This window comes from Triplophysa dalaica, chromosome 20 (genome assembly GCF_015846415.1).
Source record: "Triplophysa dalaica isolate WHDGS20190420 chromosome 20, ASM1584641v1, whole genome shotgun sequence".
In the NCBI taxonomy this organism is placed as follows: Eukaryota; Metazoa; Chordata; class Actinopteri; order Cypriniformes; family Nemacheilidae; genus Triplophysa; species Triplophysa dalaica.
Window position 1 is genome coordinate 15,082,335 of NC_079561.1, and position 144,179 is coordinate 15,226,513.

Consider the following 144,179-nt stretch of genomic DNA (forward strand, 5'->3'; position numbering starts at 1 on the left):
ACAAATTGGAGGTTCAACACGATATGACAATTGTCATGAAAAATAAAACAACATAAGTGAAACATTTATGAATAAAAAAAATGAAATTGGGACTTAATTAACAGGATTGTTAATAGTTAAAAAATCCTGTTAACAGAATTATTTTCCCAAAATAACTGTACCTTCGACAATCAAAAAAATGAATGGCATAGAGTCCAGTTAATAGGCCTATCATTCACAATAGCATGGAAAAATCCCTCTTGGAATACCTTTCTTTTTCTGATGAAATACTGGTCTGATATCTTTATTTGTCTCATTTATAAGGAAATTACAATCTTGTTCCACTATCAAGTACTGTTACATACGTCATAGGAATTCCACACGCATGCGCAGACCACATTTCACCCCAGCAGGAACAGGGCTGGTGAGAATAAATTTATTATCTGTTCACCTTCACTTTATACACATTTCATGACAGAACGTTATAGATCGCTATAAACAAATATTTATTTGTGTTTTTGATTCGTTGTAGATTGACCGCATTTATCGTGTTTTTTCACATAGGCTGTGGATGTCTTGTAATTAAAAATTGGCTTCAACATCACCCGTTTCTACATCCATTCGTTTTACCCGCCAAATTGTATCGAAATTATAGGTCCCTTGTAAAAAGTCAGTCATTTAAATAGTCTTTAGAAGCGGAATTAAATAATTACATAGATGGTTCGCCTGTTTTGCAGTGTATATAGCACAAGAAATTGGGATCCGCCATTTTATTTTGCTTTATTTAGGTAGATGGGGGAAAGGGATGAGCTCCGGCACTATCACCATGTGTTTATGGATTGTGCATCATCACCAGCGTCTTCATAAATGTATGGATACGCATCATTATCACCATCGGTTTATGTGTTTACCCTCATTTTCATTTCCTATTCGTCTAAAGCCAGTTTATGGGTAAGTATAATTAACATCCATCATCAACAACACAATCTTTTTTTAATCTATACATCGGTATATCGGTAACGATTTTCCCCAGTGGGCTTTTACAAAATCGCAAAAAACAAGATCTGTGATTAACAAAGGACCTGTCTATCACGATAATATTTACAAATTAACACAACATTTGCTATTTTTAACCCCTGAATACAATCACCAGAAGTAAAAAGCTAACATAATATGCCTTTTCCATGGACGCTAGGGGGCATATCAGGTTCAGTGTTAGTTCTGTAAAGACATTTACAGCAATGTACTCAAGTGCAAACTATATGGGGAGTCTGCAGACCTGGAGCATGCAGTTTTGCGCCCCCAGGCAGTTTTACGCCCGGCAGTTTTACGCCCGGCAGCTTCACGCCCCTGCTGTATAATTAGTACAAGCTCAGAGAGATTTATTTTTCTAAAACTTTTTGAAATAAGAAAACAGTACAACTGCATGATCATTTCATATATTTTTTTAATTATTTCCAAGTATTATTACAAACGAGATCAATGATCAACAATATAATAGGCCTAAATAGCCAGCCAACAACTAATATTAAGAAAACAAGATACACAATTAATTGAGCAGTAACAATCACAAACGTGATAAAACCCACATAAGGTGCTCATACATCAGATCATAAAGTTAAAATATTTAATGGGAAATATCAAAGAGGTATATTGTATGTACAATAGATAATTGGATCATCTCTTTAACAACTCAAATCATGATCCATATGGGACTTATGTTTCAATTTGAGTTTGAACATGTTTGTGGTTGTTGGTGCTCAATTATTGATTTTTTTATGAAAAACTTGAGTATGTGTGCAGCTAAACTGAAATAGTTTATATATAATATAGAATGCAATGCAAGTTAACAGGGCCAGAAGAATATTTTACCAGGACAGGCCATCTCGCATTGACTACGGAGACAAAATGAGAATAAATTATAAAGAAAATGAATATGAAAATGAAAATGAGTAAGAGATATCGAGTTGGCATACACGTGGTTAGCTAAGGTTGATCCAGACACAACATTGACCTGGTCGCCAATAAGTATTAATTGTATTGTCTTTGAGTTTAAATTACACTCACCAATATATATATGTTAAGATGTTTAGATTAATTCATAAAAATATCAATTAATCGTCAAAAAACGATGCATGTTGGACCATTTCTTAGTAAGAAAAACGATTATTTACCATACCTCTAACTCGCGATTGACGACAAAGTTATCTGTTAGGTCTGTTCTGGTGGTTCATAATGAACAGCGAACCCCTAGTGGAGAAATAAGGAACCACAGGGTCCTAAAACGGCATGGGGCGTAAAACTGCCAGGGGCGCAAAACTGCATGCTCCAGGTCTGCGGACTCCCCCTTCTCAGTGCAAATGCAAAGAGAGACTAGACATTTGTTATCCAATCAACGAAAATGCAGGAGCATTCTAAAGCACAATTTTAAACCGAGGATTTCTGAATTTAATTGTCTTTGTACTTTTTGGGTCTTTTCAAAGCAGTGCTTATTAATATTATAATTAAAACTTTAAACACTGCTTGGAGAGAAACATCCTGGATAAAAAAAGGGATTTAAACTTGTGCTTTAGTGCTTGTGTGTAAATGTTCTGCCTTCGACCTTAATGCCTATCACACAATGTTTTTAAGGTTTTCTCGCTAATCTCACTCATTTTGGGCGTGACATAAAATGTCACGTCTCTCTGTCAGGTCAGGGTTGATGGATCTGACACGAGTTCAGAGGTCCCGTGTCAGACTTCGAATGGCTTTTCAGACATTTATTTCCGGGTTTGAGGTGGGAATATCTGAAATCCCATGGAACGCAGCAAAAGTGCCCCATTCCTTTAGGGAGATACTATTTGTCCCCCATACAATGACACTTTGACTTGGGGTGGCAAAGTACCAGCAACATGTAAGAAGTGTCGGTACGCAAGAAAAAGTGAAGGTACGCCAACGATTAAAATAGAGATACTGTAGCATAGGCTACCGGTGCATACCGGGCCGGCCCACTTCAAGCACTGGGAAAACAATTTGTCAAGTGACTACTACATAGAGTACTTCAGAGATTAGGAATTATTCTATGCAAACCCCAGAAGCGAGTTACTATTTTTGCCCTTTCGGTTCCATCTCCCAAAAGTCTTAAGGTTAATTGAATGGGTTTTGGTAAATCGCCTGAAATAAGATCTGTGGTTAACAAAACCTGAAAATATTTTCAAGTTTTAATCTATGACATGAAACACTCTGGTTATAACCTGCTCCAACTTTTTAAAGCCTTATTGTGTCTTAAAAAAGCGGTTGCTAAATGCGACTTCTTCCTTTAATGGGGATGTTACACGTCATTGCTTATAAATCCCACAAATAATGCAACATTGGCATAAATCTCTAAAAACGTGGATAGGAATTCATTCACTGAGTAATTACTCAAAGAGTACATAACATGATATCAGGAATATTATATTTAACGCATAATGCATAATGTTGCCATGTTTGAAGGTAAGCAGTCTTTTGAGATGTAAATCCAAAGGTGAAAGTTATTGGCTTGGAAAAAAGGGAGTCGACTCTGAATCACACCAACGAGTCGTCTCAAGTCCGATTCGCGAACCGCCACGGATTTACGTCAGTACATATAGTCCCCAACAAAATAGCATAAGTGCAATAAAAACATGTCTCAAAAAGCCAACTACGTGTACACAGCTAAGTTTAGTTTATCTAAGTGTAAATAGGAAGGCTTTTTTATTTCATATATACGTGACCCTGGACAACAAAACCAGTCTTAAGTAGCATGGGAACATTTTTTGTAATCGCAAGAAATACTTTGTAGGGGTAAAATTGACTGTTTTTCTTTTATGCCCAAAATCATTAGGATATTAAGTAAAGATCATGTTCCATGAAAAAGTTGTATACATTTCTGACTGAAAATGTATAAAAAGTTAATTTTTGTGACTGGATGGCGACTTTCTCAATATTTTGCTTTTTTTGCACCCTCAGATTCCAGCTTTTTAAAAAGTTGTTGTTCCGCCAGATACTGCCCTATCCTAACAAACCAAATATCAATAGGAAGTTTATTTCTTCATCTTTCAGATTATGTAAAAATCTCTAATCCTTAATACCATTTGATAGTCAGTCAAGAAATAAGGTAAGAATAACTTTGCGTTCAGATAGCCGCTGTTGAAAGCGTCAAAAATCGCTCTGGCCGCCCTGCCAACAACGCTGTAGAAACAGTCTTGGGCGCGCTGACGCTCTGACGTAGATAGAAATCTTATCTTGTATTTAAAGGGGCCGCAAAGCAAACAAGATTGTTGATCTTGTGCAGACTAACCACAAGAATTGGTGGAAAGAGCTTATTGTAGCCGCCGGCTCACATTGAAAATGAATGCCTTCCGGCTACTTTGACACTGTTGAGGGCGGTGGTCTGAATGCACAGTAACTACCAATTATTATGAAATAATAGTGTTTGTACAATGAATTTGTTGTTGAAACCTCAATAATAAACCAAAGTAAGACCTTAAAAATCCCTAGTTATAAACACTTTTATAATAAAGTTTGAAAAAATTGTCGGAAGATTGGTGTTGGTGACGTTTATATTGAGCGACCAAAGTGTAGTCTGTCTATAGCCTCATGTTAGCTTTTTTCTTCTGCCGATTTTATTTAGGCTCAAAAATATCAAATGTTGCATCAATTTTTTTATAATATTTCGATAGACAAAACGTGTTAACATTATAAACCTTTATATCTTATTTTTTGCAGCACATGGGTAAAATGCATAGCCTTTCGGTCGAGGGAACCAGTGCGGCACAAACTTCTGGGTTGGCATTCAAAAATACAATATCCCTGCACAACTCCATTTACTGTATTTTTTAACCATGCTTGGCTTGACCTCAGTCAGAAAGGGAAGCAATGTGATTGGTGCAAAATGCTAGTGCAGTCAAGCTTAATCTATTATTAGGTCAGAGTGAGCTTTAAAATGTGGCTCTCACACCAAATCTTTGAACGCTGGCATTTTATTTGTTATTATTATTTTTAACTATTCATATCATTGTGCTGCATATATTAGTTTTCCATACAAACAACTAATACCAATCCATGTAAGATCAACCTTTCAATTTAATTGACTCCTGTGTTATCATGATGTACTCAGTTTCTTAGTTGTCAGCGGTACTGAGTGGAGTGTTGTCATGAGTGCCAAAGAGGACATGGATATTCTGCCAAATATTGCAGCTGCATCATCTGAAAGCAATGTCTCTCACATGCCAGATAACAATTCTCACCAGCAGAAAGTGCAGGAGACTACAACAATTGTGTTACCAGGTGCTTATTTTAATAGAACGAATGACTCTTACTTTCAGCTGATCTTATCCATGAAATAATTTTTATTTCGAATTTTTATTTTAAAAGAATATTAGATTTGATTCCAAACATTTCAGTGCTTAGGCTCAGTACATTTTATTTGCCCAAACAAAAACCTTTCAGTAAATTGTATTTACCAGAGAGAAACCTTTTGGCTTTTCCCCCATAGCCTTTGCTCATCCTTTAAAAAAAGCTGAGTTGCCTCAAAATGCAGGCATGACTATTAAAGGAATCAGTGGAATCAGTGAACTAGATGCTGCATCACTGACTGCTCCGGTTGGAGGGACCATTGTGCATGTTCTTGGCTGGAAGGAGAGAATGGCCATACTGCCGGCAAGCAAGTTAAAAGTGAGAAATGTGTCCTTTAGACATTATTCTGTTGTTTTTAGGATCAACAAGTTATTTTATACATTTGCATAACAGTATTACGAGATCTTTGAGAAAAATCTGCTTAATTTGATGAATACTTTACAGAATGTGTATTATTTACTGTATTATTTTTTGTATTATCATTGCATACTTAACAAAAAACGTTTCTACTCGTTGCAGTTTTGTGTTAATGAGAGTGCATCACTGGAAGTGTTTAGTGAAGGGAAAACCATCTCTTCTAACCAGACCACTAAAGAATCTCAGACAAAATCAGCAAATTTAATACTCAAACAAGTTAAAGAATCAGGTAATTATTTAAATGCACCAATACGGTTGTATTGTCTAATTTGGCTTAATGGTGTTTTCCTGGATAGATATTTGATACAGGCCATCCAGAGCTTTTAATATTTAAATCGTGACTGTATGTCAAATTTGTCAGGTTGAATAAGTTTATTATTTTCAAAACAAATTGTAATTACAGATATCTCAGCTGATGGAAATGGCATGTCAACTGCTTCTGCAGTGGCAGATAGACTACAGAGGGCACATATGGAAGTCCAAGACAGTCTGGTTCATAGGAAATGCGGGATAACAGTAAAAGGAAGCTACCCTGAGGAACTACGCAAGGAGCCAAGTTACCCAGACGAACTACGCAAGGAGCCAATGTCTGAAAAGTAAATAAGAGGTTTCCTTATCTGTTGTAGCCATCCAAGTATCACATAATGGTTGAAAAAAACAGCATATGGTGGTTAGGTAGGTTTTGAAGCACTGTAGCTGGACCTGAGCTGGATTAAGCTGGTCCTCAACCAGCACATGACCAGCTTAAACCAGCAAATGACCAGCTTAAACCAGCTACCATTTTCAAAACCTACCTAACCAGCATATGCTGTTTTTTTCAACAGGGATTATCTGAATAGATTTGCCAGAAAAAAAATGACAAAGCCGTGTTGCATGACCGTATACAACTGTATATCTGCATAGCATAGCCGATCAGTTAATTGACCCATGGGTAAGCCCCGCCCCCCTATATACTGTTGCTACCTCGGACAAGCAGACAAGCGGAGTTACGATTGCAGCTGTCAGTGTGAAAACCTTGTCCGAATATGTTTTTGGTGCATTTTGGAGACATTTTCGTTGAAGAGCATTTAAATGCCATAGAGGGATATATAAACGATTTTAAATTAAATATGGTGGTTAACAAGATTAATTTGGAAGTGAGGGTTTACAGATCAAAATGCAAGTGAGAGAAGCGGTGAAAGAAATAGCCTGCCCACTCGCCAAGGAAAAATAAGAAGACCCAATTATCAAAATTTGCTTCACTGTGTCAAAATTGGCGGTGCTGTGGGCCTGCAACTGCAACTCATTACTGTTGCGATGGTGAGAGAAGTTGAGGTGTGTTTGTTTGTTCACAGCATTTCAGTGATGGATGTTATATAAACGGTGGATATAATGCTGGATTTTGAGATCGTTTGAAACTGATAAATTGCGCGGTCCAAGTCCTACAAGATGCCGGACATTAACTGCAGGCGGTAATTCAAACTAATGCAGCGTTTACACCAAACACTAATTAAGCGATTCGTGTAAATTACATACAAAGTCAGTGCATAGACGCAAACTCGCTGCAAGCAATGGGAATGATGCGAATCGGGCGGCTCGATTGTTGCGAACGCGCCTTAATCTCATCTTCCGCGAAGGTTCAAATATTTGTCAGATCGTGTCACTCACGTGAAAATAACTAACTTTTCACCCAAGCATTAAATACCGTGGAATGCGATTGTTTGTGATTGGTGTGAACCCAGCAAAAGTCATATGTCTGTGTTTTTTTGGCAATCGGCGAATACGTGCATAATGTAAAAAATGCGAAGGGATTAATGTGATGATGTACTATGTTCTCGACTGCTCGTGCTGTAGTTCCGTCCCCCCTGCCTGCCTCTAGCAGCTCGCTTTTTCCGGAAATAATCGTACAGCTTCTAGTAATTCAGTTGCTAAATTGTACATTTGATCTGTCTATGAATAATTACAGTATGCATTGGTTCTAGAGGTACTCTAATTCGCTAGTTGCACAAGATGGCCCCGTTCAGCAGACTAATTTCTGGTCGTATTACACTGAATGGGAAAAGGAGGGTTTTTGGCCGGCAAGTAAGGGTGTTTTAAGCCAAAACAACTCTATAGCGTTATATGAACGGGAATGAGTCTGCCGAATCTGCCATCAAAGTTAACCGGCACCAAAATCTTGTGAAATTGAACTGAAATGTCTCTTTCTTTGCTTTAGTCCTGCAAGTGTTGAGAGCATTGCGACTGCTCTGCTGACCTTTAATGAACATGACATTTTGAAGCCCATAAAGAATAGGAAGAGGAGGGAATACAACAGCCTTTCGGAAGAAGACTCAGATAATGAAACAATGGTGGGATTTTTTTTTTACATCACCAATAAACATTGTGGTTGATGATTTGATACAATTACATTCACTTCATGTATTACCACTTTAAAAACACTTTTGTAATTCAAGGAGGAGAAATTTGAGACTGATGGCAGATCAAATAAAGGTAGGTTACTGTATTTTTTATGAGACTATTATAAAGTCTCTTTTATATTGTTTACCCCATAAAGAAAATTCTGTCATCATCTAATCAACCTCTTGTCATTCCAAACCTGCATGACTGTCTTTCTTTCGCAGAACACAAAATTAGATATTTTCGAGAAAGTTGATATCCGAATAGCTCCACTCTATCGGGTGCTGGAGTTGTTCGGTTAACAACATTCTTCAGAATATCTTCTTTTGTGTTCTGTGGAAGAAAGACAGTCATACAAGTTTAAAATGACAAGAGTGTGAGTAGATGATGAGAGTTGACCCAAAAAATTTAATTCTATCACTTTAATAGACAAAAGATTTCACACACTTGCACTGTGCACACATAAGGTGACATAACTATATAAAACATTGACACTTGTCAAGAGCCAAATCTGAGAGTCTTGCCAAGTTGGAAGGTATCCTTTTAGAAATAATACATGCTTTCATTCACAATATCTGACCCTTGAAGATGTAAACAAAGTGAGAGATTCTATTGAAAGTCCAATAATGAAATCAGACGGTTAAATATTAAATTGTATTGCAGTGGAATATTTACATTTTCATTTATAGTAAGCATTAAGCTATAAGACCTAAGTAACAAATTGATGATTTTGCGGCAGGTGGCTGCTATGTGCTGTTTGATTAGACAAACCAGACAATAGCGAAAATAAATAATGTTTCGTTAATATACAATCATACATTGCAAAATACATCCTACTAGCTAGTAAGAAATCTTCACACTTGCCATGAATGTGTATATATAAACAGTTTATTTATGGACCTGCATGCAGTTATGTGTTACACAGCAGATACTGTAGTTCTTAAGCAGGGTATATTGTGTATGTGATTATAACATGGTCATTCTCTAGGTACAGCAGAGACTAAACTTGAATCATTGTCGTGGCCACAGTATCTAGAAGAACAGAAAGCTATGGCTGCTCCAGTCCGACTCTTCCAAGAGGTTTGACCACTTTACTTCACAACAGAAAGTAAACATTTGTTGCAAAATGTAAGGTTTCAGTTGCAATTGTAACCCCGGTTCCCTAAATAGGGAAGGAGCATGAGGGAGTGTGTATCAGTCTCCACACTCTTTTTTTTCATTATTCTGTATTCAGGAAACCATGCATACATCTTATACATTCCCATTCATAGACTTAGTTGATAGCTGTCGAAACTATGAAAGCTGCAAACCACTACAGTATTAGTCCATGAAACAATGCAAAGACTGTGAACTGTGTATATAAGGTATGTGGGGATCTTGGTGTGTAGCCATTTTTGCTGTGTAACCGAAGCCTGGCTCGGGTTATATGTTGCCACTAGAGGGCGTGAGAGTACCACGTAAGGGTGAGCTAGTAGTAGAGCCAGCGAATGGTATGCATGTAATTTTATTCCAGAGTTTTCAGTAAAGCACGTAACTACAGTTTAATCCAGAGTCTTTTTTTGAAAGAAATGACAAGCTATATACTGTACTATACATTTCGACAGTATACCCTGACCGGCCACTTTAGTAGGTACACCGTGCAACACAGTTGCACTCTCTTTTGGCTTACGTTTTCGGCTTAATTCTTCATGTTTGTCAGCGGTTGAAATCACATCAAACACACATGAATTTGTCACTGCACATAAACTGAACATGTATGATGCAAGAATGAAACTGCACAAGAAAGACTGTGTGATGTTATATTTTCTTGTATTTGGCTAAGCAGTTGTTGGAGTATTGGATCTGCTGGAAAATTAGTTTATTGAAGGTGGTTTGAGTATCTTATTTTTGCACATTCATGATACAAATGTCCTGTTCCTCTATATTCCATAAACCGGTTCACAATATTGAACTGACTCACCCTTTTGCTTTGTGTTGATGACACAAGCCGCGCAGCTTAAGTAGCACATCCATCTTAATGACAACTGAATAAGTTGGTTAAACGAGCTGTCAAAATTTGTCGAGGAGTTGGAGGAGATACAGGAAAATATGCTGGATGCTTGCTTTTCCTTTTTTCCTCTAGTATAAAGGTAACCTCGAGGCACTTTGTCAATGCAATCTGGACAGTTTTTCTCTGTAGTGTCAGCTACTGACAGAGCATCAAGTATATCTATGAATGGATCATTCATTTAATAACATTTTCGATGTAGCTGTGATGCTTTATTATATCACAAAAATAATTTTAATGAAGGGTAAATTTGACTGTAGTATTTGAATTATAGATTTAAAAGTTGCCTTCTTTTTTAATGTGATTATATATCAACTGTCTAGACTCAGAGGGTTCCCATTTTTAAAAACAACTTCAGACAGGGTATGAAGTTGGAGGGCATCGACCCGCAGCATCCTTCAATGTATTTCGCCCTTACAGTGGCTGAGGTGCTGTATGACTTCTTATTACATTTTAAGCACATTTCACATTTTGTTTTAAAATTTAAATTACGTTGATGGTCATTTTTTATATATAATTGTTTCTAGGTTTGTGGCTTTAGATTACGTCTTCATTTTGATGGCTATTCTGACTCCCATGACTTCTGGGTTAATTCCAATTGCCCTGATATTCACCCTGCTGGATGGTGTGAAAGCACAGGACACAAGTTATATACTCCAAAAGGTGAATTGTAAAACAGATTCTGTTCAGTTCTGATTCTAATATCTAATATGATGTTTTTTAAAATATCAAGTCAAGTATATACTTTTCTACATTTGAACATGCCTACTTTAAATTTAAAAACATGAATAATCCACTTGAGACAATGTGTTACAATAATAATACATTTCTATTCTAGTAAATGTTCACAATCTTGCAATTTGACCATTATTTTGGTCTTACAGTCTTTCTATTGTAGAATATAATACAAATACAGTGCAGTATAATTAATATGAAACACTCATTATACTATAACCTCCTTTCGATGAATAGCTTTGTTGGTTACTTAACAATTTTAAGTCACTTTTTGATAAAAGTGTCTGCTAAATATAAATTGTTTGAAATATTGCATATACCTTAAAGATGCCTGATGATTCTGACCATGTACATTTCATGTTTATTAAATTGTATTAGATAAGGGATAAAAATAAAAACAAAGACAAAGAAGCCCAAACTTGTACACTGCAGCATAAAAAAAAATCTATGGTTCAGAAATAGTATTTAACTGTTTGTAGGAGTTGTGTGCTGAGAGACTGTTTTACTGTATATTCTTGTTATGCACTATATATTCTTATGTACTTTTTCCTTGCAGGATGTAAAGAGGAAGAGTTTTCTTGGTCTAACTATCTTAAAATCACCAGATCACAGACTGCCCCAAAGGAGTTGTTCTTTAGCACAATCAAAGTAAGTCATAACAGGCGAAACATAACAAATTCATCAAGGTGTGGTTTAAATTCCAGAGAAAACAGCACAGTGCCTACTTTGGATAAAATCACCTGTAAGATTTAACATTCATTGCAGCTACTGGCAAAGACCTTTTTTTGTCATCATACAGACAGAAACTTATTGTGGATTTGAGGTGGGGATGAAGTTAGAGGCAGTCGACCGCATGAATCCTTCTCTAATCTGTGTTGCCACAGTAACAGACAAAGTAGGCATCCGATTTCTGGTTCATTTTGATAACTGGGATGACACTTATGACTACTGGTAAGTTACAACAACTTCTCAGGTAAGCTTTGTCCTTGCCATTGCCTTTATTAAAGACTTCCAGGTTGTTCAGTTTCTTCTTCATTTCAGGTGTGATGCTCACAGTCCTTATATTCATCCCATTGGCTGGTGTCATGAAAGGGGCCTCCCTCTCACACCTCCACAAGGTGACAGTCTGTCTGATTAAGTCTGCCAAAGACTGCAGGATGCACAAAGTAGTCAATATACATTTAGTTTTATATCTAAATGAGGACGTATCACACACACACGTCTCTGGTCTCTCTTTCTCTGGTGGTGGTAGTTAATACGTTTTTTTTTTATACCATGGTCTGTCTAAATACCTGATTTTGATTGGCTGGAAGGTGTGCATTCAAGTTCCAGTCAGTTTGATCATTGTTTGAAATGAATGCGCTGCCTATAATGTAATTATATCACACAGACATTTTTTACATTTTTTAATTTAGCAAAGCAACTTTTGAGTCGTAACTGACAAAAAAAATGTCAATTCCACTGTAAACATCAATAACAGCTTCAGATTGTATTTAACCTGACAAATGATGGTATAATTGGTGTTATGCATGGTCATGAATGGTATAAGCAGGATAAGCTATGGCTAGTTGTGCATTTAAGGATACATTTTTTTCATTTTGGGCCTTTTTGCCTTAATTGATACAGTTCGGTGGGAGAGAGGACAGGAAGCGAAGTAATGGATAGAAGGGGGACAGGATTGGACCTCGAGCCGGGACTTGAACTCATGGCACCCGGAGCGCGGCCGCGCCACATATCAGAGCACTGACCACAAGGCCATCGGCTCAGACAATTTAAATTATGTTTGATTAACAAAGTTTGGGAGAAAAACATGCAAATAGTTATGCAGCTGCCAGCCATTATGTCTCTCGTCCATTCCAAACCTAGAGCAAACCCTATAAAAATCGTCTCACCAAATCGTCAAATCGTCTCACCGCTGTCACATTTTGCATTATCCCTCCTCCACCCTGACTTCTCACTTTTAAACCCTCTATTTACGGGGGGAAGCGCTACGGGCTCGACCAAACACTGAGATCACAGCCCTCGCCCCTGACAAAGGGGAGAATGCTCTGGGTCCGGGGAAGGACACCGACCCCAGTGCCTTCTTCCTGGATTGCACGCCAAATACACTTACAAATTCTCTGCTTAATTAAACTGCCGCCTATTTTAATTATTTGCTAAGATGAACTCGTTTAAGAATTTTGATGCACTTTGTGGAGGCAACCAACCTCCGCAGTCCTTTAATGCACAATTAGCATTGGATTATCCCTATCATATATAGCATAGAATAGGACGGCAATTTCTATGTGTAATTTGGGTGTGTTTTTTGACATCCCAAACCTAGTTACATTATCTCAGGTACTAATTGCTTCAGAATTTTTCCCATGTGCTGTATTTACTCAAGTATAACTGTATTTTATACAACACTTGCTGAAAATAATTGTCCCCTATTAGATTACCCTGACCCTGATGGATTCTCCTGGGAGAGATATTTGGAAGAGACAGGCTCAACTGCAGTTGCCCCTGAATCATTTGTAGTGGTCTGTTACATATTTTACTCAACAAAAGGCACATACAGTAATAAGCCAATATAGTTTACATGTATAGTTTATCATGACATGAACATCACTAAACGAAACCAATATCTGTATAAAATCATAGCAAGTTTTTTTACTTGATGAACAAAGATAGTTTAATTAAGAGACTATCCTAGAGTAAAACTTAATTGAGGCTAAATGGCCATACCTGCTTTGTGTTTGTGTAGCGTCCTCCTCATGGCTTCCAGGTGCAGATGAAATTGGAGGCAGTGGATAAAAGATGTCCAGGGCTCATCCGTGTAGCTACAGTTCAAGAGGTGGACACTTACAGAATTAAGGTATTCAAAACTACTTCATTAATTGAAGAGTAGAATTACTAGGTGCAAGCAGCACTAAGGTCATGGGTTGGTTCCCAGGAAACACAAACACGCTAAAAAAAAACGCACTTTGAATTGCAATGGATTAAAGCATCTGATAGAGAGATGAATCAGGCAGGGAAACAGATACCGTAATCCCCCAGGGGTGCGCGTCCTTGAGGCTAGTAGAGGTGGGCTGGCCATCTCTGCAAGGTGCCGGTTGCCGACTCCTCCCTGGCTCCCAGCCCTGCCTGCGCAGGCTTGGCTAGGCCCTGGTGCCCTTTCACCCCTCCACCGGCTCTGCCCTGGGGCTCTGCTGCCCCGCCACCGACTCTGTCCTGGTTTCCAGGCCCTCTGCCACTACACGGGCCTGGCCCGCCGTTCCACCTCGGTCTTGATAGATCTGGATAGAAACATACACTTGCTTCTTGTTTATTTCATTTTATTATTCTATTTCATTTATCCCATTTATTACAATATTCATCATATGTATTCATTCCTTTATTTTATTATTCACTTCTATTCATATTATTTGCTCCTTACTTTCCTGTTGTTTTACCTCGTTGGGAGTTGTATTGTGTCTTATGCTGATATGAGTATCCTTTGGTCTCCATCTCAAGGTTCATAATAATGTCATGAGACAATGTTTTGATACTTTAATCTTGAATGTTAAAAACACATATTGAATCTGTTTCTAGTCAGACGAAGTTTGGCAGAGCTTGACTGAGCATCAACACACAACTGAGATTATTCAATAAATCATTTGTCTGTCTATTTAACATCACTTCGTCTCCTGCCTGCTGTTCTTCCCTTCAGCTCTATATCTCCATGGTGGTTGGGTTAAAGGATTGACTCACAACGGAGTTGATATCTCCAGGTGTAATTTGTTCCTGACGGAGAGAGATCTAGTGAAACTGGACTCAAAGTTTAGATCTATAAGATCTACAAGCCATATCTCATAGTTGGATCTATCAGTCTGGAAGCAACTCCTTAGGAGAGGGGCTCTGTTACATGTTACATGTTTAGTGTCTTGTGGACTTTTAGTTTGTGTTTCTTAGTTCCTGTTTCCTGTCTCGTTTTGTAGTTTATCGTCTTTTTAGCTCGCTTCCCCTGTGTATATATAGCCCTTGTGTTTCCTTTGTTCCTTGTCCGTTATTGCTTACTGTTATGTTTGTTTCAGAGTGTATTCCTTGTGTTCAGTCTGTGCTCTTTTGGATTTTCCCTGTTTTATGGAATAAATAGACTTTACTGCATTTGGATCCAGCTCTTCCCTGTTTCTCTGCTTCATAACAACAGTATTGAAATATCCAGTGCAATTTTTATTCCTTTTTCTTTCGCCGCATATACACGAGAAGTGACAGGAGGCAAAACAATTTTCTATAATGAATCGTTGTGTACCCGAGGTAGTTCGGATAAGCGGTAGAAAATGGATGGATGGATGAATCGTTGTGTATTGCTGTCTTTCTAATTCCTATTGTGTCGCTACATGTCTAGTGTGAACAGCATAATGTTATAGTTGCACAAATACTTTTTTTTACTTCAATAAGACCAATTTGTATGATTGTAATTTGTAAATTGTAATAGGCCTAAACAATTTCTGTTTATATATTTTAGTTTGACAATTTATATTTATCTTATTTTTATCATAATCAAGTTGGTCTTAAGGCCCCAGTTACACTTGCTTTTTGCTCCATTGACTTCCGTTAATATGCATGCGACAGACCCGAAATGCAAGCCCATCAGAAGATATTTCGCTGCGTAGCTAAGTTAAAGAGTTTGTAAAGTTTGGTGAACTGAATTCATGAAACCAAAGATTGAAACATCACAATGTGACATCTAGGTACAGAAATGTAAAAGATGGAGGCATCCCTTCTGCCCATTTTTGCAGTACCATCCGAACAAATTTTGCATGCTCAAAGTTTAGTCTGACCACGGGATAAGTCTTTTCTTTCATAAAGGTAAAAATACTTTGGGCCTACCTTGCGTTTCCATTTGCTCGTTGTTGTACTACATTTACCAATAAATACATAAATATTTTATTTGTTTTACACCAGTGGTCTTTGTCAGTACAAAACAATATATGCTACATAATAACAGCCCAACAACATAGCCCCTTTTTTATTATTATTATTTTATTTGGCACCAATATCCGGATGAATGCAGTAATATTGCATACCGCGCTATTGAGCCACACTATCACTGCACGGGGAATTCTTTCACCGCGACAGCCCGAATACAACAATAAACATTATCATGTTATTTCAGCCATACTTATCTCTAGATAGAAAGCAACATCTGCACTTGACAAAATATTTGGCACGGCCTTGAACAAGAAAAATCAGTTAAATATGTAATTAATGTCGCAGAAATCATTAAATGTAACTTTTTGTGCATGTCAACACATTATTACAACATTAATTGAATGTTTTAAAGGTCTTATGAGCTGTTTGTTTATTGTTTTATACTGCTGTATGAGGTTATGATTTAGAGTGATTTTTACATTCAAAACATCAGAAATCAAGAAGTATCGCTCTGTTTTAATGGGCATGCCGCATCGACTTTGTAAGTAACCAACCACCGCTTTGATTGGATAGCTGTTTGCGTAGTAATCACGAAGGAGTCCTCTGAGAAATTTAGTTAAGATAACTTTAAACACGCATTACTAATGTCGGAATCCGAAGGAGGGTTATGCATCGACTGTATTCTTCAACAACCAGGGATGGCACAATATTAAGCTATCTTTAACTGCATGTTTGTGTAATGCTTGCTCGCTCTATCTGGTTCCGCGCCACCTGTGTAAATTAGAATTGACATGCGCGAATCAGTGGGCGGGGCTAGAAAAGTAGTCGTTGATATTTTTCTGTGTAATTTAATTTAATTTAATTTAGTCATTTGGCAGACGCTTTTATCCAAAGTGACTTACAGTGCACTTATTACAGGGACAATCCCCCTGGAGCAACATGAAGTAAAGTGTCTTGCTCAAGGACACACTGGTGGTGGCTGCTGGGATCGAACCAGCAACCTTTGATTTACCAGTTCAGTGGTTTAACCCACTAGACCACCATCTCACATGTGTAGGCGGTGTTCAACCTATAGGTGAATTCCAGAACCTGCCGTTCAATGGGCCTGTTGTCAATAACAGATGTCATCTCAGTAACAAGGGTGTTTCAGTTCTAACACTTACATGATGTTCATGTGAATACGGTTCCCTCTTATATAACGAAAGCTTGGGTTAAAATTGTGATTTTAATTCATGCATCCTTTAAGACAAATTAATATTAATTTGTTTGTGTTTGTTGAAACTAACTTACTTCAATTAACATTTTTCAAGATAGAAGCTTATAATTCTAAGCAGAAAGTAACTGATGAACAACTGTATTATAATTTAAACCTTTTTACCTATGTTTTTTATTGGTTATCAGTAGGGGTGTAGTGATACACTCCGCTCACAATTTGGTACATATCTAGATTCTGGGTTCACGATACACATCTCGATTTTTTGAACAAAATTGAAATTCAAATAACATTTAATTTCAAACTGTTTTTGTTGCAAATACAACTTAATAAAGAATTTTAACATTTTAAGGCTTAGCTGAAATTAGAATTAAGATCAGTGTCAAATTTGACTGCAAATTCTAAATGCAATTTAGTTTTAGTCATCCCCATTTATCATAGTGTTAGTCTATTTTTTGTTCCATACAAAGATTTGAGTGTTACAACATAATTTACTTCACCTTGGAATTAAATTAAACCAGGTGATTACCTTTATTTAAAGAAATATTAAGTAACTACTGGATATGCATTGCTGTAACACAGAGAATTTTAGACCATGAACAACATGTACCAGTTCATTCAGTCTCATTTGGCTCAATTAACTCGTTTGTTCAGTGAAGGGCGTGTTCATTCGGTACATTCAACCAATGAAACGCTCTGACAGAGCTCACGCTCAAGTGCTATTTACTGTCTTTGCTTGAGACGGTAATGAATGAGAAAAAGACATATTACATAAACTGTATTACATTTCTTCAATAATGCCAATCACAAACTTTTTTTATAGCATATCATTCGATCTTTTAATTTACAGATCGGAACAGCGCTGGTTTCTTTTGGCTTACTTTATGTTGCATATCACCTTATGCATCAGCTCCGTTAGCCGGATAAATTAACATTGGCAATAAAAAACATTTGTTCTGCCATTGCAATGAGTTTCACCTGCAGTCACGCTTCACGTTTGCTGTGTTTTAACGGCGATTGTGAAGGAAAATATGACGCTTTGTAAACCACTTGTAGTCACAGATTGTGTCTTGCTATTCTACAAGAGACTTCTCTCTCTATCGCATATGTGAGATAAGCACACGTGACATGCAGGCGCAGAGTAGGTAGCATCTTGACAGCTAAACGAATAGAATTGAACATATCGTAAAAAATCCCAATCTCTCTACAATGCGCATCGTAACATTTTTTGCATCGCGATATATCGTAATACGAATTATCGCTACAGCCGTAATTATCAGTGATGTACAAAAATATTTGCTTTATGCCACTTGCAGCTATATTATTATAAGTATAACAACTAATATACCAGATCATGCCAATTTTGAGTGAGAAAAGAAGCTTTAAACTTCTCTTGATACTAGCTGTTTGCTCGAGATTTCATGAAGAAAAGTTTACTTCTTTTGTCGTAATATAAAGTATATTTAGGGTATTAAAATCTTTTGTACTTAGATTCATTTTGATGGGTGGAGCCATTTGTATGACGAGTGGATGGATTCTGACCATCCGGACATCCACCCAGTTGGCTGGTCTGAAAGCACAGGACACCCCCTTAAACACCCACCTTCCCAGCCGAGTGCCCGGAAAGATGGTGAGAGCCTAAACTCATCATCCAGTATCATTTCACTGACACGTATGTGCTCATGTAAGAAATACTCTGTCACTTCAGAGTATTATACACCATTTAGGTCCCAGGGAGAACCTGACAGTCCAACAACCAAACTTCTCCTCCATGTCCTGTAAAAGCCTTCCTCAGCCTCGCAACACCTCAAAATACAGCTTCCACCACAGGTTATTTTGACAAGGGACTTTTGCATACAATGCATTCAATACACAATTCAATATTATAAATAAATTATATACTACTACAAATTAATGAAGTGGAGTTTTTTTCAACAGAAAGTGTCCTACTCCAGGATGTGATGGGTCTGGTCATGTGACTGGCCGTTTTACCGCTCATCATTGTTTATCTGGTTGTCCATTAGCTGAGAGAAACCAGGGGCGACTCAAGGCGGATCTCTCTGACACAGAAGTATCCAAGCGCACACTCTTCATCTTTGGCCAGAGAGCAAAAAAGTCACGGTACCATGGCAGGTAAAACAGTGCTTACAGTTGTGTACAATTGGATTGTTGCATGTTGATGTTGTGATTCTATAAATGTTTAATTAACCCTAAAAGGACCTTGAGGAAAATGTTTTGTGCAAAATCATTTTATTTTTATAACAAAAGCAAACAAAAAAGTTGGACTTGATTCAACAATGTTGGATTCAACAAATTGATTGAATAAACATCAATAAATTAATAGTCAAGGCAAGGCATGTTTATTTGTATAATACATTTCATACACAATGGTAATTCAAATTGCTTTAAATGTGGCTAAATGTTTTAGCACATCTGATCTCTTCTGGAAGCTGCGGGCGGCATAAAAGCGGATTTCTCTTGTCTAGAGTGAACCCTTGGCATGTATAACTGACTTGATCCTAGTGATCTAAGTGGTCTGTAAGATTTATATTCATTGAGCATATCTGCAATGTATTTAGGTCCTAGGCCATTTAGTTAATTAATTTAAGTACTTTGAAATTCTCTTACTTTGAAATGTTTTTGAAATGGTAGTATTTAGTTTATAGATTTTTTAGAATTATTTACTGCTTTAACATGACTACTGAAACTAAGTCCGACTCGAGAAGCACACCAAGATTCTTGACTTGATTTTCAGTTGTTTGACCAGATCAAGGTACAGTAGGTACTCAGCCAGAATGATCCTTCCGCTGTTGCCGTCTCCGCGGCGGTACTTCTTTAATGTGTGTTGACTCTTGTTTCACGCTGACAGTGTGGTGCAAGTTACTTCCAAACTGTAATAGATTACAAATTACTTGTTACGGTTATTTTAAAGTAATCCCTTACCTTACAATATTACTGTCACAGAATTGTACTTCAGTACATGACTCCTGTATTACTTTTGAGTTACTTTCTCCAAAATAAGTACAGAAGTAGAACTTAACATTCTAAAAAATGTCTTTGTATTTACAAAATACTTTTTGCCAATCAACCTCTTTATTAGACTGCTGATTTCTTGAATTAACTAGGCTATACAAAAATAAATACAAAACAATACTAGTTAGTACAAAATAGTCCCATCCTATCACTGAACTAGATTATTTAGAATTCTAGCTAGTCATCATGTAAACGTTAGTTTACCTTATCATTGCTGCTGGTCACAGGGATCTTGCTAACTAGCGTCCTGAAAGCAGCCCAATGACCCCTCAAAACCCATCCAAAAGGAATGAAATCTAGTCCAATTATTTCCCGGTGTCACAACTGCCAAAAGACGTTTCTATTACTATATTTACTTATCTGAATGGTTTCCTAGGTATTGTATATATTTTTGTTCTGTTGATAGATTTTGGGGAAGATTTAGGAAAGAAAACATTCTGGGTCACATTTTGACTACCATTATATTTTTTTCTGCTATGGTGGTCAATATGCCAAAGAATTTTCAGTTGCTGAGATTCTACCAAATATCTTTGTGTTCAACTGAACAAAGAAATTGATATAGGTTTGGAACAACTAGAACCGAACAAAGAAATATATAATGTGTACAAGCATGTCAAAGTTTCAGTTGTTTTAGCCTGCATATAGCGCTGTTCAAACGTAATATTTGACAGCCGGAAGAATCAACTGTTGTACACTCAAGAGTGATTTCTTTCATTGTGCAACGTGACATGCACCTTATGAAACATTGGTAAAAGCATAATTCGGATGCATTGTCTAATACCACCATTATATTTTCCTCTTTGGTTGAGCTCAGCTCCCGCGTCCCTCCCTGTACTGTAGCCGGCCTGTCAGACGCTCGTTCCCCACTCTTCTAAAAACGGTCCTGGAGTTGCCAGGTATTCATCGGAGTATGAATACACATTAAGAATCTCATCAATTAACATTTATCCTTAGAATATAAATAAACAATTAGGCGGCAGTACATTAGGAAAGTAGCCCGAAAACCCGCAACCCGTGTCTCCATTCCCCACAACTGCATTTTCAAAATAGCTGACGCTAGGGTTTTCAGCGAACCGGGGGGTCAATAGCCTCAGACCTTAAGCTCATAGACTGAACTCATGCCGCTTTACAATACAAAATACAAAGTTCCATCAGCCAGAGGGAGATGAATGACACTCCACCCAGATTACACTCAGAACAATCCTTAAAAACAGATCAAGGATATACGTTCAAGGTTCAGAGCTTCTGTACTTTTTCCAAAGGTGTGTAACAGCGCCACCAATTTTATAACAGCACAAACACAGATTGCCGTAATAACTCGTCTTTTGCGGGGAACTTTTTTTTTAAATGACGAGAACTCGTCAATGGCGAGTTAATTGCAGAGGTTGTCTGTGATCTTAAGCATTTACATTTTTTACTTTTAGTCATTTAGCAGACGCTTTTATCCAAAGCGACTTAGAGGTGGGTTAGGCAATGGAAGCAATCGGGACAGCATAAGTACAACAAAAGCATAAGTGCAATCAAAAAAGAAGACTAGTCTCATATATCCTAACACAGTATACAGAACCATTCATTCATTCATACATTTTTTTTTTTTGAAGAGAAGAAAATAGAGTCAGAACAGATCATTCAGATGTTGACGGAAGAGATGTGTTTTCAGATGTTTCTTAAAGATGGCTACAGAATCTGCAGATCTTGTAGCAGCGGGCAGATCATTAAGCCTGTGCGAATCACCATCTCTGTGATTTGGTGGGCTCAAATATAATTTTTCAAGGTTTACACACCTTTTGCGAATAATGGAGGATGCTTTGAAGTGTTTTGGTATTATTTCGGCTGCTGGGTAATATCCATAAATACTAGGAGTCTCTCGTTTTTTTTTTTTATCATGGAAGCTCTCATATCATTTGAGACCCGCGATTGCGGTGATCTTTTGTACAGTTCGGGATCAGTTGTCTCAAATGCTGATAGGTACGGTCATATATCATTCTACAGAAAACAAGTATACGCTATAAAAACCATATGCAAAGCCTTGCCATCTCATCCAGGAAATAAGTCAGTAAATTTGAGTAAAATCATCCAGTGCGAATGCGTCACATGAAATACTGAAGTGGGGAGGTAATTTATAAATCACAGGAGGTCGCCAGATAATACTAATGCCCTGCGAAAACTATATGGTGCTAATGTGTAACCTAATGTAACTAAATTCACAGAAGGCTCCAACTACGCAGATTGCTATCCAATCAAAGCGGTCGGCGTTTACTTCCAAGGATCTTCAATGCACGGCCATTAAAACTTTATTTACTCCCATATCACAGTAACACAGAGCAGACATAATAGAACACACAAACATAATGCATGGCAATGATCCAATGCACCCGTGAGTAAAACGTCTGTTATTGTATATTTTTCATTATTAATATATTTTAGATAATGTCAAAAGCACTGGCATTTTCTGACACAGAAAGTTTGATGCGAGTCTGACGGAAGAGATTGGGTGATGTCTTTCCAGCATTCTGCCATTACTGAAACGTTTATTTGCAGCACCAAACCAGACAGACATAAAGAATAAAATGAGACAGAGAACATCATCACTGGATTTTTATATGCAGTTCATAAGATAAAATCGGAAAGTACCTGTCGCAGGTTGCTGTCCTGTAAACAGTTTAAAAACATTAGTACTAGAGCCCCATCTTATCTGAGAGGTATTTTTAAATTATTAACTTTCAAGAGGCGGTAATAACTTATTAAGCTCGTTTACATTATTTATATGAAAACATTTAATCCAGACACTGTTGTTAGTCTTGGACACTGCTGTAACCGGAACATCATTTACCCTGCATGAACGATGTGGAAGGCAAAAACCTGGAAGCATGAAAAAGGCTTATGTCTTACACTCCTGCATTAAAGTAAAAAGTAATTACTTACTCTAATACATTACTTTTGTAACGCATTACTCCGGTAGCAGTCTATTCACAGATCTTCACTCATCACGAGTTGAAGCGTCTAGCTCATTGCGTCACTCAGCAGACAAGCATGAGTTAAGAGGTTTAGGCGTAAAAGACAAACGCTGTCTACAAAACATCTTGGTTACTTGTGTAACCTCAGTTCCCTGATGTAGGGACGTTGTGTCAAACTGACAGAATGGGGTTTGAACTTGAGAACCTATCATCTCTGATTGTACTTTTAAAGGCCACTGAACTTGGTGCAAATGGTATGGCATGCCAATAAATACATGTATAAAAAGAAGATGGCGTGCCCATTCATTCACGTTTTGGGCTGAGGAACCTGAGAAGCGTTCTCGGGTCAGGGCGACCGAGTTCGTTGGCCGTGAACACGCCGAAAGTGGGGATTCCAGGTCTTCTTGAGGTCTTCATGCACTTCCGGGAAAAAAGGTACTGGGGCGGAGCACGGTTGCCATTGCGCTCCGTATACAGGTTCCAGGAGTCCAGACGTAAGTGCTGGAGGGAAGGCACTGCAACCCGAGGCTCCCGGCGGCCCGAGCAAGCATGGCTGACATCTCTGCGTCAGACTCAACTCAACTCAACTTTATTTATATAGCGCTTTTTACAATTTTCATTGTTACAAAGCAGCTGTACATGAGACACATTTAATACAAGTATGAATTCTAAAGAAGCCCCCCCGGCCAGGCAAATATGCAAACGGTGGTGAGGAACCCAAAACTCCCATAGAGAAAAAAAACTCAGGGGAACCCAGGCCCAACCAGGGGATTCCAGTTCCCCTCTGGCAGAAGCTGCTGCTCTGCACAAGCTCAACAGTGCTTGCACAACAAGGCTTAATAAAAATATAAAAATTAAGGATTTAAGATTATCATTAACAATCTAATAGCATTTGAAATGTTGTAGGAAGAACAAAGTTGTCGCGTCCTTTATCCAGCTCTATCCTCTTAACTCTTGTCAGGTCACCGCTTCCCATTCTCCGCTCTGCCATCAGGTCTGGGCATGAACTGCATCCTGCGGTAACCTTGGAACAAAGAGACAAGACTGGCTGAGAGTAGAGTACTGTTCTGCACTCTTTGATGCAACAAGTAAATCATTTGTTGTTGGATGTGTTCCTGGTTCCGGTTGATCTAAAAAATGCAGCCTAAATCCTCTGAGGATTAATATTATGGAGGTGTAGTGTATGCAAGATTAAAAAGATGAGTCTTTAGTCTAGATTTAAACTGACAGAGTGTGTCTGCTTCCCGGACCGTGCAGGGAAGAATATTCCAAAGTTTAGGCGCTAGATAAGAAAAGGATCTACCACCTGCACTTGATTTTGAAATTCTAGGTATTACCAACTGACAGGACGCCTGAGAGCGTAATGTACGTGGAGGTCTGTAATACAATAGAAGTTTATTCAAATACTGCGGCGCTAGACCATGTAGGGCTTTATAGGTAATAAGCAAGATCTTAAAGTTAATGCGATGCTTTATAGGTAACCAGTGCAAGGTTGACAGAACCAGGGTTATATGCTCATACTTTTTTGTACGCGTAAGAACTCGAGCTGCCGCGTTTTGAACCAGTTGCAGTTTTTGTAATAGGCCCGCAGGGCAACCACCTAGAAGTGCATTACAGTAATCTAGTCTTGATGTCATGAATGCATGAATTAATTTCTCTGCATCTGACAGTGACAGCATATGACGTAATTTGGATATATTCTTAAAATGAAAAAATGCAATTTTACAGGTGTTGGCGACATGGCTTTCAAATGACAGAGTACTGTCGAATACAACGCCAAGATTCTTAGCTGATGACGAGGATTTTATGGGGCATCCGTCAATCGTTAAGCATTTTTCTGATTTTTCAGTATTTTTTACGCATTGCAGTTTTCGGTCCAGTAAGTAACACTTCTGTTTTGTCCGAGTTTAGTAGTAAAAAATTGTTACTCATCCACATTTTTAAGTCAACTATGCAATCCTTTATTCGATGGAACTGCTGGGTTTCATGAGGCTTCGAGGAAATATAAAGTTGAGACTCATCCTGGGCTCGACCGACCGAAGCCAGGATTTCCAGAGAGTCATCAGCGTTTGATGCCATGAAGTCTCCATCCGATGCTGTAACCCTGATGCGTGGAACCGTTATGGGATGGTCTACTGCTGCCCTTTAGAGACAGGTTAGGTGAGCGTAACGGGGCCTGGACGGTCCACGGCATTGCCTTGTCAGTTTCAATCACACCCAAGATTACAGAGGCGAGACATGCCTGGCGGCAAGTGCACGCTGTAGGAGATTTAGAAATTTGCTCTAGTAGAAACATTCGGCTCGCTAACGAAATGCCCAGGGGAAATCGCACACACCAGGACAAATCCAGTAGTACCCAGAGATAATTCGCTAAGCATTTGCTTCCCTGGTTCCGAAGAACAAAAGGTGAATGAATGGGCACGCCATCTTCCATTTATACCGTATGTGAGGGGCTGAGACTGGCATGTCTCGCCATTCGCCAAGATCATTGGCCTTTTTGACACAATGTCGAGAGACCGACAGAAAGGGAATCAAAGTTACAAGAACTTAAATCCACAGGCACTAATAATTATATTTAATACTAGTAATTAATTCATGATTTCATTTAACAAGGGTTTAAATGTTTTATTTGCTCCATGCATTCAATCAATGCTTTATTTGGTTTGACCCATTTTCAACATAAAAACATTAAGGACAGTTGTTGATATTTTCATTTATTGCTGGGTTGCATACTGATCTTAATGTTTGTATTCGCTTTGTGTTTTGTGCAAATTGAAAAATACAGCGCAGAGTGCGATCAGATTGCCTTTGCAAAACTCTTCGCATCTTCTTGATTGTGTTTATTGCGATGGACCTCATTCATAAAAAATGGCAAAACCCCACTCTCACATTAGTTTTTAAACACTTCAGTATAGGGGGCAATTGTCACTATTAACAAACCATTAACTATGACTCGTTCCCCACTTAACTCTTATGTTGTGGCTTATTAATAGTTAGTAAGGTAGTTGGTAGGATCAGGGATGTACAGTATGGTCATACAGAATATGTGCTTTATAAGTACTAATAAACAGTTTATGTTTATTACAAAAGGCATGCTAATAACAACTAGTTAATAGTGAAAATTGCCCCCTATACTGAAGTGTTACTAAATAATGTGCTCTATAATATTGTTGGATTATCAGCATATTTCCCCCAAATAGAATGAATACCACTGCAAACACAGCTGTGTTTCTCCGATGTAAACTCAGAATTAAGTTATAAACAATCAGGTATACATATTGGTAGGCTACATTCACATACATTTGGGGATATGTTTTCATAAATCAAGAAATGTCTCTACCGTAGGCTTTTTCATAATGTCAGATTTTATTAGTTATTTTAATTGTTGCAGCTGCAGCAAGTGTGCGTTCAGAGACAAGCCCTGTTCATAATTTGTATTGTCGTAAAAGCGTGGTCTGTCTAAACATATCAAAACATTAAAAATGAAAGCATGTTGTGAAATATATGCCATGGCATGGAAGTGATAAGACCGGTGGATAGCCTACCGGAACCACAGGTTTTAGAAACCATTGACAAAACATTGTTTCTTTCTTCTTTGTTTTACGCCTCATGACTCTGGTATCATTCGTTTCAAACTACCTTTTTACCACAAGAAAGCTAGATCATAACATTAAATCGACCAAGCAAAAACGTGCGGTGCAAGTTAGAAGCTTGCGTATTTCGCCGGGTTCTTCTTTCTGTGCAAATAGTTTTCGCATCATCAGCCAAAATTTTACATTTTAAAACTGCAACGCGCCAAAATAATTTCGGTTCTCGAATAATTTGCAAGCCTCAATGTGAGACTGTGTCACAAGTCTTACACCCGCTCTGAACGAGCCTCGAACCGGCAATCCCTCCACACCAGCATAGGAGACGGACATATTAACGAGGAGGCTATGCTTCAAAGTAATTGGGCTGCTGTGAACAGCCCAGTCTTGTTTATAATGTTATAGTCTGCCCAGCGTGAACAATGTGATCTGTATATGGTTTTCACTGTCGTAAAAGTTGCATATTTTAGTGTAAAATGATCTTGCATGGTAATCTTTGTAAATGAGCTTAAAATAAAAAACAATTGTACATTTTAAAAACAAATATTATATTAAAGCAGGTAATAACCGGCTTCAAACGTTGCTGTTGCACGTTAAAAAGGTTTACCGTTTTGTTTTACTAGGTGATGACTCATCACTGATAAGGTATTATGGAATGTGCATTTCTCAGCCTTGATGAAGGGAGATGGTGCTTGTGGAGCTGTTGGAGGACCTCAGAAACGTGTTGGTGATGTTCGGTCTCATTCCGGGATGTCGTTGATGTAGTGCAGCATGAAGCGGTGGAGGTACTCCCGGAAAACCTCATTTATATAGCTTTTGAATACGTAGACCATAGGGCATGACCAGAAATTGTAATGTCCAGAGGGTGAGATGAAGTCTGTCTTCCACTCGCCCACTCATGCATTCAAATGAGGTTATACATACTTCTGAGGTCCAGCTTCATGATGTTCCTGGCTCCGCGTAGCTATTACAGAGCGGACGGGATGAGACGAAGGGGGAATCTTAATGCAGCAGGGGAAGTGGATGGACTGATGTACCCTTGATGAAGCGCCTTTTCTATTTACTGCTCTATGGCGTTCTGTTCGGGAAAGTTATGGAAGTAGATTTTACCTCTGGGCACTGGTTCATCTGGAATGAGGTCGATGGCACAGTCCCATTGTCGGTTAGGTGGAAGTTTGGAGGCTCGTTGGGGGCAGAAGACATCACTAAAGTGTTATAAATCTCTGGAATTTCCACCGATCGGTTTTCAATGGGGTTCTCGATAGACAAAGAATTTGCAGAGATCCCTGGACTGGAAGGAACAGGTCTGGACATGAGTGGAAAATATCTCTGGAAACACTTCTTACCCCACTTTGTTTAGGGATTTGGATCCTTTTGGTCCATACAGGTCTTTGATAGTCGATGAGATTGCGTGGCTGGCCCACTCTGCTGCCTTAACAACTCAAACCCATTGGGGAGCTGGACCTGTAAGAAAGGACACCATGAAAGTGATCTTTTTCCTCTCGGTGGGTAAACGATGCGGCTGCAACTCCGTTGCAGTTGTCTGCTGAGCCAGAGTAGGGCGCTGGGTTGACCATGGGACTAGCAGGAGGAGAATGAGCCGGTGCTGGAATGGATCACCTTTTCGACTGTTGGTCTTCTTTAACGGTAGGCAGACTCGGGACAAAACAGTCAAACAGGTGAGATTTATGGAGTAGTACAGACACGATGGAATCCATTATATACATTTACATTTATGCATTTGGCAGATGCTTTTATCCAAAGCGACTTACATTGCAGTAACCTATACATTTATATCTAGGTATGTGCAATCCCCTGGGATCGAACCCACAACCTTGCGTTGTTAACGCAATGCTCTTACCAATGAGCTAAAGGAAAGCTGTAGTCATTTGACAATGAATGATAACTGATAGTCTTTGTTGTAGCTGGGAATGCAGGTGAACTGGGAATGCAGGTGAACAGCCACATGGAGATTGCCTTGGTAGATCAGAGGAATACAGGGGATCAACGGAGAACACATGGAGACTTGGAGATCATTGGAGAACACAAGGAGAATTGAAGGTGGGTTTTGGGAAAACAGGTAAGTGCTGCTTTGCAGTGACCGAGTCCCTGTCGTCACAGGGATCCTAATCCTTTTATTGGCCATGGTCCCAGAAGAGCAAGGCAAGGCGAAAGAAAGAGCCCGCCCATGAGCCAACCGAGAATCTTAATGCAGCAGGGGAAGTGGATGGACTGATGTACCCTTGATGAAGCGCCTTTTCTATTTACTGCTCTATGGCGTTCTGTTCGGGAAAGTTATGGAAGTAGATTTTACCTCTGGGCACTGGTTCATCTGGAATGAGGTCGATGGCACAGTCCCATTGTCGGTTAGGTGGAAGTTTGGAGGCTCGTTGGGGGCAGAAGACATCACTAAAGTGTTATAAATCTCTGGAATTTCCACCGATCGGTTTTCAATGGGGTTCTCGATAGACAAAGAATTTGCAGAGATCCCTGGACTGGAAGGAACAGGTCTGGACATGAGTGGAAAATATCTCTGGAAACACTTCTTACCCCACTTTGTTTAGGGATTTGGATCCTTTTGGTCTTCCATACAGGTCTTTGATAGTCGATGAGATTGCGTGGCTGGCCCACTCTGCTGCCTTAACAACTCAAACCCATTGGGGAGCTGGACCTGTAAGAAAGGACACCATGAAAGTGATCTTTTTCCTCTCGGTGGGTAAACGATGCGGCTGCAACTCCGTTGCAGTTGTCTGCTGAGCCAGAGTAGGGCGCTGGGTTGACCATGGGACTAGCAGGAAGAGAATGAGCCGTTGCTGGAATGGATCACCTTTTCGACTGTTGGTCTTCTTTAACGGTAGGCAGACTCGGGACAAAACAGTCAAACAGGTGAGATTTATGGAGTAGTACAGACACGATGGAATCCATTATATACATTTACATTTATGCATTTGGCAGATGCTTTTATCCAAAGCGACTTACATTGCAGTAACCTATACATTTATATCTAGGTATGTGCAATCCCCTGGGATCGAACCCACAACCTTGCGTTGTTAACGCAATGCTCTTACCAATGAGCTAAAGGAAAGCTGTAGTCATTTGACAATGAATGATAACTGATAGTCTTTGTTGTAGCTGGGAATGCAGGTGAACTGGGAATGCAGGTGAACAGCCACATGGAGATTGCCTTGGTAGATCAGAGGAATACAGGGGATCAACGGAGAACACATGGAGACTTGGAGATCATTGGAGAACACAAGGAGAATTGAAGGTGGGTTTTGGGAAAACAGGTAAGTGCTGCTTTGCAGTGACCGAGTCCCTGTCGTCACAGGGATCCTAATCCTTTTATTGGCCATGGTCCCAGAAGAGCAAGGCAAGGCGAAAGAAAGAGCCCACCCATGAGCCAACCGAGACCCAATTAACATCAAGATCATCTGCACTGGGTCAAGATGGCCAATGCTGCTGCTCATTACTCTTGCGATAGTAAAGTTTAGGTGTGTCTGTTTATTCACGGCATTTCATTGATGGATGATATATAATAGAGGAATATAACGCTGGATTTGGAGATCATTTGAAACTGATTGATGGCACGGTCCCATTGCCAAAGGATCCCGGACAGGAACTGTACACGGTAAGTCAAACTAAGTCATACATCTGTGTTTTGTTGGCAATCGGCGTGTACATACATAATGTAGTGTTACGGCCCGTCTAGGGCCAGGCTGCAACAGAAAAGATGTCTCAGACCCAAAATTCATCATGACAAATGTTTATTGAAAACAAACAGAATGGGCACAACTTTCAGACTCCAAAAACGCCAAAACAACAAGCAAAAACCCACAACTAAAAACCCCACTCCCTCTATATAACCTGTAACAAAAAAGAAAAGAAAATTAAGATGAGTTTTCACACAAACACTTCCCTTACTCCCTTGTCCACATAAACAAGTCAATGACAATGAAAGAACAATAAAGAAAAATTGCCTTGGAGCCCTACTGTCCCAAAAAGAAACAAGACAATTAAAACTGTGTAAAGTTTGGTGTAAATTACAAAAACAGGACAAAAACAGACCTGAGACAACAAATGAGCAAGCTGCTGGCAAGCTAGCAAGCTGAAAATGAATGGAGAGGACAGGTTTTTAAAACCCTCCACCAAAAAGCTGCACCAATCAGAAGTTACCCATGAACCAATTAACAGCCTCCATTCCTGCAACACAGACTCAAACACAAGAAAGGAAACAATCATTCAATTCAATTCAAGTTTATTTATATAGCGCTTTTCACAATGTGTATTGTTTCAAAGCAGCTTTACAGGGGCAAACATGAAAAACAGAAAAGTTAAAACACAGCACAGTGCATGGTATTTATACAACGAGTAAGTTCATTCTAATAAATAACATCTAATTTCTAAATAAATAAATAAATAAATAAATGAATGAATGCAGTCTCCCGGTGAGCAGGCCAACACTGTCCTGCTGTGGCGAGGAACCCAAACTCCAATGATTGATTAATGGAGAAAAAAACCTCGGGAGAAACCAGGCTCAACCGGGAGGGCCAGATCCCCTCTGACGTGTCATAGCTGCACTCAGACTGCTGACGTGTGGTTTAGGTTTAGCATTTAATACCAAATATTGTTACAACATTCAGGGTTGTAACATTAGAAAACACAAAGGGATTAAAGTAATGACATGTTGCTTGCTCGGCTATAGTTCCATCTCACTCTCCCCACTAGTCCCACCTCTAGCCGCTCGTGTTCGAAGAAACGACGTGTGGAATACTACTGTATAGGCTCCCAAGATTAATATGAGATTGTCTGACCTTTAAATGTTATTTACATTCATTTCTTGTTGTGTCACATGGTAACACTAATGTTCGTGAAGTTTTCTGAGCTTTCTATGGCTGTTGTGACAGCCTTTAACAGCACAAATGATTCAATCTAGAATTTGATAAAATGTGAAAAATTTAAAATAATATTACAAGATAAAAAGTAATATTGATAAAATCAAGAAGTTAAGAGTATGGTTTAAAGATTTTAGCCTGTGCAGTCAATGAATTCTACAACCTTGTGGTGGCCACTGGATATTTCCCTGTAATTGCTAGTTCATTAGATGTTTTCACAAAAATGTTAATTAGTGAATGAATGAAGATTTGTATTATAGTAAATAGTATTTGACATTCAATATTTTGAGGTTTCATAGGTAAAATAATAAAAAAAGATAGCTTTATGAAATTAAGTGTACTTTAATTAAGACTATTAGGGGTTAAATGTCAGTGTCTTTTCTGTCAACAGGATTGGTCGCCCCCCTAAATATCGCAAAAGTCAGCAAAGTCAGAGTGAGTTGTACGTTTAATGTGCATATGTATTCACTTGAATATTGTTAAAGAAAGTCACTGTCTAAATCAGGGGTGTCCAATGTCGGTCCTGGAGGGCCGCAGTCCTGCAGAGTTTAGCTCCAGCTTGGCTTAACACACCTGTTTGGAAGTTTCTGGTCTGCTTTGTGAGACCTTGATTAGCTGTTCAGGTGTGTTTGATTAGGGTTGAAGCTAAACTTTGCAGGACACAGGCTTTCCTGGACTGACTTTGGACACCCCTGGTGTTCATGCGCAAGAATATTTTAATAATTATATCATATATTGTGTATGTTTCAGATATGACATCTGAAGCCAAGTACCCCTCTCTCTTCATGACGGCATTCACAGCTAATGCTGACCGCACTCTCTCTCTCTGCTGGGAGCAGAACTGTAAATTACTGCCTGGAGTTGCAGGAATTCATGCAAGTCAAGTAGCTACCTGGACTGTAGAAGAGGTAATCACTTTATTTACTGTTATTTTGTGTAAAATGCTTCTATAAAAAATTTATGCAAGTAATAAGATAAAAACTATTGAATAAATGTGCTTTTAAAATAAGCCAATATTGATTTAAATGGCTTTAAATGTGTGTTGGAGCAATTACTGTAAGAGCTTAACTTTGCTCACTCAATACCAGACAACAAACACAGAGGTTTAGATAGACAGACTAATCAGGGGAGCAAGTCACAGCACTTCAACTGGAAAGGAACAAAAAAGTACAAGATGGTGGACAAAGGAAGGCAATACAAAATGTGGATGGACAGACAGACCAAATAGATGGCTCCAGATGCCCACCTGAAGATAATGGAAAAAAACAAACAGAGGGCCAGGACTGTAGGGGAGAGAAGCAGGACACACCACGGTCTCGAAATAAGGGGAAGCAAATATTTCTAAATGGGGCTGGACGATATATTCAACATTTATATTACAATATATTTCTAAATATTTCTGATATTGATTTGAACAATATTTAAAACAGCCAAGAATGCCCACAATATGTCACAACATACAAAGGGAAGATCACAGATGTTTGTAGAATGAGGGTTTTTTAATAGTAACACACAAACGGAGAGAACACATTCTATATCCACAAACACGTAATCCATCAAGGAAGCACGAAATATAATCATCGGGTAAATAGAGTACGAGGTCCTCGGGAATAAAGTCAATTATCCACAAGCACATACATCCATAGGGAAGATACGATAACAACTGGGTATGGCACTAGGAAGACAAACTGACAACTAGGCCAGAAGTAGAACAAAGGACAAGTGAGAGTATTTGAATAGTCCGAGAGATGGGTGCCAGGTGCGTAAGTAATTAGAAGGCTGGTGAGCAGGAACATTTGAAACCTTGAAAAATTTTATTTTAGAAAATAAAAACAGTACTTATAAATAAATGTTAACCTTTTATTTGTGTTTAGAATTTATACAAACAAGAATTATGAAATCGCGATCAAATAAAAATAAGACTCAGATTCACCTTATTATTTTTAATATCTTTAACTTTAAACTGTTACATGGGCTGATTTTTCTTGTAGATTGAAACAAAAGTGCTTCAACCAGGATAAAGATAATAAAAGAAGTGCAGAAAACAAAAAGAGTGAGGAACAACAAAAACACATCTTAACAGGGGCGGGTATATTGAGGGTTCATGAGACCCTATTACAGGCTCTGGAACTCCAACCCTGCTCCTAAAGGGCTACCTACCATCCTGCAGATTGCTGCTACAACCCCAATCGAACACAGCTGAAGCAGCTAATCAAGGGGTTCAGGGTTGCTGGATAATTACAGGCAGGTGTGCTAAAGCAGGGCTGGAGCTGCTGTCTGCAGTACGGTAGCCCACCAGGAGCAGGTTTGGAGGTCCCAGTGGTAGGGTTGTCCTGATTGATGATACTAATGTCTATCGACATTATAGACTCGGACACATCAGCGAAAGCTGATTCATTGGACGATAGTTGGCTGTTTGCAAATATATGTTGCAAATTAATTTCCTCTCGTCCGAGAGAGTTTATAATGTGCAGGGTTTGAGTTTTCCATGCATGTGAGAGATTGTAATGCGCTCTGATCTTTCCTCATGCCAGAGAGAGTTTGTAATGTGCTGGGTTTGAGTTTTCCACTCACGAGAGAGTTTGTGATGCATTTCTTACAGGAATTGCAATGCGCGTGAGGGTTTAAAACCAGCGCACAAGTTTGTCCCGTTTGACAATCAAGTAAGAACAGCGCACGCATGCATCAATGAGGCATTTGGATGAATGATATTGACTTACAGCTAGTTTACTTTCTCTCGTTTAAAAGGTTGCAGCGGGATGTAACAATGTTGCCCTGAATATAGAGAATATCGCCCAACACTACCCAGAGGTTTCTGACAAGAAATACAAGCTCACCAACATTGTCTGGATTCATAGATGCCCTTTACATATGACAATATGAAAAAGCCCTTTCAGAGAGGGAGCTTGTGGCCTGAATGCACAAGTAGGGTTGTGCCAGTTGGCTTACTCTGGAGAAGTTTTTTGATAGACTTTCCACCAATCTAGAGGTTTGAAGTCATTATCAACATCTGTAGACAGAAAGTATTTGCAGAGCTCCCTCACAACAGTTTGCTGTGTACTCAAGCCCTCTAGGTTAGTAGCATACCAGTCAACTTTCCCGTTTTGGCCAAGAGTCTCCAATTTTTCAATCCCATCTCCCACCACCTTCCCGTTTTGTTATTTGTCCCATGAAACTCCAGACCAACGACAGACTTTGCGAACAGCCCCGGGAAAACATGGAACCTCCCAGAAGGTAATCCTGGGTCTCCCAGATTTTGGTACCAAGATGTTGACAGGTATGGTTAGTAGTAGTGGTGGGCCTGTTTGACAAAAGCTAGCCACAGCTTGGGTCAACGAGGCATGGCATGTCAAGAAGATCAGCCATGGCTTGGTCAACATACTTTTCCTCGAGGTATCCCAAACTTTTGTCTTTATGGTCCTACCTAGCTCTGTGTCACTTCAGCACTTGTGTTTTGGCCAGTCATACTCTTCCTGAGCAGCGAAAGATCCAGTTTCTTCTTCCAGTAGCAGAAGGCGGCCACCACCTTTTTACCGACCTGTCCAATTGCTTCTTCTAGTTAACCGTCTCTAGACAGAAAGAGAATAATATTGCAAATTGGAGTGTGAAGTTCTCATTTGTTTGTATATTTACATTATTCTTACAGCAAAAGCAATTTAACTTATTTTATCTGGCTTGTTGTGCAGCTTTTAATAATTAAACCATAAACATACTATTGATTTGATTTAATCGAATTGTTTTCAGAATTTTCAGATTTATATTGATTCTAAGCCATCTGACTCCATACATTTTCAAAAAAATATTGTTTAAGTAAAATCAAAGAGATACAAATACTTAATAATTAACTCTGGCGTGATTCATTGTGTGGGGAGTATGGGTGGGACCTTGATACCACGTTGTCCATCTTTTATTATTCAACTAAAATAACTCTTTGTTAAATTAAGTGATTAGATTTGTGCTCTAGAAGTAATTTAATCAATGGTTTCAAATATATTAATGGTGATTAAAGGGCACAAGTCACTAACAGAACACGGTGAAGGAATTCACACATGGTCAAAAGTATAGCATACATATGACACCTCAAAAAGTAGTTACTTTTGTTGAGCTGATTTGTCACTACAGACTGTAAAACTAGAACAGTTTTCACTGTATGAATTCCTTTTTAAGCTACTAAGTTATTGAGCCAACAGTGAGTAATTCTCTATTTCCCTTTACGTCGGTCTCTTGTCGTTGTGCCGAGACAGAATGGGGTTTGAACTTGAGAACATATCATCTCTGATTGTACTTTAAAAGGCAAATGACTGGCATGGCATGCCAGTCTCCGCCCCAAGGTTGCTCTCATGGAGGCTGCTCTCGCTCCTCTCAGAGAGCAGGGCGTGCGTATTCTCAAATATCTCAACTACTGGCTCGCACTCACAAGATCTTTTGTGTACGCACAGAGACCTCGTGCTCCGGCACCTCAACCGACTGGGCCTACAGGTTAACTGGGAAAAGAGCAAGCTCTCCCTGGCAAAACGCATCTCTTATCTCGGTATGGAACTAGACTCCGTCACCATGTTGGTGTGCCTTACCAACGAGCGCATTCCAGCTCATTTGGGAGCAGTTCGGGCAGGCACAGGTGGACCTGCTCGCCTCCCTGGACACCTGTTGTGTCCTGTATATGCCCTCTACTTGGACCGCACGCAGAGCTTCATAAGTTCTGAGCAGCTCTTTGTCTGCTTTGGAGGACAGTAGAAGAGCACTATCTCCAAATAGAGGTTGGCGCAATGGATTGTGGATGCCATCACTTTGGCGTACCGATACAAATCTTGCAGTGAGAGCTCACTCCACCCGGGGTATAACCTCCTCATGGGCACTGGCTCAGGGTGCCTCTCTGTCAGACATCTTCAGAGCTGCGGGTTGGGCTATGCCCAACACTTTTGCAAGATTCTAAAACCTTTTTGTAGAGCCTGAGTCAGCCCGCGTCTTGCATGGCAGGTAAGACCGGTGGCCGGCGCGGTGTATGCCTGCGAAGCGCCATCACCCCTTCATCAGGTCTCCGCCTGTACGGCCGTTAGTAAGACTCTCTAGTCGATGACCAGAGGTGTCAAAAGTATTCACATTCATTACTCAAGTAGAAGTATAGATGCAAGGGTTTAAAAAGACTTCTGTAGAAGCTGAAGTATCAACTCAAGCTTTTTACTCAAATAAAAGTTTAAAAGTACGGGTTTCAAAACTACTTCAAGTATAAAAGGACAAAACCTTAGGCTGCACCACAGTGGCCTATTGTGCACTACCCCACCTCCTCCCAAAAAAAATGTTAAGCCCATAATTACTATAATTTTGTATTAAAATGTTAATGTTGAAACATTTGGGATGCACTAGGCTACATGTTTCAGCCGCAATGTTTCAATGCCTTTCAGGTTCCTCACCCCAAAAGGTGAATGAATGGGCACGCCATCTTCCTTTTATACCCGTATGTACGGGGTGGAGACTGGCATGCCTTACCATTCGCCAAGTTCATTGGCCTTTAAAAGTACAATCAGAGAGGATAGGTTCTCAAGTTCAAACCCCATTCTGTCTCGACACAACGTCTCGTTCCTTCCATCAGGGAACGGAGGTTACATCCGTAACCGAGAGATTTTCTTTTGTTGTTTGATTCATATTAACAGCAATGAACAGCAGTAATAGTAGCCTGCTGTCACTTTGTGCCTTAAAACATGGATCCTGTATTCGTATTATATATATTTATACATGTAATGAGTTTAAAATAGTGGGCAACACATGCAGTATTTCTTTTAACTTTGAAGGGAGTTGACCTGAGCTTGTGTTTATGAATATGTATTGCTGTTTCATTGGCAGGTCTTCGGCTTTGTCAATAATCTTATCTGTTGTGAGGAGCAGGCCAAAGTATTTAGAGATGAAGTAAGTGATTAGCATTTTTACATATAACATCTTAATACATTCAATATAATGCAACAAGCTTTCCTGTAGCTCAGTGGGAAGAACATTGCGTTCGATCCCAGTGGATTGCAGATACTTAAGTATAAATGTATAGATTAATGCAATGCAAGTCGCTTTGGATGAAAGCGTCTGCCGAATGCATAAATATGCATAAATGTAAATAAATGTCAATAGAACCAAGGGTACACAGACTAGAAAATGTGTGCTATATAAATGTTAAATATCAACAGTTTTAATGTCAGAGTCTTTGTAAAAAACACCAAATTGTGAAATTGTTAGAATCCATTTTCTTACTGCTAGAGGTCCTCACACAGTCCTTCAATTGAAAAAGCAAAATGGAGGACTTAGAGACAAAATCTTTTATGAAAATTTAAAGTGCTACATATCACAGAGACTGATGTAAAACACAACATGTAAACAAAGACAACAGGTAAATGTTCCAACATTTGCTTTCTATTTCTTTTTGTCAGTTTAAAACACTGTGACATACGCGTTTAGCCAGTCAATACGCTTGTGTCGCTGGTAGTCCCTTTTTTGGGTTAGACCCTGCTTCAGATAGGGAGCTAATTTCATCTCCCAAAAATGCATCGCTGAACTAAAATTCTTCCCGGTTCCTGTTGTGTGAACACAACAAAGAAAAGGTATTTCTGTAAATAATTCCATGAAATCGTTCCTGCAGTGCAAAATCCTATGTATGTATTTTTTCAGAACAATATTAAAAATAGCTAATAACATCCTGGAACTATTTTCTACACAAGCACCCTACAATATATTTGCAGAAAAAGTAGTATTTCTGTCACAAAAGTATTTTGTAGTTTAGCTGTAAATGTTTACCTGTGCAAATACACAACAGTGTTGTGCACTATACATCATCAACCCATAGTTCGATCTACATGCAAAGTAATGCTCCTAGAAGGTTAAAATGAGGTTTGTTAAAGTAATAAAAATATTTGATCTGTTTCTAAAAACAGATTTTAGTAGGTTAAGGCAATAATAACATGTTAAATCATACCTGTTTTATTAATTCAATTCAACAGAAAGAACAGAGGGGGCAAGCACGATCGGGCCTGAATGCAGGAATTGAGGGCTGCTCTTGGCCAAAAGGTCCAGGGCTGCTTTTCCGTCTCCAGCCCTGGCTACATCACTTTTAAAATAATTACTTTGCCAATGTATTAGTGGATTATTTAAAAGATTTTTGAAATAGCTGTAAAGGCTGATCACTTGGTCTTAGTCGTGAAGCTCCTTAATTAAACTTCTGTTCTCTTTTACAGATGATCGATGGAGAAGCATTGCTTCTTCTGAATCAAAACGATATTGTGAAGATCATGAATATAAAGCTTGGACCTGCCCTGAAAATTCACAATGCTATTCTAATGTTTAAGAGTATAGATGAAAGCCTGAAGTGAGTGCTTGAGATCAACCTTAAACTTGTCATGTTGTATTGATCCATATTTCTCATATTTGGTGTGTAATGTCTAAACCCACCTTAGATAGAGAACACGAGGACTCAAGAGCAGGACAAACTCTAATGGAGGACCAAAACCTGCTGAAAAAATTTAGTCATAGGAATTTACAAAAGTAAAGTAAAGTGTTTTGATAAAACAAATACAAATAGATGTTATTTTCTGCATTTCTTTTATCTTTTTATGCTTTTATTTGTTGAATTACTCATGAAAAAAAATATTAGTTACTATTATTTATTTATTTTAGGTTTTTCTGCCGGATTCTAAACCAACTTGATTTTTGAAAGATGATGAAGTAATCTTACATGAAAGAGTTATGTAAGATTAAGTATTTGGAGTTTTAAACTAGTCATTTGTTTTTTGTATGTTGTAGTCAAACAATTGAAATTAATGGACAAACATTTCAGGTCAGAATTTATTTGACTTGGTGCTACTGTACCCTTTTTAGATCCCTGTGGATGTATATGCACTTTACCTAAGGGAAACATCACAGGGAGAACTGTAATATATAGCTACACATAGACCTCTGAGCCAGTTAAAGACTTGTTCAGGGATCACAGACAATGCTGTCCATCAGTAATATTTTACAATACCCATAAAAAAAGAGAATAGATTAATAGTTACATGAGAGAATAGATAAAAATATGTTTTTATGATTAAGGGCCCTATTTTAATAATCTAAACACATGGTTTAAAGTACATGGTGCACGTGCCCTTAGGGGAAGTTCAACGATTGGAAAAATGGTTGTGCGCCCTTGCGCATGGTCTAAAAGGGTTGTCCCTATTCTCTTTATGAGTAGGCTAATAGGTGTGTTTTGGGAGTAATGTGAAGTAAACCAAACAGAACCTCATCTCCCATTCCATTTATAAGCAAGTTGCGCTTGGGCCATGACGGATTGGCCATATTTTTCCTTGCGAGGAAACGGATCAGATCATCTACAGGACTAGTTGGATTTATATCTTTATGTACACAACAATAATCTTTTACATTGTAATCCTTTTAATATTTGGTATGTTTGTGTTTCCTGTGCATCCCTCTGTTTGTAAAAAACAGCATGTAGGCGTGTTCTAAACATGCATTTTGCTAAGGCTCTTTTTAAATAACTCAAAAAATTGTCCTTTAGACCAGAAACCTTTAGATCAGGTTTCTATTGGTCAGTGGCACAGTCTATTTCAGTTGCCTCAAAATAGCAACATTCCAACACCTCGTTTTTTGACCAGCACGCCCATGGGCGCACAATTGGGTGCAAATGCATTTACATGATAACTGCGTTTGGCTGAAACTTAAAAAGAAACACTTGCGCCTGCGCTTGTGCCAGGTCTATGATAGGGCCCATACTGTAGTTTGCATCTTCAAATCGGTGTTATATTTCAATTGTATATGAATGGAAACACGTAGCAGGATCAATTGTCGTAACCAAGGTCGTTTTTAATGTCTCAATGTTTAAACTACAGTATGTTTTTCTTTTGGAAAAGTTAATTATATACAATAAATATCATTCAGTTCATCAACATGAATAAATGATTTAACTACTGTGGTCTGGTAATTTAGCTTCATTGGTAGAAAGTATCACTACCACTCATAAATTTGCTGTTTTGTGCTATATTGAAAGGATACTAAGAGTCACATGAGAGCCAATGCCATGTCACAATCGAAGCGCACGTTCCTGCAGCAGTTTTTGAATTTGTACGCAACCGGATCTCAGTTTTTACTGCGAAAGGAGAAGGGGATCGCTTTTGGGTCTGTTCTTCAGCCTCTGAACGCTTAGAGTAACTACCCCTTTGAATAAATTAAATCTGTTGCCGTATATATTATATTATATTATATACAATCTGTTAGGTTTAGGGGTGGGGTTGGGGTGTCTTGGGTCACGCGTTAAAATGCATCTGTGTGCGCACAAAGTAATAAACGTACACAAAATACCATGTCTTATTAAATAAAAAATCACAACTGTACATGTCATGTTGGCAAACTATTTAGAAAATCGCCCCCTGCTGGTAACAGTTCTCAACCTTCATAAATGAGTGCCATTGTCACATCTAGAGGACGCAAAGCGTGATACGCTTTCTTGAGTGGTCAAGCATGTCTATGACAGGCTATGGCGTGATACTGGGTTGCATACCCACACAGCCTTACAATCATGAAAACAGAATGTTATCAACTGTATCAAAGGCAGAGAGGTAAGATCGACTGTTAAAGGACTAAAACCACCAAAATCACAAGTCACCAGATTCGTGCTAACAAAATGTAATTTAAACCTTTAGAGACGACAATGTTAATTTTAACTTACTGAAAAGTGAGGAACCTTTAACCAGACTGGAAATTTTGCCAAGAAATGACTGAAGTTAGATAAACTTATATTCGAGATAAACGGTATAAGTCCAAAGTAGCTTAAGAATGTTACTAAAGAAGAGGGATAAAACATCCAATTTCAGGTCCTTAGTGACATTTCCTTGCAGACTTCAGAGCATTTTGAAAAGCTGGTGTAGAATCTTTAAGAACATTTTTAAATAATAAGAGCAGCATTTAAAACATCCAACCAGGCATAGTTCAGCAACCTGAGATAATGGTCAGCATCCAGGTCAGGTTGACACTAACAGTGACAAATTTTTAAATTATAATTGTATATAACTTATGAATTTCTAATGTCTTTTGTCGTGACACGTCCGGTGTAGACACTGTGTAAAGACAAATCCATATATCTCGATTCCACGTCCCCATCTCTCACACCCTCTTCTACTGTCTGCCCTATAACATCCTCTATAAAACAACAGTGAGTAAATTGAATATAAATTATGAACATTTACAAATTTTAAGATTTAAAAAATATTTTTTAGTGTCGCTAAACAAGTCGTGTTTTGTGTTCTCCATGATGGTTCATACATTGAAAAGTATGAGCAGTAACACTGTTATTATTGAGCTTTTTCATTGTATAGCCATTCATTCATGTATATGATTTCTCTGCAATGGATAATGATACTTTTCCTGCAGACTGACTGTGGCTTTGCTGTACATTTTTGCATGGTGTCTGTGTTGGAATAAATACATTTCTTCAAAAAAATTCCTAAATCCAAAATCCAAATTGTATTGCCTTAAATTGGTTCTGTCACACACGTCAGCTAGACTGCCCTTGTGCCCCACCAGAGGCCCCTACCCACATATCCCAGACTATCGTTTTGCATGACATTTCCCACGATTCATTGCCCACTGGTCATGACAATGGCACAGAAACAATTTTACAAAATACAGAAGCTTCACAAAATTTCACAAAAGCCATAGTGGAAATAAAAGTCATATAATTTTGATTCATTATATGCTAAAATATATACTTGCAGAATCTGCTGAATGTAAATAGCTAAAACAAATTTTAAATTAGCTAATTTAACTACATGCACCTCAATCTTAATATGGTTTTTTCTTAATCTTATGTTTCCGAGATGATCATGTATGTTTTGTGTCACGCACAAGACCAGATTCAGATGCGGGGAAACAGAACTTTTTTAACAATGTTAATAACACAAGGCAGTGAAAACAGAGACAAACTTAATGTGGCAAATAGGCAGAGAACTGAAACAATAACAAGGCAGTCCAAGGGAAACAACGGCCTCGAGTGTTTTGCCAGGGGAAGGGGCTGTGGGGGAATGGCCAGGGACTGGATGGGTTGTGACTGGACGATGAGCTCTTGGCAGGGGATAGAGCTCATCTCTCAGAGAGAGAGAGCATTTAAGGTGGCATTGCATTAGATATGATTTTATTACAACTTTTAAATATTGTCATAATTATATCTTCACAATAATTAAAAAAGCTTTGTAAAAATACATTTTTACATTATCACGTACGAGTTCACTGGCTCCACTAGCTCCACTGGACCTATTTTTTCTCTTCTATCAAGCATTAGAACACTCTGACTCCTACCACTATTGTAATACAGCAGTTCCATTTGTCAGTCACTAGTCCATAACTTATATACATATCTTTTTTTTAACTTTAGAATTACAATCAGAACTTTAAAGTTAACTTAACTTATTTAATATAACATAAAAGAATTTAGTCTGTTTAATATTTGACCTGTGTTTCTCTATCCTTTATCTTAAATGTGTGAATCTGTGATAACCACTGTGCATGTACGTGTGTGTGTTAGCACGTGTATATTGTGTGTGTGGAGTTTTGAGTCTGTCTTTGTATGTGGGTGTGTTTTAACTGTTGTGCGCGTGTCTGTCTTCTGTCTTTTCACCTTTTTTATTTTTACTTGCATAACTTAAAATGCTTTGCTTATAGTCAATATGTTTCATGTAAAGCTGCTTTGTAAGTATGAAAATGGTAAAAAGCACTATTTAAATAAAGTTGATTTGGCTTTTTGAAATTATTAGAAAGAGCGATGATGTTCTGAAATCTGATAATATAGTCTGAGCCATTGAAGCAACACCTCGTAGTTTTTCGACCGCAAAATAATGTCTCAAAAATTGACTTCAGTGGTAGAAAAACTTGAATGCTACACAAATGCTACTTCCGCTGCTACCTGACCCGCCATCTTGAGGCTACAACCACACTCTTAGTGATGTGGGGACCTCTGCGAACGTAAACCCGTCCCCCTGGTCCCCCTGTCCCAGTCCCTGGGAGCTTGGGAAAAGCTGCTCACACTGTCTCGGTGGCTAATGCGGACGATCCGTCTTGGCTACTCGATCCAGTTCGCCAGAAACCCTCCCAAGTTTCGGGGCATCGTCTCTCCCTCTCTCAGAGGCAGGGACGCCTCCGTACTTTGGGCAGAGGTCTCCACCTTCTGGCGAAACAGGCAATCGAGTCCGTCCCTCAAGCCAAGATGTTCAGCGGGTTTTACAGCCCGTACTTCATCGTTCCCAAAAAAGACGGAGGGTTGCACCCCATTCTAGATCTGCGTATCCTGAACAAGCACCTTAACAAGCTGCCATTCAGGATGCTCACGCAGAGGCGCGTCCTGACATCTGTCAGGTGTCAGGATTGGTTCGTGGCAATCGACCTGAAGGACACTTACTTTCATGTCTTGATCCTCCCTCGACACCGGCCGTTCCTACGGTTTGCGTTCGAGGGGCGGAAGGAACGAAGATCGTGGAAGCCGCCCTTTCTCCCCTTCGGGAAAAAGGTGTGCGGGTACTAAAACTATCTTGACGACTGGCTTATCTTGGCACACTCGCGAAATCTGTTGTGTACACAAAGGGACCTGGTGCTCCGGTACCTAGATCGATTGGGATAACAGGTCAACCGCACTTTATCTTGAGACCCAGGCCCAGATGCGTGCCCAAAGTTCCCACTACTCCCTTCCGGGACCAAGTGGTGGACTTGTAGGCACTCCCCATCGGGGAGGAAGACCCAACCCCATCTGTGTTGTGTCCTGTACGCGCACTGTGCCTCTACTTGGACCACACGCTCTGACCAGCTCTTTTTCTGTTTTGGAGGACAGTAGAAGGGGAAGGCTGTCTCCAAGCAGAGGCTGGCGCACTGGTCTCACATGCCCATTGGCAGTGAGGGCTCACTCCACACGGGTTACAGCCACCTCCTGGACACTGGCCAGAAGTGCCTCTCTAGCAGACATCTGTAGAGCTGCGGGTTGGGCTACGCCCAAACACCTTCGCAAGGGTTAACAACCTTCGCGGAAACCCGGTGTCAGCCCGCGACCTTTCTTCTTACCCAAACACTGGTTAAGAACAGGCATTCCATCCATCACTAAGCAAGCACCCCCTGGGGGTTGGCTGGGCAGAGTAGCCTTCCCCCTTAGGCCGAGACACCATATGAACTATCACAGATAGCTCTAACCGGACTTAGTGCTACCTGTAAAACCCCCTCCGTGGACTGTTCCGTCTGATGTATCCTCATGAGAATGGTTCCCACTCCTGGTAACCCATGACTTCCCCCAGGTGGACCTCCACCTCGCGGTTAACTGCTCAGTCTGCACGTTCCATGCGTTGTCCTCCAAGGACGAGACCATACCTATGTCCACCATATTCCTCCCCTCGGGTAGGAGGTGGCCTCTACAGCGCATCCCTAACTAAGGAAGTTGCACTTTCCCGGTGTAAACCCAAGCCGGATGGCCTCTCGCCAATAGAGAGCTAAGGCCTCCGTCCGTGAAAGGTTACCGGTCAGGGCTGTACCCATCTTTCTCCAAGGAAGCTGTGGAACCCCCCGACCACCACACTGGAAGGTTACAGTTTCGCGAAAGCTTCGAGATGACACGCCCTGGCCTGTTATCGTCACTTCGCTAGAGATTGTGACGCGATACAGCGTTGTGGCGTTTTCCATAGGTAACACCATCTGTCGTTCTCGACACATCGTCGAGAGACCGACAGAATGGGGAACGTCTTGATTACGTCTGTAACCTCAGTTCCCTGATGGAGGGAACGAGACGTTGTGTCCCTTATGCCACAAACACGTATCGTAATCTGCTGCAGTCGTGAGAGGCTCTCAGGCTCTTCAGAACAAGCGGTAGATGAATGCTGCACGCCGGCTTCCTTTTATACCGGACATCCGGAGGCGGAGACCGGCATGCAAATTTAATTCGCCAAATTTCATTGGCCTTTTCTATAGTAGTCAGAGTTGATTGGTTCTCAAGGGCGAACCCCATCTGTCATTCTCGACACAATGTCTCGTTCCCTCCATCAGGGAACTGGGAACGGTCTCATTTATAAAAGTGGCATACGCATGTTTCCAAACTTGACGTACCTTCTTGTAAAATCCAACTCTAATCTTAATTAAATAATAATTTTTAATATTTAATCAGCGCTGTCTCACCATCAGACTATCACAAATGAGGAGGAGATGATACGACTGCATGGAATACAGGACAACATCAAATACCATAAGATACCTGCAGAACACAGTGTAAGTAAATAACCAAATACATAATTTTCCTTGAATAATGTGCATAAAGATCGATTGTAAAAGTCTGAAAATACAGCCATTAAGCTCTCACACAATCTTTCCACTTTATGTTCTCGTTATCAGTCCTAATTATGTTCACAAAAAAAACGAAATGAAGAAACATTTGTCTTTTACCATTATCTCTTCAAATGTAATCCCAGGTGCAGGACACCACTAATTCACAAGTTCGCTTATACAGATAATAGAGTAATTTTGAGGGTATGCGTATTTGGCGTGCTGTCGGGGAGAGGGCTCTGTGCTCGTTCATTCTTCTGAGCCCAGAGCACTCCCCCCTGTCCGGGGTGAGGGCTCCGAATCCGGCATTAGCCTGAACCCGGAACACTCCCCCCAAGAGATGCAACTGGTGCAGGACAGCAGCCGCAACATGTACACCCCCCAAAAACCCCTCTGACGTACAGCGACCAAGAGCTTGGATCTGAGGCTGGGAGAGACCTTTTTGGGCGGCTGTGGTAGCTTCGCCGATGCGAAAGGAATGGCTCGAGAAATGTTCTTCCGGGATGCCGGATTGGTGCAAGACTGTTTTAAGATGAATTTGGAACCAAAAACGTGAGACTGGACGACCGGAGTCCTGTATGAAGAGAGGGTCGGATGGGGATTTTGCCTGTGATCTCCTGAAATGTAGGTAGGCAAGGAGGGTTTGGGAAGGCTTGATGGGTGATTGAAGGTTGAATATGTAGATGAAATGGCCTCTTTTGAATTGATCCGTCATACTTAGCTTGATGTGGAAAGAGATTGTTTCTGCATCCAGCACTGCCAAGTTAGAGATGGTGGGGTGGACTGTAGGGTTGAAGCTGGATGTAGTGGTCATTTCAAAGCATCTGAGAAATCCAAAAAACGACCAGAGTGAACATGGCGTTGAGTGTTCGGGCGGTGTGCATGGAGTGGTAACCTCTGTGGAGGGTAGAAATGCATTTGGTCAATAGATCCAAAGTTATAGGTGGTCTTTTGACCGGGCAGGCGGGTTGAGCTCTTTGTATTCCTTTAATGAGCATGGAGGCTTGAGGACTGGCTATAGCTGGGCAGGTTGAGTTAAAAATGAGTTTGTGGAAGAATTGAATTCCGCTTAGGTACCCTTTAATTGAGCTGGCTTGCAGGTTTTTGTTGATATTCAGGAAGGATATGAATGAGGTGATGGTAAGCAGAGAGAACCCGGGAAAAGGCATGTTGTATGTTTGGTGGAATGACTTAAAACTCCACGCGGTTAGGTAAGACTGAAGGGTCCTGAGTGAGACGGCTTGGATGATAGAATTGAGGGAAGAGTCTAGGAGAGTACTTAGTTGGTGATTTTCGGGAATATCCGTTCCGAATAAGGAGGTACTGGTGTTGGTAGAGAAGCTAGCAGCTTGAACGTCTGCCAGAATCTGTGATCTGATGGTTTTTGTGGGAACCACAAAAAAATCTGGGAATTTGTGGCACTACCCGTGCTGGGTGATGGCTTGCTTGCACTGCTGAGGTGGTTTGAGGCGGCCGGCTGCTGCAACCTCTCGATCTAAGGCTCTTCCTCGTGAGGGCATGGGTTTGATCTGGACATGTGGTCGAAAGTGGTCTTGTGTTGCCGGACTCTAATACTGAATAGTCTGGGGACTTGTTCGCTTCTGGCCGGGGACTCCCCGAGAGCCCACATGACTGGCAGGTATGCAATGATGTTTAGTTTCGCATGGCAAGTTTGTGACGTATAAATGTTACTGACACCTGAGTGAACGTACAAGGTCTGAAAACGATAGTTGCAAGTTTACATTGATGGTGATATGATGGTCATTGATGGTCATGCCTGGTCAAGAAGGCTCACCAGCGTCTCTTCTTTCTGAGGACACTGAAGAAGAACCAACTGTCTTCAACTATCCTGGTGAACTTCTATCGCTGCACGATAGAGAGCATCCTGACCAACTGTGTCACAGTCTGGTACGGGAACTGTTCTGTTGCTGAGCGCAAGGCACTGCAGCGGGTGGTGAAAACAGCCCAGCGAATCACAGGGACTACACTCTCTTCCATTGAGGACATCCAAAAGAAACGCTGTCTGCGTCGAGCTCGCAGCATTCTCAAGGACTCCTCTCACCCCGCTCATAGACTGTTTACTCTCCTGCCTTCCGGCAGGCGCTTCAGGTGCCTCCGGACAAGAACCAGCAGACTAGGAAACAGCTTTTTTCCCAGAGCTGTTTCATTATTGAACTCTGCTCCCCACTGATTCCACTACCCCTCATAACTTTAACTTTAATGCTGCTATTACATTGTTTACATTGCACTACAGGGCTGCCATGCATGACTGAACTGTACACACCAGTACTTCATGTATCTGCTCTATCGGACTGTTTACACACACAGCATCATTTGCACTCTATACTGCTCACTTGCACACCAGGAATATTACACTGAATGCTCATTTGCACTAATGGACTACTCTCATAACTAGATTACCTCATCTAGTGCACTGTAACTTTCATAACTGCATTACCTCATCTACTGCACTGTAACTTCAATAACTGCACCAACTTCTCTACTGCACTGTAACTCATCTATTGCATTACTGAATCTATTGCATAACTAACTGCATCTACTCATCTATTGCACTATAACTTCAATAACTGCATTAACTCATCTACTGCACTGTGACCTTAATAACTTCTTTTCACAGTTTCAACACTTTTCAATATAAAAGTGATGTCATGGTTCCACTGCCATGTCATGTTTTATCCGTCTCAAGTGGAGCCATGGCATTGCCTGATGGTTTTATGTGAGAAAGACATAGTTCTTTCTCGTGTCTCGTCATTGTTCCCTGCATCACGTTCCTTGTCAGCCTCTCCTTAGTGCTAATCCCCAGCACCTGTTGCTCGTTATGATCCTGTGTTTGTCTCCCCTATAAAGAGTCCTCATGTTCATTGTCCTGTGCTCGTGCATTGTTTCTCGTTCTTGTTCTTGTTCTTGTTCTTGTTCTTGTTCATCGTTCATGAAGTCTTTGTTACCCTGTTCCTGTTCCCTGTGTCTAGTAAGTGTTAGTTTAGTGTTTGTCTCCAGTGTTTGTTTTATAGTTTAGTAAGTCAGTGTTTGTTCTTAAAGTTTATATATTTCTGTCCTGTTTTCCCCCTTGTGGGTTTTTGTTTTGCCTGTTTGTTTAGTCCTGTTAATTGTATAATAAATATCTGTTACCATCCATACCGTCTGTGTCTGCCTGTACTTGGGTTCCCACGCCATGTCCATGAGCGTCCATGAGCGTTCATGACAAGTGATTGACATATAAACTTGCGCATTGACACGTGAAGCAATTTTCTCCCAGGCCAACTATCTTTCTTTTGCTGCTGTGGCTGTGTTGCTCTTTTTTCTAAATATGTGCTCATATTCACCGTACGCTTGTAACAGTACCTTCAATTTGATTGGCGAGAAATGAACAGAGCGCTTTTTGTCACGTGCCGTTGCCATGGTGAATCGTGCTATCTTCACTCAATTGATGATGGCTTCTCATCGCCATGTTGCACGCGCATAACCTAGGGTGAACTTACTCAGAGTGGATTGAACTCAAATCAGCTGGTCTGAAACTGAAAACTCCGAGTAGCGATTCTCTGAGTAAATCAACTCAGAGTTCAGATTTTAACTCTGTGTTGGTTGAACTTTCTTATTGAAACGGGCCCCTGGGAACTAAAACAAAACTACCCGCTTTAAACAGTAATGCAACATTTCTTGGTAATATTCTCAGGACATTTTTAGAACAAAAGATGTCTAGCTGGGAACCCTTTTCTTCCCATTCTTTTCACACACGCAGGCTGATGTTTTGGTCTTGCAGTATGTCTTGCTGGCTCATAGAAACACAAGCTTTCCAATCTTGTGTTATGCACACATTGGTTGATCATTCACTTGGGCCTTTGGCCGAATAACCAACAAGATCTGCTTCCTGAAGAGACATTTCTGAGGCATGGGCAGAAATGATGCACTTCAAGCAAGTATTACTATCACAAACATAATTGAATTCTTGCTACAGGCAGACAGGTGAGCTACCTTTTTTTCTTTGTGAAGAAGAAAAGTTACTTACACATTAATAGGCACACTTTACATGCTAATTTGTCAGTTTCTTTATTAATATTATTATCATTGTTGTTGTTGTTGATAAAGATCTTAAAATTCCAAATGAATGTATTTTAATTTGAATTATTAATGTTGAATTGATTTACTTAGAGAATGTTTAGGGTGTTTTTTTATCAAGGGATATTCAGGTTTAAACCATAAAGCAAGTTTAACAAGGGCAAGTTAAAACATTATGATACGAATTCATTTTTTATATGGTGCAAGGTGGTGTACACAAAATAAATATTGCATATTAAAAACGTAGATATCAAAGAGAAACTAATTTATCAAGAAAAGCTATTAAGGCTAACCTGAAAAAGTTTTTTTAATATGACACTATTGCCTTTTTAATATCAACTGGAAACAGCAGTTTCAGACTACGAGCATAAGATGATAAGGCTCTGTCACACATATGTCACCCAAACTTTGTGGAGCGTAACTGACACTTTACAGTGTATTTTGTCTACAACTACTGAGGAGGCTACAAATTATGCAAAATGGTTTTAATTGAGATTGTATTTAATCCATCATATTCTTTTCACCTCCAAATACGTAGATATTGAGGTAAAAACTGTGCCATATTGTCTTATTCCTTAATGTAGAAATGCGCTAAAAGCCTATTTAGTTCAAACTATTCACAAAATAGTAGAGACAATCCTTTAGAACGCTCCTGTTATTCAAAGCCCTTTTGCAAAGTTGTATTTACTGTGTAAACTTTTTCATGCTGAGTTTCAACATGTCCTTCATGGGTCGGTTTCACAAACCTGAACATCCAGTTTTTCTGTGATACATCAACATTTAGACCAGCATAAGAGCTCAGAGCAAGTGGTCACTTCACAACTTGAGTTTTTGGAAAGGATCTACTTTGACTCTCTCCTGTGAAACACAAGAGATACAGAAGATGGCACATTATAATCAAGTAAGCTAATTTGGTTTACTACCATAAAGAAATCTTTGCTCTATTTCAGTTAAAATGCAATTGTCTCCTTTAGGAATTATCCTCATCATCAGGCAATGTCAACCTGGGTGTGTCTGGCAATCCTCAGTAAGATTCCTCTGCGTTTTTTGTCAGAACATAGAATCATGGATTGAACACATTAATGATTTGTGTGTAAGAACATGAAATGAATGTATCATGTTAGAGCACTGATTATGGTGCGGTCACTGTGATATGTTATAATATGTGCAAACTGTTGTTGCCCTGGGTGTTTTCAGTGCCAAACCTACTGACTTTGACTTTCTGGCAGTGATTGGAAAAGGAACATTTGGGAAGGTGAGGCACGCCTAATGCCACTATCAGATGAAAATGAACCACATGACTTTACAAATTATTAACACTTCAAAAGGTGTACTAAGGTTACCTTGATCACAACAATTTAAGCAAGTCTGAAAAGCATAAGCAATTTATAAAACCGACCTGCAGAAAACCAAATGCTATTGTTTAGGCTAAAAATGTTTTGTCAATTGCAGGTACTCTTGGCGAAACTCAAAGCAGATGGAAAATTCTATGCTGTGAAAGTTTTGCAGAAAAAGATTATATTGAAGAAGAAAGAGGTTGGTATTTATTTGTATTTCATATAACTAACCCTTGAGAGATTATTTTTAGACAGAAGGTGGGGCAAAACTGAACAGTGTTTTTATTCACTTTAAATATATTTGAGTTAGATTAATCAGACTATAACACAAGCAACATAAACATATCTGCTACGAATGACACTGCCTGTTGTTCTCGTACAGTAAAACCGAAAGTTACAGACATGAAAAACTAACAACAACACACCCATGCCTGAGTGAGGTCAGTTGTAACAGAGGGTATAAATTGTAGGTATATATTGTAGATGGATACCGTCTGTGCATTATAGAAATGCACATATCCATCTATCTTTCATCTATAATGGATGATAACATACATTACATATAGTATAGATCAGAGAGAAAGCAAAAAAGTTATGACCAAAAAAATCATAGTGGACCCTGGATCATAAAATCAGTCTTAAGTAACACATGAATATTTGTGAATATAGCCAACAAAACATTTTATGGGTCAAATAATAATTTTGCATCATATTATTTTGCATTATGATATTAAGTAAAGATCATGTTCCATGAAGATATTTTGTACATTTTTGTAAAATATCAAAACTTTATTTTTGTTAGTAAAATGCTATGCTAAGTTTTTTCACCCTCAGATTCCAGAATTTTAAAAAATCATATATTGGTCTAACATTGTCCTATCCTAACAAACCATACATCGATGGAAAGCTTAATTGTTCAGATGATGTAAAAGTCTCAAAAGAAAATATTACCCAATAGACTGGTTTTGTTGTCTAGGTGAACTTATATAAATACCGAAAAATCATATTGTGATTTCATTGTCATTATATATTTGAAGGGTTAGTTGCAAACACTGTGTTATAACTAACCCCACTTTGTTAAAATGTTTTAAAGCCTAGGTAACAGCTGATAGGCTTGCCCCACATATTTTAAAATTATACTATATTTCAGGCAAAAAGTTACATAAATTTGTCTTTGGTGACTTATATAAAAAAAAATTGATGATAAAATTAACTGTCTTGAGACCAAAACACTATTTGTCAGGTATCCCTATGAAAACACATTCAATCTTTTCACAAATTCACGGTCGTAGGAAAAAAAGAGAAAAAATACAGAATGCCTCAATCGGTCCACCCTTCGTAACTATGTAAAAGGCCCATGTTTACAGTAGGTTGTGCCCCGCTCACCCCTACAAGTCTCCTCAAATGCTAACAGAGTGTGCCATAAAATAGTATAATCTCAAACATAATCTTATCTAACCCTATCCCAGTCCTTTGCACTGTGACACTGCAATAAAGTTAGCACATCTGTTTCATTCTCTAGATATTCACGTGGAAAATGTACATTTCCATCTCTTTTAATTTATGCAAATGTTACAATACTTTAAAATATGCAGTTGATTCAGCTCTGAGTTTTCTGAGCAACTGTGACCACTTGAAATACATGTTCACATGATTTATTTAACCCCTAGCAACATATTTATAAACAAGTCATGTGTAATTGTGATTTCTTTTTAAACAAATTTTAAGCTAAAGTTTGGTCGCAAATGCACCCAGTAAGATTGAATGGTTTAATGTTGAAACAATTTTTTTATTACTAATGAAAATCAACCTCTTTCGTTAACTTGTTTCAGGTGTACTGTATAGCATCATAATTCAATTCAATTCAAGTTCAATTCAAGTTTATTTATATAGCGCTTTTCACAATGTGTATTGTTTCAAAGCAGCTTTACAGGGGCAAACAGGAAAAACAGAAAAGTTAAAACACAGCACAGTGCATGGTATTTATACAACGAGTAAGTTCATTCTAATAAATAACATCTAATTTCTAAATAAATAAATGAATGAATGCAGTCTCCCGGTGAGCAGGCCAACACTGCCCTGCTGTGGCGAGGAACCCAAACTCCAATGATTGATTAATGGAGAAAAAAACCTCGGGAGAAACCAGGCTCAACCGGGAGGGCCAGATCCCCTCTGACGTGTCATAGCTGCACTCAGACTGGTGACATGTGATTTTAGTTTAGCATTTAATACCAAATATTGTAACTTCAGCATTAATAAGACAAATAGTCCGTCTTTGCTCTTGGTTGGGGATGTAGTGGTCTGAGCTGGGATGGTCCGATGGTCATATTTCTCTTGGCAGATGGTGGAATTGCCTTAGATGGAGCTGGGATGGTCAGTCAGTCTGCAGCTGTATCTGGTGTAATCTCAAATTGGGGATGGGCATCTGTCGGTCGTCTGGACATGGTGGAACTTCTTCCTACCTCGGGATGGGCATCTGTCGGTCGTCTGGACATGGTGGAACTTCTTCCTACCTCGGGATGGGCATCCCGAGGCAGAGGCGGAAAGAGAATAAAGAGAATAATTAGCGTAGCTGCTGTTCATTAACTATGCATTAAGTGAAAGCTTGGCTGAAAAGATGTGTCTTTAATCTAGATTTAAATTGGGAGAGTGTGTCTGACCCTCGAATAGTATCAGGAAGGCTATTCCAGAGTTTAGGTGCTACGTATGAGAAAGCTCGTCCACCTTTGGTGGATTTTGTTATTCTAGGTATTGTCAAAAGTCCTAAGTTTTGAGATCTCAGCGAGCGTGATGGGTTGTAACGTGATAAAAGCTCGGTTAAGTAAGTAGGTGCTAAACCGTTCAGGGCTTTGTAAGTAATTAAAATAATTTTAAAATCAATGCGATACTTAATGGGTAGCCAGTGAAGCGATGATAAAACTGGGGTTATGTGATCGTATTTTCTTGACCTAGTAAGAACTCTGGCAGCTGCATTCTGAACTAACTGTAGTTTGTTTATCGATGATACAGGACAACCACTAAGTAGAGCATTACAATAGTCAAGCCGTGAGGTCACAAATGCATGAATAAGCTTTTCTGCGTCTGCAACACATAAACTATTTCGTAATTTGGCAACATTTCTAAGGTGGAAGAAGGCTGTTTTTGTGATATTTGAGATGTGATTTTTAAATGACAGGTTGCCGTCTAATATAACGCCTAGGTCTTTAACTGTATTTGTTGGAGTAAAATTGTCTAATGCTCTGATGTGGGTGATATATTTACCGGTGTGTACCTCCCTTGTGTTCAACAGCAAAAAAACATTATGGCAGAGAGGAATGTGCTACTCAAGAGCCTGAAACATCCTTTCCTGGTTGGCTTACACTACTCCTTTCAGACCACAGAGAAGCTATATTTTGTCCTGGATTATGTAAATGGAGGAGAGGTATTATGAGATGTTGCTAAGAAACAGTCAGTCACCCACAAGCATCAGGGTCCGAATTAACCTCGGCAGGGTGATAAAGTGATAAAGTAATATTTTGCGAGATTTTACCAAATGTTTCCTATAAAGACAGCAATATTGTTTGGATTTTTCATAAAATGTTATGTTCTACTTTAAATAATCAACCGAGGTATGACAATATAAATGTCAGAGCTAAACTTTTGGAGGAGCACAAAATCTCCTTTCTTCGGTTCTGTACTTGAACTTTTTCAAATCAAGTAGGCTCACATTAGCTCTCAAAGAATCTTATTAACTCATCGTATCTGTCAGTAGTTGGTCTAAATGGTTTTCCGTTTTCACTCTCCAGCTGTTTTACCACCTACAACGAGAACGGTGTTTCTCAGAACCACGTGCGCGCTTTTATGGGGCTGAAGTGGCCAGTGCCATTGGTTACCTCCACTCTCTCAACATAGTTTACAGGTGAATAACTGGGAGACTTTCTGTTTATCATGTTATGGTCAAATTTACTGTTGGCCTAAATATTGAAAAAATGTCCTATCCAGAGATCTCAAGCCAGAAAACATCCTCCTAGATTGCCAGGTAAAACATTTATTTGGACATGCATTTCTAACAGCGATTTCAAATGCCTTTCAGTATGCTATACTGTCGGGATTTTTTTTTCTCATAAATCAGGGCCATGTAGTGTTAACAGATTTCGGCCTGTGTAAAGAAGGGATAGAACCAGAAGAAACCACCACAACCTTTTGTGGAACTCCTGAGGTAGAAATATATGTTCAAAACAAGGTTTAAGTCTTTCATCTTACATCACCTAATGTGATATTATGTTCTTTTACTCGAAGTATCTAGCACCAGAGGTCCTACGAAAGGAGCCCTATGACCGAACAGTGGACTGGTGGTGCCTTGGAGCAGTGCTCTACGAGATGCTGTATAGCTTAGTATGTCTGCTAATTCACTCAAGCATTTTCGTGTACTGCACTTTAAACATTTGGTTTAATGAATCAAAATTTCTAGCTTCTTCTGAATGTGGTTATCCTCAACAGCCTCCATTTTACAGTCGTGATATATCTGAGATGTATGATGGAATCTTGCATAAACCTCTTTACCTGCCACCTGGAAAGTCTGAAGCTGTGTGCCATCTGCTCTACGGACTCTTGCAGAAAGATCAGCGCAGACGAATAGGAGCTATTGCTGATTTTGTGAGTGAAGATTTGGTGCTGCTAAAAAGTCACTTTTTTATCAACATTTACAATATTTTTGATAAAATCTTCATATAACTTAAGATGGTATTATGACAAGAATGTAATATTCGGCCAGCTCTTCTTAGGTTTAAATGTTTTAGGCCAATTTGCATTGTTAACTTCTTCTCTTATTCTAACTTTACAGCTGGAAATTAAAAACCATGTGTTCTTTGCCCCCATAAACTGGGACGACCTCTATCACAAGCGCATCACTCCTCCATATAACCCCAATGTGGTAAAACCAAGTTTTGTTTCTTTCTGTGGTAAAAAAAATATAAGTATCTCCTTTATTAACACCATTGCTTTGTTAATTATGAATCCCGATTTCCATGTTTTATTTGGCACTATAATGGAAAGTTGTGTTATAAGCCTTTTTACGTGTTTCCTCAGAGAGGCCCTTCAGACCTTCAGCATATTGACCCAGAGTTCACAAGAGAGATGGTGCCCAACTCTGTGGGTCGCACCCCAGAAACTACAGCAAGCCTCGCTGCCAGCGGCTCCAATGCTTTCAATGGCTTCTCCTATATTTCTGGAGAAGATGGCTTTCTCTGAGACATGTTCTCCGATCAAAGTTTTTCTCAAACTAGAGTGCCCTTTACGGTATAAAGCAAATATTATTGTCATACAATCATGATGATAAAGACTGGAATGGAAAAACATAGGCATGCTTTTTATACTATGCTGATGAAAGTTAAAGCCATAAAGAATTAAAATGATAAGTTTATAAATGTTTGTATGTATAATAAATCGGAACAAATCATTTCATCAATCTGCACATTTTCATTGTGCAACATTGACAGACATTGCAGAAGTTTTTGTTGATTAAACCATTGAAAATGATAATTGCAAATTATGTAAAAAGCTTATAAACATATTTGTTACTGTTATAAATATCCTTATTTATAAGTGTTTTTGGAAAACTTATAAATGAATGTAAATGTTATTTAATTCTGTCTTAAGTTAAATTATGCACACATATACACATGTACTAAGTTTTAAATAAATTGAGTTGTTTCTGGATGTACCTTGATATGTATAATAAAACATATAGATTAAGGTCTTTTCAACCTGGCCTCATAGGACATGCCACACTCTGTAAACTTTTTGCAGCACCACAAAACATGTACCATCAGTACCACAATTTCCAAACAACACAACATTAACAACAACACCATATCATATTACATTATATTGGGGTGTAATAATTTGGAATTTAATCAGAAACAACGTCTGATTAAATTATAAATTGTTCCACCCCAATATAATATAATATGGTGTTGTAAATGTTTCTGTTATTTCGTACGCACAATTTAATCGTATTTAAACACGTTACCTGCCTATTAACCTAAACAGTTTGTATATTACAATATAAAACACAAATGCATAACACGGAGTTACAGCTAAATATGCTGTTTATTCAAAAAGTGCAATTATTCTAAGCATTGCGAGGCAAAAGAACGGACCCGAACACGATCCACTTCTATCCGCCATAAAACTCTGATCAATAACGTCTGCGCACAGTGCCAGAATAAAAAAATTGCAGCAAGGTGTGAACCGTTACTCAACTCAACTAAACTTTATTTATATAGCGCATTTTACAATTTTCATTGTTACAAAGCAGCTGTACATGAGACATATTGACCATTAAAAAAAAAACTAAACTCATATACCTGTAAAAACAAGAAAAACAAGAAAAAGCTGAAAACACAAAAGACAGACATACAAATGCTCCACACACACAATATGCACACATACTTACACACACCCACACGTCCACATAGACACACACAGATGGACACACACACACGCACGCACACGCACACACACTAAACATTACAAGATGAAGGAGAGAGAAACACAGGTCAAATATTAAACGGACTATAAATTCCTATTTGCAATATTAATTATGTAAAACTTCTGAATTCTAAAGCAGCCACCCTGGCCAGGCAAAACAGTATGCAAATGGTGGCGAGGAACCCAAAACTCCAATTGAGAAAAAAAACTCAGGAGAACCCAGGATTATGGAAGAGTAGTGTATGCAAAATAAAATAGATGTGTCTTTAGTCTAAAAAACGTTACTGATGCAAATGCAAAAGTACCATAAGGTATGCAGAGGGTTTTGTATGGAAGTAAAATAGTGACTAATGTTTTTGAAGCAAAGAGACGTGCTGAAAAGCACTAACTGAAAAAAAATGCATTGTATTAACAGTTCTTGCATTTTAAGGTTCTGCAATTCAATATGGTTGTACATTTAAGCTGTGAATATTTCAAATTGAAAAAATTCACACTCGGTTTCACTGTCTAAAAATTAAAAAATCTAAATTCACCTTTTAAATTTCATTTAAAAAATTGAACTTGTTTTTAAATACAACCTTTAATATTCGACGGATAATTTTCAGTCCATATTATTTCGATTTAAAAATTCGCTTCCACAAATTCAGCGGTTCAAATTCGGCTTGAAATTCAAAGTTTCAATCCCAGAGTAATTGCTGGGTATTATTTCCGCGCTGTTGCTGAAAGAATAGGTTGTTGTCGAATAATCAGATCCGATTTTGGAACCAAAAATGTCCACGTAAACAGGCTACAAGAGTTTCTTCGTGAAGACTCTACGGGAACTGTGCACGGAACGTGTCTCTTTCAAGGAACAAGCCAAGCAAACCACAGAATAGAAAGTTGGTGGGGTATCTACAGACGACAAAATGCAGGTTACTGGATGGATGTATTCAAAGAACTGCAGTCAGCTGGTGATTTCTCAGGCGATGCAACTGATAAAGGCCTTATACAATTCTGTTTTCTCGCATTAATTCACGTAACTCAAGTTGTTTAGGCTGCTATTAAACTATCTTAATCATTGAATATTGATCTAAAACAGTTTAAAATCTAACATTTTAAAGTAAATTAATCTCCCATCCATTCGCAATTTGATTAGGTGCTGTTCGTTTTATGTGGTGCTGAAATGCGTGACCACATAGCAAAACACGGTGGTGTGATTCATGATATCGCACCTTGTTCACATGAACATTAAACTCATCATAAAACTACAGGAACACTATTTTATTTCCAACTTTATTTGTGTGTATATTAAAATTATTACAAATGAGGGGGAAAGCAACACTCAGACTTTTAATATGCCAGATATTTGCAATTAACATTCCACTTCTACTGCTCCAGTAAACACTGCCAATTCACTGGATGTTCTCCTTTATAAATGCCTTATATGCTTTGTTTTCAGGACGAACTGGACACCGTTGTAAACATGTGGAATAACCACCGAATCCGACGTAGCAGTGGTCGAGGCATACAGTTGTGTTCAAAATTATTCAACCCCCACTGAAATTGATTGTTTTGACATTGATTATGATCATTCAGTCATCCTGCTTACAATTAAATCAAAGAGGCACGTGTAGGTCAGACAAATATAACATAACATAACATTTATAATGAAATAACCACAAATGTCTTTTCTGAGCTCACATCATTATCAGTTTTATTCAACCTCCAAGTGACATTCAATCTTAGTACTTAGTACAACATCCTTTTACAGTTATAACAGCTTTTAAACGTGAAGCATAGCTTGACACAAGTGTCTTGCAGCGATCTACGGGTATCTTCGCCCATTCATCATGGGGAAAAGCCTCCAGTTCAGTCACATTCTTAGGCTTGCGCACTGCAACTGCTTTCCTTAAGTCCCACCAGAGGTTCTCAATCGGATTTAAGTCTGGTGACTGCGATGGCCACTTCAAAATGTTCCAGCCTTTAATCTGCAACCATGCTCTAGAGGACTTGGAGGTATGCTTGGGATCATTGTCCTGTTGAAAGGTCCAACGTCTTCCAAGCCTCAGGTTTGTGACGGACTGCATCACATTGTCATCCAATATCTCCTGGTACTGAAGAGAATTCATGGTACCTTGCACACGCTGAAGCTTCCCAGTACCTGCAGAAGCAAAACAGCCCCAAAGCATGATTGACCCCCCGCCATGCTTCACAGTAGGCAAGGTGTTCTTTTCTTCAAAGGCCTTGTTCTTCCTCCTCCAAACATAACGTTGATCCATGGGCCCAAACAGTTCTAATTTTGTTTCATCAGTCCACAGAACACTATCCCAAAACTTCTGTGGTTTGTCCACATGACTTTTGGCATACTGCAGTCGACTCTTCTTATTCTTTGGGGACAGCAAGGGGGTGCGCCTGGGAGTTCTTGCATGGAGGCCTTCATTACGCAGGGTGCGCCGTATTGTCTGAGCAGAAACTTCAGTACCCACATCTGACAAATCTTTTCTCAGTTCCTCAGCAGTTACACGGGGACTTTTCTCCACTCTACGCTTCAGGTAGCGCACAGCAGTCGAAGTCAGCATCTTCTTTCTGCCACGACCAGGTAGCATTTCAACAGTGCCCTTTGCCTTGAATTTGCGAATGATGCTTCCTATGGTGTCTCTTGGTATGTTTAACATCTTTGCAATCTTCTTATAGCCATTGCCCTTCCTGTGAAGAGTAATCACCTGTTCTCTTGTCTTCCTGGAACATTCTCTTGACCTCACCATGTTTGTAACCACACCTGTAAATGTCTAGAAGGAGCTGAGTATCACAGTCATTTTAAAGCTGCCTAATTGGTGCTTATTAGGCTTTATTGCTGCTCCCTGATATCCACAGGTGTTTTCAATACCTGAATGAAAACACTTCATTGAACCTCTGTTCTTCAGAGTGGTAGTCTTTAAGGGGTTGAATAATCATGTCAATGAAGAATTCACAAAAGAAACATTTACTACTGTATTACAAAACTAATTGATGTCATTTTAGTTGCATATGGTTCTTTAAGAAGTCCTTGTAGGATTTCATTCTGAATACAATTACAAATGTACACTAAATTCCCTAAAACCATTTACAGCATTGGGGGTTGAATAATTTTGAACACAACTGTACAACATGGGAAACCCTTCCTCATGTACAATTTACCAGAACTTTCTCAAACAAAAGACTACTTGAATCCTGTAGATGCTGAAAGATTGAATGTGATTATCCATGAAAATATCTGCGTGTGGAAATCAGACATACCCTGTGATCGCGATTTATATGACCTCTGTGTTCTTGTTATGGGGGAAAATAATCTACAGTCAAGTGCAACAGACACTGAGGCATTAAGACTCTACATTAACATTCGACCTCTAGTTAGGGAACTTTTAGGTATATAGATTAAATAAAATGTATATGGAATGGAATGTTGTAAGATTTGAATTTTTTAAACTTTATTTTATTTTCATTTTATTTATTAAGAATGTAACTTTGTAATATTAAGTTTGGCTTTTTTGAAAATTCTGAGACCTAATAAAAGCAGTTGCAGAATAATTACAAAAAAAGGTAAATTTAAGAACTTTAATTTAAACGTTCATACAATTTTGTACAAAAATATACATTTGAGAAGAAAGATAGGTGCAAATGAGAAGAAAGAATTCAGGTGCAAATTAATGCCTTAAATAAATGCCTTAATGCCTTAAATAACAGATTATTGAGAGCTGTATTAATGGGAAAAAATATTACCTGTTGTTATGGGCGTAAATCTCATGTAACAGTAGGGGGGGACAATACACATACTTTCTCAAGAGCAATTTTTGAAGGGGACACAAATAATACAGTCAAAATAGTACTAACTACGACACAAATCGACAATATGCATTAGGTTCATAGGATTATCATGCAGACTTGCAGTCACATTATAACTGAACTGAACTGTCACATACTGCAATTACAAGTGAACAAAAAAGCTTTTTTCCATTTATATATTTTTTGTCTCGGTTGTGAAGACAGGAAACAAATATAAAAACACTACTTATGATACTACTTGTTAATAATGAGTCACTTTTTAAACACTTGTCATCCTGATTTATACTGCAACATTGTCTGACAATGTTTAATGTTTAAACTGAATGTTTATCTTATCCGCCGCGCACAAACTGCACAAAGTAGATGCTGAGAAAACGACCTTCTCCAACTGAATGAAAGCTGTGCACCTTTAGTGGACGGTAGATATAGTGCCAACGTCACAAAACTGTAACCGGTATGTTCGCGGCTGTGCGTGTCACGGGACCTGAATGGTAAGGATCGGTGGCTAATTGTGGCCGTTAATGTTCACATCATGCCAGGTCGCCGAAAATATAACAATGCATGAGAAACGGCTTCGGCGTGTAAATTGCAGTCTGTGACGTCCTATGTAACTGGCTAACGTTTGCTAGCTAAGTAACGTTTTAATCGCTAACATAGCAGATTCATGGAAAAATACATCGGTAATCAGCATTTATTGCAACAACTAATTTATTAATGATTCAGGATCAAATACATTAAGAAGAATCACTTCATTTAAAGTGAAAAAATAGCCTTCTTACTGGAGGTCAACAACCATGATGAATTGAGCCGCATACCTGATTTGAATGTGTTGCGCAATGCGCAGGTGAAATGAACGGGGCAGTGGGCCAAACCACTGTGAGAGGCAGGGGAGGGGGAACTCAACAGTTTCTAAACTTGAGTTTGAGTTTGTATTTTCTTCTAATTACACAATTAGTTTAGTTAATAGAGATAGTTTATAGTTTATGACAATAGAGAATGAGAGTTTAATTGATTTGAGGGGGGGACATCCCTCGGATGGAGGGGGACGTGTCCCCTCTGCCCCCCCCCCGGGATTTACGCCCCTGCCTGTTGTATGGACACATACTTTACTACTGAATGAGAAACAGTATAGCACAGCTGCAAAAACTATTCTTTATAGCAATAAAGTTTCTTTTAATACAACTTTGTGAAAAAAAACGTCACTGTCACAATTCAGGACACAATTGTTTAGAAAAATATGAATAAGTTGATGCAAATAAAACAATTCACGTGCAAATGTATTATAAAAGTTAAAGTGCAACAAATGCAATTGTGCATAACTGAAAAAAAAACACATATGATAGCAAAACAATAAAAGATTCAATTGTCTTGGTCAATTCTGGCAAACAATCTAAAATTGTTTTGCCCCTATAAAAAATACTATTCCAATCGAAATAAAATTGCTCCTATTCATAACTTCATGAACCCAATACAATGTTTAAACAAAAACATTACTTTAAATGTTTGTTAATTTCGTACACAACAGTGTACATTAATATTAATCATTTGCTGCTAATAAAACAACACTGTAAAAAAATCCTGTAAAATTTACAGTACATTACTGGCAGCAGGGTTGCCAGCCAGTTACTGTAAATTTTACAGCCACTGTACTGTAATTTAATTTACAGCCATTTTCTGTTATTGCATAATACAGGAAAAAACTGTAATTTTGAATAGCAACAGTATAATGCTGTATTTTTTAGAGCCAATTGCTTGATTTTAATTTACTGTATTTAGAAGAAATACATAATCACTGTATATCCAGTATGTTTTGCATACTGGATATACAGTGTTTATTTATTTTTTAATTGATACAAAAATGCATTACAGACAAATTTTGTACCTTGTTTTACATGAAATATTTTTATTCAGTTACAACTTCATAGTAGCATACAAGGCTCTTTAAACAAGGAATGTTTAAACATTCATGTTTAAACAACACGTTAACCAACATAACCATCATGTAACAACATCGCAAAACAAAGCCCAAGTGAGTCTGTAAAACGGTCCACACATTACATATACTGTATATCTAGATGGTTACGTACATTAATCACTTTATCGGGCTATACTCCGTGAACATCGACTTACCTCAAGCTTTGGTGACTCGTTTTAATTTGGGCGCTCGATTTAACGGATGACTGCATTTGCACATTTGAATTAAACCACAAAATAATCACGACCGAGTGTGATCTTCAACACTAAAGTCCCGTGAATCCCAACAGTCGAAGCATGTAACTTTTACCGTGGCGGCGGGCGCGATGTTCAACATTAAAAAACAACCGTCAACTTACTAATACAATGAACTGTAGCTTCTCACATACCGCCTTCGCTCCTGGTGTGAACAAAAACTCTAAATAACATGAACAACTTCTGTCCTCAGGTGCTATAGCGACGGAGAATGTTTGAAATTACCTCGACGGCGCTGCCGAAACCCCCAGCAAGACTCCTTCGGTCCCCGCGGATGGAGGTTGAATCCGGGGTTACCAATATGAAACGCGAATGTAGATACCTCTATATAACGTTACCAGTATGACAGTTACCAAATTTGAAAAAAAAAAACGTAATAAGTCACTTACCACAGGTGTGAATCACACATTTCGCGAACTACCCAAATCTCGACTGTTGAAGATCATCCCGCCATTGTAGATTTAAAATTTACAGCAATATTCTGTACATTTGAGTTAATCCGTCACGTGACCCCAGAATGCATTGCACTTTACAGCAATATTCTGTATTATTTAAAAAACAGTCAGCTTCTGTAAAATAACGCTGTAGGTTTTACAGCAATTCGTTACAGTGAATTTAAGTGCAGCTTTTTGCTACAATAACATGGAACCTGTTAACTGTTAACTAGTGCACATTACTACTGTGAGAAAACGTATACAATTGGAAAACCCCTATATAACCATGAACAGAGGAACTTCAGAGGAACTGCATCAAAGTTTGATTTTATTAATTAGTTTTAGTATAATCTCAATCTTTGACAAATATATCAAAGGCATATTTTCAAAGAATGTTCTTTACATAGTGTAGAATGACTTTGTGTCAAAAACAGTAAATTACAAAAATGACTTTAGCAAGGCTTTAACGGGCAGAGTCATATGTTAGTTACAAATGTATATATATATATATTTATATATATATATATCAGCATCCTTCTGTCTCGAGAGTGATGGACTTTATATGGTCCTGCGTGATCAAAAATTGGAAAGAGGCAACTCTAATAAATGTTGAAGTTTATTGATCAGAAACAGCGCTGGGTTGTTTCAGACACAACGTCTCAAGCACAACAACTCAGCGGGGAGGGGTTACAACATATTTATAGTGTGTAAGTGAGAGGGTGCGTCTTCTTTCTTTTCCGTGGTCCACCCTGGTTTTGTCCAATCAATTTCTTCTTCTTTGTCTGCAACTTTTCTGCAAAACATCACATGACACGACACCCCCACACCCAACTTCTGCATAGCTAAGTACTCAGATAATGGTATGTGTGTGCGTGCACCTTTTTGTTCCACCTTTGGTTTGACCCTTTAATTTATTATCTGCACTCACATACCTAGAGGCACCAACTGCCTTCTGCTGCTTCCCCCAATCTTTGTACGCAAGGCTACACACACACACATATTATGTTCATCAAAACTGTAATAAAGAATAAAGATTTAAACATAATAAAACTTATTAAAAAATCCTTTAAGAGTCAATGAAGTATCTGGGCCTGGGTCAGTCAATTGTGGAACTGCAGTGCCTGCGTTGGCTAAACAGTCCAATATGAGAGCTGCAAAGTCTATTGCAGCTACTACAGGTGAAGCCTGAGACTGCTGCTGCGGGCACTGACTCTGCTTTGTGCCGTCTGCGCCGTCTTTTTTGCTGCGGTGATACTGTGGGAATATGTTTTTATATCATGACATTTATTACAGTGTTTTGATTATCATTTTATTAAATGGTTTTATTATTATGCTTTTATAAAAAAGAGTTGTTAGTTTAAATAAGATTTTATAGTGTCATAGATGTGAAACAGCTATATGCCTATTGATGTGCTTCGCAACAGGAATGTGTGTAAAAGAGGAGGCCAGACTGAGGTGGAGGCAGGAGAGTTAAGATGAGAGCAACTGATAAAATAACTTCTCCTCCAATCCACAGCAGAAGCAGAGAGTCCCTTAAGCTGGAATGCGTACTCAGTTCAACAAACACAAACACATGTACTATGATAGATGATAAGAGTGCCAGAGATGGGGGATCTAATATGCTGCTCCGCAGAAACTACAGAGATACTGGGTGGGGGATGTTGTGTATGTTCTTTTGCAGAAACTATGAAGGAAAAGAAGTCAGTGATTGGAGGAGAGGAGACAAAGAAGACTTCTGGGATTGGTGGAGGCAGGGGGGATCACGGCCCCCGGCAGAAGAGAGATCGGCGTGAAATAACAATAAATGCTGTGACCATGTGCTGTGGGGGTTGTTGTTCCTGGGAAGGACAGAGGAGTGTTGTCCAGCAACCCAGCGCTGTATTTTTGTTAATCTGATTAATAAACCTCAGTTTGATTAGAAATCGCCTTTCTCCAATTTTTGGACATGCAGGACATTTTTTAAAGTCCAACAATACTACTGACCAGCAGTATAAAAAACCCAAACTGTGCATTTAAAAAAATCTTTGACATTTATAAGTTTGTAACTCCTACGCCAGCTTGAACGATACGAAGGCATTCATTCGCATGATCTTAACATTAGTCCTTTCATTACATACCCTTTACTGATACAAATATGTCCAAGCATTTCATTCAATGGTCTTAAACAGCTAGCCCTCCAACAGATTTACTTTACAAATAACTGACAGTCATGAATTTAAATCTAATCTTACCTGCAATAATCAATAACACTAAAATTCGTCTTTCGGTTTTATTAAACCGTACGTTCAATAACCAAAAGCAGGAATAGTAAACATATTAAAATAGCAAGTAACTTGCCTTATCTTCCTCCATTCGTCTAAGGTTGTCCTCTGGGACACCCTGCTCTCTTAATGCTGAGATAAAGTCCATTTTGGGCAATTATTAGCCTACTTTTGTTATTGTGGCAACGTGTATGCAAAGGCGCTCAAAATGCGCGAAATTTTCGGCAAAAAAATGAGATGTCGGGATCACGAGAACACCACTTTTGTTGTGTCGAGATCACAAGAAAATTTAATCGTGATCACGAGAAAACAAATGGTAATTACGTGATCACGAGAAAATGATGTCGTGATCACGAGAAAACAAGAACGAAAAAATATTATAACGCATGGCCTCTTAGAACTTCCGTACAAAACAAACTAATAAATGCCATCAATGCCAGTTAAACTTTTATTTATTTGTAAGTGTAGAAATTCTCCATAAAAGGGAAGGAAGGAGCCGGGAACCGGAAGACATTTTAACAAAGATTTAATACAAATAATAACAGCAGGCGGCCCCTCACGGACGACCGCCGGCGAACAACACACACACACACACACACACACACAATGAGCGCACAACTGGCGCTCATTCAAAATTACTCACCGGACTCGAACCACGGTCTCGCCCCGCCTACTCTACTACAGTAAGCTTCTTTAAAAAAGTCTTCCCCTGTTTACCCGGTCTGCCATAAAAGCTTTACTCTTGTCTATCACATGTTTATTTGTATTTTTTGGTGTATAATTCCAATGTTTTACACTCATGTCTCTTCAATATATATATAAAAAATAAATTACAATTAAACAAGCAGTTTGCTGTCTTTATTGAACATTACAGTTTGTTTGGTCCGTTTTGTAACATGACTGCAATTAAAATTACAGCGCTATGCATAAATACATGCTGGACACCTTCCACACTTAATTTTAATTTATTTTAATTGCATAAGCATCCATATATTATTTAATAATCCCTGAAGTACTTCATTCAGTTATTTTCTCTCCTTGACAAGTTACAAACGCTGTTTACTGTTGTTAGCAGTTAGCACTAGGTATAAGAAGGGGCTCTGGCATAGATAAGTTACCACTTTTTAGTGAGATGGAAGGGTCTGTAATACTTCCAACTAGAGAAAGCGTAACAGGTAACAAAACCCATTGGCATCCATTTAAAAAACTAGCCTGTGTTTGTTGTGGCGAATCGGCCTTTCGGATGCTACATGATTTACACTTGTTTTTATTAAAAATGAGCTCATGGTTTAGCGATAATGAGCTACCCAGTGTCCTTGTTTGTATGCGATTTAATTAAAGTTCTCTACAAAAGTGTGTGGGGTGGGGTGTACGTCTTACTGTTTAAAGATATTTGGTGTGTGTGCAGATGTTCAAGTGTTCAGACTCATAACATTAGCTTTGATAAAATGAGCTTACTGTTTAGAGATACCAGCATCCTTGACTCTATGCGACAAACCAAACTTCCTTAATAAAAATTATGTGTGGTGTACGTGCAGTTAAGATAAGATGTTTGTTGTTCATGCAGGTTTTCAAGAGCTCATACTTGTACATGAGGCCCAATATTATTTCATAAGAATACATGAAACCTATAACCAACTAAATGTATCATTTTACATAAGAAAACATAATACTATAATAGAAAAAACACCATATAATCCCCCCTTTGAGGCTGACAAGCCTCACACTCCAATGAAATGGTACCCGTAAACAGGATATTATAGACTTATATAAATTGTAACATCCAAAACATCATGATCAATAGTGCTCAAATAGATTAATAAATTTGTGTGCATTCAGTGAATGATAAAATACTTAGGATAAAGTATTAAGTAAAATGAAATGATACGTAGGTTCAAATTATACTTAGGTTACAAGCAAGCAATATATATGTAAAAAAAAATTCTACCCTTCTGTAAATACTTTATAACATCAGTATTTCTGTTTTTAACCCTCTAATATACATCAGTTTCTTGACCTTTTTTAGTCAATAGTAGCATATGTGTGACTTTTCCATGCTACATTGTGATACAGCATAAACAATCATCTGACTGGAAACAGTGGCTGCAGCAGTTCGTTGAAATGACTTCATGATACATGGGCAAATGCATAACGTCAATATAATGCATTCAATAAAGCAAGCCGCAATTAACATCAAATTTTTCATGTTAGTAAACACACTTGTCATCCAGTCCCAATGTAGTCAGGTTCAAAGAGGGTGGAAGAAAGGAGGCGGGGTCAGCGTGGACTGGGAGACAAGAATTCCTTTTATTCGTAAGTCTCACAACAACAAGACGTTGCGTCAATGCACTCTGGCATGTAACTCAAAATAACACAATAGACTTCTTCGGTTTTCACTCGGAATACAGTCCGTATGGATCACCAGTGTGGCGGTTCAGCTCCCAGGTCTCCCAGTCCATCTCTCTCAAAATCTCCTTCGAATCTGCGAGCCTTTAAGCTGTCTCCTTACCAGTCACTGTAATGAGATGCAGGTGATCTTAATCTGCAATCGACCTACTTGCTTACCGTCTTTCCCGTGTCTCTCCTCCCCGGTACAGACGTCACTAAACCACGCTTCCTTGCCACACCCAATTAAATTCTTCTGAGTCAACCTCAGATTTGGTGAAAGTCTCAATCATTAAAGAGATGATCTTCTTTCCTTGCCGATGAGATGTTTATTCTTCTCTGGAATATAGGTGCCACAGGTTTCTCCAATTACTGGACAAAGTCCTACTTTCGCAGCATTTAACTGGTCCAAGACCAGGCGATTTTTGCAAAACTGTCATAGTCCACGTAGCTCCTCCTTGATGGCTTTCGTTAAAATGTTTGTTGTGTTCATAAATGACGTAAACTCAAATCTGGTGATCTCAACACCATTCATTAAAGAGCTGACTCCTAACATTGGACAAAAAGCAGCTGAGACTTTCTCCACCACAGTCCAGATGTGATGATTCTTTGGCACAGAGCTATCAGATAGGAAATCAAACAGTCCTCTTCATGTCAACATTTCATGTGGTATGATGATCACTCCAACATGTAACTTTATTAGGGAACACAGTCCTGTCCAGTTCCTCTGTATAAGTACACTCAGTACCCTCATCGACACTCAGATTTGGTTCCTGATTGCCAGGCTCTCCGGTTCCTGATTGCATCGCTGCCGGCGGCTAGTTTGTATCCTCTGACACTTGCTTCACCTCACATTTGTTCTTGGTCTTATTATTAGTGTATTTTACTATCGTTACATATCACTGTCGTTACATATCACTGTCGTTGCCGAATTATTTATAACTTTATATTTTAAACCTATATTCATTGAAACGTAACGCCGCTAGCATATTAGCGTGTTAGCTTGCCTTCTGTTTACATTGTGGAATATCATCTCCCCCTATTTGTCTTGTGTGCTAACTGTTTCTCTTTTTAAGTGTATATACTAAGACTCATCAAGCAACCTTGGTAAGTTAGGATTGCACTTCATACCCGGTGAGTTATGGCTTCTATTCCTATTGTTGTTACTTGCACCTCATGTCATATGTTTAGTTTAGCCTTCTCTGTCAGCGGCGAGGGTTTTACATGTGATAAATGCAGGGAAGTAGTTAGGCTGACGGAGAAGATTTTAGAATTAGAGTCTCGCATCCAATCTTTATTTGAGGATAGTAAGAGTGTAAGAACCGTAGAAAACACTTCGGATGCGAGCAATGTTAGCGCACACAGCTCGGTTCCGGTTGAAAATCCCCTGCAGCTGGGAAACTTTGTGACGGTGAGACGGCATAGTCGCAGGACAAAACATCACTCAACCGTTCCGATTAAAGTCTCGAACAGGTTTGCCCCGCTCAGTGACGCACCGACTGAGAAACCTGCTGAAAGTGCCCTAGTGATCGGTGATTCTATTGTCCGGAACGTTAACATAGAGACACCAGCCACCATAGTCAAATGTTTACCGGGAGCCAGAGCGCCTGACATCAAGTCAAATTTAAATGTGCTGGCTAAGGCTAATCGTAAATACAGTAAGATTGTTATTCATGTCGGCACAAATGATGTTAGACTCCGTCAATCGGAGATCACTAAAGATAATATTAAAGAGGTGTGTGAGCTCGCAAAAACGATGTCAGACACTGTAATATTCTCTGGCCCCCTTACTGCTTACCGTGGTGATGAGATTTATAGCAGATTATCATCACTAAATGGCTGGTTGTCTGAGTGGTGCCTGCAGAATAATATAGATTTTATAAATAACTGGAAGAGTTTTGAGGGCAGACCTGACCTGTTGAAACGAGATGGTCTCCATCCCTCCTGGGATGGGGTTTTCCTCCTCTCTAGAAATTTGGCACACAGTCTTAATAATGCTAAAGGCTGACTACCTAGGGCCCAGGTCAGGAAGGAGACAGAATGGCTTAACCAACTGTCTGCTTGCCGTCTCGCGTTACAGAATACACAAAATATACAACATGTAATAATCCCTTCTTACAAACAACATAAAATAGAGACTGTGTCTGTCCCCCGGATTAGCAAACATAAGATATTGCGTAAACCTCTTGAAAGTAATTTAATAAACGTTAAACAAATCAAACATGAACAAAATACAGATAATCAGCTGTTACGACTCGGATTGCTTAATATTAGATCTCTCTCAAATAAAGCACTTTTTGTTAACGATTTGATAACCGATCATAAAATAGACATGCTTTGTTTGACAGAAACATGGCTAAAGCCAGATGATTTTATTACTCTAAATGAATCCGTTCCCCATGATTATTACTATAAACACGAGCCTCGTCTAAAAGGTAGAGGGGGAGGTGTCGCTGCACTTTACAAGAATTCTTTTATTACCTCTCAGAAGTCTAATTTTAAGTACAGTTCTTTTGAAGTCATGGTACTTCACGTATCGACACCTATTACTAAGGACAAAACATTTTTAAAATTTATTCTAGCTATTGTATATAGGCCTCCAGGGCACCACACAGATTTTATTAAAGATTTTGGTGGGTTCTTATCAGAACTAGTACTGGCCGCAGATAGAGTCCTTGTCGTCGGTGACTTTAATATCCATGTAGACAATGATACAGATGCCTTGGGACTGGCTTTCAAAGACACTCTTAACTCCATGGGCGTTAGTCAACATGTGTCAGGACCCACTCACCTTCGTAATCATACTTTAGATTTAATACTTTCTTATGGTATAAATGTGGACGATGTTAAAATCGTTCAGCAGAGTGAAGATATTTCGGATCATTATCTGATATTATGTTTGCTTCAATGGCCTACGGCTGCAAATCAAACTCCTTGTTACAAATATGGTAGAACGATTACTTCAACTACCAAAGATGCGTTTCTCGATAATCTGCCTGAATTGTCTAAAATATCCAGCATGAGTAATAACGTTGACGATTTTGACACTACTATTGAAAATTTTAACTCTACTTTCTCGGAAATATTAGACACAGTTGCTCCTCTGCGTTTAAAGAAAATTAAAAATAGCAGCCCAACACCGTGGTATAATGAACACACTCAGACTCTAAAAAAAGCATCCCGTAAAATGGAGCGCAACTTTAAGAAAACGAATCTAGAGGTATTTCGTATAGCATGGAAGGATAGTACTCGAAATTACAGGAATGCAATAAAAACGTCTAGATCCGCCTACTTTTCAACACTAATAGAGGAAAACCATCACAACCCTAGGTTCTTATTTAACACCGTGGCTAAATTAACAAAAAATAAGTCGTCATCGACGTCAGATTCTGATTATCAGCATAACAGTGATGAATTTATGAACTACTTCACAAGTAAAATCCAAGATATAAGAGAAAAAATTATAACAATGCAACCTGTAGTGAAATCCGCTGAACAAACTAACTACAGCACCCCTAAGGAGAAATTGCAATTATTTTCTACAGTAGATCACGATGAACTGTCTAAAATCATTAAATCATCTAAATCATCAACATGCATGCTAGACCCTATACCTACAAAACTACTGAAAGAAATCCTCCCCGAAATTATAGATCCTCTTCTTAGTATTATTAACTCATCTCTGACATTAGGACATGTGCCTAAAGCATTTAAGGTGGCTGTTATAAGGCCTCTTTTAAAAAAAACCAAACTCGACCCTAAAGAACTAGGGAATTACAGGCCTATATCGAATTTACCTTTTATATCTAAAGTTCTGGAAAAAGTAGTTTCAACCCAATTATGCTCCTTCCTCCAAAGGAATGACATTAATGATGAATTCCAGTCTGGATTTCGAGCATGTCACAGTACAGAGACTGCTTTGATCAGAGTTACAAATGATCTGCTTTTAGCGTCTGACCGTGGCTGTATTTCGTTATTGGTGCTGCTAGACCTCAGTGCTGCATTTGACACCATTGACCACAGCATACTTCTACATAGACTCGAAAATTACGTCGGCATTAACGGAATAGCATTGAAATGGTTTAAGTCTTATTTATCCGACCGTTTTCAATTTGTAGCAATAAACAATGAGGTGTCCCGCAAATCACAAGTCCAGTACGGTGTACCACAGGGCTCAGTCTTGGGACCCCTGCTCTTCGCATTATACATGCTACCTCTAGGAGATATAATAAAGCGACACGGAATTAGCTTTCACTGTTATGCTGATGATACTCAACTTTATATTTCCTCGATGCCTCATGAAACCCAGCAGTTTCATCGAATAAAGGATTGCATAGTTGACTTAAAAATGTGGATGAGTAACAATTTTTTACTACTAAACTCGGACAAAACAGAATTGTTACTTACTGGACCGAAAACTGCTATGCGTAACAACCAAGAATACTGCTTAACGATTGACGGATGCTCCATAAAATCCTCGTCATCAGCTAAGAATCTTGGCGTTGTATTTGACAGTACTCTCTCATTTGAAAGCCATGTCGCAAACACCTGTAAAATTGCCTTTTTCCATCTTAAGAATATATCTAAATTACGTCATATGCTGTCACTGTCAGATGCAGAGAAATTAATTCATGCATTCATGACATCAAGACTAGATTACTGTAATGCACTTCTAGGTGGTTGCCCTGCGGGCCTATTACAAAAACTGCAACTGGTTCAAAACGCGGCAGCTCGAGTTCTTACACGTACAAAAAAGTATGAGCATATAACCCCGGTTCTGTCAACCTTGCACTGGTTACCTATAAAGCATCGCATTAACTTTAAGATCTTGCTTATTACCTATAAAGCCCTACATGGTCTAGCGCCGCAGTATTTGAATGAACTTCTATTGTATTACAGACCACCACGTACATTACGCTCTAAGGGGTCCTGTCAGTTGGTAATACCTAGAATTTCAAAATCAAGTGCAGGTGGTAGATCCTTTTCTTATCTAGCGCCTAAACTTTGGAATATTCTTCCCTGCACGGTCCGGGAGGCAGACACACTCTGTCAGTTTAAATCTAGACTAAAGACTCATCTTTTTAATCTTGCATACACTACACCTCCATAATATTAATCCTCAGAGGATTTAGGCTGCATTATTTAGATCAACCGGAACCAGGAACACATCCAACAACAAATGATGTACTTGTTGCATCAAAGAGTGCAGAACAGTACTCTACTCTCAGCCAGTCTTGTCTCTTTGTTCCAAGGTTACCGCAGGATGCAGTTCATGCCCAGACCTGATGGCAGAGCTGAGAATGGGAAGCGGTGACCTGACAAGTGCTAAGAGGATAGAGCTGGATAAAGGACGCGACAACTTTGTTTTTTTTCTACAACATTTCAAATGCTATTAGATTGTTAATGATAATCTTTAATTTTTATATTTTTATTAAGCCTTGTTGTGCAAGCACTGATGAGCTTGTGCAGAGGCAGCAGCTTTTGCCAGAGGGGAACTGGAATCCCCTGGTTGGGCCTGGGTTCCCCTGAGGTTTTTTTTCTCGATGGGAGTTTTGGGTTCCTCACCACCGTTTGCATATTGTTTTGCACTATCTGCCTGGCCGGGGGGGCTGCTTTAGAATTCATACTTGTATTAAATGTGTCTCATGTACAGCTGCTTTGTAACAATGAAAATTGTAAAAAGCGCTATATAAATAAAGTTGAGTTGAGTTGAGTACCCACACAGCCAGTAGCTGTCTTCAATGATTCCAGCGCCTCTTTCGTCCGGAACATCTATAGCATTTTGCTGCCCATTGCTCCTGTTCTGCACTTTTCTCAGACATCTCAGACATGCCTCTCCCCATAGATATGTGAACACTTTTGTCTCGTGGTTCTTCCCAAGTGATGATGTCTTGTAGACCTTACGTAACATATCAGATTCTCCATGAGTCATTTCAATTTCTTCACAGTTCTGATTAGCCCTCCAGTCCCCTCAATTGGTATTTTTGGGAGACATGGCACAAACATAGTAGTTCCTTTATATTCTTGCCGTTCGGTTCATCATTCTCCACCATATGTTCATTGCATGATGATTTTGAGGACCAGGGTGGTCCATCGATGTGTCTAAGGTAGCGCTGAATCCATCGTTGATCTATCTGTCATGGTTCTTCAAGGAAGACATAGCTGGAGAACCCAATTGCACTCAGGACCTCCGTACTCCTGGCTGCCCTCCGTTGCCTCTTCTTTTTCAGCTTTTGGAAGCCACAAAGGAGGACCCCGAAGACATTCTCCTCCACCGCTTGCCACGGAGACCAGTCTGTGGTGGTGGAGAGGCTGCAGAGGGTGGGGAGAGGCCCATGACCCCGATTTGTAGGGAACGACCCTCGGGGATGACGGCCAGCGGAGAAGGAGAGTATTACTCAACTGAGGCCCTGGGATACGGCCGATTCATGGCGTACCTGATCAGTTCGTTGAAGCCCAGCGGTCTCAGCATCTGCATCTCCTCCCGCGTCAGAGGATGGTTGAGGCCGCCATTGAACAGGACCATCTGCTCCTGCTCATCTTGGACCATCTCCCCTGCAGTCTCGAAGAAGCGATCCGCGAAGTCAAGCACGTCGCCGTATCCCTGACGAACATTGTACAGGCGACGGGCCTGACTTGCATGTCTCGCTTCTATGCCTGCAGGGTTCAACTTTGGCTAGTTCATTCTGTCATGGTTCTTCAAGGAAGACATGGCAGGAGAACCCAATTTCAGGCACAGGACAGACGTGAAGGGGTTAAACGGATATTTATTATACAAAAAACAAGACTATACAAAAAGGCAAAACAAAACCCACAATCGGGAAAACAGTACAGGATACATTTAACAGAACTCAGAAGACACAGACTCACTAAGCTAAGAAAACAAACACTAGAATATTAACACACTAACTAAACTAGACTTACAAGACACGGGGTACGGGTACGGGAACAAGGCAAGGCGAGGCAAGGCGAGGCGAGGCGAGGCAAGGCAAGGCAAGGCAAGGCAAGGCAAGGCAAGGCAAGGCAAGGCAAGGCAAGGCAAGGCAAGGCAGGACAAGAAACAGCTTGCAGTTTAAAACACGACAGCATACGAAAAAGAGCACAGGACAAAGAACACAAGGATGTTTTAAAGGGAAGACAAAACAGGATCATTAACGAGGAACAGGTGCTGGGGATTAAGCACTAAGGAGAGGCTGACGAGGAACGAGATGATGGGAACAAAGACGCAGACCGGAGAGAGAGAGAGTATGGCCAAATAGGTGCCAAAATAGTCTCTCTCCCACCACATAACTAAAGGCTATGCCATGGCTCCACAACAAAACAAGAATAAAACATGACATGAGTGGAACCATGACACTATCATTTGCTGCGAAATGTTGATCCTTTGCTCAGAACATAAGTGTAGTGTCACTCAGTTTGTCAAAGTTATTTATGGCGTCAATCATTGCATCAAGTTTCACAGTGTCATTTGGTGGAGTTCAATTCAGGGTAACATTGACCAGGTGTTTGCTAGTCGTGTCAGTAAATCTGGTTCTCTGGTAAGATAGTAGTTATTTTCTGTTGTAAAATAGGCATTCTATGTGGTCGTGAAGACTTGTCAAGATGCTTAGGTCTTTCGCGTTGCGTTGCCTTATGCATGCCCTGGCCCACACTCGAACTGGTCCAGATGAAAACCGTCTGGATGATGCTGTCTTCAGATTTAACAGCCAATGACCCTGTATCGTTGGCGCCACCACTTGCTGCTATTTAGATCAGGTTCTGCAGCTCACTTGGTTGGCAGCTTCTCATAATTCAGGAAGATACAGTGACAAATACACATATGTGCACCAGATGCACTTACGTAACTGTTTTGATTATATCAATAAAATAATAAATGAAATAATAATAGTGTTTGATTAAAGAGCACTAATGATTAATTGAAACATCAAACATTTATACGTGTTGATGTCAAAAAAACAAAGTCAATCTAACTACTTACCTAACAATGTCTAAGGTAATATTTAAAACTATTCCCAATAAAAGATTTTACAATTCCAAGCTCATCTCACTTGCTGTCCAAAAAACCATTAGTAATTCATGGGACACTTGTCTTTCTCATCGTTTTCCTCGTATTCGTTTAGAACAGCTAACATTTTCAGCATATTTTCTTCATTGTTGGAATACGTACTTAATTCCATTTTTAATGTCCTCTGTTTGTCTTTAGCTTTTACCACCATAGCTCTTATAGCTGGAAAAAGACAGCAAAATACTACAGAAAATATAGTAAATCCTATTGCTGCAAAAACTCCTATCTTAATCAGCCATGAAGTTCATAATCCAAAGATCGAGTCCAGCCATGTTCCAATTTCTTTGTCTGAGCCAACATTGGCTATCATTTCGTCTCTTAAGTTTCTCAATTTTTCCATTGCTTTTGTGAATGAACCATCAGGGACAGTGTTGTTTGGAATGTAGGTACAACAGTCCTCTCCAAACACTATGCATATGCCTCCTTTTTCTGCTAAAAGCCAATTCAGTGCTTGTGTATTTTGCCAGGCCATTTTACTTGTTGGTGCCAACTGTTCACCTATGGCATGAAGAGCCTCATTAGTGAAGTTAATTAATCTCTGCTGGTTATAATAAAGATAAATGATCCATTCCATGTTTTTGTTCTTCAAGATTTATCTAAAAATTGATTTGAAGCAAGCTTTAACTTCATGTCTAGCTTTCTACTCATTTGGGATATTTCTTGGTTGGCCAATTGCATCTAAATAGACATTATGATCAGTTTCATAGGCTCACTTTACTCTTCCTTTCACTGGTTCAGGTTTTAAGGCTTTATTTAGTTCCCAAGGAAACAGTAATATCCTTCAGCAATTTCACCCTCGCAATTTTCCAATTTTCAGACATTGTTGGTTCTTATCCCCACATACCCTAAAATAATCTGCTATGGGCGCACTCTGCTTTTCACATGGTAAGATTAATTGATATGTTAATGTTTAATTCCCACAATTTATGTTTTTAAATTGTCAGTTATTGTGGCTGAGGCAAACCTGTTATTCAAATACAGTTGTGTTCACAATTATTCAACCCCCAATGCTGTAAATGGTTTTAGGGAATTTAGTGTACATTTGTAATTGTATTCAGAATGAAATCCTACAAGGACTTCTTAAAGAACCATATGCAACTAAAATGACATCAATTAGTTTTGTAATACAGTAGTAAATGTTTCTTTTGTGAATTCTTCATTGACATAATTATTCAACCCCTTAAAGACTACCACTCTGAAGAACAGAGGTTCAATGAAGTGTTTTCAATCAGGTATTGAAAACACCTGTGGATATCAGGGAGCAGCAATAAAGCCTAATAAGCTTCAATTAGGCAGCTTTAAAATTACTGTGATACTCAGCTCCTTCTAGACATTTACTGGTGTGGTTACAAACATGGTGAGGTCAAGAGAATGGTCCAGGAAGACAAGAGAACAGGTGATTACTCTTCACAGGAAGGGCAATGGCTATAAGAAGATTGCAAAGATGTTAAACATACCAAGAGACACCATAGGAAGCATCATTCGCAAATTCAAGGCAAAGGGCACTGTTGAAATGCTACCTGGTCGTGGCAGAAAGAAGATGCTGACTTCGACTGCTGTGCGCTACCTGAAGCGTAGAGTGGAGAAAAGTCCCCGTGTAACTGCTGAGGAACTGAGAAAAGATTTGTCAGATGTGGGTACTGAAGTTTCTGCTCAGACAATACTGCGTAATGAAGGCCTCCATGCCAGAACTCCCAGGCGCACCCCCTTGCTGTCCCCAAAGAATAAGAAGAGTCGACTGCAGTATGCCAAAAGTCATGTGGACAAACCACAGAAGTTTTGGGATAGTGTTCTGTTGACTGATGAAACAAAATTAGAACTGTTTGGGCCCATGGATCAACGCTATGTTTGGAGGAGGAAGAACAAGGCCTATGAAGAAAAGAACACCTTGCCCACTGTGAAGCATGGCGGGGGGTCAATCATGCGTTGGGGCTGTTTTGCTTCTGCAGGTACTGGGAAGCTTCAGCGTGTGCAAGGTACCATGAATTCTCTTCAGTACCAGGACATATTGGATGAAAATGTGATGCAGTCCGTCACAAACCTGAGGCTTGGAAGACGTTGGACCTTTCAACAGGACAATGATCACAAGCATACCTCCAAGTCCACTAGAGCATGGTTGCAGATTAAAGGCTGGAACATTTTGAAGTGGCCATCGCAGTCACCAGACTTAAATCCGATTTAGAACCTCTGGTGGGACTTAAAGAAAGCAGTTGCAGTGCGCAAGCCTAAGAATGTGACTGAACTGGAGGCTTTTGCCCGTGATGAATGGGCGAAGATACCCGTAGATCGCTGCAAGACACTTGTGTAAAGCTATGCTTCACGTTTAAAAGCTGTTATAACTGTAAAACGATGTTGTACAAAGTACTAAGCTTGAATGTCACTTGGGGGTTGAATAAAACTGATAATGATGTGAGCTCAGAAAAGACATTTGTGGTTATTTCATTATAAATGTTATGTTATATTTGTCTGACCTACACGTGCCTCTTTGATTTAATTGTAAGCAGGATGACTGAATTATCATAATCAATGTCAAACCGACCAAAACAATCAATTTCAGTGGGGGTTGAATAATTTTGAACACAACTGTAAGATTATAATAGAATTAATGCATAATGCTTAATATTCACAAAAGAAACATTTACTACTGTATTACAAAACTAATTGATGTCATTTTAGTTGCATATGGTTCTTTAAGAAGTCCTTGTAGGATTTCATTCTGAATACAATTACAAATGTACACTAAATTCCCTAAAACCATTTACAGCATTGGGGGTTGAATAATTTTGAACACAACTGTAAGTAGCGTATCCTAAAGGCTGGTACAATCAAATTTTTTCAATATGTCCCAGACCAAAATGTACAGTTTTAACTTTAAGGTGTAAGCGTACACCTGAAAAGACAGTACAGCCAAGTTCACCTCAAAAGCATCTTTGTCTTGGCTCTCTGTCTCTGGTTCCTGTGCTGACACTGATGGTGTTTGTCTGTCAGGAGAAGGTCTGCCGGTTGTCCTCTGAGCTGTAGACACCTGGTTTATTTCGGGAAAGACATAACTAGTAAACTAGAAATATCTTTGAAGAAATTGGTTTTACTAAAGTATCCAAATGTGCTTCATGTTACAACTGCTTTTTTAAAATGGAATGGCTTGTTGATGGCGGTAAGATAGACTCCTTCTTTGCTTTTGCTGCCTCCACTTCTCCTTTAAAATACGGTGCTCCTACAAAATGAAATTTATTATATATTTAAATTATATTTATTTTATTTGTATGGTAGTGACATTCTTCAACATTTGTACATATTATTTGTACATATATTTGTACAACTTGATATATACTGTATGTTAGAAATATATACTTTTTATTTAAACTAAAATACCAAAATTTGTTTGTTTAGAGTGTGTTTACTTTGCTAATGTATATCTTTCTCTGGGGCGATGCATCTTAGACTTCTCATACCAAAGGAGCAATTTCTCACGTGTCTGCGATATGTAAAATATTAACATTTTTCGACACATAACACTTACATATATTTAAGTACAATAGACTGTTATACCTTTCGTTTAGTGATACGTCCCGCATCATTAAATTCTCTCAGAAGTGCAGTGTGGGTGTCTTTACAGGTCATTATGAAGTCATCAAGTCTGTTCAGTCGTCTGCCTCTAAAGCGAATTTTCTTCAAGTCCCACTGACTTTTTTCCATAATTCCTTGACTCTTCTTGTCTTGTGTGAAATTCTGATAAGAAAAATAAAAAGGGTTTACAGTACAGTACAGATTGAAGTTATAGGTTCAAACATTTAAACACTAGAATGCATATACTTATCCAAATTATATCACACCTGGCATTTTTTTTTTTTGAAATTTTGGAAAATTTCTTTGAGAAAAGCTGGTATGGGGGTCCTTCACCATGCCTGCCCAGGTCCCCTGAACATTAGGTTTACAACTTATTTGGTTTAATAATCTGCATCCATCATGTGCTACACCATATCTGTGTAGAACTTAAAACAACACCACATCAAGCAAGTTTTTAACTTTAGCTTTACAGATGTAAAAGCAGAGAAAAGGGTAGGAGACCTTAACCTTAAAAAATTACTTTGCATAACAAAACAAATAAATATATTATTAAATAATATATTTACCATTTGCCTGGAAGCAAGCATTTTAATAACTGACTCAAGCTCCTAGTATTTGTCCATACATGTCAATGGGCAAGTAATACTTTACCCTAAATTATTGTGAATAAGTAAATATATGTTTAAGTCTTTCCCTGAGTGACTCTTTTAATCACAAAAAGTGTAACTGACCCAGCATCATGCTTGTCCATAGAGCTGCATGACTCAAGAAGTGTGCAGCCAATGAGGAGATGAATGTCTCAGTATAGTACACATTAGGATCCCCTTGGTTGTTGAGGGGTGCAGTGCCTATGACCTCCATGAAATGCCTGTGAAAAGGCGTTTGACTGAAGGTGTCCTAAAATTTGACATTTACATGATGTTTACATTAGTGGTTCTAACCAGGTTAGCAGAAAACATTATTTCAAGACATGTTTTAATGTGTTTACAGTTTACCTCAAGGTCCTCAGAAACTATGCTGTTGTCATCAACCACTGACTCTCCTACAGTGGTCAACAAAGCCTGAATGTTGTTGAAGTGTTTTTCAACATTTTCTGAGCTGCATGGGCTTGAGAAGATGACAGTGCAGCTCAGGAGCATATCATCAAACTCAGCAATGGACCTTGCTGTGGTCAGAAGTCCAAAAATATGCATGGCCAGCTTGTAGTTTTTTGGTGCACTGAAAGACAAAAAAATTAAAACTTTCATCATAAGTCATCATAAATGATGTATTGTCCTTAATATGGTTATGTACTTTAAAAAAAAGTGAGATTTTACTTACTGCTTTTTGCACAGGGATTTAGCATTTTTCATGATATGACTAAGACAGCGGTGGAGTATAGGCAGATCAAAGTCTTCAGCAGTGCCTTTCCCTGTCAGAATTCTAAAATAACTTTGGAGCAAGGCATTGAGGTTGGTTTGGCAGAAGATGAGTGAAATGGCATGCATGAGCACGAAGGATCCATCACATATGATCATAAGTGGACGGATGTTTTTGTGACCATATTGCTTGGCATGATCTGTTTGGAAAGCACTCAGAAAATACATAATTGATGAGGTTGTGTGGTCACAGGTCACATAGGTAGCTGCTGGAAAAGGAGAGGAACCCTTATTTGGGTTTCTGACCACTAGCTCATATATGTAAAAAGGACCTGTGCTGTCTTTACTTTTCTTCACAATGCTTCCTGTTGCGTCAAGATACACAATATCGCATTTAGATCTTTGGTGGAATATGTCAATGCTTTTCTTGGACCAAAGCATGTGACGGTGGTACGCCCAGTGCATGTCAACTATTCAACTATTTAACCTTGTTCGAGCGCCAGACAGTATTTGGCCTGTCAACCAATATGAAGACAACAAATGAAAAAAAAATATGCTGTTTCAGTCAGACAAATTTACCATTCGTAAGCCATTCTGGATGAATAAATCATGAGAATTTTTTATATTTCTGACAAAAACAACCAAACGAATAAACAATATATATATATGTTTAAACAATATGTACACTTTCAATAGATAAATACTTATATATATAAACAATTCAAAACATAGCAAATAATTTTCACCAATAAAGTTACAGAGGATGCTTACTGCAACACAATCAATAACCCCCCCAAAATAAACAACAGATAAACGTCAAACTCAAAACATTCAAGAAATCAATTCACAAAAATATTTAATTTACTTGTAGAAGAAAAACGAAATGCAAGGCGCAAGGTTCACTCGGAGTGATTAAACCAAGGAGAGTTTGGGGAGCGAGTACGTAGATGTATGTGTGTGTGAGCTTTACCAAACAACCATGAATAGGGGGAGTATTTGCGGCAAGGTGCATCTCAAGGTAGCAAGCAGTGTGGAACCTCCCGAACTTCAAGGCAAGGATAATACAGCACTTTCTCAACTGCAGCCGGCGTAACCCCAATTGAAGACACCACTCCGACCCAAAACAGAGCTCACTGACATGCTGATCTGTAGCCCTCCACGAGCCGTGTATTCCACTCCCACTGATTTTATCTCGCTTGCTATATCCTCGATTGTCCTTTTTTTTTCTCGTACTTCCCACACATCCGCTATGCCCTTTCACTCTCCACACAACTCTTCAGGTTCTGCTTTCTAATAGCGTCACTTGTTTCCCCTGGAAATACGCTCCACTTCCTTTCATACCGGGTCTCATCCTCGTACTTTAGACGCCATTATCCCTTTTTCCCCCTTCCGCTACAGCTTTATCTAATTTCCTTAATTACGATAACCTTACACGGGCATGGGAGGTGCAATGTTCCGGTCTGCCACACTCCCCCCCACTGGGAGAAAAACAACCCATGGTTGGCAACAAAGTTAAGGTTTATATGTTATATAGATTACTAGAAACCCAAGAATTCTTCCTCTTCGTCAGAATTTTGCTCAAAAATCTTTAAGAGTTTCGTCTTGTGTAGTGTTTCCAACTCCTCTGCCGTTGGGTAACACGGTTTCAAATTACAAACGTGCGCTGTTCGGACATCTTCCCCTGTGACTTCCAGCGCAATGTGATAATTCAGAGGTCCTAATCTATTCAACACTCTGTAAGGACCTTTCCACTTTGGGGCTAATTTTGCACTGAAATGATGCTGTGCACTAGATTGTGGAAAGTTTTTCAACCAAACTCTGTCTTTTTCCTTAAAAGATACTTCACGTCGGGTTTTGTTGTAGCTTCTTAGTTGTCGTTTTCTTGCTTTCTTGCAGCATTCTTCCGCTTTCATCTTTAGCTGGGCTATGTGATTAACCACATCATAAGCTTGATTGGACGGTGAAAGGCTTTTACACTGAAACAGTTTGTCCAAGGGTCCTTGTAGTTTCCTGCCCAACTGGAGCTCTGCAGGTGACATTCCCGTGCTTTCCTGTACAGCAGAGTTGAGTGCGAATCTGAGCTCAGGCAAGTATTGGTCCCATTTTTTGTGGTTGTCGTCCACATATGAGGCGATCATACATTTCAAAGTGCGATTGACCCTTTCTGTCATGTTTGTCTGTGGGTGATATGCCATTGTCATTTTCCGGATATCACTCCACTTCGCACATAGTTCTTTGAATATGGAGGAAATAAACTGACTCCCACGATCAGATAAGATGTAATCTGGTACCCCGTATCGGGTGAGGATTTCAGTCCGGAGAATTGTAGATATTGTCTGTGCATTTGCATTTCTCATTGGAAAGAACTCAACCCATCTGGAAAAATAATCTACAAAGACTAAAAGGTATTCATGTCGTCGTGTGCTGCAAGGTAGGGGTCCCATGATATCCACTCCCATCATTGTGTTAGGTTGTGTAACTGTAATTTGCTGCAATTTTCTCGCTGGTTTCTGGTTTTCATAATTTAGCTTTTGGCATTTTTCACAGCTCTTGACATGATGTTTTACATCTCTCCACATTCCAGGCCAGAACACAACATCCTGTAGGCGCTTGTAAGTCTTGAAGATACCTGCATGACCACTTAAGGGGTTTGAGTGATAGTACTGAAGAACAAAGGGCATGAGACTACTCGGAAGATAAGCTCTATACTGGATTTGTCCATTTGCCAAGTGAGTTTTCCGATATAGTTTGTCCTCTATGACTTCATATTTATCTTTCACGGATGTGTTCTCTTGAGCCAGAGATTCATATAACTTTATGATCTCGGAGTCTTTATGTTGTTCTTCCCAGATTGTGTCAGCGGTGATTGGCAAGTCATCAGTGTCCTTTCCTTTGCAATATAGGCTGCAACCTGGCTGGCTAGGTACTCTGGAAAGCGCGTCTGGTGCTACATTTAGTTTTCCTTTTCTGTACTAAATGATGAAATCAAATCTTTGTAACCGTAGGGCCCATCTGAGAAGGCGGCTAGATGTCTTCGGGGAACTCATCACCCACTGCAGAGCCATGTGATCTGTGACGACGGTGAACATCTTGTGTTCCAAGTAATGTTGCCACTTTTCAAGTGCCCATATGACTCCGAGGCACTCCTTTTCTGTAGCCGTATAATTCACTTCAGCTTTATTCAGTGCACGACTTGCACAAGCAATAACCACTTCCATTCCTCTATCTTTTCCTTGTGTCAACACCGCTCCGAGCCCTGTGTCACTGGCATCCGTGTACACCGTGAAAGGTAGTTGTAAGTTTGGGTGCGCCAGGATGGGTGGTGATGTAAGGTGCTCTTTTAATTTGTTGAAGGCTTCTTGACATTGGGCAGTCCATTGAAAAGAATGTCCTTTCTTCTTCAACGCATTAATGGGTTCAGAAATCTTTGAAAAAGCTGGTACAAACCTGTGGTACCAGCTGGCTAGTCCCAGGAAGCGCTGTACCTCTTTAACATTTCTTGGCGCTGGGTAGGTTCTGATGGCTTCAACCTTGCTGGTGTCTGCCGTAATTCCCCTGACGTTCACGACATGTCCCAGAAAAGTAATCTCTTCAAGGCAGAATGTGCTTTTTTTCAGGTTGATGGTCAGTCCAGCATCCTGTAATTTTCCCAGAACAGATTGTAGGTCTTTGAAGTGCTGAGTCACGGATGGAGAGTAGATAATAATATCATCAATGTAGACAAAACAGATTATTCCTCTCAATTCTCCTGGTACAGTCTCCATTAGCCTTTGGAATGTAGCTGGGGCATTTTTCAGTCCAAAAGGCATTACATTAAAATGATAGAGTCCCGACGAGGTGATGAATGCGGTCTTTGGTTTGCTCTGGGGGTCCATAGCTACTTGCCAGTAACCACTGTTGAGGTCCACCGAAGAGAAGATTGCGGCACCCGAGAGAGACTCTAATATCTCTGTGATGTTTGGGAGTGGATATCCATCATTCTCTGTGACTGCATTAAGCTTCCGGTAATCCACACAAAATCTGAAACTACCGTCCTTTTTAGGGACCAAGACTACAGGGGATGACCAACCAGAGTGTGATGGTTCAACAATTCCTGCATTCAGCATCTCTTCCAGCTGCTTTTTTACTACAGACTGTTTGAGCGGGGACATGCGGTAAGGGCGTTGTTTGATAGGTACTTGATGCTGTGTATAAATGTAATGTTCAAGGACATCTGTACGTCCTGGCTGAGGAGTACACACTTGGGTGTTAGTTTCCAGGATGGTCCTTAGTTTTGACTTGTCATAAGGGTTCAGATGTGCTTCATTTACTGCATTGTCAATAAAAGTTTGTAGGTCGGTATCACCAGGTGCTGATAAGAATACAGACTGTGGTGGAGGAACAGAACTCAGTAGTGAGATGGTTTGATTCAAGATCTCCACAGAATGCTTCGGTTTTTGTTGTATGCTACTGTGGTCAGGTATGCTTGCATTTCCAGGCTGAAATGGGTATTCTACTTCTGGGGTGGCTTTGAATGAATATTTGTTGTCACATACATAGATTTGTAAGCCAGTGAAGAAAATGAAATCCAGTCCCAAAACTAAAGCATAAGCAAATGCTTGAGGGGAAAGAATCACAACAGGCAGGGTAACGGTTTTCTTGTGAAGAATAATTTTCAAATGGACCCATCCTAACGGAAATTCTGCTTTCCCGTTTGCTAGGTAAAGTGGTCCTAAGTTCCAAGGTAGCAATTCTCCTTGCCTGTAAAGTTTTCTCCACATATTTTCGTGAATCATGGTATAGCTTGCTCCTGTACCCAGAATAGCTTTTCCTGACCAACTGTCAATACTGACAGGGAGAATTAACTGTTGTGGTATAACATCATTACTTAAAGCCGACTTTTTGAAAGGTGAACTTTTTAGCTTCTTGTATGTAGTTTTGTTTGTCATTGTAGCTGTTACAGAGTTGTTTGTTGCTTGACCTGCAGCAGGCTTACGAGACTGAAATGACCTTTGTTGATTAGATGGCAGCTGCAGTTTTCCTTGTTTATGGGAGAATGAAGGGACATATTGTGGGCATTGACCCGGCGAGTGCTGTCCTTTACATCTCCAACATTGCACTAGAAGTTTATCAGAGGATTTGTTAGCTGTGAGTTTGTGTGACACATCGAAGACTTGCTTTGGAACAGTCAATTTTTCATATTGTAACTGATTATCATGGTCCTTTTTCAACTGTTGTCCCAACTTAATTAGTTCCTCAACTGTGTCCACCCGAGCACGTAGTTTGCTCGCGAGGTAAGGCATTACACTTTTAAGAATCATTTTTACAATATCTTTCTCTGTTAACGAAGGCTTCCATCTTTTGCAGAGAGCTCGATATGTAAAAGCGAAATCTCTAATGGTTTCTCTTTCTCCTTGGGTTCTGGTACGGACTCTTTCAGCCAATTCCTCCTCGTACTCTTCCGAGAGAAAGGCTGAAAGAAAAGCAGTCTCAAACTCCTTCCATGTCTTTATAGAGGAGCGAGCAACCTCCCACCAGTCACGGGATGTCCCATGCAGTACACTGCGGAAAGTGGCCAACAAGTCACCTTCAGCAAGGGGATGAAGAGCCAGGAAGTCTTGACATCTGGTCAAGTACAATAGTGGATCTTGGTCATCCATGGGTCTTCCAAAATTTGGGAAGGTCAATTGTAAATGATCACTTTTTCCAACAGGCATAGGCAGTGGCCGTATTTGACTTTCAGGAGACAGATGCAGGGTGGTCACTTTTGGAATCTCCCTTCTTTCCTGATCAATCATTTTAACTTGGTGTGTGGTAATTCCTTCCAGTTTAGTTTGAAGTTCCTTTACCTGTGTTATTAAATTAATAACTTGAGTACCGCACCAGTTAACTTCTGTTGCAACTTGTTCTTTATCTTTTTGAAGCTGGTTTTCAACATGTTTTATGTCCTGTTGAAGTTCTTGTTGAAGCTGTTCAATCATGAAACGAAATTCAGAAAGCAGAGTAGTTTCAATAGTTTTAAGTTCATCTGTAATCATCACTTTCAAGGTTTTAATTAGTTGATGTGATATTTCTTCTTGTTTGTGTGTAGTTCCATTCCATTCCATTTTCTACCGCTTATCCGAACTACCTCGGGTAACGGTGTTTGTGTGTAGTGATGGAGGTAAATATTTGATGATGGCTTGCTTCCAATTTGGCAGTCAAGTCTGTAAGTTGTCTCCAATGGAGGGTAGCAGCGGATTTTTGCTCCTGAGAAAGATCATTGACCACTTGGTCCTGACGTTTTATGAACTCAAGCAAGTTCTTCCAATTTCCTTGCATCTGTGTAGTAGGGCATTTCATCTCTTCTCCAGGTGAGGGAAGGATGTCTAGTAATTCATGCCGTGCCCCTAAGTATTGAGGTGAGGACTCAGGCGACGTACAGATCTGAATATTGACAGTATCCGGTTCTCGCTCCCAGCTAATGGTTTGTACCGGTGTACTGCCTGCTAATCGAGAAGTTGCAAACTGTACGTAGGTCCCTGGAAAATGGGTTTGGCCGGGACTGACTTTAGGAGGGCATGGCAGCCGTGAAGAGCAAGGAAGCCGTGAATATGGAGCAGATAGTCCGTCTGGAGTAGCAATGTCAATGGGGGGTTCTATTTCCACAAAAGTGGTTGAAGAATGGGGAGTGGTAGCCATGTTGTTAAGAGTATATGTGCAATAAATAAATAAAAAACAAAAATTATAAATTTCTTCGAAAATAGGGGAAAAAAACAAAACAAAAAAATGCAATACATTTTACAATTATTAACTCATCCCCCCAATTGATATACACAAGCTCAACACAACCAATGACCAATTTCCTGTCAAATAGAATTTTACTTAATTCACAATTCATTCTCAAAAAAAAAACTTTTAACAAGCTTCAACTTTCCCTTAGAAACAATAAATAGTGAGTTCACAAATTCCAAAGTTTCCCAGATTTCTACAACTTCAAAATGTTTATGTTCCCAATGTAGCAGATTTCATATTAGCAATGCACATGGTACACGCACACACATTTACCCCAATGGTCCAATTCTCAATTCAAAATTCAGGTCCCTGTTCGGGCGCCATTTCTGTGACGGTGGTACGCCCAGTGCATGTCAACTATTCAACTATTTAACCTTGTTCGAGCGCCAGACAGTATTTGGCCTGTCAACCAATATGAAGACAACAAATGAAAAAAAAACATACGCTGTTTCAGTCAGACAAATTTACCATTCGTAAGCCATTCTTGATGACTAAATCATGAGAATTTTATACTGAAATTGATTGTTTTGGTCGGTTTGACATTGATTATGATCATTCAGTCATCCTGCTTACAATTAAATCAAAGAGGCACGTGTAGGTCAGACAAATATAACATAACATTTATAATGAAATAACCACAAATGTCTTTTCTGAGCTCACATCATTATCAGTTTTATTCAACCCCCAAGTGACATTTAATCTTAGTACTTAGTACAACATCCTTTTACAGTTATAACAGCTTTTAAACGTGAAGCATAGCTTGACCCAAGTGTCTTGCAGCGATCTACGGGTATCTTCGCCCATTCATCATGGGCAAAAGCCTCCAGTTCAGTCACATTCTTAGGCTTGCGCACTGCAACTGCTTTCTTTAAGTCCTACCAGAGGTTCTCAATCGGATTTAAGTCTGGTGACTGTGATGGAACACTTCAAAATGTTCCAGCCTTTAATCTGCAACCATGCTCTAGTGGACTTGGAGGTATGCTTGGGATCATTGTCCTGTTGAAAGGTCCAACATCTTCCAAGCCTCAGGTTTGTGACGGACTGCATCACATTGTCATCCAATATCTCCTGGTACTGAAGAGAATTCATGGTACCTTGCACAAGCTGAAGCTTCCCAGTACCTGCAGAAGCAAAACAGCCCCAAAGCATGATTGACCCCCCGCCATGCTTCACAGTAGGCAAGGTGTTCTTTTCTTCATAGGCCTTGTTCTTCCTCCTCCAAACATAGCGTTGATCCATGGGCCCAAACAGTTCTAATTTTCTTTCATCAGTCCACAGAACACTATCCCAAAACTTCTGTGGTTTGTCCACATGACTTTTGGCATACTGCAGTCGACTCTTCTTATTCTTTGGGGACAGCAAGGGGGTGCGCCGGGGAGTTCTGGCATGGAGGCCTTCATTACGCAGGGTGCGCCGTATTGTCTGAGCAGAAACTTCAGTACCCACATCTGACAAATCTTTTCTCAGTTCCTCAGCAGTCACACGGGGACTTTTCTCCACTCTACGCTTCAGGTAGCGCACAGCAGTCGAAGTCAGCATCTTCTTTCTGCCATGACCAGGTAGCGTTTCAACAGTGCCCTTTGCCTTGAATTTGCGAATGATGCTTCCTATGGTGTCTCTTTGTATGTTTAACATCTTTGCAATCTTCTTATAGCCATTGCCCTTCCTGTGAAGTGTAATCACCTGTTCTCTTGTCTTCCTGGACCATTCTCTTGACCTCACCATGTTTGTAACCACACCAGTAAATGTCTAGAAGGAGCTGAGTATCACAGTCATTTTAAAGCTGCCTAATAGGTGCTTATTAGGCTTTATTGCCGCTCCCTGATTGAATACCTGATTGAAAACACTTCATTGAACCTCTGTTCTTCAGTGTGGTAGTCTTTAAGGGGTTGAATAATCATGTCAATGAAGAATTCACAAAAGAAACATTTACTACTGTATTACAAAACTAATTGATGTCATTTTAGTTGCATATAAGAAGTCCTTGTAGGATTTCTTTCTGAATACAATTACAAATGTACACTAAATTCCCTAAAACCATTTACAGCATTGGGGGTTGAATAATTTTTAACACAACTGTACGCTCGACTTCCTTTCATACCGGGTCTCATCCTCGTACTTTAGACGCCATTATCCCTTTTTTCCCCCTTCCGTTACAGCTTTATCTAATTTCCTTAATTACGATAACCTTACACGGGCATGGGAGGGGCAAGGTTCCGGTCTGCCACAAGCATCACACCCTTCGGATGAAGGATAACTTTCTTGATTACCTCATCCAGTTCATCTCTTTTTTCATTTACCATCATCTGGAGACTGACAGTTTCATTTCTATGTTCCCTTTCTGTCGGTCTCTCGACGTTGTGTCGAGAACGACAGATGGGGTTCGCTCCTGAGAACCTATCAACTCTGACTACTATAGAAAAGGCCAATGAAATTTGGCGAATGAAATTTGCATGCCGGGCTCCGCCCCCGGATATCCGGTATAAAAGGAAGCCGGCGTGCAGCATTCATTTACCTTTTGTTCTTCAGAGCCATCGACTCATGAGTACAAAGCTGAAGTATCTTCTTCTTCTACATACAACTACACTGCCGGATCTAAGACCCTCCTGCAGCGATCTTCCCCTGGGTGTCTCGGCGGCTCCAGTGGTGTCAGAGTTAAAATTTCTACAAAAGTCCTTTTCAGGACTGACAACTCTACAGCGTGGCATGTCCCTCTGTTCTCTTGGGTGCGGTACCCTCATCGAGGAGGGGGATGGACACGAGCGCTGTATTAGGTGTCTGGGCGTCCAGCACGCCGAGGCAGCGTTCAGTGACGCATCTTGCCCGCACTGCGGGCAGATCGTCATGCAAAAGTTGCGGTCACGGTTGGCTGTCTTCCTACAGGAACCAGCCAACATTTTGTCTGCTACCCGGGCCGTGACATCTGTGGCTAAAACCCAGATCTCCGGACCGGTTAGCGGCGTTAGTGATTTGGGGACTTCTGCGGACGCAAACCCGCCAGCCAAGCGCTCACGGGCCGCTCGCACCCCAGCACGCTCTTTTGACCATTCCCCACCCAGCGGTGGCACACCGTCTGGATCCTCCTCTGCGCATTCGGCAACGGATCCCAGAGCGGATGAGATGTCGATCGCAGCATCGGAGGGAGAGATGCCGACATCCGACAATGAAGATTCCGAGCTCCCCCCCCGGGGGGTAGAGCTCAGGAGGAAGCAGAAGTCGAGATGTCGGTCATGCTAACCCGGGCTGCCGCCAGCATTGGGCTGCAATGTACGCCATTGCCTCTACCCCAACGCTCGCGGTTGGATACTTGGTTCCTGGGGTCGGAACGTGGTGTCAAGCCACGCCCACCCCCGGTTCCATTTTTCCCGGAGGTGCATGAGGAGCTGTGTCAGACCTGGAGCGCCCCTCTCACGGCTCGTTCCTCGCAGACCAGCTCCGCCTCCCTCACCTCCCTCGATGGTGGGGCAGCCAGGGGCTACGTCGAAGTCCCCCAGGTGGAGCGTGCCATTGCTGTGCACCTATGCCTGCAAACGGCTGCCACCTGGAGGACCCGACCTCGTCTCACGTCCAAAGCCTGTAAGACTTCTGCTTCCCTGGTGGCGAAGGCTTACAGTGCTGCGGGCCAGGCTGTCTCCTCTCTCCACGCCATGGCCATCCTGCAGGTCCATCAGGCCAAGGCGTTGAGAGAACTCCAGGAGGGTAGGGCCGACCCGGGTGTCATGCAGGAACTCCGCGCCGCCACTGACCTCGCTCTAAGGGCGACTAAGGTGACGGCGCGGGCCCTGGGTCGGACGATGTCCACTCTGGTGGTCCAGGAGAGACACCTCTGGCTTAACCTTGCGAGTATGAGTGACGCCGACAAAGTACGCTTTCTCGACGCACCCATCTCGCAGGGTGGGCTGTTCGGGGACACCGTCGAGAGCTTCGCACAGCAGTTCTCGGCGGTCAAGGAGCAGACTGAGGCGATAAGCCACATTCTACCGCGCCGTGAATCGACGGCCCCCCGGCCTTCGACTTCCCGCGCACCTCCTGTTCCCCGACAGCCCAGGGCCTCTTCGAACCCGACACCGGTTAAGGCGCACCCCCAGGCTGCACCCCGGAAGAGGACTCCGAAGGGTAGGCCCCCTCCTCGCCAGCAGCCTTCCAGGAAGCGCCCCTGACGAGAAGACGCCGGGGAAAGCAACATCTGTCATCTGCCATCTATCAGGTGTCAGGATTGGTTCTTGAAAATATCCTCAAAAGATACGTATATTTTTCTGGACTGCAAAATGTATTTTGGTAGACATACATAAGTGTGTTGTACATGTCTATTACAAAGCAGAAATTACATTTAACTCAATAGAATGTTAAAAATGCTAAAGTACATTCATTAAAATAAAACATTGAAGTATTGTTCTTACCTTTCCAAATGTTTTGAAGACAATTCTACATGTAAATGTATATTAAAACTCACAATTAATGTTTTTCTACACTTGAAGAAAATTCAGTTCCATAATATAATCATCCTACACTGCTTCAGTACTTCACTGGACCTGTTATTTGCACTATTTGTATGTCGGACAGACTGAACCCCTGTTTAATTACTCTGTACATAATTACAAAATGTACATAACCAACTGTACATCGAGTGCAAACTAAATGTATACTACTTTGCATAGTGACAACAAAGTTGAATCTAATTCTATATAATCTGTTGTCATATTCTAATGGACAAAATATTAAGAATCACATTAACTAGCAAAGAAGCACATATTAGCAAGCACATCAGAGTCACATGTATTGGAAATAGGCAATAATTTGTATAATAAATAAGCAAGAACTCACCCATTTTGTCGTCTTTTCGGCATTTCTAACTTCTGATTCAGTCGATTTCGCTCATTAACTTATAGTAGGTCGAAAAGCATGGATTTTAACACTAATAGTTTTAACAAATTTGTAATGAAAGGTTTTCAAAAGCGCCTCTGCTGGTTGTATACGATAATTACACATATTTTCTAGAACTGTAAACTTTCCTTTAACCAGGAGATGGCAGAAGTATGTATATATCACCTATATCAATATTCAGAAACAACTATAGAAAAGATTTTCTTTCAAAAAATTTCATTTTGATGAAGAGTTTTTTTTCCTGAAAATGAAATATTTAATATGGATGCTTATAGTATAGTTGAGGAATATTGCAGTTTACTGATAAAAAATAATTAAAATGGTAATTAATGTCCCCCAAAACACACCATAAATGTACAGATTGGAAGTAAATGGAAGAAAGAATACATTGTTTCTATTTTAAAAATTTATACTTTTCTTAACACCCCCTTATCCCTTTATAAATTATGGGGTCATATTGACCCCAAAGACCAAAAATGTAAACAGGAAACAAGAAGAATGTCTGTATACAGGGACAGTTAGTATTGGTCGTGACTTTGATGTGCAATTATTACACAATGACACAGCAAAATAACACAGAAATCACCACAGTGGTACTAAGGGAGATGTAGAAGAATAAACTGGTGGAGTTTGCAGAAAACAATTTGATTTAATATTTTTATGATTTTTCAAATATGCCGTACGATAGTATTTGTTGTGACTTTGGTGTGCAATTATTACACAATGACAGAGTAAAATAACACAGAATTCACCACAGTGATACTATGGGAGATGTAGAACAAGAATCTGGTGGAGTTTGTAGAAAACAATTTGATTTAATATTTTTATGATTTTTTTAAATATGACGTACGATAGTATTTGTTGTGACTTTGGTGTGCAATTATTACACAATGACACAGTAAAATAACGCAAAAATCACCACAGTGGTACTATGGGAGATGTAGAAGGATAATCTGGTGGAGTTTGCAGAAAACAATTTGATTTAATAATTTCATGAATTTTTAAAATATGTCTGTAAATTAATATTGGTTGAGACTTTGATGAGCAATTATTACACAATGAAACAGTAAAATAACACAAAAATCACCACAGTGGTACTATGGGAGATGTAGAACAAGAATCTGGTGGAGTTTGTAGAAAACAATTTGATTTAATATTTTAATGATTTTTTTAAATATGTCTAAGTTAGTATTAGTCATTATTACACAATGAAACAGGTTAACAGCCTGAAAATGTCATATTAAAACCTTAAATTATGTAAAATGCAGGAGCGTAGTTTATAGGGGGGATGGGGGGAGGTAACCCCCCCCAATATTCAAATCCATCAGTTACAACCCCTCCAATATTTCCACATGAAAATCATAGTAGATCAAATAAACAATATGTAGAATTACTTTTTTTTTTTTAAATAATTTTGTTCCTAATCAAATATGAGTTTGTCACTATAAATTAGACAAAAAATTCTCCCCCTCCATTGAACCGATTGGTAACGCCCAACCAATGAGTCGCACTATCACCAAAACAACGCGAGTGGTGTTTGTATGGGAGAGCACACGGGTAACTTAACATACGCCAAAAATGAAGAGAAGCGCTTCACAGTGGACTATATTTAACTGCTGGTCAGAGAGGGATGCAAAAAATAATAAAGCATTTACTGAGAATGAGGTATGAGAATATTGTGTAATAATAGCTAAGTACAAACCATATATATTAGCTAGCTAATCCATTGCAATGCATTTAGCTATAACTATCAGTATAATAAGTTACCAAAGCAGCCATCTGTTTTGCTAGTTCATTTTTCAATAGTGTCTGTAATTATCAATGACAAAAGTATTCACATTGATGTTTGTTTTCTTCCTAAAATAATCTGACTTTTTAACGAATTGGATGAATGAATAATTTAAGTGTCTCACTCATTAAAACAGTGAATCGCTGCCGCCTACTGGCGCTTTCAATACTTAATTTCTTTCTTTTTATAATCTCTTCTATGTTAGAATTTTTTGAATGAAGATTACACACGCAGGCAGCATACAACCCCAGATAGCACACGTACGTCTGCAAGATGTCTGTTAAAGATCACTTCGTCTGGAAAGCATCTGCTGTTTACTAACATCTGATAGACATCTATAAGATGTCAGTTTAACATACATTCTAAATCATTACATCTTAAAGACATCTTCTAACAGGAAACGTCCTAAAGACGTATTGCAGATGAGCAAACACTCTAAAAAATACGTCTTCCAGATGTAAACACACACATCAAATAGACGTCTCCGTGATGTTCGTGTGCTATCTGGGACGTTCAACGCCCCCAATGTTCAAACCAAATCTACGCCCTTGGTAAAATGTAATATAATGTTTATTGTAATTTGACACTGAACATGATTCTGAACGAAAATAAAACTTTCCCACTAAATGATTATCTTACAGCAACATAAGTGTAATGGGGTAAAAGATATAGGGACTACAAATGAGATGAACTACAAATCCCACAGGTCAGATTATTATAAAAGGAAGACCAATTTTAGGGACTTCCTCTTTGAAGCACCATGTGGTGTGGGTACTTAAGGCTGTGTAAGAGATGATGATAAAATCATCGATTAACAGAACTGAATTGGTGAGTGCCCCATCAGAAAATGTTGTTTGTTGCTTCAAAGAATAAAGCAGACCTATTTTAGAGCATCAATGGTAATTTTAGTCCAATCCTTTTTTCTATTGCGAGTTTGCTTGGTTTTAATATTTATATCTGCCTCTTGTTTTAGTGCCTGTTTGGATCAGCATACTTTGGGTGCCTCAGAGATTTAAGCATGTAAATGCAGGTATTAATCCGTACTAAATTCGTGGATTAAGTTTAAACGTTTGATAGTTTAATTTGTTTTATACTTGATTGTAAATGCTTTTAATTATAGTAACTTTTTATATGGCAATTATACATTGTGTTTCTTCTTTTGCAGAAGAATGCATGATTGCCGTTTAATTTTACTTTTCTTGTTTTCTTTACCAGAAATTATGATGGCTTAATGGGTATCTTGGTATGATCCAAATGTTAAACCGGGTCCTTTATGGCAACGTGATTTGAGTTATTTTTGTATCTTTACTTTCTTACTTTGTTTGTTTTGTTTTGTTTGTTTGTTTTCTATCCATTGTGGACCCACGAACTGTGGGGTTCTCGCTTGTGTATGCCATGTGAATTACTCCGCCAAGGTGAAGGTATATAGGTGTTGTGATTTAGATTTTGGGTGATTACCGTTGTCTGGAATTTGAAGTGAACTTTTGCTTTCTCTTGTGATGTAGTGTGAGTGTGCACTTATTGGTGGAGTATTCTCTATGTGATATAACTGGTGGGCCCCATGCTCTGTAGGTGTTCAAAAGTGTCTTGTCGTTTTTGTTTAACTCAGTTTCTTTGCCCATTACATTTTCCTTGAGTTATTCTTATTATTGTTGAATAAATACATTTGTGAAGAGAAACAGACTGTGGTTTGTGCTTTGTTGAGTACTCCTCATCCCTAATTAGATGTTGGGGTTACATAAGGAAAAATGAAACACTCCTATCTGCTTGTTAAGCGTGATGTCACATCATATTAGGGTGACCACCCGTCCCTCGTAGCGCGTGCGCGCACAGCGTTTGAAGCCCAATTCATGCGTCCCGCAAATTGAGACCATGTCACGCTTAATCAAAGCTTGCTCAAAAAAAGTTGGTCGCTCTATATCCTCGAGCCAAACGAACATTACTTGACAGTTCAGCACGCTACTGTTGCCACACCCACCCCTCAGTTGAACTGCTGACTAGGTTGTTTGTTGTTGTTGTCATGACAGCGCGCGCACATTCACACACTAAGAAGGAACTTTTAGATGCGCGCTACAATTTTGAAAAATGGAGTCTGAGCCAGGGGCGATTCTAGGTTTTCAGTATTAGGGGGGCTCAGCCTCCAATGAGGATATATATAGAGAGAGAAAGCCACACTCTAATCACCACATATTGTATACGTTACTAAAATAAATAATTAATAAATAATATGGAGAAAAGCATAAATACAAGTTATTGTTATTCAAATGAATATCATATTAATCGGTCAATCTGCAACATTTATATTTCAAAGTGACAACAACAACCACAAATCCATAAAATAAATATCACAATCAACTGCTGAATCATTATTTAGTAAGAATAACTTGATATGTTTCTCTGCCATTCATTCTGTTTAGCACTAGCGCTGTCACTCTCTCTGCATGACTGTGTGTTCATCTATTACCTCCACAATATGTTTTCAATTAATGATAAAAATACTGAAGCGTCTACAGTAACTCTTATCTGCTCGTCCTCTTTCCGGAGCTGTCAAACTACCGTCGACTCTCTATAACTATAGCACATCATCATTAATGACACTTTCTGTGCGATACAATATCATCTTGATCGTGGAAGTATGCCGTGTTTGGTGCTTTCATTTGGCTTGAGGTAAAGTTAACAAATAGTTAACGAGGGGTGAACGCAGATAAAACTTTTAAACAGTGAATGGGAAAGGGTCTTGTATCGCTTCCACATCATATTAAGATGCATTTATAACAAAGAATGGCAAAAATGCAGGTGTCATGTTAATGAACACACCTTATAACGTTACTGCTAATGACGTTACCTCCAATGTGCTACTGTGTGAACTGAAGAATGCGCTAAATAACGCAGCCTAACGCCGTTTTCATAATAAGAGTTTTAAAGGGGGCTATAAAGCGATCTCGAATTCTTGTACAGATTACATTACACACAATATTTTAGGGGGAGGCAGAGCTAGAACTTTAGGGGGGCTTTAGCTCCCGTGAGTCTGTGAGGTGGGTGGGGGCACCGCCACGCCAGGCAGTGTCCCACATTGTCACTCAGAAACATACCCCTTGTCCCCCCTTTGGCTTATTAGCAGGTGGTCACCCTACATCATATATGAAAGGCAATAAACCGTTTCCGTATCCAAGTGCTCTGAATGCATAGACAAACAACAAAAAATGCGAATATTCACATAATTTCTACTGTAAACCACGATCCTAACCCATCATTACCGTAAAACCCCATGTAGACGCGCACTTTATTTTAAAGTGTAGATATAAAGCGTGACCGCACTTATCCGAACCGCAGATGGCGTGACTCCGGTCATATGGGGCCTCCTTGCCTCCCACTCTTGCACACACACTCAGACATACACGGAGTCCTACAGGCTGAGGTTTTTTCTCTCTCTCCCTCACTCCTGGATTTTTCTGTCGTTACAATACAATATACAACAACATTACACTGTCACTGTCCACACTGTCCACAATCCTGTGGGAAACATTGGGTTTTATACTGTACAAATTAACAAAAACATACCTGTCAACAATATGGATTCTTCAGATCCTGGCGAGGAGATACATAAATAAAGCAAAAACAAAGCAAGTGTTATAACTCATACCTCACAGCTTCACAACATCTGCAATCACACAATATCATATAGTAATAATAGAACTCAGTGAGAAACTTAAGCCCGAAATATGAAAGTAACGTAGAGCTGGTAGTTGAGAAGGCTATTTTTGCCTACAATAATTAAAAAGAAGCCTCCTTACATCTGACCGCTTAATAAAAAGACCGCCAAGTGGTCACTGGCGCAATACTGCCGTCTTCTTATTGGTCGTCGTCGTCTTCTTCTTCTCTTTGACGTAGACGGCGGATGGCAGACAGAGTCATGAGAAATCCTGCCCCCCTTGTAAAGTGTGTCACCGCGTGTTACTTCAGTATACCATTACCATCACAAATGTGTTATCGCAAAATCTTGTTGTATGGCTAGCCAAAACTATGTGCTTTTTAGTAATAGCTTAGCGATCTAAATACGCTGTACAAAATAAAAGAATTTACAAGCTTACAAACATGTATAAGACAAATGTTTTATATATATAAAAGCTAGATTTTGGACCGGATGGCAACAATATTTTACTTTTAAATAAACCTTTTCTATTCTCCAGTGCTTCTGACAAAAAATAAACAGTGAATATTTTCCAACTGATATCAAAACAAATTTATACATTTATACATTATACAGGTTTGGGAGCAGTGTTTGAATAGCAATATATTGTAGACAAGATTGGAAAATAATAGTAATTATGGGTAATTTTGACAGTACCTGTTGAACATTCTTTTGACATCAAGTAACTTTGCACTTACATGTCAACCAATTCTCATTAGTAATAATAGAAGGTATGAATTGACATCACTTTCCCATGTGAACATGTCGGGACACGGTCCCCTGGGTGGCAAAACACCGAGTAAAATGGCTGAGGAGGATAGGAGAAACAAAGAAACGTCTTGGTTACGTATGTAACCTCAGTTCCCTGATGGAGGGAACGAGACGTTGTGTCGAGAACGACAGATGGGGTTCGTCCTTGAGAACCAATCAACTCTGACTACTATAGAAAAGGCCAATGAAATTTGGCGAATGCAATTTGCATGCCGGGCTCCGCCCCCGGAAATCCGGTATAAAAGGAGGCCTGCGTGCAGCATTCACTTACCTTTGTTCTGAAGAGCCTGAGACCTCTCAAACTGCAGCAGAATACGATACGTGTTCGTGGCATAAGGGACACAACGTCTCGTTCCCTCCATCAGGGAACTGAGGTTACATACGTAACCAAGACGTTCCCTTTCTGTCGGTCTCTCGACGTTGTGTCGAGAACGACAGATGGGGTTGCTTATGGAAAACGCCACAACGCTGTATCGCGTCACAATCTCTAGCGAAGCGACGGTAACAAGCCTGGGCGTGTCAGCTCGAAGCTTTCGTGAGACTGTAACCTTCCAGTGTGGTGGTCGGGGGGTTCCAGAGCTTTCTTGGAGAAAGATGGGTACAGCCCTGACCGGTAACTTTCACGGACGGGGCCTTAGCTCTCTATAGGCGAGAGGCCGTCCAGATCAGTTTACACCGGGTAAGCGCGACTCTTAATCAGAGAAGCGCTACAGAGGCCACCTCCTACCCGTGGGGAGGAATATGGTGGATATAGGTATGGTCTCGTCCTTGGAGGAGAACGCATGGAACGTGCGGACTGAGTAGTTAACCGCGAGGTGGAGGCCCACCTGGGGAAGCTCATGGGTTACCAGGAGTGGGAACCATTCTCATGAGGATACATCAGACGGAACAACCCACGGAGGGGGTGTTACAGACGTCCGGTAGCACTAGGTCCGGTTAGAGCTATCTGTGATAGCTCACATGGTATCCCGGCCTAAGGGGGAAGGCTGCTCTGCCCAGCCAGCCCCCAGGGGGTGCTTGTTTGGTGATGGATGGAATGCCTATTCTTAACCAGTGTCTGGGTAAGAAGGGAGGCTGGTGAGGTACCAGTTTCTTAGCGATGTGTTCGGGTAAGAAGAAAAGGTAAATAGCACACTGACCCAACCTGTTAGAGGGTGGAAAGGTGCTTTCGCAGGCATACGTCCCCCCGGATGCCAGTCCTACATGTCGCCTCGCAGGACGTGTGGAGTGAGCCCTCACTGCCAATGGGCATGGGAGATTCTGAGATCGGAATGCCGTCGTAACGGCGTCCACGACCCAGTGCGCCAGCCTCTGTTTGGAGACAGCCTTCCCCTTCTGCTGTCCTCCAACAGACACGGAGCTGGTCAGAGCTTCAGAGCTCTGTGTGCGGTCCAGTACGTACTGGACACAACACTAATCGGGTTGGGTCTTCCTCCCCTATGGGGAGCGCCTGCAAGTTCACCACTTGGCCCCGGAGGGAGTAGTGGGAACTTCTTGGGCACGCATCCGGGCCTGGGTCTCAAGATAACGTGAGAGTTTCCAGGGCCGAGTTTAAGGCAATCCAGGGACACGGAGGATGCTCGGTGGTCCCCTACCCTCTTGAAGGAAGTGAGCGCCGTCAGGAGGGCCGTCTTACTCTATGAGGAAGATCGGAACCTCCGAGGGGCTCTTTGGGGGGCCCTGAGGCTCCCCAGGACCACTTAGGGTCCCAAGAGGGTATGGAGCGGAGATGAGGCGGATTCCGCCCTCTCGCTGCTTAGGAACCTGGTGACCAGGTCGTGTTGCCCTAGAAACTTTCCACCGACTGAGTCGTGATGAGTGGCAATAGCGACTACATACACTTTCAGTGTGGAAGGGAGATGTTAGTCTCCAGTCTCGTGAGAAGGGGAACACAATCCTGATCAAGCACCTCAGTGGGTCTTTCTCGTTGAGAAAGACACCAGGACGAGAAGAGGCACCGTCTAGAGGCGTGTAACCGCCTAGTAGATGGGGCCCTAGCCTGGGTGATGGTCTCAGCCGTATAGGGGGAGTAGCCATCTTAGGATCTTCTCGTCCCGTCTAGAGACCAGACATGGGTGTTCCAGAGGTCTGATCTGGGATGCCAGAACGTGTCCTTCCCCTGAGAGAGCAGGTCCTCTGTCAGGGGAATGGTTCAGGGGGAGTCGCTGTCCAGAGCATCGGCTCTGAGGCCAAGTGCGGTTAGACCGGTGTGGTGTAACCAATAACACTTGGTGCTCCTGCTCCCTGACCTTGCACAGAGTCTGTACAAGAAGGCTCCTGGGGGGGGGGAGGTGTGCTTCCGCCCATCCCGCGGCCAGCTGTGCGCAAGGATATCCGTGCCGAGGGCAGGGACTATCAAGCGGGCAAATGGTGGTGTTACGGGAGGTGAACAGGTTTTACCTGGGCCTACCCGAACAGCCTCCAAATGAGCTGGACTGCAGGGGGGTGGAGTCGCCACTCTCCACGAGGCATAAACTGGCGGAAAGCACGTCGGCTGTCTAGTTCAGTTTGCCCGGGGTGTGTGGCCTGCAGGGAACGAGTCACCTGTTGACTCCACCGGAGGAGGCGTCGAGCAAGTTGTGTTTAGCTGCTGTGTGCGAACGCCACCCTGACGATCTGTATTCGCTACAGCTATAGTGCTGTCCTCGGAACAGCACGTGCATGTCTCGCACGAGAGGCCGTAGCCTGCTCAGTGCAAGTAGCATAGCCCACAACTCTTGGCAATTGATATGCCAGCGCAGGCGGGGGTTCGTCCAACACCCCACCTGCGTGCCCGTTGCACACTACACCGCACCCCTGCAGGGAGACTTCAGTCGTCACCACGACCTGCCTCATAACCTGCTCAGAGGGACCTGAGTCCGTCGAAAAAGTCATAAAGACTAGGGGTTATGGTGCGTCGGCAGCAGGGCGGCATCACCATGCGCCTGCTGCCGGTGTGCCACGCTCTCCTCGGAACTCGACTCTGAAACCAGTGTTGGAGCGGTGTCATGTGCATCAACTCGAGGGGTATTAACCCGCGAGGACGCCATGTGTCCCAGGAGCCTCTGAATTGTTTCAGGGGGACCGCTGTCTGCCTAAAATGTTCATTTCAGACAGTTCAACACTGGTTGGGAACAACTGCGGACAGGTGTGCCGACATGGTGACAGAGTTGAGTTCCATACCGAGAAAGAGGATGCTCTGCACTGGGGAGAGCTTGCCCCTCTCTTGGTTGACCTGGAGTCCCAATCGACCTAGGTGCCGGAGCACCAGGTCCCTTTGTGTACATAACACTTCTCGCGAGTGTGCCAAGATAGGCCAGTCGCTGAGATAGTTTAGTACCCGCTCGCCTTCCTCCTCTCAGGGAGAAAGGGCGGTCAGGGACAGACCGAAAGGGAGGACTCTGTACTGATATGCCCGCCTCTCGCACGCGAACCGTGGGAACGGCCGGTGTCGAGGAGGATCGAGACATGAAAGTAAGCGTCCTTCAGGTCGATTGCCACGAACCAATCCTGACACCTCATAGATGTCAGGACGCGCCTCTGTGTGAGCACCCTGAATGGCAGCTTGTGAAGGTGCTCTGTTCAGGGTACGCAGCCTTTGGGGGCAACCCGCCGTCTTTCTTGGGAACGATGAAGTGCGGTAGGTGACCCACTGAACATCTTGGTTTTGAGGGACGAACTCGATGCCTGTTTTGCCAGAAGGGTGGTGACCTCTACCCGAAGTACGGAGGCGTCCCTGCCTCTGACAGAGGGAGAGATGATGCCCCGAAACTTGGGTGAGTCTCTGGTGAACTGGATCGAGTAACCAAGACGGACCGCCCTCATTAGCCAGCGAGACAGTGTGGGCAGCTCTCGAGCTCCCAGGGACTGTGACAGGGTGACCAAGGGGACGGTCTGCTTCATCATTCCCACGGGGGGTGGTTCGTCGGCTGGCGGAGCTAACCATGTCGTGGGGAGTCCCCGGAGGGAAGGTTTGCTCCCTACTTACCTGCCTGGCGGGACAACGGCACGCACTGTCGGTTTGAGAGTGGTGACGGCTGTCGTATGTGTACGACCTCACGCCTCGCCAGGGTGTGAGGTCGGTTCGCCGAGCACAGTCCAGTGGAGTGTGCGATCGGCTGCAAGTAAACCCGGGGAGAACAGAAAACTCAGTGAGTAAGTGGGCGCCAAGCCCTAACAAGGGCCCGGCTTTGGTGACGAGGCAGGAGTCGTCCCGTACCGACCGATCAGAGCCGTGGCTGTGAAGGTTCGGGCCCGATGTTGTTCTCCCTGGGGTCTTCCCGTCATCGCAAGCTTTCGACACCAGTGATGCCGAAGTCTTACGTGCTTTGGACGGTAGGAGTGGTCAATCCCCCCCCAGGTGGTAGCCGTCCGCGGCACAGGTGCACCGCAGGCGGACGTTCCACCCGGGGGATCTCGACGCAGTCCTTGGCTGCCTCACCATCGAGGGAAGTAAGGGAGCCAGAGCTGGTTTCACTGGAACGGTCCGTGAGTGGAGCGTTCCAAGTTTTACACAGCTCCTCATGCACCTCCGGGAAAAACATGGCACCCGGGGTGGGCGCGGTTTGCACTGCGCACCGACCTCGGGAACCACGTATCCCCGGGTTAGCACGGATGACATCACTTCTGCTTCCTCCTGAACTCGACCGCTGGGGGTGGAGTTTGGATTCGTCAGAGTCGGATGCCAGTCTCCCTCCGATGCTGCGAGCGACATCTCATCTACGTCACACATCGTTTCCGAGTGTGTGCGTGAGGATCCGGACGGTATGCCACCGCCGGTTGGGGAACGTTCAGAAGAGCGAATTGGGGTGCGATCGGCCCGTGAGCACTTGGCTGGCGGGTTTACGTTCGCAGAGTTCCCCATATCACTAACGCTGCTAACGTGGGTGGTCATCGGGGCCGTAGCCACAGATGTCACAGCCCGGGTAGCAGACGAAATGGTGGCTGGTTCCCGTAGGAAGACAGCCACCCGTGACCGCAACTTCTGAATGACAATCTGCCCGCAGTGCAGGCAGATGTGTCAACGAACGCTGCTTCAGTGTGCTGGACGCCCAGACACCTAATGCAGCGATCGTGTCCATCCCCCTCCTCGATGAGGGTGCCGCACCCAAGAGAACAGCGGGACATGCCGCACTGGAGAATGCTCAGTCAGTCCTGAAAAGGACTTTTAGAAAAAATCTCTAACACCTCCGGAACCGCCGAGACGCCCAGGGGAAGGTCGCTGCAGGAAGGGATGATCCGCTGTAACACGTCGTAGCACCAGCGTGTAGTTGTAGAGGATTGAATCCTGAGTTGTACTCATGAGCGATGGCTCTGAAGAACAAAAGGTAAGTGAATGCTGCACGCCGGCCTCCTTTTATACCGGATTTCCGGGGGCGGAGCCCGGCATGCAAATTGCATTCGCCAAATTTCATTGGCCTTTTCTATAGTAGTCAGAGTTGATTGGTTCTCAAGGGGTTTCTTTTTTGATACATGTTAAAAGCGCCCCGGGGCATTATAGGGATCTTTTATGTTTAATCTATTAGGTTTTGCTATGCACATGTACATGTATTTTGATATAAAGTGGCCAGTGAACTCTGTTGCCTTTAAAGTCATACTGTTCTTGCCTGCCAGCATGGCGGTGTAAACAGAAAAATTCACATGACTGTTGGAGCTCTATATGTTGCACTTTAAAATGAAAGATTAAAAACATATTGTAGGGCAAAGTGTATGGCCAAATGGTGAGAGATGGACTCAAAGGTTGCAAGTTTAAGTCTGAGTAATAGCAGGGATTGTAGGTGGGGGGTGAGTGACCGGCGCTCTCTTCCACCTTCAATGAGGTACCTAAGACCCTTAAGCAAGGTCCTGAACGCCAACTGCTCCCTTCTGGGCACTGCTGCAAAAAATGGCTGCCAACTGCTCTGGGTGTTTATTTACAGTGTGTGTGTACTTGGATGTGTGAAATGCAAAGCACAAATTGCAAATATAGGACGCCATACTTGGCCAGACGTCACACCAATGCAGGTGGAAATTATTTTATTCCCTCAAATATTCTTGATCCCTCAAAAAATATACATGGCATCAGACATCTGTGGTCAGCTCTGGCCAGTGACAATGGTCATTTGTGACAATTGTTTCACTTTTGATGTAATTTCTTGTCAAAATATATTGTGTTCATTGAATATTCACTTGTCATCAAAGCACCCTCTGTTTAGATTATCTAACCTTTACGATGACCCAGAATTTGGTCTGCAATCTTTTTTTGTGAAGTTCTTGTGCACAAATGTTGCCTCCTAAGTCATCATAAGTGAGCTTGTCCACAATCATATTTTTTATAGCACAACCTTGCTAAAAATCTGAGGAGACTAATTTAGTTTTATTTCATGAACAAACACCTTTCGTCAAAAAACAAAAACTTCCATATAATCTTAAGAACAAGTACTCTGTAAATTGGCACTGGTTTGAGAGAGTGGCTTGATGTTGTATATTGGTTAATTTAGAACACAACCTAAAATCAACAAAATATCAACGTCTAATGATGTTAGAATTTGATGTTGTGTGGGCGTTCTTCTTATGACGTTAAGAAGACGTTGGATTTTGGTTATTATTCCAACTAACTAACTGTCAGTATTTGACGTCAGTTTGATGTTGGCTTTGGATGTTGGGTTGACGTTGGATTTAGGTTATTTTACCACACAACCAACAATCAACAAAATACCAATGTCTAATGATGTTAGAAATTGACGTCGGGTGGATGTTCTTTTTGACGTTAACAAGACGTTGGATTTCGGTTATTATTCCAACTAACTAAATGTCAGTATTTGACATCAGCTTGATGTTGGTTTAAGATGTTGGGTTGACGTTGGATGTAGGTTATTTTACAACACAACCAACAATCAACCAAATTTAAATGTCAGCTGACGTCGGTATTGGACGTCAAATTAACAGAAGACGTTGATATTGGATTTTGGGGACCTAACGTCACAACCTAAATGAAACCAAATAATGACGTCTTACGACGTTGTGTGCCAGCTGGGCATTAAACCCGCATTTGTATCCGTGCTCGAATTGTTTACTTATCACATATCAACGTCACTTAAACTGCTTGATTTTGTTATGATTTCTGAAGCGTTACTGTACTACAGTAAGAATATTGTGTTTCCTAGTATAAAAAGTTATATTTCTTGATATACGCTCTTCTGATCACTTGCTGGACGAGTGCAATTCGTTTGTCTCTATTATTAATTTAGCTGCATCAGGTTAAGTGTATAAAATAGGTATGGTTAATCAACATGCTCTACTCCTGGCCTACAAGACCACTACTGGTTCGGCACCACCTTATCTTAAATCGTTAATGCAGACATATGTACCCGCCAGATCCCTACGCTCTGCAAACGAACGACGTCTTGTGGTGCCATCCCATAAAGGTAAAAAATCTCTCTCGCACACCTTCTCCGGATCTGTTCCACCTATGTGGAATGATCTGCCCACTGCTACAAGATCTGCAGATTCTGTAGCCATCTTTAAGAAACGCCTGAAAACACATCTCTTCCGCCAACATCTGACTGATATGTTCTGACTCTTTTCTTCTCTACTCTTTTCTTCTCTACGCTTAAAAAAGTATGAATGAATGGTTCCGTATACTGTGTTAGGTTATATGAGACTAGTCTTCTTTTTGATTGCACTTATGCTTTTGTTGTACTTATGCTGTCCTAATTGCTTTTCCATTATCTACCACACTTGTAAGTCGCGTTGGATAAAAGCGTCTGCTAAATGACTAAATGTAAATGTAAATGTAACATTAATTATACATATTTTACCGTGGTTAAACCCATAGTTCCCTCTCTGTTCGTCTAACCGTTCCCTTCACATCCTCCGCAGGAACTTCTGTCGCCTGCTTCTCTACAAGAGAAAGTACCTCTGCTCGTAAGACCGGCGCGTCCTTGTCCGGCACCATCACACGGTTGAAACAGGCTTGTTGAACAGGCATGCACCGAGGGAGCACTCGTGCTCAGGCCGAGACAGCACGATGGGCTCGTGCCCTGCAGAACAACGTTTGAGAGCGGGACTCTGCATACATTGCTTAATAGGAAAACACAGTGAGGAGGAAAAGAGCTCTGAGTGTGGATATTGTTTGGTTTAAACTCTATTTACATATCAAACATTTTCCGCCTTCGCCCGCATGTAAGGGGACAGCGCAGGATTCAACACAGCAAGATAAACTGTCTTGAGCGACAGATCCTCGTTCGCTTCTCCGAGCGGCCACTTCTTCCTCACAACACTCCCATCGGGAATGCTGCTGTGGGTCCGGCACTGGTTTCGAAGGATGGGGCCCCGCCTTCTTCGGGTACCGTGGCTGCGTTGCCTCCGGTCGCACAGCCGGCTCTGTTTCCATCCTCACTCCCGCATGAGGAACAGAGGGGTGTCTTTCGTGCCGCTTAAAGTGCTGTGCAGACGAAGATCTGAATCATAGCGAAGCTGCGGCCTGTCACTCCCTCTTAGGCAGGAAATGACTTAAGGCTTTTGACTGCTTCTGAGCCTCTTCGAATTTCTCTGAGAAGTAGCCCACCGCGTCTCCGAATAAGCCTTGCGGAGAAATGGGCACGTCTAGCAGCTGGGCTTTCTCAGACTCCCTCATCTCCGTCAGAGTCAGCCAGAGGTGCCTCTGCAGCGTGGACACAGTGCGCAGGCTTGGCTCTGCGTAGGATAGCAGCGGTCCTCTTAAATGATATGCATGAGGAACAGAGGTCGACATGGGTCCATCAGAGAGGCGGACAGCACTAGGCCTGTCGCGATAACTTTTTTTGGTGATTAATGCATCAGAAATAATTGCGATAATCGATATTATAGTCATTTTATAAATAAGTAATGATAGTATAATGTAATATAATAATGCAAGTACACCCTTTAAAAAAACAAAGACCTTTTGGGCATTGAAATTGAAATATAAATAATAACTGCAGTGTAAAAATTTAAATAAATAAAACAGACACTTCCAGTCTTTAATTATAATTGGTTGATTTACGTTACAAGTCGTTATGATGAAGATTAGGATAAGCAGAGCCCTTTATCTGTGAACTCTGGAGAGGGCAGGACCATTTTTTGTTATAATCTGGCCGTTTTAAAAACAATTTCTCTTCATCTGGAATCACATTTTGAGTGGTGTTTCATTCGTGACGTATATTCATGCATGAGAAATGTCATATTTAACTTAAATGTCTGTAAGACCTCTCTCAAGCTCCAAATGCGATGCAGCTTTTGTTTTTTTTGATCAGTTGTGTTGCTGTTTTTTTGTGTTGAGCCTCTTGTTCACGCGATCCTTTGTTTTCATATCAGAGTGGGAGATTTTCTCCTTTGACACCAAGCCGATTAGGCCTACTACAGTATTCCGAACTGGCTTTATTCATCAGGAAAAGACAATATAACTCCTTGAGTCTTTTCACCTGCCGCTGTCCACCCCACGTGTGCGACTGCGCGGGTGTGCAAACGCAAGACCCGCTTTTGACACACAAACTCAGGGCAGAGCTAAACAAGACAGCGCAATGGGATAAAATGTTAATGTCATTAATTTTTATTTAAACAAACGTAAATTCAAACTCAATGGTGATATATTGCATCACCAAAAACTACCGACGTCAAGTTTATATATCGTGTGATAAGTCAATAATTGACTATCGCGATAGGCCTATACACCACGTGGCTCGGCAGCAACGGAAGGGGCGGCACTGGGTTAGGTGTCAAGTTTAGGATCACAGAGATCCTAGCACGGAGGGCCTTGACCGGCATCTGCTCACAGAAGGGACAGTCAGACCCATTTAGCGCGGCTTCTACATGGGCTCGGCCCAGACAGAAGACACATGCGCGTCCGGAAGCTCCATAGGAACCCCGCACGCGTTGCAGTCCTTGAAGGACATCCAATCCTCTTGCCGGATCGCCAAAGAGCAACTTGTAAACAGCATCCTTTTGTTTGCGTAATCAACTTGCTTTGTGAAGGAGAATGAATCTGAGTCATTGCTCCTCTATGCCGACCTATATAGTGGGTGGCTCCGCCCAAACCTCAGCGTTCGAACATCATTGGCCTGTAGAATTTACTGGCACGATGCAATCAAGCTTCAGTATTTGAGGAAGGAGGGGGAACCCCCCATAACATAGCAATATGCAATGTAGAGAGACCGACTTGAAGGGAAACAGATGTTTTCTCTTCCTCTGACAAGACAACTAGCCACATGTACTGCCTGCTAGGGCCGGTGTAGAAGAATCTGTTTAAAGGGGAAAGGTTGCAGTTCAAAGTAAGGATTTATTTTTTTATAAATATCTGACTGAGATTAAACAAAATTCATGATCACTTATATCACTATATGATCACTAATATGATATTAATACCCTGTTGAAAAAATATACACTTCTATTGGATTTAATGGTTAAGTGGAAATCGTTTTGGTTGGGATGGAAACTATATGGTAGCTATAAAGCTACTAGTTATGTTATCAAATCTACTTTTCTTCAGCAAGGCACCCAAATACGAGAGCTGAACTATAAATTAAGCACATGACATAATGTGTGAATATCAGTTTCTCTGTATTAAGTTCAGTGTTGGGTGTAACAAGTTACTAAGTAATTAGTTACTGTAATTTAATTACTTTTCCCTTGAAAAAGTAAAGTAAGGGATTACTCAAATGTTTTCTGTAATTTAATTACAGTTACTTTTGATGTAATTAAACTAAATACTTTGTGAAATGTATGCGTGTGCAATAGTGAAATTGACATCAAAATTCAAAGTCTTACTTTAAAATCTGTGCTTTAATGTATAATTCTCATATTTGTAATACTTTGGTCAGTTAATAATATTATTTATTTGAATTAATTAAATAAACATTTTCATGTAAATCCTTGAATCACTTTACTAATCAAGGTTGATGTAGGATGTAGAAAGTAATTAGTAGTGAGTAACTAAATACTTTTTGGAAAGAGTAATTTGGACAGTAATCTAATTACATTATTGAATATGTAATGAGTGACTAGTAATTAATTACTTTTTCAGAGTAACTTACCCAACACTGATTAAGTTACCTTTGAGGATATCATTCGTAGACGCCCGTTTTACCTTCCGACGCTCTGTAGTGCTCTCAGGAACTTCTCCTTTTAAGAGAAAATATTTAAGTTATACATCTAATGCAAACGAATCATTACCACTATTCAGAGGTGGACGACACAACTTCCTTGCGTGAGTGAAAGTACAGATACTACTGGTCAAATATTACTCCACTACAAGTAAACATTGTAAAGACAAATTTTTACTTGAGTAAAAGTACAGAAGTAAGTGCTTTTAAAAGTACTCAAGTATTAAAAGTAAATTTCCTTTATGTCAGTTGTGCATTGTTTTAGTGTCGTATACCATATGCCTCTGAAGCAACCTACTGAATACACTGTGAAGCTCACAGTATCAATTGTATTAGTTCACTTCAAAATTTGTCCCCAATGACTTTCCATGGTTATTTATTTTCGTACTATGGAAAGTCAATGGGGGCAAATTTTGCAGTGAGCAACTCCTTTAAGAGCTATATATGTTTAGCACATTTTGTTTAGTTTAGATATAATCCTGTATGAACATTTAGCCTAATTATGCTCATAAACCCACTACGCCTATATGTTTTTATGAGCAGTGGTTTTTTATTCTGTATTTTCCCTTTACCAGTTTAAGCAGCAATTTACCAGTAAGTTGTAAGGTTTTTGTAAATAGTAAAAAAGCCATGTGTTTGTTAGATTTTAACCATTTGTATTACCATAATTTAACTACAAACATAAACTATATCTAGTATAAGGGACCTATGGTATTTTTAGTTGCTGTGGTTTTACTAAAGATTATTTATTGGAGAATGGTTCCTATATAAAGAAAATTGTAAATTTGTGGATATTATGGTTTTACTGCAAATACCATCCCTGCTGAAAAAAACAACAAATTTTTTAATTAGAATGAGATTTTTAAATGAAATTCTTCTTTGTAGTGTGTTTTGGGTTTTATTCCTAGGATTTACCATCCCCCAAATAGAATCCACCACATGCAAGTATACAACAAGTATCCATAGTATAACCATTAAATCCATTAAATTTTCTGTTGAATTTTGGGCAGGGTTCTATTGTTTTATTTCAACAGGAATACTTCAACTATAGTAACTTCAGTAAAAACATCATTCATTTCGCAAATCGCTTTAAATTATATAGCAGCAGATCAGAAGTTAACACGGTGTATGTATTGCTTATTAGCCGTTATGCCAATCATTTTCAATTTCATGACAATGTTTCTACGATCTTTGACTGATCGTAACCCACATATGACTACACCACACTTTAACATGTGCCTTTTTCGTCTTTTATAGTTCTATTTGCCTTTTTAGAGCGCTATCAACAGTGTAGCAATGCCTACGTTTACATTAGTTTAGCCGGGAAGATCCCTGAGTTGCGTAAAAAAATCTGCCAAATGGCCATTCAAAGCTTGCCGGAACACTGCGAAAGACTTGGCAACAGTAAATGGTCCTGTCAGATCGCAAGCCAGATAAATTGAGCACACAGGAAAACCCGCTGCATAGAGAACATTTTCTACTTTTGGACATTTTAAAAATGTAGTGGAGTAAAAAGTATGACATTTGTCTTTCAAATGTAGTTAAGTTAAATTACAAGTACTCAGAAAAAATGATACTCAAGCAAAGTACAGATACTCAAAAAGTGTACTTAAGTACAATACTCAGGTAAATTTACTTCGTTACTGTCCACCACTGCCACTATTACATATACTCATCCCTCTTCACCAAATATCTATCTGTGTCGTGATGTACTCTGGTAAATTTACTTTACAAATCGAGCAACACCTGAACGAATCGAGTCGACTTTCGTAAAAATGGTAATAACCGGAAGTGGCGTCAGTTTTGCGCATGCGCGGAATAAATCGTGTTTCCGGGACGGATCGGGTAGCGGGGTAGAGACCAAGGGACACGCGCGCCGTACGGACTTTGCAGGCAACAGTTGGAGGTCGGCCAATTCATTCAAACGACATAAACTTAAAGACGATTCAACAACGATAATCTTTATTATCCACGCACAGTTGTCTTGTTGGTGAACGAATTATGACTGACATTTATGAAGCCTTTTGAAGATATGACCGCGCAAGTTAATAGGTAAGAAGAAACCGCTTTAAAAAATGGTTTTGCGTTAACATCACTTAACAAAATGTATGTAACGTCAGTAGCCTCATGCTAGCAAAACATTCGGGATATTATCTAGTCCAATTGGTAACTGTATTCTTGTTTTAGAGAATTAGAAGATGTACTAAATTGTTAGTCGTAACACATTTAACAGTGTTAGTATAGTTATAGTTATTACGAAGGACAGAAGCCTTTGAAATAACTATTTGCCTCTAAACCAGGCATGCTAATAAGTCTCAAATGGCTCAATAGTGCAATATGTAGTGTTCAAGTCTTTTGATTTTTTTCCCTTGTAGTTCACGTTGCATTGTCAACAAATAACACTACGCGTAATAGTGTACTGCTGTATCCCATATCGCCCATTTACGGTGCCCTTTGTTAGGGACGCACCGCTATGTAAATTATTTAGCATTGAAAACCGACAATGGATATATTGATATACAGTATCTTAATATTTATACATTTTTTCTGAACCTGAACAAAGGGCTAAAAGTGTACAACTGCTTTTATATTAAAACACTGACTACAGAAAACATGGAAACACTTAGTTTTATTTTTTTCAAATTATTATTTAACTATTATTATTACCAAATACCTTTCAATAGTTAAACAAAGCGTATCACAGGCAATTTCTGACAATCTCATATTAGTCTTGAGTGCCTATACTGTAGTATTGCATATGTTGTATCTTAGAAGAGTATTTAGTTATCACATTATATGATCACATTTATAAAAGAGAGATACAGCTGTACGGTTATTTCCAGTAAATACAAGCTGCTAGAGGTGGGACAAGTGGGGATTGGTGTTCAATTTGCGATAACATGAATGACAGGGAGGCAGAAAGCCACTTACAGTGGGTAAGAAAAAAGGTTTTATTTTCACAACTTGTTTACGGACTGAATGGAATATTTACTGATTAGGTCCAGCCGTGTTCAGGTCCAGTTTTCAAATGATATTTGAAAGGGTTTTTTAGGCTGGTCCGGGTCAGAACTGTGTAGCACATTCACAGGTCCACACACATATTTGGACCCGTGAAGATCTCTAGCACGTGCAACATATATGTTGCACTGCACAGCCCTGCCTTTTTCGGTCACACCCATGACGCATGTTTATTCCCCTTCTTTAAAACAGAAAACTTGTGCATCGACAGGCTTTAGTAAAATTTACACAGATGATTCAGTATATTGGTAACAAACAATATGTCAGTTTAACACAGAATGTCACATCCATAACGCTGGAATTGCCCAGGTGTGAATCAGCACACTGCCATACATTTGAGCTAACCTGTGCCTCCATTTCTAGTGTAATGGAAGATTGTATGAGGCTTGAAGTGAATCCTGAGTCTGACATTGAGGAAGATGTTGAGCAGCTAAAATTCAAATGGACTGTCCAAGAGGTGAGTGAAAGCATCAAGCATCATATATCTGTTTCTCTGTCTGTCTATCCAATAATATACACATTCATACAGACACGGAATCAATTAAGAGACCATTTCACAGAACATTTTTAGTTTTTCTGAATGGGTAGGTATCTCTCTAAGACAATCATTGTGTACTAATAACAATACTTCTACCAAATTTCAAATACAAATATTGTTTCCTTTTGCACTTATTTGGAGAAAATGAAAACTTGAGAAACATGTCAGATGCTCTAAATTTTTTCAGATCTTAAATACTGCAAAGCAAACAAGTTAATATTCACCTTTGAGCAACTATTTTGCATGTATTTAGGCAAAATAAAAGAAAAAGAAAAAATGTGATAACCTAATACATTTTTATCACAGTTTTCATGTGTCTTGTCATGCCTTTCACATTGCTGTTGGGTTTGATTTTGTAAAACTTCACCAGACACTGAATTGGAATGGCCACAATGCATCTAGAAATGCTGATTAAATAAACATCTGGAATGGTCTCTTATTTTTTTTCTGTGGCTGTATATGTGTGTGCCTTTCTGTGTGTTTTATACATGGATACACACACACACACACACACACACACACACACACACACACACACAAACACACAGGTAGACCTAATTATAGCTGAAAGTAACCTCATTTGGTAATGCTGTTTTTTATGTGTAACCTTTAGGATGAAATTCTTGCATCCCTTGTGGGAAGATTTGGAAAAGATGACTGGGAACTGATTGCAGGCTTTCTACCTGTGAGTGTTTGTCTGGGGCTGCAACGAGCTTATTTGATAATTGGTTGATTTGCTTCTTGAAAGAATTGAAAATTACGACTGTCCATAGATAAAATATTAAGCGATTATTCACACAGTTAATCACAAATTTAGAATATCTTTGTAGAATATGCAATAATTCATCTCTTTCCACAGCTTCTTTGCTTTGTTCTATGACATTCCAAAGGCATGCAAGTATACATGATACAATAGCGTTTAATGTCCAATCTGTTCACAAGGAATGAAGCATTATTTCAATGAGCCGTAAGGGTACCAACAAATTTTAGCACGTCTGCTGTAGTTTTAGAAACAAGGGTCATTGTATAAAGAAATTGATCTTTTGCGTTTTCATAAAACTTATTCTCAAAACTATTTGATACAGCATTGATTTGTCAGATTAACTGGTAAGTAGTTATAAATGGCAAGTTTATTTGTGGATTGCACAAGTAAGGTGTTGGGAAATGCTTACTAATTTTTTTTTATTTGCAGGGGCGAACTGCACAGAACTGCAAATACCGGTTCACAGTTGTAGTAGACCCTGAGCTCAATAAGGGAAGTTGGACTAGAGAAGAAGATGAAAAGGTATTGTGTTTTTCTTTCGCATTTATTATGCACAATTTAAGCTGCTTTACAAGAAACTGAGAACCACTCGGTTGCTTACACTGTGTCTACACGGGATTTGGCAGATGCTTTTATCCAAAGCGACTTACATTACATTGTATTATACATTTGTTTCTGACTATGTGCAATCCCCTGGGATCGAACCCATGACCTTGACATTGCTAGTGCCATACTCTAACCACTAAGAACAAGCTGTTTCTCATGTGACTGCATGCCGGTCATGTCAGGTGTAGACACGGTGTTACACGGCAGTGCGTAAGCAACACATACGTGTAAGCAGCTGTGCAATGTTCATTTTGGTGTAAAGCGAATAGTGCATTCTTTACAGACAAAATCCACATGGAAGAAGGAACACTTTTACCTTTAAAGCATGTATATGGTGTCTTATGTGTTTTTAACAGTCGCCATGAGTTTCAAAAATACTTTTGCCAGGAGTTTTTTGGCCAAAACCACAACAGCACATTTAAAGGATTTGTAATACAAGTATATCTTAACCCTTTAGTGACTTTGTATCCTTCAAAGCAGGATGTTTTTTTTATTATACTCTGTAGATATAAAAGAGCATGAAACAGGCGGATATAACAAATCCTAGTTATGAAATCTACTTAAAAAGTGATTTAATGAAGTCCTGGAATATATTTTACTGATTGATGTATTCAAATTACGTAATGCGAAATTGCATTGCATTTTATTTATATACTATGTAAATCTAAAAGAGCATTAAACAGGCGGATATAACAAATCCTAGTTATGAAATCTACTTAAAAAGCGCTTTAATGAAGTTCTGGAAGATATTTTACTGACTGATGTATTCAGATTACGTTATGCGAAATTGCATTGTTGTACTGTGGAACCCAGGCAACACAGTGCATACGCTGCAGGTGTGAAAGGACGGTGGGCACGCACTGCTCACGCGTGCAGTATGAAACGGCTGATATGCTCTCATTTGCAAACTAACATGTCAAGTGCACTGTTTGCTATTTTCTGTGTTTTGGAAGCAATAAATTAGACATGTTCCAGCGCCATTCTAAATGCTTTTTCTATTCTTTCGTAGCTCATAAAATTGGTGTCTCTGTATGGTGACAAGAATTGGAGCACAATTGCAAAAGGGTTAAAAAGTCGAAGGGGTAAACAATGCAGAGAGCGCTGGCATAATCATCTTGACCCCTCTGTGATTAAGACCCCCTGGACAAAAGAAGAAGATCTTGTAATCATCAAATGTCATTGTATTTTGGGACCTCGTTGGGCTCAAATTGCAAAGTTTCTTCCTGGAAGGTATAATCATTATCGTAGGCTTGTTCAGTTGTGTTTTGTTTTGGGTTATATGTCATGTGTTGTTATTTAAAGACATTGGGTCTCATTCACTAATAATTGTGTAATTTTTCGCACATTTGAACCTCCCACGCATACGTTCCGCCTAATTCACAACACGTGCGTACGTACATGAATTTGTTCTTAACCTCATCCTAATGTTCGTGAATTTGGAGTATTCAAAATGAGCGGGAGCGTGCACGAGTGTAGTCATTTGCATAAAACACACCCAGTCCATCCTCATATTAGGATGTCCTCATATTTCCGTAATTGTATACGCAACCGTTGGTCAGATTAGCTTGACACTTCTTATCATGCATCTTTGCGTCATGTACCACTACTCCCTGAAAGGACATTGGTGTTTTGCAAAAAAACATGGGCGCCATCGACCAATGAAGTTTGAGCACTAATTAAACCGGGTTAACGGAAGCCGATCGGAACGACACTCGATGGGCTTATTCGACTCATGGTCTTGAAGGTCTGTAAGAAATGTGAACTCATTCGGCCACCAGAGGGCAAAATACCTTATTTTGAATGTATTAATAATTGTGTATAACATGACATTAGACGCACACACAAATAATTCACATCAAACGATAGTTCTCCTCATTCGGAACAACTTTGCCTCTAGAACAATTGAACGGTTCGGAAATTATCTGTGATTTTGTTGAAAAATACTTTTGCGTACTAGTCGCTAAATTTTTACCCGATTGGAACCAAACCAGCATAGATATATTCTGTGGAGTGTGAATGTAAATAATTATTGAAAAAAAGTTGAAATTTCAATTCATGGTCGCAAGGGGGTGCAAAAACATCCAACACGGAAGTAAAAATTGTATTCTAAATTAGCCATAACTCAAAAACTGTTTGAGATATCTTTATGGGGCTCAGAAAATATGTGAAGACTATCACTCTTACGTGATATACAAAAGACAAAAGACTGCAGCGTTTGGACACTAGGTGGCGCTATAAGAGTAAAAATGGCAAAATTGAGACGTCTATTTGTTGACTGAACAATTGTGTATCACGTGCCATTTGACTTATACACAAAGTATTATTATCAAACGATAGCTCTCCTCAATCATTACAACTTCGCCTCTTGAACCATTGATATCAAACGGTTCATGTGTTATTGGTGATGATGTAAAACGCTTACTTTTGCAATCTTGTTCAAGGATATTTAAACAATTTCAAAATTTGCACAGCAGATCAGTTTTCTGGACTCTCTAGATCAATAATTATCAAAAACATGTTGAGTTTTTTTTAGTTGTGTGAACGTAACTGGGTTCTTTATTATATTAACGTGAAACGTGCATGTTAAAGGTCGCTACTTCTTAATAAATAATCCAACCAATTTGCCATTAAGTACTATTAGACATCTTATGGCACAAAAAAAGCATGCGAAATATGACGCTCATTTGAAGAAGTACGCCTTAGTAACAGTCGAAAAGGTGAAATCACTCATTCAAATGGCTTATTCAAACACGTCTATCGTAACCACAAGATGGTAGTAGAGGACCGTTCGTCGGCACGAGCTTACCCGACGATGGCTGACATACCTAAGAGTCGTTTAAGTGCTCGAACCCGGAAAATGCTGCTTGCAGCTTTAATTGGAGTAAGTCTCTTACCACTGTAAAGAGACTTTTACTTGTGATACCGGACTGTTGTGCTTTTATTTTCATCACTTAACTTTAAACACGTTTTTCTCCAAATTCCGTTCCTGAACATCATAGCGCTTCAGCCGACCTCAGCCCAAACTTTAGTTACATACACAAGGCATGAGCAAAATAGAAACTGATTTGGAAAGGGCTTGAATATGGTATCAAAAACTGTATTTAAATTTGCACCATGTTTTGGGCTTTCCCAGATCTGATCACATATGAACAGAAACATGAAAATATTTAATATATAAATGAAAATGAAAATGAACAACAACGACTTTATTGGGCATTCGGTTGTATTAAAATGCAGCAAGATCCGAGACGTAAGGTCAGCGTGATGTCACGAACATACTAATTGTCAGTCAAAAGGACACACAATAAAAAAAGTCCAGTGCAACCTCTGGTTGTACGTTTGTTAATGCGTGTGCTGCAGTCAGACAGAGAGAGGTGAGTAGTCTAGGGCCGTCAGTTTAACAGAGTGGATGTAGCCACGGATGATGTGAGAAGATGAAAAGAACAATTGACAACTTTTTCGTGAATAATGTTAAGTTAAGGCCTGATCCGTCCGAAAATCCTAACCATTGCTCTAACACGGAGCCATCGACCTCCCAGGTCATGTCAAGCCCTGGTCCATTTGTCTTGAGATCTTTTAAGTTTAAATTTCAGTTCAGTGAAGCACTTTAAGCACAAACACTTTTTCAGTAAGTTACCTTTCTTGTAGATTTGTGCTTTAAATAAAGAATATAATGTTGACCAGATTGTTAGTTAATCATTTACAAGTCAATTTTGCCTATATTGACATTTAATAAAAAGTGAGCTGGTAAAACCAGTTAAATGTTAAATGTGTTAAATGTGATGCGGTCGAAAATTTGGGTGCACCTAAGAAAAAGAGTTTGGCACACCAGTGCAACCAGTGCAAAAAGTTAGTCTAGAGCCCTGTAACTATTATCCTAAATTAAAACATGCATTTTGTCTTGGAGAGAGGGTGAGAAAGAAAGAAAGAGACTGGCGATCTTTTATTTTTAGAATAAATTTTAGTACAAAGTTTTTGTGAATCATGATTTGTTCATAAAAGCGTTCGTATGCAGGTTTCACGCACAAATTTGTGCCTATGCATTTCTTAGTGAATGAGACCCATTGTTTTGCCAGTTAAATTTCAAACTGGTGAGTTTGCATGTTGTTAAATTAGGGCACAGTAATTGATTAACATTTGAACATGTTTGGTAGGACTGATAATTCCATTAAGAACCATTGGTATGCAACCTTGAAGCGTAAAATGGACAAGGGCATCTTTAAAATGGAAGAGATTGGCTTGAGCAATCTTGGACTCTTCCCACATCTAAAACAAACAAGTACTTACATAAGTCAAAATAAGGTATTTTTTGTCTTTTCAGTATTAAATCCTTGTTATTGTTAGTTCATTTCAGTTATCCATGTTAGTTCATGATGCATTAAGTAATGTTAACAGTGACAGCATTTGATTTTGATAATGTATTAGTAAATGCAGAAATTTACATGAATTAAAATTAATAGATGCCGTAGAAGGATTGTTCATTGTTTGTTCAATGCATAAACTAATTGTTAACAAATTGCACCTCATTGTAAAGAGTTACCAATTATTTTTCCGTTACATTCGCTTGAAGCATGCATTGATTCACATTTTCACCTGCAAATTGGGCATTGATCTGTTTGACCTTTTGGATACATTGTCATTATTTGGATGATTTTTTCATAGGTAGCTATATTAAATGTATTATAATTTAAGCCAATTCATCAATCCTTGTTATTTTAAAGTTTGTTTTTAATTTACAGTCAAAGAGCAAAGAAAAACAATTGCCTAAGATAAACCAAATGAGGAAGGCTTCAGGAAAAGACATGAGAGCCAACGGTCCATCCTTCTACCCACATTCAAGTTCCAGCTCCAATAGTCATTCTACTCGGCAAGCACAACATGAAACATTTGTAGATGGTATGTTGCGTATGATTGCTGAGGATATGCTGCCCCTAAACATTTCTGAAGGTTCTGGCTTTCGTAATTTAATGACTTTAATCGGACCTCAATACCCAAAACTCTCACAGCGCACTGTAGGTTTGCAGCTGTATAACGAAGTGGAGAAAGCTGTTAAGCCACAGGTAATCCAGCATCTTAAGAGCTGTATATCTTTGAGTGGGGGGCAGAATGTTGTTCACCTCACTGCAGATGTATGGGCCAGTGAATATGCAGAGCCACTTCTTGTTGTTCAGGTGCATTTTCTCGATGATGATTGGAACATTCATAGGCCTACTGTAGCCTTTCGCCATTTGCAGTGTAAAAAGCTTATGGCCAATATTGGAGGTGAACTTGAGTCAGTTCTCTTAAGCTATGGGGTGTTCTCTCATAACATTGGTTACAGTATTATCCATGAAGCCAAGAACACCATTGCTTCACACAATATTTTCTGTGACTATAAGAGTTTGTGTTCTGAACAGAGTGATTTGAATGAAGATGAAGTATTGGATTTTCTTGATGATCAAGTTGCGATAGAAGACCTCTCTCTGGTTGAAATTTCCTCCAGCAAACGTCTGGACTGTATCACGACCCTGCTGCATTGTGTAATTAAAGAGGCACTAAAGAAATCCAGCGCTGTTGAGCGCATACTCTTTGAGCTTCAAAGTCTGGTGTCATTTTTTCGGCGCAGCGACTACTGGAATGAGGTTCTGAAAAGGAAATGCAGTCTCTCACTAAGTAATGCTTACAGCTCAAGCAGCATCACCTGGAATTCTACGATAATCATGGTCCGTGAAATGATGCAGGAGTCAGTTTGGCCATTGGTGATGAGCCTGCTGAATCAGGCTCGCAATGGGGCAAAAGGCTGCTGCCTTTGCCCACCAGTGGTACAAGTTACTCGTGAGCAAGTAGTGGACTTTGTTGGCTTACTAGAGCCTTTTGAAGAGGCTGTCCAGGTACTTCAGGAAGATGATATCACTTTGTCCCTCATCATTCCATCTATCATTGGACTTGATAAAACTCTTGAGACCAAGAGCACAAAGTTGAGCTATTTTTGCTCTGCCCTCCGTTCTGGTCTTCGTGCTTACTTCCAACCTTTGATTTTTCAAAAAGATTTGATAGTAGCCACAGTGCTGGACCCACGAATCAAGCTCCAACCCTTCAGCTTCGGAATGGAAAAATTCAGGAGCACCACACTGTTTACTCCTTCCAAAAATCGTGCCTGTTCAGTTGTAGAATCTGCATTGAGTAAATCTGAAACATTTACCTTAGCAGAGACAAGCTGTGTTAAAGCAGATGATAATGATGTCCAGCCAAATAAAAAGCCAAAGAAAGAGTCTGAGCTGGATCTCTATCTATCTGAGCCCTTGTTGAAGGGAGATGCTTGCATCCTGGTGTTTTGGAGGAAAGCAACCTGTTTCCCCCAGCTACAAAGTGTTTGTCGCAAACTGTTGGCTGTCCCAGCATCTTCAGGAGGATTGAAAAGACTGTTTCCTTTAGCGTCCTGTATTGTACGGGCTCAAAGAAGCAGACTGACGCAACAAACGACTGAACGACTTCTACTTTACAGAGAGTATCTGAAAAAGTGCACTGTGGAGTAAACTCTTGTGTTCAAGTGTGTTTGTGTGGGCATGTGAAATGTTATTTTTTTGTTCGTTTTTTTGTTTTAAAAATTGAGTAGGACATAAGTCTTTCAGTTTAATAAACGGAACTAAAGAGAAATCATGAGTTGGTGAATTGTTTGTGTTTGACATTTAATTGCACGATACATCAATGCTAGAAAAGTACAGTGATAGCCTGCTGTTAAAAATGGTACTATTTCTCATTTAATTGGCATCAACACTTTAAGGGTGTGTTCACATAATGGAACCTACCACTTTAAGGGTAGGTTCCATTAAAACCAACTCTGAAGCGATGGCTTGGTTAGTGTGGATATTAAAATGTGAATGATGCCATCTGAACCTTTTGCGTGACAAACAATTGGACAGACTGTTGAAAATATGGGTTTGGGCTTATTTTAAATGTGATCAAGTGATTTGGTAAAATAAATGAAGTGTTTATTAGAGCTGTAACGTGCATGTTACAGAGGAATTCCTGGTGCCGTTTTGACTGCTTTTTATAAAAATACTATTGTATCCGCACACATACATGAAGCATGTATAACCCCAGGACACAGCATTGATTTGGATGTCTGATAAGTTCTGTAACTAAATGCATATCATGAAAGCTGTCCAATCACGCTGCGACTTTACATTTACATTTACATTTAGGCATTTGGCAGACGCTTTTATCCAAAGCGACTTACATTGCTTTTTCCTATACATTTTACATAGGTATTTGCAATCCCCTGGGATCGAACCCACAACCTTGCGTTGTTAACGCAATGCTCTTACCACTGAGCTACAGGAAAACTTTGATCCTAAAGATACCGAACCTAGGAGTGTACTGTTAAAATGCCAGTTGGAACGCTATGCAAACCAGGACTTAATTTTTTTTTTTGCTCTGGACCAAAATAACAAAGGAACCGAACTACAAATATGAATACACCCTAAGAACGCACATGTTTTATAGCTATATTTACGGAGATGCTTGTCAACGAAGCAAATGCATTATTTTGCCACTATTTCACTTTTGTAACCTAGAGTTTAAGCAAGAATGTAGCAAAGTAAAGTCCATCCGTACAAAATCTTCACAGACCAAAGCATTTCATCGACAGACATATTGACCTGTTAAAAGAATTCTTGGCGACAGGTAGTGCATGTGAATGATAACAATACCCTGAATGGTGCTGTCTTCAAATAAGTCATACAAGTTACATTTATTTTGGTAAAGGTGAACATGCAGCCTACAAGCTGTGACACAATTTTATAAGCTTTATAATAAGATTCCATTTTCTAACATTAGTTAACAAACATAATGGGAAATACTTGTGTATCATTTATTCATCTTAGTTAATGATTATTTTAAGTATTCAATAAATATTTCAATTAGTTTTTAACATTGTCAATGAACAACAGGTGGATAAACAAACTATGGATTTGTATGAACTACATTAACTTATATTAATTAGTAAATTCTGTAGAAAGATATTGTTAGTTCATGTTAGCTAATGCATTATGCAATGATAATAAACCATGTATCAAGGTCTTTGTATTTACTGGGCTCAACGCTAAGGATTTTTTTCTACTGGCCCAGTCAGGCAAGTGACTCAAGCTTTTGATATAATATATTGATACACATGTGTTATATTCCAATCTGTTTACTTTCTCTTGAGCCGTACTGAATTACTTTTACAAGGATATTTGCTAATATGGGCATTATGGCATAATTTTGTGTGTATGTCTGAGGAAGACAACATGAAAGAGAACTTGATTCAATATTTTAAACTTTCCGACTGCGTACATATCTCAAACATCCTGTGAGAACCGAAGCGAGTTCTCTTTTGCATCTTCTCAAGAATATTTAAATAGGCTAGGCTTAAAAATTAGCTAATTATATACTTTTGTGATGATGCAGCACTGTCCTGATCGGCCCCGGGCCACTTATTGACTGACAAATAGACTGAAAGCTGATACTTACCATAGGTCTGTGTGGTGACATGGTACGGTTTTTTTAATTAAGCAGGGCACAAACACATTGGTCTAATGAAAGTTTGAGTTTATAAAACCTAAAAAACAAGAATTCTGTGTCTTACATCATCTATTATTTAATTACTACCTATTGCTTTTGCATGGTATCGATTTTGGTATCTTTCTTGACAACACTATTACAATCAAATCTAGACTATAAAGACTGCACTTCATGTGGACTTGCGGTCTCATGTATTTAAATTCCGCATGCTTGCCAAGTCTTCGAGTCCATAGGGTGTCCCATAGGTGATTTTTACGCTCTGAAGTGTGCTCATATCAGCGACCCCTCTGTGCCCTTGACGCGGTCTTCGGCGAAACCCACACTGCAGGTGGCTCCTCACAACTTACAACCCAGAAGTCCTTGCAAAAGCCCAATCACAGAATGGATGGGAGGAGTGTCATGGATGTCAGACATATACGTAAAAAACATGACGGATACATTTTTAAATGTATGTTTGGATAAAATTCTAAATTAATTTCTTATTCACATTACTGCTTATTTATATTCTATTAAGCCAACTATTCAAGAATTAAATCTTTTAATAAAGTCGATTTTCTTACTTCAGGTAATAAGTCATAGTTTGTTGTAGATTTATATATACACTGACTAGCGAAAGTATTCGGCCCCCTTGAACTTTGCGACCTTTTGCCACATTTCAGGCTTCAAACATAAAGATATGAAACTGTAATTTTTTGTGAAGAATCAACAACAAGTGGGACACAATCATGAATAGGAACGAAATTTATTGGATATTTCTAACTTTTTTAACAAATAAAAAACTGAAAAATTGGGCGTGCAAAATTATCTAGCCCCTTTACTTTCAGTGCAGCAAACTCTCTCCAGAAGTTCAGTGAGGATCTCTGAATGATCCAATGTTGACCTAAATGACTAATGATGATAAATAGAATCCACCTGTGTGTAATCAAGTCTCCGTATAAATGCACCTGCACTGTGATGGTCTCAGAGGTCCGTTTAAAGCGCAGAGAGCATCATGAAGAACAAGGAACACACCAGGCAGGTCCGAGATACTGTTGTGGAGAAGTTGAAAGCCGGATTTGGATACAAAAAGATTTCCCAAGCTTTAAACATCCCAAGGAGCACTGTGCAAGCAATAATATTGAAATGGAAGGAGTATCAGACCACTGCAAATCTACCAAGACCTGGCCTTCCCTCTAAACTTTCAGCTCATACAAGGAGAAGACTGATCAGAGATGCAGCCAAGAGGCCCATGATCACTCTGGATGAACGGCAGAGATCTACAGCTGAGGTGGGGGACTCTGTCCAAGCTGTGCAAAACTGATAGAGACTTACCCCAAGCGACTTACAAAAGCAGCAAAAGGTGGCGCTACAAAGTATTAACTTAAGGGGGCTGAATAATTTTGCACGCCCAATTTTTCAGTTTTTTATTTGTTAAAAAAGTTTGAAATATCCAATTAATTTCGTTCCACTTCATGATTTTGTCCCACTTGTTGTTGATTCTTCACAAAAAATTACAGTTTCATGTCTTTATGTTTGAAGCCTGAAATGTGGCAAAAGCTCGCAAAGTTCAAGGGGGCCGAATCCTTACGCAAGGCACTGTAGTTGTCTCTGGGCTCTGTAAAGCTGAACAGCTCACCTTCTGTATTACATAGATATATTAAATAACAATATGCATATTAAGAACACATATGCACATTAAGTATAGTGTATACAAATAAATAAATATACATACGCAGATGCATTTACATCATGCCAAACGAATGCATTACAAACATAACTTTCTATTGCATAATTCTCGGGTGGCATATCAATCAAATACAGAACTATAAAATCAGGCAGCTTCAGCCCCAATTCTCTTAAACAACAACAATAATGCAAGTGTGTTCGACTCTACGCAACTGATCAGTGAATGACAACAAAGTACCGCGAGAGTGATTAGAAAGCATCACTTGCTCTTTCCAGTGTGATGATCTCATGTCGGTCCCAAAATGCACTCTGATGTACCCTTGTGGACTTGTGCCTAGCACCCTTTAGTTCTGCACTTCCTGACGTCACCAACTGTGGACTCTGGGAGTTCCACAAGACAGGAGTGCGCCATTTGGGACAGGGACTATGACTTAGATCTGACTTTCTTTGTGTGTATGGTGTGCATAGTGGCTGGTTTCTTTATGTGATTTACCTTGAGAATGTTCCCTAATTTCTCAAAATCATTAATAAAAAAAATATATATAGATCTATATGTGCAAGAATGCAAATATGTGCTTGACGTTATTAATGTCGCATGTTACCCCCTGCTGGGGTCGGTGTAGAATACCGGTGTTGTTTGGACACCAAGTGTAATGAGTGGTTCAAAGGCTGGAGATGGATAAAAAGCTTGGGGTTTTCCAGAGAGCTTGAAGTGACCGAAGCATCGTTTCCCAGTTTCCAGAAGCTATCCCACCCTCTCAGATGTGATGTTTTCTCTAAGTTTTGCTTCTACCTATTTTTATCCTACATTAAATTATCACGCTTGTGAATTTTTTCCCCCTAGAAGTCATTTATTTTGTTATTAAGTTCTTACTTTGTAAATAAAATGTTGTTAATTGTTTGAAACTATGGTTTGCCTCTTATGTTGCGGCTCACGAGCCAGCCGTAACAGATTTGCGTTGGGGATGTTGTATAGGTCCACTCCTTTTATGTAAATGTCTTTATTATTTCAGATTTACAGATTTCTATTTGACATTTTTTTTTAAAGCATTACAGTCTCACCCATTCATTTCCTTTAGATCAGGGGTCTCCAACCCTGTTCCGGAAGAGCTAACTTCGGGATTATTTCAACTCCAACCTCAATCAAACACAGCTCAGCCATCTCATCAAGGTGTTAAAGGTTGTTTCGTAATTACAGACCGGTTTGCTGGAGCAGGGATAAAGCTGCAGTCTGCAGTAAGATAGCACTCCAGGCACAGGGCTGGAGATGGTCACACTTTTCTGTCAGAACAAATGGTTAAACAATTATTATTCTTGTAGTCAGTGGTGAAACTTGTCATAAACATGTCACAATGCACAGTCAAGAAATGAGAAACGTGGAAGACTGAACAATTCCTAAAATTAAAAATCTTTAGAACCTGCAATTTTGAATTCTCATCAAAAATCCCTAATGTACATTTTAGCCACAGACCTGTGTCATTCCTGTGTTAGTCTTTCCAGCTACAGGACATTTCAACCCACGTTTTCTGTAGCACCTGTTGTATATGTGGCTGAATTGGCAGGCACTTCTCATGTACATTATGGTCCAGTAGATCTATCAAAAGCAAAATGTTAACGGGGCATAACAGAATGAAATTTGTTTATAAGACTAGAGCAGGGCAAGTCAACTCTGCTCTTGGAGGGCCAGTGATCTGCATAGTTTGGTTTCAACCCAAATAACACACCTGGGCCCCGTTTCAGAAAGGAGCTCAAGTCAAAACTATGTATGTTAACCCTGAAATATGGAAAACTCTTCGTTTTCCATATCAGAATGCGAGGTATTGTCAAACCTGAGAAAGCAGAGTAAGTCAAGCCCGTTTCTGAAAGAGAGTTAACTAATAGTTAAGAGTCCTATAACCATATAGTAATTTACCAGGGCCTGCATTCATAAAACATTTTATCATACCGCAACAAGCTCTCCTAAACAGCAGAAAAAAAATTTAGTTAAGAGTTTCCTCTTAAAACCTATTCACAAATCTGCTTAGAGCAACTTTTACTAAGGAGTAGAAATACATCTTATGCTAAGAGAAAGGGCAGGGTTGACCTCTTTGCTATGGATGATGTCAGTAAGCTTTCTGACTGCCCACAGTGATTAACTGACTGAGACCCATCCTCTATCAGCCATTTAATTATAGAATCATTATAGAATGAGGTATCATGCTGAAATATTTAAATTAAGATCTTAAAATAAAAATTTACTCCTTTTCAATAAAAGTATTTAAAAAATAGGCTATAAATGAGTATATATGAATATAAATGTATGTTCCTCATCTCTGTACCACTTTTCTGTGCAGGCTCAGCAGATTTAGATGATATGGACTCCTGCAACTGCTACTGAGTTTATGCAATTAAAATGTTACTGAAATACTTCTCTTATGAACGGTCATCTGAGACACTTTCTTCCGTGTCTTATGCAATAAACACTAATGGGTATTAGAAACCTTTTTGTGTGTGAAAAATGACATCTCATTGCATTTACTACTAAAAACGAGAATTTATATATAAAAAAGAGATTTTTAAAATTATTTATCAGTTAAATAGTTACAGCTTGTAAAATGTAACAATCTAGATATTTTACATTAAACTTTTTGCAAGAGATCCCGGTTTGTGCATCATTTCAAGTATTCCTGACGTTTTAATAAGGTTTTCAAATTAGTCATAATCTTCATGCAAGCAGCAGTAATAAAAAAATATTGACTCAACTAAGTCTTTAGACGTAACAACCAGCCAATAGCTGCTTAGATCAATGGTTCTTGTATCTATATATGCGGTCTTTCCAAACATCCCATGAGTGCGCGATGATCTCAGACAATGGCCATTTCTCAATTGAGCTTGATTGAAATGCGCCATGCCTCCCATGAAAAAAAGAGACTTAGAGTACGAAGCTGTAGTAAGTGGAGGAGTGAAAACAGCCCATGCAAAACGTTCTTCAGCGGTCTTGTGTCCTCGTGTTCTTGCTCTACTTAATCAATAACCGTCAATGTCCGGTTCCAATACTCAAGATCCTTCTGCCCGGGCCACTGGCTTCTGTAACGAAAACAAAAAGAAAGAAATTTACCAGTCACAAAATTACCAAAATTACCATAAATAATAAAGACAAACAAAACTTCCAGCTCGTACAACGAGGGCTGAAGTTACTTACTACCTACCAAATCATAATCGGGACTAGAAGTAAAACACCGGAAATGAATCACTTTATACCAAAAAACACTAAACAAAAATAACAATAAACAAAAATAAATAAAAATATAGCTGCAAGCAGCAATCATCGGGTTCGAGCATTCAAAAGCGTAAAGGCACGTTTGACTTCGTCCACTAGACTCAGGAATCGCACCATGACACATCCACAACGGATGACACTCTCCCACATCAAGTAAAATGACAGAAATGGTCGTCAACGATTAATACAGACTACACATGCTTACACAAATATGCAAAAACAAGTGTAAACTGATATTACCTCAGGGATGACTGAAATTAACCAATTCTCATAGCTCAACGATGTTCTGTTGCAGAGAAATAGATCTTGCTAAACGATTGCTAAGCTAACCTGTTTGGTTGCTATGGGCGTGGAACGGCACCTGCCATTTGATAACACACTAAGGCACAAGTGATACGAACCCAACCCCATGTCTCCATGATGTTATTCTCCAGAGATATGGGTCTGTCTAAACGGTTGCTAAGGTAATATGTTTTGTTGCTATGGGTATGGCTTTTCACCCTTCATATTATAATAATCTTATCCATGAGTAAATCGAAACAACTCCTATGTCTCTATGACATTCTATTGCAGAGATATAGGTATTTTTGGTTACGACACTGCACATTCTATTTTATGTTCTGAAGAATTAATATTGAATAGAAAAATCGTATTAACATTCCATCATCATTTACTCACCCTCTTTACATTACAAACCCGCATGGCTTTCTGTCTTCTGAAGAACCCAAAAGAAGATATTTTGAAGAATATTGGTCACCATAAGCATTCGTACCTATTGTCTTGCATTGGTTTTGTGTTCACACTCTTCAAAATAGCCACTTTTGTATTCTGCAGCATTGAAATTTAATTAAAAAAAATTAAGACATCCTTAAATGGATAGTTCACACAAGAATGAACATGAAGTACAAAATGATTTATAAAGCATGTTTTGTTATCCTTGTACATTTTATATTAAATCAAATCTTCAATGTTCAGAATACACCCTGTTTAGATGGCCAGATGAGACAGATTCATAGACAAAAATGCTTGCACAGCAATTTAATGTAATGGTCATGTTAATGTCATTTGTAAATTATAAAAGATGGGTAATTTCCTTCATTTCATTCTATACTTCACAACAACAGACAAATATAACATGACACATATCAATGAATATATATCCAAACCTAAAGCATATTCGCAAATATAATGAGGCAATAATTATGTTGTGACGTGTTGAGTATTCAGAGATGGTATTTTACATACCTTAGTTGTAACAAGTGTTTATTTGAGTTAATTTGTGTCATCTTAAACCAGACTCCCCATTCTCCTCTGACCTCTAACATCAACAAAACATTTTCCTCCATACAACTGCCGCTCGCGGAATCTAATTTTTGGACCTCTTACAACCAGCCACCCTCATGTAAGATTTAAAGATGTATAAATATCTAGCAATGTTTAATATCTAATAATGTTAAACACACACAAATGCATAAAACACACACCCCCTAGATATTTAAACTTCCACACAAATAATTGTAGTGTCTGGATCATTGGTGAGAAAAGCCATGAACCCTTTTGTCCTGGTTTCTTGATACCATCATCAAAAGACCATCCAAACATGGCTCCATGGGTCTGGTTTTAGGTTGGACTCTCACAGAGAGTGTGATAACCATTTGGTTCCTCTGTTGGATATTTACGACTCCTTCGCTTCAAAGCATTGTTGATAAGTCTCTGTCTCATCTCTTACTTAACATATGAGGCTAAGCAGAGAAACTTCTCTGACAAATAGGAACTTATGTGATTTAAACTATCATTTTCTGTAAATGTATCTAAATGTCTAGGTTGTGTGTTGGAGTCATGCCATTTTAGATACTCTGTTACTGTTAGATATGCAAGTTTTGATTCAGGGTTCATTTGATGTATTCATACGTTGGGATGATTCACAGTTCAATGCCTTGCATGTTTCATATGTAACTACACATCTTTGAATTCCCTATATGATGAGCTATGTAATAAAAACATAGCACACATCATACTATGTCCATAACTAAGTTTAGGTATTAAATGCAAACTGACCACACTGTCAGAGCCATGCAAATGAGGTGCCATGAACAAACAAAGAAACCTTCTTAGGCCCCCTTATCACTTTCATGGCATTGGCCCGCAGACCATCTGGGGGCAGGGCAGGTATGCATTTAAAACAGCATCACCGAATTCGTTTTTAGTAGTTGACTTTTTGGAATCGGAAGGGAAAAGAAAGAGGACGAGAAGGACACTCCAACGGACAACCCCGGGGGTGTCTCCTCCGGGGAGTCCGATTAGGCCATGGAACTTTGGACAAACTCAGCGTTTCAACAGGACTGCATTCTGAAACCATTCAAGATTTCCATCCACGCGCATACGGATATTGGTCCAACAACGAGATTGCAAGTATCCGTTTCTAAATATAGATTAGCTGCGATAAGAGCGTGCCTCTTTGTTAAAGATGATTTTATTGGTTTTCAGACATGTTTTACCTGCCTCGCGGCCATGCCCTCTCACTCTCTCTCTTATTCTCACTCTCTCTCTCTCTCTCTCTGCGCATCCTAGCACGTTTGTGTTTCATGTATTTGTTTGTCTTCTATGTTTACCATGTAGAGTAGAGTTTAATAAAAACCATAAAGGCATTTGTGATTGGTTCTCTGTATTCACGCTAACAAACTTGGTCACTTAAACTGTGTTTCGATCTATGCTACCTCTGCTCTTAATTCTGTTTGGTAAAGTCATGTTACTTATAGTCATGAGATAATGTTAGTGTATAAAATCATTGATGTATTTGCTGGATGGATACATATGGGATTTGTATCACTATCTTGCTAATAAGAATTGTAAAATATGTATGTGTAATGACGATTATTCTACATATTTGCCTTTGAGCTAAACTAATTCCTTGACTGAAATTGACGTTTTAAACAAATCATTTCATATATGTTTGATCTTGATAGATCTGGTGGAGAATATTATTTGATGAGTAAACTCATCCGTAATTTAACAAGCAGCTAAAAACGCAACATAATTCAGGCACCAAAACAGGAAGATCACTATAACATTTTACCATACATTATGATAGACGTGTATGAAAAAAGCCATTTAAGGCTTAAGGCCAGGACCATCTTTAATATATACATTGATTCGCATTCATAATATTCTAGAAGTATGTCCCATTTAAATGATGCTCATTTGATACACACCTCACATAATAAAGTTTATACCATTTTGATGTTCGCTTTGAACTTCAGGAAGTCATGTTTACCATGACTAAACAGGGGCGTAAATCCCGGGGGGACAGAGGGGACACGTCCCCCTCCATCCGAGGGATGTTCCCCCCTCAAATCAATTAAACTCTCATTCTCTATTGTCATAAACTATAAACTATCTCTATTACCTAAACTAATTGTGTAATTAGAAGAAAATACAAACTCAAGTTTAGAAACTGTTGAGTTCTCCCTCCCCTGCCTCTCACAGTGGTTTGGCCCACTGCCCCGTTCATCTAACCTGCCCATTGCGCAACACATTCAAGTCAGGCACTTTAAATGAAGTGATTCTTCTTCATGTATTTGATCCTGATTCATTAATAAATTAGTTGTTGCAATAAATGCTGATTACCGATGTATTTTTCCATGAATCTGCTATGTTAGCGATTAAAACGTTACTTAGCTAGCAAACGTTAGCCAGTTACATAGGACGTCACACACTGCAATTTACACACCGAAGCCGTTTCTCATGCATTGTTATATTTTCGGCGACCTGGCATGATGTGAACATTAACGGCCACAATTAGCCACCGATCCTTACCATTCAGGTCCCGTGAAACGCACAGCCACGAACATATCGGTTACAGTTTAATTTGTGACGTTGGCACTATATCTAGCGTCCACTAAAGGTGCACAGCTTTCATTCAGTTGGAGAAGGGCGTTTTCTCAGCATCTTCTTTGTGCATTTTGTGCGCGGCGGATAAGATAAACATTCAGTTTAAACATTAAACATTGTCAGACAATGTTGCAGTATAAATCAGGATGACAAGTGTTTAAAAAGTGACTCATTGTTAACAAGTAGTATCATGAGAAGTGTTTTTATATTTGTTTCCTGTCTTCACAACAGAGACAAAAAATATATAAATGCAAAAAAGCTTTTTTGTTATATGGGTATGTGCGTTGATGTGTAGCATACTCTCCTGTCCTCCTTTCCTGCCTGGAATGCTGCACACACACACACAACCCCCACATCCTGTTGAAAATACCATTTTGCACTAATATTTTGAGACCCTACTCAACATAGTAAAATAATGCAATGTTATATAAGGTAAGCAGTAATAAGTAATAATCATATAAAAACACACTCAGAAAATGTAATTGATATAAACCCTTAGATAAAACATATAGAACCCAGATAAAATATATAAAACCCTTCACTGCACCAATTGGTGCTTTACTTAAAGTTATCTCCCCCTCTCTCTCTTGTTTCGTAATGTGTAGGCATGTGTTTAGGTTTGCTATTGTGTCATCTATGATGATTTCATGTGCTTTGTTGACAAGATGTATGTGCAAGGTGGTGTAACTTAAGTTAATAAGAGTTGGGCTAAAAGTCAGTCTGTCTCTCAAGATTGACAATAAAAAGGGAGGGGCTTCCAAATATAAGCACCAGGAGGGTGAGAAGCAGGAGGAGGGTCATGACAGACTTTCAAAGAACAAGGTACAATACCAGTTTGCATCCTGTGTGTGTGGTGTTACACTTCATTCATGATGAGTATGATTTTTATGGGGGATAAGGGAATCTTATTTGTATAGCGCTTTTCACAAGACACACAAGTCATACCCAAAGCGCTTCACACATGAAAGGGAGGGGGTTCATTCACTCCATGCTGATAGTGGTAAGCTACAATTGTAGCCATAGTTTCCCAAGGGTTAGACTGACAGAAATGAGGCTGCTCACATCTGCGCCAACGGTCCCTCTGACCACCACAAACCATTCACACATAAGGATTGGGTGAAGTGTCTTGCCCAAGTGCCTTGTCACACAATGACAGTCTGCACCTGCAGGAGCTGGGATCCAAACCCCCGACCTTCGATCATAGGACGATCCGCTCTCCCATCTGTGCCACTGTTGCCATTAAATTGCTTTTTCTTTTTCCTCTGTTTCTCCCTCTCCCTCCGAAGGTTTGCGTGAAGAAGAGAAGTTCTTCTAAATACAACCACGAGGAGGAGGAGGAGGCAACGAACAATGTACACTACCAGTCTGCCGAACAACTGCAGAAGTTGCACTTTACTTGTGTTTTAAGCAAACCAAAAAATGCAGGAGTGGCTAAATTTTTGGTAACACTTTATAATAACTGCACGCTATGAATCATTAGTTAAGCATCAGTACATAGTTAATTAATCATTTATGAAGCATTGGCCCCACATTAATAGACATTAGTAAGCAGTTTATAAATACAGCTATAAATGCTTTGTTCTTGATTTATAAGCATGTATATAATATGCTTAATAATCAAATTTCCATACTTTATTAAGGATGAATTCATCATTTCCAAATTAAGGATTACATTACCTACAAACCAGTTAGTTAGTTGTCAGTGGTTCATGAGATCATTTAGAAAGTGTAAGTAAATGATTAATGAACTCTTTGAATGCACATTTATACATCTTATTATTCTGACATATAGTAACAGTTCCTTACTTTGTTAATAAATGCTTTTTTAACACATATTCCTGCTGTAATTCATGATTAATTAAGGTAGTTATAAAACATTTACTAGTTGTCAGTTAACTATTATTGTAAATTATTCTGTAAAGCATTTGTAAATGCTTTACAAGGCAAACATAGTCCTCACTTTAGATGAGCTCACAAAAAATAGTTATCTAAAAACTAGTAAATGTTTTATAACTACCTTATTTAATCATGAATTAGAGTAGGATTATGAGCCTTTAACTCTCCTTTGTAAATGCTTTACAAGGCATACATAGTCCTCACTTTAGATGAGCTCACAATAATAGTTAACTGACAACTAGTAAATGTTTTAATACTACCTTAATTAATCATGAATTACAGCAGGAATGTGTGTTAAAATAGCATTTATTAACAAATTAAGTAACTGATATGTCAGAATAATAAGATGTATAAATGTGCATTCAAAGAGTTTATTAATCATTTACTTGCAGTTTCTAAATGATCTCATGAACCACTGACAACTCCTAACTAGCTGGTTTGTAAGTAATGTAATCCTTAATTTAGAAATGATGAATTCATCCTTAATAAAGTATGAAAATTTGATTATTAAGCATATTATATACATGCTTATAAATCAAGAACAAAGCATTTATAACTGTATTTATAAACTGCTTACTAATGTCTATCAATGTGGGGCCAATGCTTCATAAATGATTAATTAACTATGTACTGATGCTTAACTAATGATTCATAGCGTGCAGTTATTATAAAGTGTTACCAAATTTTTCTTATCCAAGAATTTTCTCTGCTTTGGATGCACATGATTGACCGTGCATACGAAAGAACGATGCCGCTAAAAAAAAGTGGGGATGATGTTTCCAATTAGAATTTCTTTCAGATTTAGCAGAATCCAATCAGAATCTTCCAATTGACGTGTTTACATGACGCATTATTATATTCAGCCCTTTATCCAAAATATGTGTCCAATTGTAGCCGTACTATAAGCAGTTTGGGTTCCTGATGAAGCACTATATTATTAATATTATTATACTGTCTTATTATTTTTGTCTCCTCTAGATGCTACATTGAAGATGTCGCCAGCAGCCACCTGAGGGCAGATGGGCATGTTTATCAATTCGAAGCTCACGGAGCTGAGAATATCATCAAGATAATTTTTTGTCTTATTTTTGTTCTTGTACTATTTCATTGTTTGTAAGTAAATAAAAAATGTAAATTTCTACATTGTGGGCTTTTATTTATGTTGTCTAGCATCTATGGATTTTAATAATTTTACTAATATATAGGTAAACATATAGGTGGACATATACGTGCATATATGCACACATATATACATGCATATATGTGCCTATATAGGTACATGTATGCACACATATATATGCATCTATATGTACACATATATGTACGCATGTATGTGTATATATGTACGCATGTATGTGTATATATGTACACATATATGTAGACATATATGTACGCATATATGTGCATTTATGTACGCATATATTTACGCATATATGTGCATATATTTACGCATATATGTGCATATATGTACGCATATATGTGCATATATTTACGCATATATGTACGCATATATGTACGCATATATGTACGCGTATATTTACGCATATATGTACGCATATATGTACCCATATATGTGCATATATGTACATATATATGTACGCATATATGTGTATATATGTACGCATATATGTAGATATATATGTACGCATATATGTGCATGTATGTACGCATATATTTACGCATATATTTACGCATATATGTGCATATATTTACGCATATATGTACGCATATATGTACCCATATATGTACGCATATATGTACGCATATATGTACATATATGTACATATAATATAGGAAAACGGCCAATTTTATATATGTCACATATATTAAAAACCTATATCAAAACCTATATTAAAACATATAGGTTTATATAGGTTTTTTCCGTGTGGGTAGCTAAAGCCAGATGATTATATTACTCTAAATGAATTCGTTCCCCAAGATTATTACTATAAACACAAGCCTCGTCAAAAAGGTAGAGGGGGAGGTATCGCTGCACTTTACAATAATTCTTTTATCACCTCTCAGAAGTCTAATTAGGGCCCGAGCACGAAAGAGCAAGCCACCAGCTTGCTCTGCAGTGCAGAGCCCTCTTGTTTCTGTGTTGTTTATTATTATTATTATTATTATTAGGGCCCGAGCACGAAAGAGCAAGCCACCGGCTTGCTAGGCAGTGCAGAGCCCTCTTGTTTCTGTGTTGATTATTATTATTATTATTATTATTAGGGCCCGAGCACGAAAGAGCAAGCCACCGGCTTGCTCTGCAGTGCAAAGCCCTCTTGTTTCTGTGTTGATTATTATTATTATTATCATTATTATTATTCCGATCTCGCTTTGAACGCAATTTAGACGGCCTAAACATGCACGAAAAGTCACAATAAATTGCACACACATCAGACGGTGCAGAACTTGGCATCTGATAGGGGTTTTAAAACTAGGCGTGGCAAATTGGCTCGCTAGCGCCACCTAGAACTTCCCAAACCACTACGTAATACGTACATGCACCAAAATTGGTACACTTATGTATCACCCCGAGTCATGAAGAACAGTCTCTTGGGGCATATCTCTAAACCAAACAGGAAGTCCGTTATTTTCGATTTCCTGGGAAATTTGATGATTTTTTACAATTTGCACGCATCGTATTTGAACGAACTCCTCCCAGAGATTTTGTCCGATCAACATCATATTCGTGTTTTTTTAATCTTAAGGCCTCTGCGAAGCTAAATTGCGGAGTTTTTGAGTTTTCGCCAGGAAACGTGACCCTGGCGGCCTGCCAAAGTTTAGCCTTCGCCATGGACAGGAAGTTGTTGTTACTCAGGCATAGAATGACCGACAGGCCCCAGACATCACACATTTGTTAAAAGACCTGGCCTGAATACAACTGCATAGTGAAATTCAGATTAAGTTATAGCGCCACCTGCAGGAAACAGGAAGTAACATGTTTTAAACTGTGATTTACGTCTCATCGAGATTCAAAGGGGTCAAGATCATATATGGTCATTACATACAGTTTGATATTCAGTCCTTTGTGATGATACAATGAAAGATCCTCACTTTTCATAGAGAGGCGTGTTCATGGTGGCCTGACAAAGTTTGATGTTAAGCCATGGAACAGTGAGCTATAGTAACTCAGGCACACAATGTCCGACCAGCCTCACACTTCATATGTTTCATGAGACTCCTGGGCTGAAAACATATCCATGTCAGTGTTCACTTACAGTCATAGCGCCACCCGTTGGCAACAGGAAATATGGCAGGTATAAATATTTTTTTTTCTATAATTTACCTGCATAAATTTAGTCAACTGTCATGTACTTTATCTTTACATGGTAAATTCAGATAGAGTCATAGCGCCACCAGCTGGGAACAGGAAATATGGCACGTTTAAATGTATTACAAATCCTGCTATAATTTGCATGTATTAATTATCAACTATCTTTTATTTTTATCCTTACATGGTAATATTCAGATAGAGTCATAGCGCCACCAGCTGGCAACAGTACATATTAAAGATATAAATAAATAACAAATTCTACTATAATTCGTCTGCATTTATTTTATCACCTATAATTTACTTTGTCTATACATGGAAATATTCAGATAGAGTCATAGCGCCATCCGCTGGCAACAGGAAATGGCATGATTCAAACTGTTTTAACTGCTCATAGAGATTCAAACAGGTCAGCATCATATTTAGCGTGTGCAAATATCCATGTCAGTTGGACTTTTAGTAATAGCGGTGCCCATTACTCGTCTATCTACCCAATACATAGAAAGAAACCATTTTGACCCGTGCTCTAAACCCACTGAAAAGTCTATTATTTTCAATGTCCACTGCACGTTCTGTTTATCTTTGCCCGTTCCAGGTGTCATACTTAACAAACTCCTACTAGAGCCTTAATAAGGTTAACATCATATTTGCATTTATATTTACATTTTTGCATTTGGAAGACGTTTTTATCCAAAGCGACTTACTTGCTTTATCCTATGCATTTGATTAGTCTCTTGTGAAAAAGATTCCGATGCTAAATGGTGTAAACTTAACCTTGAATGTTCATGTGCCGGTTTCACACACACATTTGTGTGTACGCATGCTTAGTGAATGAGACCATTGTCCACTCTGCTCCAAACGTAGCATCAACCTACTGTATTGGACCATGAACTGGCAGCAGAAAATCTGGTACGTGTAAATAAATGACAGTGTTTCTATACTGCCTGTATGCACATTGCTCACCGTCTGCTGTTCCTGAGGCCGACTGGTTCGTGGTGGCACAGGGTTGCGGTAGCCATTATTATTATTATTATTATTATTATTCCGATGGCGCCAGGATCGCAATTTTGACGGCCTTAACATGCTCGAAAAGTCACAATAAATTGCACACGCATCAGACGCCGCAGAAATTTACGTCTGATATGGGTTTTGAAATTAGGCGTGGAAAATTGGCTCGCTAGCGCCACCTAGAACTGCCCAGACCGCTACGTAATACATACACGCACCTAAATTGGTAGACTTAAAGAAACCCCCTAATCATTAAGAAAAGTCTCTTGGGGCATATCTCTAAACCAAACAGGAAGTCCGTTATTTTTGATTTCCTGTGAAATTTGATGATTTTTTTCAATTTGCACGCGTCGTATTTGAACGAACTCCTCCCGGAGATTTTATCCGATCAACATCATATTCGTGTCATTTTAATCTTAAGGCCTCTGCGAAGCTAAATTGGGGAGCTTTTGAGTTTTCGCCAGGAAACGTGACCCTGGCGGCCTGCCAAAGTTTAGCCTTCGCCATGGACCGGAAGTTGTTGTTACTCAGGCATAGAATGACCGACAGGCCCCAGACTTCACACATTTGTTAAAAGACCTGGCCTGAATACAACTGCATAGTGAAATTCAGATTAAGTTATAGCGCCACCTGCAGGAAACAGGAAGTAACATGTTTTAAACTGTGATTTACGTCTCATCGAGATTCAAAAGGGTCAAGATCATATATGGTCATTACATACAGTGTGATATTCAGTCCTTTGTGATGATACAATAAGAGATCCTCACTTTTCATAGAGAAGCGTGTTCATGGCGGCCTGACAAAGTTTGATGTTAAGCCACGGAACAGTGAGCTATAGTAACTCGGGCACACAATGTCTGACCAGCCTCACACTTCATATGTTTCATGAGACTCCTGGGCTGAAAACATATCCATGTCAGTGTTCACTTACAGTCATAGCGCCACCAGCTGGCAACAGGAAACATTGCACTCATAAATAAATAACAAATCCTTCTTTTAGTCACCTGAGTTAATTTTATCAACTATAATAGCCTTTTTTAATTGGTAATATTCCCATAGAGTCATGGCGCCACCTGCTGGCAACAGGAAATATGTCACATTTAAATGTATTACAAATCCTGCTATAATTTACATGCATTAATTATCGACTATCTTTTATTTTTATCCTTACATGGTAATGTTCAGATAGAATCATAGCGCCACCAGCTGGCAACAGTACATATTGCAGTTATAAGTAAAAAACAAATTCTACTATAATTCGTCTACATTCATTTTATCACCTATAATTTACTTTGTCTATACATGGAAATATTCAGATAGAGTCATAGCGCCATCCGCTGGCAACAGGAAATGGCATGTTTCAAACTGTTTTAACTGCTCATAGAGATTCAAACAGGTCAGCATCATATTGGGCGTGTGCAAATATACATGTCAGTTGGACTTTTAGTAATAGCGCCACCAGCTGGCAAAAGGGAATGTTGCACAGATAAATAAATAACGATTCCTATAATATTTCGCCATTATTAAGTTTATCACCTCTCATTTACTGTTTTCCTTAATCAATCAGGTTGCGGTGGCCATTACTTGTCTATCTACCCAATACATAGAAAGAAATAATTTTGCCCCGTGCTCTAAACCCACTGGGAAGTCAATTATTTTCAATGTCCACTGCACGTTCTGTTTATCTTTGCCCGTTCCAGGTGTCATACATAACAAACTCCCACTAGAGCCTTAATAAGGTTAACATCATATTTGCATTTGCATTTACATTTACATTTTTGCATTTTGGAAGACGTTTTTATCCAAAGCGACTTACTTTGCTTTATCCTATACATTTGATTAGTCTCTTGTGAAAAAAATTCCGATGTTAAATGGTCTAAACTTAACCTTGAATGTTCATGTTCCGGTTACACACACATTTGTGTGTACGCATGCTTAGTGAATGAGACCTTTGTCCACTCTGCTCCAAACGTAGCATCAACCTACTGTATTGGACCACGAACTGGCAGCAGAAAATCTGGTATGTGTAAATAAATGACAGTGTTTCTATAATGTTACTGCCTGTATGCACATTGCTCACCGTCTGCTGTTCCTGAGGCCAACTGGTTCGTGGTGGCACAGGGTTGCGGTTGCCACTTCCGCGAGGGCCCGCACCATCGCTGCTTGCAGCGATAATTATTATTATTATTATTCTTTTCCGTCTTTGATCGCAATTTTGACGGCCTTAACATGCTCGAAAAGTCACAATAAATTGCACACGCATCAGACGCCGCAGAAATTTACGTCTGATATGGGTTTTGAAATTAGGCGTGGAAAATTGGCTCGCTAGCGCCACCTAGAACTGCCCAGACCGCTACGTAATACATACACGCACCTAAATTGGTAGACTTAAAGAAACCCCCTAATCATTAAGAAAAGTCTCTTGGGGCATATCTCTAAACCAAACAGGAAGTCCGTCATTTTTGATTTCCTGTTGAATTTTGTCATTTCTGTCAATTTCCACGCGTCGTATTTGAACGAACTCCTCCCAGAGATTTTATCCGATCAACATCATATTCGTGTCATTTTCATCTTAAGGCCTCTGCGAAGCTAAATTGCGGAGCTTTTGAGTTTTCGCCAGGAAACGTGACCCTGGCGGCCTGCCAAAGTTTACCCTTCGCCATGGACAGGAAGTTGTTGTTACTCAGGCATAGAATGTCCAACAGGCCCCAGACTTCACACAATTGTTAAAAGACCTGGCCTGAATACAACTGCATAGTGAAATTCAGATTAAGTTATAGCGCCACCTGCAGGAAACAGGAAGTCACATGTTTTAAACGGTGATTTACGTCTCATCGAGATTCAAACAGGTCAAGATCATATATGGTCATTACATACAGCGTGATATTCAGACCTTTGTGATGATACAATGAAAGATTTTCACTTTTCATAGAGAGTCGTGTTCATGGCGGCCTGACAAAGTTTGATGTTAAGCCATGGAACAGTGAGCTATAGTAACTCAGGCACACAATGTCCGACCAGCCTCACACTTCATATGTTTCATGAGACTCCTGTGCTGAACACATATCCTTGTCCGTGTTCAATAAGAGTAATAGCGCCACCAGCTGGCGACAGGAAAAATTGCACTCATAAATAAATAACAAATCCTTCTTTTAGTCACCTGATTTAATTTTATCAACTATCATAGCCTTTTTTTAATTGGTAATATTCCGATAGAGTCATGGCGTCACCTGCTGCCAACAGGAAATATGGCAGGTTTAAATGTATTACAAATCCTGCTATAATTTGCATGCATTAATTATCAACTATCTTATATTTTTATCCTTACCTGGTAATATTCAGATAGAGTCATTGCGCCACCAGCTGGCAACAGTACATATTATAGTTATAAATAAATAACAAATTCTTCTATAATTCGTCTACATTCATTTTATCTACTATCATTTACTTTATCTTTACATTGTATCTTCAGATAGTCATAGCGCCACCAGCTGGCAACAGGAAACATTGCACTTATAAATAAATAAAAAAAACCTTCTTTTTGTCACCTGCATACATTTTATCACGTATCACATACCTTTTCCTCTCCATGGCAATATTCAGATACAGTTATAGCGCCACCTGCATGAAACAGGAAATGGTCTGTTTTAAACAGTTTTTAACTGCTCAAAGAATTTCAAACGGGTCAGCATCATATTGGGCGTGTGCACATGTCCATGTCAGTTGGACTTTTAGTAATAGCGCCACCAGATGGCAAAAGGGAATGTTGCACTTATGAATAAATAAATATTCCTATAATATTTCGCCAGCATTAATTTTATCACCTCTCATTTACTGTTTTCCTTAATCAATAAGGTTGCGGTGGTCATTACTTGTCTATCTACCCAGTACATAGAAAGAAACCATTTTGATCCTGCCTTAAACCCACTGGGAAGTCAATTATTTTCAATGTCCACTGCACGTTCTGTTTATCTTTGCCCGTTCCAGGTGTCATACTTAACAAACTCCCACTAGAGCCTTAATAAGGTTAACATCATATTTGCATTTACATTTACATTTTTGCATTTGGCAGACGTTTTTATCCAAAGCGACTTACTTTGCTTTATCCTATACATTTGATTAGTCTCTTGTGACACACACACATTTGTGTAAACGCATGCTTAGTGAATGAGACCATTGTCAACTCTGCTCCAAACGTAGCATGTTTGATTAGAGTCATAACGCGAAAGACTTGTTAAATATGTCTCTATTAACCTACTGTATTGGACCTCGAACTGGCAGCAGGAAATCTGGCACGTGTACATAAGCAACGGTGTTTCTATAATGTAATTAACTCCCTGTATGCAGAGCGCTCACGGTTTGCTGTTCCTGTAGCCGACTGGTTCGTGGTGGCACAGGGTTACGGTTGCCACTTCCGCGAGGGCCCGCACCATCGCTGCTTGCAGCTTTAATTATTATTATTATTATTCCAATCTCGCTTGGAACGCAATTTAGACGGCCTAAACATGCACGAAAAGTCACAATAAATTGCACGCACATCAGACGGTGCAGAACTTGGCATTTGATAGGGGTTTTAAAACTAGGCGTGGAAAATTGGCTCGCTAGCGCCACCTAGAACTGCCCTGACGACTACGTAATACGTACATGCACCAAAATTGGTAGACTTATGTATCACCCCGAATCATGAAGAAAAGTCTCTTGGGGCATATCTCTAAACCGAACAGGAAGTCCGTCATTTTTGATTTCCTGTTGAATTTTGTCATTTCTGTCAATTTCCACGCGTCGTATTTGAACGAACTCCTCCCAGAGATTTTATCCGATCAACATCATATTCGTGTCACTTTAATCTTAAGGCCTCTGCGAAGCTAAATTGCGGAGCTTTTGAGTTTTCGCCAGGAAACGTGACCCTGGCGGCCTGCCAAAGTTTAGCCTTCGCCATGGACCGGAAGTTGTTGTTACTCAGGCATAGAAT

At 39.6% G+C, this 144,179-nt stretch overlaps 4 protein-coding genes across 13 annotated transcripts; 3 read left to right on the forward strand and 1 right to left on the reverse strand.

The window, feature by feature from the left end:
- Positions 1 to 279: 279 nt before the first annotated feature.
- l3mbtl1 (L3MBTL histone methyl-lysine binding protein 1) lies at positions 280 to 40,427 on the forward strand. 8 transcript variants are annotated; one of them, XM_056733768.1, is made up of 24 exons: positions 280 to 403; positions 768 to 930; positions 4,708 to 4,766; positions 5,099 to 5,268; positions 5,477 to 5,655; positions 5,857 to 5,983; positions 6,158 to 6,350; positions 7,949 to 8,081; positions 8,187 to 8,223; positions 9,119 to 9,210; positions 10,501 to 10,605; positions 10,705 to 10,840; positions 11,469 to 11,560; positions 11,712 to 11,863; positions 11,954 to 12,030; positions 13,346 to 13,431; positions 13,656 to 13,766; positions 18,510 to 18,648; positions 18,746 to 18,848; positions 18,957 to 19,151; positions 31,879 to 31,922; positions 32,238 to 32,395; positions 37,329 to 37,391; positions 38,702 to 40,427. In XM_056733768.1, exons 2-24 carry the CDS (start codon positions 847 to 849, stop codon positions 38,834 to 38,836), a joined length of 2,670 nt encoding a protein of 889 aa, XP_056589746.1. In that variant the 5' UTR covers positions 280 to 403; positions 768 to 846; the 3' UTR covers positions 38,837 to 40,427. The 8 variants fall into 8 exon arrangements, with proteins under 8 accessions (XP_056589746.1, XP_056589743.1, XP_056589748.1 ...); XM_056733765.1 differs by lacking the exon at positions 4,708 to 4,766; XM_056733766.1 differs by lacking the exons at positions 280 to 403; positions 4,708 to 4,766 and having other exon boundaries at positions 452 to 930; positions 38,702 to 38,832; positions 38,921 to 40,427.
- A 5,168-nt stretch (positions 40,428 to 45,595) lies between these two features.
- sgk2a (serum/glucocorticoid regulated kinase 2a) lies at positions 45,596 to 56,973 on the forward strand. 2 transcript variants are annotated; one of them, XM_056733773.1, is made up of 13 exons: positions 45,596 to 49,784; positions 50,662 to 50,778; positions 50,852 to 50,904; positions 51,075 to 51,132; positions 51,330 to 51,413; positions 54,504 to 54,635; positions 55,000 to 55,112; positions 55,196 to 55,232; positions 55,326 to 55,412; positions 55,493 to 55,588; positions 55,694 to 55,849; positions 56,037 to 56,126; positions 56,282 to 56,973. In XM_056733773.1, exons 2-13 carry the CDS (start codon positions 50,761 to 50,763, stop codon positions 56,441 to 56,443), a joined length of 1,086 nt encoding a protein of 361 aa, XP_056589751.1. In that variant the 5' UTR covers positions 45,596 to 49,784; positions 50,662 to 50,760; the 3' UTR covers positions 56,444 to 56,973. The 2 variants fall into 2 exon arrangements, with proteins under 2 accessions (XP_056589751.1, XP_056589752.1); XM_056733774.1 differs by having other exon boundaries at positions 45,596 to 50,778.
- Positions 56,974 to 74,932: 17,959 nt separating this feature from the next.
- On the reverse strand, positions 74,933 to 82,018 carry LOC130409561 (uncharacterized). Its single transcript, XM_056733602.1, has 7 exons — positions 81,748 to 82,018; positions 81,423 to 81,645; positions 81,159 to 81,324; positions 80,694 to 80,778; positions 80,410 to 80,515; positions 75,233 to 75,399; positions 74,933 to 75,107 (listed from the first exon to the last, which is right to left on the reverse strand). Exons 1-7 carry the CDS (start codon positions 82,011 to 82,013, stop codon positions 74,933 to 74,935), a joined length of 1,188 nt encoding a protein of 395 aa, XP_056589580.1. The 5' UTR covers positions 82,014 to 82,018.
- Positions 82,019 to 112,605: 30,587 nt separating this feature from the next.
- On the forward strand, positions 112,606 to 122,312 carry mybl2a (v-myb avian myeloblastosis viral oncogene homolog-like 2a). Of its 2 annotated transcripts, XM_056733858.1 has the most exons (8): positions 112,606 to 112,803; positions 114,133 to 114,226; positions 114,921 to 114,992; positions 115,500 to 115,592; positions 116,686 to 116,906; positions 119,831 to 119,978; positions 120,416 to 120,736; positions 121,073 to 122,312. In XM_056733858.1, exons 1-8 carry the CDS (start codon positions 112,766 to 112,768, stop codon positions 122,189 to 122,191), a joined length of 2,106 nt encoding a protein of 701 aa, XP_056589836.1. In that variant the 5' UTR covers positions 112,606 to 112,765; the 3' UTR covers positions 122,192 to 122,312. The 2 variants fall into 2 exon arrangements, with proteins under 2 accessions (XP_056589836.1, XP_056589835.1); XM_056733857.1 differs by having other exon boundaries at positions 120,416 to 122,312.
- Positions 122,313 to 144,179: the final 21,867 nt, after the last annotated feature.

Excerpts from the sequence above, each read along its gene's own strand:
- l3mbtl1 (XM_056733765.1), top strand. The coding sequence starts at position 785 with ATGAGCTCCGGCACTATCACCATGTGTTTATGGATTGTGCATCATCAC. Across the intron at positions 10,841-11,468 it reads CAAGTTATATACTCCAAAAG|GATGTAAAGAGGAAGAGTTT; the intron begins GTGAATTGTAAA and ends TTTTCCTTGCAG. Across the intron at positions 12,031-13,345 it reads CCCTCTCACACCTCCACAAG|ATTACCCTGACCCTGATGGA; the intron begins GTGACAGTCTGT and ends GTCCCCTATTAG.
- sgk2a (XM_056733774.1), top strand. Across the intron at positions 54,636-54,999 it reads ATTATGTAAATGGAGGAGAG|CTGTTTTACCACCTACAACG; the intron begins GTATTATGAGAT and ends TTCACTCTCCAG. Across the intron at positions 55,413-55,492 it reads CCTTTTGTGGAACTCCTGAG|TATCTAGCACCAGAGGTCCT; the intron begins GTAGAAATATAT and ends TTTTACTCGAAG.
- LOC130409561 (XM_056733602.1), bottom strand. The coding sequence starts at position 82,013 with ATGTATTTTCTGAGTGCTTTCCAAACAGATCATGCCAAGCAATATGGT. Across the intron at positions 81,325-81,422 it reads TAGTTTCTGAGGACCTTGAG|GACACCTTCAGTCAAACGCC; the intron begins GTAAACTGTAAA and ends GTCAAATTTTAG. Across the intron at positions 75,400-80,409 it reads GACGTATCACTAAACGAAAG|GGATACGGCGACGTGCTTGA; the intron begins GTATAACAGTCT and ends AATGTTCGTCAG.
- mybl2a (XM_056733857.1), top strand. The coding sequence starts at position 112,766 with ATGAAGCCTTTTGAAGATATGACCGCGCAAGTTAATAG. Across the intron at positions 114,993-115,499 it reads TGATTGCAGGCTTTCTACCT|GGGCGAACTGCACAGAACTG; the intron begins GTGAGTGTTTGT and ends TTTTATTTGCAG. Across the intron at positions 116,907-119,830 it reads GCAAAGTTTCTTCCTGGAAG|GACTGATAATTCCATTAAGA; the intron begins GTATAATCATTA and ends CATGTTTGGTAG.